Source organism: Cricetulus griseus, chromosome 3, assembly GCF_003668045.3.
Source record: "Cricetulus griseus strain 17A/GY chromosome 3, alternate assembly CriGri-PICRH-1.0, whole genome shotgun sequence".
Classification (NCBI taxonomy): domain Eukaryota; kingdom Metazoa; phylum Chordata; class Mammalia; order Rodentia; family Cricetidae; genus Cricetulus; species Cricetulus griseus.
The window spans coordinates 48,082,914-48,227,092 of record NC_048596.1 but is presented as its reverse complement, the minus strand read 5'-3'; the positions used below and the strand labels follow the sequence as shown (position 1 = coordinate 48,227,092).

At 42.3% G+C, this 144,179-nt stretch overlaps 6 protein-coding genes across 9 annotated transcripts; 4 read left to right on the top strand and 2 right to left on the bottom strand.

The window, feature by feature from the left end:
• The first annotated feature begins 5,895 nt into the window (after window positions 1-5,895).
• LOC100758221 (olfactory receptor 1440) lies at window positions 5,896-6,846 on the top strand. The gene has a single exon (XM_027406807.1). The coding sequence runs from the start codon at window positions 5,896-5,898 to the stop codon at window positions 6,844-6,846; it is 951 nt and encodes a 316-aa protein (XP_027262608.1).
• Window positions 6,847-30,310: 23,464 nt separating this feature from the next.
• LOC100761109 (olfactory receptor 5A1) lies at window positions 30,311-31,273 on the top strand. Its single transcript, XM_027406806.2, has one exon. The coding sequence runs from the start codon at window positions 30,311-30,313 to the stop codon at window positions 31,271-31,273; it is 963 nt and encodes a 320-aa protein (XP_027262607.1).
• A 6,997-nt stretch (window positions 31,274-38,270) lies between these two features.
• On the top strand, window positions 38,271-40,364 carry LOC100760820 (macrophage-expressed gene 1 protein). Its single transcript, XM_027406805.2, has one exon. The coding sequence runs from the start codon at window positions 38,271-38,273 to the stop codon at window positions 40,362-40,364; it is 2,094 nt and encodes a 697-aa protein (XP_027262606.1).
• Window positions 40,365-43,051: 2,687 nt separating this feature from the next.
• Dtx4 (deltex E3 ubiquitin ligase 4) lies at window positions 43,052-107,270 on the bottom strand. 3 transcript variants are annotated; one of them, XR_004769038.1, is made up of 10 exons: window positions 106,157-106,468; window positions 97,024-97,747; window positions 91,773-91,834; window positions 90,553-90,714; window positions 88,446-88,507; window positions 87,396-87,548; window positions 83,479-83,640; window positions 79,013-79,102; window positions 72,702-75,865; window positions 43,052-43,209 (listed from the first exon to the last, which is right to left on the bottom strand). XR_004769038.1 is itself a non-coding variant. In XM_027406633.2 (9 exons), exons 2-9 carry the CDS (start codon window positions 97,638-97,640, stop codon window positions 75,632-75,634), a joined length of 1,542 nt encoding a protein of 513 aa, XP_027262434.1. In that variant the 5' UTR covers window positions 97,641-97,747; window positions 107,222-107,270; the 3' UTR covers window positions 72,544-75,631. The 3 variants fall into 3 exon arrangements, 2 of the variants coding, with proteins under 2 accessions (XP_027262434.1, XP_027262433.1); XM_027406633.2 differs by lacking the exons at window positions 43,052-43,209; window positions 106,157-106,468 and adding an exon at window positions 107,222-107,270 and having other exon boundaries at window positions 72,544-75,865; XM_027406632.2 differs by lacking the exon at window positions 43,052-43,209 and having other exon boundaries at window positions 72,544-75,865.
• On the top strand, window positions 66,868-71,277 carry Mpeg1 (macrophage expressed 1). 2 transcript variants are annotated; one of them, XM_027406630.2, is made up of 2 exons: window positions 66,868-67,025; window positions 67,303-71,277. In XM_027406630.2, the coding sequence occupies exon 2, from the start codon at window positions 67,332-67,334 to the stop codon at window positions 69,495-69,497; it is 2,166 nt and encodes a 721-aa protein (XP_027262431.1). In that variant the 5' UTR covers window positions 66,868-67,025; window positions 67,303-67,331; the 3' UTR covers window positions 69,498-71,277. The 2 variants fall into 2 exon arrangements, with proteins under 2 accessions (XP_027262431.1, XP_027262432.1); XM_027406631.2 differs by having other exon boundaries at window positions 66,869-67,025; window positions 67,267-71,277.
• A 15,110-nt stretch (window positions 107,271-122,380) lies between the features above and the next one.
• LOC100756114 (protein FAM111A) lies at window positions 122,381-134,850 on the bottom strand. Its single transcript, XM_035441966.1, has 4 exons — window positions 134,718-134,850; window positions 132,755-132,847; window positions 132,225-132,334; window positions 122,381-127,363 (listed from the first exon to the last, which is right to left on the bottom strand). Exons 3-4 carry the CDS (start codon window positions 132,303-132,305, stop codon window positions 125,630-125,632), a joined length of 1,815 nt encoding a protein of 604 aa, XP_035297857.1. The 5' UTR covers window positions 132,306-132,334; window positions 132,755-132,847; window positions 134,718-134,850; the 3' UTR covers window positions 122,381-125,629.
• Window positions 134,851-144,179: the final 9,329 nt, after the last annotated feature.

Below are 144,179 nucleotides of genomic sequence, written 5' to 3'. Positions count from 1 at the left end.
TATACCATAATTAAATTATGTATTGAGTAGTTAAAAATGACAAGCCAAAAAAATATAGTTAACTGTCTGGTCTCTCAGCAGGGAAGAATGTTGCTTAAAGTATATGAATTAAATTAATCAAATTCATGCAAAAATTGAAAATTTTGTAAAATTTGGAAACTATAAAGTTAAGAAAAAGTAAAAATGTGGGAAGTCAGGTTTGTAATAATGAATCAAGTATTCCTGTATTGAAATATTTGCATATTGACTTCAGGATTAGTTTTTATAGCAAAAGCTTATGTTCCATTTTAAATTCCAGTAGAAAAAAATAATCTAACTGAAGTGAGTTGGGAGTAGAATATTATAAATCATGAATACTAATGTTTATGATTATATTTCTGAAAGATCTAAATGCACCTGATAATATTCTGAATGTAATATACACAAAGCAGCGTCCCACAGGTAATAGAAAAGATAAAAGTCATCTATAATTTAAAAAATTAGAGAAGATATATGAAGTATGTTCTTATTCCAGTGTCCTCTTGTTCTAAGAAAACATTTTCTGAATGAAGAATCCACAAGTAGAAGTAAAATCACTGGGGGAAAACTCACTTTTTCCATTACCAGCACACTGGAGAACAATTACTTGGACTGTTAATTAGTGATAGTTTTTACACTCTGCGTCTAAGAGGGTATTTAAGTGAACCTCGAGTGGAAGCAATTCTCTTATCATGGATGGCCAGGAACTTGCTGGACAAAGCAGAGTTTGGAGGAGAAAGAGCCTCCTGTAGGAACGCTCCTTTGGAGAATGGCATAAAGCAAGTGTGTTAATGACCTTCACTGGATCTAGAGCAGAATCCAGATTAAGAGGTAAGAAGTGGGTGCTGCTATGTTTTCCACACTGCAGTGGAGCAAACAGCCATCAACAACACACCATCAGAAACATCTGAGTGAGAGCTCTGGTCAACAGGAGCAGGGACAGCACAGGTCAGCCTGGGCATCCCAGTAACACTAGTGTCCATCACCTGAACCCTGTTTTAGCATCATCCTTGATTCCAGTAGTTTCTTATTCCCAGGCTGACACCCTGCTTCCCTGCCTCAGACACACTCAGAGATTGAATCTTTTCTACTGGGAAAAATATATTCCTTCACTAGAGAAAAAACAACAGTAGTTAATTAAATATGGAGTCAGGAATATTTTTGCAAACCTTGATATAATATTCTTTACTATCACCCTGTCCCCTTTGCTCATTATCGTTTCTAAAAACTGTGTTAACAAAGAGCTGAACTGATTAGGAATTAATTAGTTGAATGCAATCAGTGCAGTATTTTTGGATTTTCTATTTGCTAAGTCTAGGGCTAGCAGAAAGAATAGTGAAGTTTCTGGATCTAACCACTGTTGTTCAGCAGCTATGAGACCGTAGGAGGTGACTTAGACACCCAGTGTCTCAGGTTCCCAATGTCTCAGCTTCTTCATCTAAAACTCACAGGAAGCAATGTTCATAGAACTGCGTAGAAACAAATCCGATACTATATGTAAATTGTTGGGAATTTTACCCATCACAAAATGAGGACCCAACAGACAGTAATTAGCTAAATCAGTAAAAGATAAATTTGCCATCACACCGAATACAGTTGTACCTCAGAGAAAGGGTTTTGATTTGATAATACTGGCACCAGACCATAATCTCAGTTAGATACTCAGGAAGCTGAAACAGGAGGATCTCAAGTTCAAGATCAACCTGGGGAACTAGTGAGGCCCTGTTTCAATATAAAAAAAGTAAAAAAGAAAAATTTCTAGGTGTCCAGCTCACTCACATGCAGCTCTGTAGTAAGCATTCACCGTGCATGCGCAAGCCCTGGGCTTGACCCTCAGTACTGAAAAAAAAAAAAAAAATGCTTGACACTTTAGTTACGGATGTTATTGCTTTCCTGTATAAGATCATTTCTTATTATTTACTCCAGGACCTTTTTCTGTGTGCTTCCTTCATCACAGAGCCCAGAGTGTCAGCCATGTGAGGAAACAGGTGATGTAACAGATGTCTTCTATGTCAGGCTTGGTGGAATCGGAGGGAAGGAGATATCTGTGAGTTCAAGGCAGCCAGGGCTACATGGTGAGACCCCATCCCCCACCCCCAAAAGAAGTGTCTCCTTACATCTTTAAGTATTCTCTTAGTTCTTACTTCTTCAAAGCCATGTTCTTGTTCTTATGCTTGGGAAAATCTCTTTAAGCTTTAATTTGGTGCTGGCCGTTCCTTTTTAAGCAATGATCGTTCTTAGAAAACCAAACACTTGTCACCAGCCACTGCTGCAAGCTACTTGTTTTCCTGTGTTTCAGGCAATCCTCTCCATCACCTCCAATTTCTAGCTGTCTAGAAGGGGAAGAAGAATCAATGACACAGATTGTGAGTTCATGACATTTATCTCCACTTTAAAACACTCAATTGAGAAAATTTTATATATAATTTGTAAAAAAAAAAAGTCAAGGAATGATTATGTATAGGACATGACATAAATTTACAGAAACATGAATACAGTTGACACCCACAAGGATGGTCAGCAAAACAACTAACTGAATGTACAAGGGTGATTCCATAATATTATAATGGAATTTAAGAATTCCTATGGCTTAGAGCCACAAGCCATTGGAATGTTACAAGGCGACATACTATATTACTCTTGTCTGTGGTGATGCTGGGGTAAACAACCCACTGACCCAGCAATGTATTCGGTGCCAATGTGCAGAATATAAACTGCATAACGATAAACAGTTAAGCTGCTGTGTTATGTATCGACTATGCTATGTCGTGTCTTGTCATTTTAGCACGTCCTCTTCTACTTACAGAGAACAGTTTGCTGCAGGCAGTATGCATCAACCAAGCAGCAGCTTTGTACATCTTGAATTTACCAACACTGTATTGTCTTCTCTAGTGCTTGACTTAATCTTGTGCTGTTTTATTCACATGGCCCCACAGAGCATAGAGTCTAGCTATGTAGTAACCCATGCCACTGAGGTCCTTGTAAATACACAGCAATGTTCACAGGATGATGAAACTGCTGAGTTGCATACTTCACAGAAATTATGCATAGCTCAGCAATGCACAATGGCATTTGAAAAAACAGGCTGTTTCTGCACTAATTCCCACTGTTACTTTTACTTCATTTCCTGTTGTCCATTTTAATTTCCTGTTGTTTATCCAAGATGAAATTTACATTCTGGAATGCCATAATAAATTCTACTTCACTCTACTGTGAGTCAGTTAGATGGATCAGCTTAATCACATGTAGTATCAGAGATATGATGTCAAGTGAGGCATAAACAGAGCATACTGAGGTCATATTTGGGGACCCGGAGAGGGCTCGGCAGTTAAGAGGGCTTTGTAAATCAAAGTTTGCTTCCTAACCCACAGCAGGTGGCTACCGACTGCATAAAACTCCAGCTCTAGGTGACACAACATCTTCTGGCCTGTCTACATGAAGATTCACATATACTCACACACATACACACACACACACAAATAAAAATAAATCTTTTAAAAAGGATAAATTTTATTGTTCTAAGTTTTCTTTTACTGTGGAAATTCATTGCAGACACAATGCTTTCAGAGTACCATCAAAATAAAAAAATTATGTAATTTTTAGGAGTTTGCAAAAAAGGCACACAGCCAGTTACTCAATACAGAAATACCATTCCTACACTTCTGAAAAAGTAACCAGCAACAATAATAATTATTCATAGGATTACAGGCCAAGGAATTGAGGAACTTAAGTTGAAGGGACAAAGAGCTTGTCCTTTAGTTTGCTTGTGATCTTTTTCTCTTAATATAATAAAATATCATAATCTTCTAAATAAAATCCAATATTTTACTAGCTAAATGGTTTATTTTTGATTCTTTAATATTAAAACCCAAGTTAAATCTTGATGTAGAAGTCACAGAAAATGTTTTTCTGTTGTGCAAATACAATGGTGTTTGTTGAAATCTAACATCTGCAAGGCACCAATAAGATTATCATTTGGGAGACAGCAGAAGGAAGATTAAATAAGTTCTCCAAATCACTCGAGGAGCAATCCATTGTTACTTTCTAGTCTGTTCTCAGAAAGGAAGGCAAAGGAAGGGAATAGGCAATTAAATATGAAGACAGAAAGACATTCATTGGAGATTAAAAACTGTGTTTTTAATGTTTTCATTTAAAAGATCTACTCACTTAAACATATGGAAGAAAAAAGTCCACTGAATGCATTTCTTAATAATTTAAACATAATATTCAATTGTCAGGGTCTCTAGGGCATATGTGTCCTGAAAATAAACTTGAGAAACCATACCACAGAAACACCACAGTGATAGTATTTTCAATGAGTCACCTAATTTCCTGAAGTAAAAATTCTTTAATAATTCACTTGAACTATTTCTGTCTTTACTGGAGGGTTTTTTAAGATAGGCACATGGACCTTGATGTGTCCATGTTATGTACTCTGATGAATGGCACAGGTCAATGTAATTTCCTTTCTGTAGGGTGTTAATTTATCCTATTTTTGTTATGAAATCATGTTACTATTGCTGTAGACTATCAGACCACAGTTCTTGCTGTATGATTTCCCACTGCAATTATTGTTATTATACAGGAAACATCACTTTAATGCAAAGAGAAGAGCTATAATGATTTCATTTTGAAGCAGAGAAACCAAAATCCCAGAGGTGTCAGAGTAACACAGAGACAGACCTTGGAACCCAGAGCAGGTCTCACAGACCCAGGTCCTTCCATCAAGTGTAGCAGTAATGAATATTTATTAAGAATTAGTACCTTTCATACCTTTACTTATCAACTGAATTTTTATGTATTATCCCTCCCTAGACTATTGAAAAGTGAAAGTCGTGTGGATCCTAATTTTATTTTCTTTGAAGGATTCATTATACAGATCTTTTGAAGGCATGAACATAAGAACTATCAAAGTGATCTCTGAAAAATGAAGGGATGTTTGCCAGTTATTACAATGCTCAATGCCTTACTAATAAAAATGATCAGAAGTAATTATAAAACGACATGGAACTGAACAGGTGGCACATGAACTATCACTAAAAATTAAACAAAGTAAGGATTATGTAATTGATCCTACTATAGAGGCAATTTTGATAAATAGGCAAATCATTTAATTCATTGTAGTGGGAGAAGTGTCAATAAATTTAGAAAAAAATCCAAATAACCTCAGACTTATACTTCATACAATGTGTTATTTTTTTCCAAAAATTAATGCAAATATAAAACTAAAAGAAAATACAATAAGAAGAATCTTATAGAATTATATAAATAAATATTTTTTCAGTGTAACACCAAAGCAAGGACCATAATTATCACATGGAGTTGAATAGATAAAATCAATGGATATATTAAAAGACTGAACGCACTTAGTGTTGGCAATGAATGATAAACTTGGAAAATAATTGTTTGGGAGGCAGTGAAGCAGAAGTATTATTTGATTGGAAGCCTCACTCACAAATCTAGTAGAGAAAGGGAGGAGCAGTAAATACAAATTTAAAACAATGAAATAAATTTTACGTGTAAGATTATCAGAGATTGAATCTAAATAATTATATGCAATGTTGACAAGAAAATAACAAAAAAACACTGTCATGAAATCTTTATGCCAGTGTAAATAAGTATCAACATTTGGACAAGAATTTGGCAACATCTGTTTGTATATGTAGGAAGAATTGTGAGAATGTAGTTCAAACTGAAGTGGTAGGCAGAAGGTTTTCTAGTAATTTTCAGACTAATACTTATATCTTGATTTTGTTAAAGTTAGTTTGATTGTGGATAGTTTTCATCCAGTACTGGACTCAAAAGAAGGGAGATCCATAATGTTAAAACAATCATTTTTAATCCAAGTATCTATCTGCAGGTTTAAGGGGCTCCAAGATGATGACAGGAGGGAGGAACAGTACAGCCATCACCAAGTTCATTCTTGTGGGATTCTCAGATTTTCCCAAGATCAAGCTGGTTCTCTTTGTTGTCTTCCTGGGAATTTATCTCTCCACAGTGGTGTGGAACCTGGGCCTCATCATCTTGATTAGGATTGACCCTTACCTACACACACCTATGTACTTCTTCCTCAGCAACTTGTCATTTTTAGATTTCTGGTACATTTCCTCTACAACCCCTAAAATGCTGTCAGGATTCTTTAGGAAGCACAAGTCCATCTCCTTTGTGGGGTGCACCATGCAGTACTTCTTCTTTTCAAGCCTGGGTCTGGCAGAATGCTGTCTTCTGGCAGCCATGGCTTATGACCGTTATGCTGCCATTTGTAATCCTCTGCTTTACACAGCCATCATGTCCCCTTCCCTCTGTGTGCAGTTGGTGGTGGGAGCCTATATTACTGGTCTCTTTGGTTCATTGATACAACTGTGTGCTATACTTCAGCTCCGTTTCTGTGGGCCGAATGTTATCAACCACTTCTTTTGTGACCTGCCTCAGTTATTAGTTCTCTCCTGCTCTGAAACCTTTCCCCTGCAAGTTCTGAAGTTTGTAATAGCAGTGATTTTTGGGGTGGCATCTGTCTTGATCATCCTTATATCCTACAGTTATATCGTTGGCACCATCATGAAGATAAGCTCAGTAGACGGCAGGGCCAAGGCTTTCAATACTTGTGCCTCTCACCTGGCAGCAGTCACCCTCTTTTTTGGATCAGGACTCTTTGTCTACATGCGACCCAGCTCTGGCGGTTCTCAGGGTTATGACAAGATGGCATCAATCTTCTATACAGTTGTGATCCCCATGTTGAATCCTTTGATTTACAGTCTTAGGAACAAGGACATCAAAGATGCTCTTAGGCGATATAAGAAGAGGTACTTTTCCCATTGCCACTGTTAAAGGTTTGTCAGGTTAGTGACTGTTGACTGAAAGTCCTTATACTCTGCAGGGATATTTAATGTGATTCAAATATCTTCATGCTGTGGTGGAATTGCAAGTGAGTCACTCCATCAAATTCCAGGGTTGGCACATGCTATATGAATCTTGTGTCCTGTCTCCTCTTAGCCTTGAAGTTGGTTCCTCTTCTGTACCAGCATAGCCTCACAGGACAGTTGACACATCATTTCCCCAATTTTTTTTGCAGTAACAGTCTTTTGTTCTTAAGTTCTCAACTCTTATTTTTTCTTTTGGAACTTCAGATACTAAGCCAAAGAAAAAGGACCAAACACAAAGCCAATGATCCTTCTCAATTACCACATCTCAAGCAGTGTAATGACTGCTTTGTCTGAGACTTCAGACTCTTGAGATGTGTTCTGGTTGATTTTTTCAGTCACCTTGACACAAGCTAGAGTGATCCAGGGAAAGGAACTGTAACTGAGAAAAAGCATCCATCAGATTGCCTGGAGGCAAGTTTGTAGGCCATTGTCTTAATTAATGCTTGATGTGGGCTGGCCCAGCTCACTAGGGGCATTGCAACCTCTGGGATGGTGTCTCTAGGTGCTATTTAAAAAAGTAGATTGAGTGGTGGGGAGCAAGACAGAAAATAGAGTCTCCATCATCACCTCTGCTTCAGTTCCTGCTTACAGGTTCCTACCTTGAGTTCTTTTCCTGACTTCCCTTTATTCTGGACTGCAAGATGTAAGCTGAAATAAACCCTGTCCTTCCTTAGTCACTTTTGGTCATGGTAATTAATCACAATAGAAACCCTGACTAGGACAAGATGCTTAGGCAAGTTCCAATAGACAAAGATGAGAATGTGGGGATAGTGTCATTCTAAGCTTTAACCTAAATTGTCTGCCAAGGAAATAGGTAATAAAGTGTTTGTTCTAGAACTTGTTTTCTAGGCTTTTATTTTCAGAACCACACATTAAAAAGCCTGCAAGAGAATGAAGAAAATTGTTTTCATGATACTACACTACACTTGGATGGGATCATGTCTTTGTTTCTGTCATTGGTGTCCTATCTGGGATGATGTTGTGAGACACTATTACTAGGTAGATCCAAACAAATGTTTACTCACCTCTAATAGGGAACTGATGACAGACTAAAGTACCAATATCAAAGTTCAATGAGTTTTCTTGGGGTTACTTACAAGAATATGGATGAGGGGTTGCTTACTCAAAGAGAGGTGTATCACTAAAATCCACCCTAGCATGGATGACAGAACACAAACTCTGGGAACCTGGAGCACATTGCACAGATTGTAGGCCACTCAACAGGTTGGAGAGTGTCTTTTTCAGTTGGCTCAGTTATTCTAATCCTTTTCCTAGTGGCTCTCCTGGTCTTTGTGACTTCCAGGAGGCTGGGCTTGTCTGAGAGTGACTTTTAGCCACTTTTACTGCTTATATACTCTTAGTAAGGGAGGGCCTAGTGAGTCTAGTCAGTTTCAGGGACTTCCTAAACCTATTTGAGTTGTTTACTGCCTTTATTAAATGAACTTCCCTGAAGAATGAGATGTCTCGATTTCATAAGAAACTACTACACAATAAGTGAGTAGACATTTGTTCATGTCTCCCAGGACATGAACATGTTTATACAACCCTTGGTGCTCAATCATGGGACAGGACAGAACCAAAGCTGAGTTAAGAGGAGCACTTTCACTGTCTGCTGTGAGTGACAAGGCAAACAGTGGAAGCTAAGTTTCCTGGGAGTGGAGCAGCCATGGGGCAATCCTAATGTGGCCATCCTTCAGAATGTGGCATAGAATAGCATGCGTCCTTGCTGCGGTACTAGTTGCACCATCCCTGATATGAATGAGAAGACATGTAACTAACCAATTTATCTGAAAAGTTAAATTCCTCCCTTGGAGGAAATCCCAGAGTAACTGTCTTCTTGTATGTGGTATGGAGTGGCAAGACTCCCTGTGAGGATGAGGAGTGAATATGTGGATGCCTCTCAAATGACTGGTGGACTAGAGGAGATGTTACAGTTCCTGAGAGTAGCATATATGAGATGGGATTGTATGTAGACTGTGGCATCAATTAGGTGGTCATTGCTCTTGGAAATAATACATGCAACCAAGATTGAACTGTGCACTCACAAAGAATTTGCCTGTTTAAGGGAAGAGTTGCGATGAGAAAAAGACAGGCAGATGCTGCTCTCCACAGTAGCCTCTGAACTGACAGAAGAAAGAGAAGATGAGATGGAGATGTTGGCTTCATGGGTTCTTTCTGGGAGATATAAGAGAAAGAGAACATAACTTAAAACTGTGCTAAATATACCCTCCTGTGATCCAAAGACAAGCAGCCTATGGGAAGAATTGGATAGTGAAGAGGAGGAGACATGATAGAAGATAATGTAAAAAGGGAGAGTCCATGATACAGCATGCAGATGGTCTAGTACTGGAAACTATGATAATCAGAGACTATTTGTGTCTGAACTGCTTGAATTTGGATAGACTTTAAAAGGGAAATTTAGCTGGGCAGTGGTGGTGCACGCCTTTAATCCCAGCACTTGGGAGACAGAAGCAGGCGGATCTCTGTGAGTTGGAGACCAGCCTGGTCTACAAGAGCTAGTTCCAGGACAGCCTCTAAAGCCACTCGAAAAACATAAATAAATAAATAAATAAATAAATAAATAAATAAATATTTTAAAAGCTCTTATAGGATACTGTAGGTCAAAAGCACGAGGATGGATGGTATAAATCTGAGTACTGTGGGAATGACACAAAGTTCCAAGGACAAGGGATGCATACTGAGTCAACATGAGGGAAAGTCAGTGTCTGACTGCCTGGCTCATCTGAGCCATAAGGGACACTGGACTTTTCTAGGGCCCCGTGAATGTCAGGGAGAGCAATAAATGAAAAACAAGCATTATTGAGAGACCAATGTGTGAAAACCACATTTTCTTCAGTGTTGTAGCTGGCCATTGTAGTGGCATCTTGTTCTGCCAGTGGACTTGGAGTGGTGGCGGCATCTTAGGGCATGATTTCAGGTGTGCAGATATGACCCCTTTTAAGGAAGAGGACTGGTTTGATCTCTCTGGGATTGTAGTTGGAGCATCCTGAAGGGCAGAGACTACATCTTCAGGAGCAGGAAGACCGATGTGGTTATTTACCATCATTGTGTGAGTGTTTCCCTAATAAATACATGTTAATTCTTTATCCAGGTAATTGTGCCTTCAGTCCATAGTTGCTCATAGTCTTGTAAACAATCCTCACCCATGATCCTGCAAGCAACTCTTATTAAACATATTAATTCACCAAGTGAGACTTGAGTAGGACTGGTTCTTTGGTCTTTCACCATGCTCTAACTGGAGGGAAAAGATATTTGTTCATTTTCCCCAGGCAAAGTTCACACATCATGACTTCTATAAAGCAACAAATGGTACTGGGTAGAGCAATTTTCAGAAAATATCTTAAAATATGTTTCTGAGCAAAACTATGGAAATGTTCAGCATGTAAATTTGCATAATATAAAAAACAGCAATCCTAAGAACATACATAGCTCTGAAGATAACTTTCACACATGGTAGGAATCTATTTAACTCTAAAAATATTGTGGCATGACAGAACATATGGAATTCAAGAAAATGGGGCTACTTGGGAGCCTGATAAGAGACCCATTCACACATATAAAAGTTTAACGTAATTATACCTCAGTGTGATACAGAATTAAGAGAAGACATTGGACAAGAAAGAAAATTATGACTCTCTCAAGGCTTTGATTTGGGTACGAGGAAAAGTAAGTGCTCTCTAGTGGAAGCTTGTCCTCTACTGTCATATGACCTGTCAGTGCATGGAATTTGTAACTGAAAAACTATTTGACAGGGGTTCTGATGGCAAGCACTTTTAAATACAAGGCTATCAAAAACACAGTTAAGTCCTCCCTTAAGATTCATTTTAAAGAACATTTTAATTTTTATCTATGAGTTTGCATATGTGATAACACCTTACAAAGGTATCTGCAAAGAACAGAAGAGGGTGTTGGATCCTCTGAAGCTAGAGTTGCAGGCGGTTGTGAGCAGCCTTACAAAGGTGCTGAGAACTGAATTTGGTTCATTTGGAAGAGCAGCAAGTGCTTTTAAACACTGAAACATCTCTCTAGCCCCATCTCTTAAGATTCTTAGCAGACCTTGTAAGCCAAGAATAAAAACAGTTCTCCCAAAAGGCCAAGAAGACGGGAACATTAGACCTAAAAACCATTTATGAACTAAAGAGATAGCTCAGAGGTTAAGAACGTTTTGCCTTTTGCAGAGGACCTGAGTTAAATTCCCAGCACCTGTGTTGGGCAACTCACAATTGCCTACAATTCTAGCTTCAGAGGATGAATCACTTTCCTTGGACTGTGCATGTAGGCAAAGAATTAAGATTATTAAATACAGCTAAGAGAAGAGATGGGGTTTAGTAAGGATTTCTGCACCAGTAGTATGTGTGTATATTCAGGTATGTATGTATGGCCCTCACATCTAGAATAACTGAAGTATTGGAATTGAAATAAAGTCCTCTTATATATATTATATGTCCCCTCACTTCGTGTGACATAAGCTAGACACGGATAAAGCAAAACTGGGCAACCAGGAGAGTAAATGAGTGACAAACTAGGTTTTATAGAGTAGAGGTGAGAGAGTCCTGACAAAGCTGTAGATTACTTGGCTCAATACATTGTGTAGATGCTCTGGGTGGTGAAGGGTTCAACACCAAGTCAGAATATGACCCCATGAGTCTGAAAGATCACCTTCCTGGAAATCCTAGACATGCTACAGATTGTGTTCAAGAAACAAAATTTTTCATCGTAAAATGAAATACAACATGAAGAGCCAAATGCTCATAACCAGAAATTACAAGGTAGAAACATGGCCATACAAACAGAACTGAAAGACTTTAACTGCCAGAAGGGAAGGCCAACACAGTGGGAGGAAGAAGAAGGGATAAATAACACTAAGGGTGCTTGACACAACCATGTGGTAACATTATTTTATATTGACTTTAAATGTACATATGTTTTAAATGAAGTTAAATCACTTAAAATGATAATGCTAACCCCAAGAGTCATAGACCACCAGCTAACAAAACCTTCTGTTACAGGAATTGTTGGAGTTGTTGATCAGGGTAGTCCATGAGACTCCCAAAACAACATACTATGTTTCTGTTGTCCTTGTTTTCCTCCCAGAACTTGAAGGTAAGAGTCTATTGCTAAAGACAACACATACTTCAGGACTTGGAGGAATTGAGCTGGAATTTACCTATAAGCCTTCTTCCTGAGGACGAGCTCTGATAATATCTGAAGGTGTTACGCAAGTTGTCAGGGGAGAAAAACAAACACAGCCCTACCCATCTATAAAGTCTACAAACCACAACATTGACCAATATTGTAAGTTGTCCCTTAAAGGTTCAGTAGTGGCACTTAAATCTTGTTGATAACTGACAGCCATCTAATTGGACTTAAGGACCAGTCAATAGGAGGGAATTCATGCATGGCACTGTAAATCCAGCCAATTACCCATGGCTGGTGGGGTCATTGACTGTAGAGGAGGACCCATTACTTTCACTTCCTTAAACCATTATATTTTAGTTCTTAACTGTACTCTAAATACTTATGCTTATTTCTACAGATAATTTTAGTTCTTACCCCTTATCAAAGAAACTTCTTTGCTTAGCAAACAGAGTCCATTATAAGAATGTACAACTGATGAAAATGCAGAAAATAATAGACAGTGGGTTGCCCAAACCCCAAATAATATGTCTACAATTTATAGTCCCTACACTTAAAGCTCAGGAAACAGCATGGAAGAAGGGGTAGAAAGACTGTGAGAGTCAGAGAATCAGGACTTCTGCTGTGAGACAGTGTCATACACATACAGACACAGACTCACTTGTGCGTGGACAGACACACACACACACACACACACACACACACACACACACACACACTGAGTTTTTCCCATGAAATCTCAAAATATGGTTTCTTAAACAAGACAAAGACAATGACAATAAAATACCAGTTGACATGCCAACATGAATGGGTAAATCTCCCAAGGACCACTCCTAGATAAAAAGTTACATTCAATTAATGGCTGCCAAGAAAAGGAGAATAAGTCTTCTCTAAAGACAAGCCCCCTGATAGATTATTAAATCCAAGGGGTCATCCCTAAATGCATATACATAGGAGCAACACTAAACAGACTTAGCAATCTACATATACATATATGTTACATGTAGAATTGTAATTAAAGAAAGTGTCATGAATCTGAGAGGGAGCCGGGGAACATGGGAGCAAATGAAAAGTGAATTGAGTGGAAATTATATAAATATAATACTGTTTTATGAAATTCAAAGAATTTTAATAAAAACTCCAAATATTGGAATTACCATTAAAGAGAACAAGGCAGTTAAAAATTTACAGTAAAATGGAGCAAACATCCCCTAAAATTCTCACCTTTTCTAACAATGTCTTCCAGGCACAACAGGACTGGTGTACATACGAACTCACAGACGCTGGCAGCATGCCCAGGGCCTGCACAGTTTCAACCTAGATGGGGTCCCAACACAAGCAGGGGAAGTGAAAACAGCCTTCAATTCCTAACAAAGAAGCTATCTTCAGTTGATGCCCAATTGCAAAGGAAACATTTGCTTTCTCCAATGGAGTTTCACTGGAAAGTATATATCCACAAAAGGAAGAAAAGAAGAAATGGAAAAGGAAAGAAAGAAAGGAAAGGTGAGAGAGAAGAAGAGAGGGAGGAAGCAAAAGAGAGAAAGGAGGAAAGAATGGAGGAGAGGACGAAAGGGAACGTGAGGGGAGGGTAAGGGGAGGGGAAAGCTTGAACCTGTATCCGATCAGCTTGGGCAGCTGTCATCCTGAGATGAATATCCTTAGAGTTATGGTAATGAAGGGAAGAAAAAGAAGTAATTCATGCAAACAATATGTTTAAGGAAAGCTTTAAAATCAAATAAAATACTAACCATTCAACCATCAAATGCAAAAACTTCCCTTTGTCAGCAGAAGACACTTTCGAATCAACCATTCAGAGAAGTATACAGGCCACATGTTCTGTGTGACCTGCGGAGCTCTGAAGTCTCCTACCTCAAGCCTTGGAAGAGCTGTGACCACCTAAGACTGTAGGGTTTGTAGCATTCCCCATCCATTGTGCTATGGCACAGTCTGTATTATCAGTCAATGGAAAAGGATGTTTTGCCATAGAACTGAGCCAAGTGAGGACAGTAGGAGTAGATAGAAGTAGATATGATGAAGTTAGCATACATTCTCTGGAAATAGTCATTGTTTTCTTATGAGTTTAAAACATAGTTTGACTTGCACCAATGTGGGTTAGTTGTGGGCTATCTATAATATATGTACAGAACAAGAAACACTATGTAAAATAGAGCGAGGTTTTCCATACAACTTCTGAATTGACATAGTGAGTTATCAAAATATGAAATTCTCTCAGCCTGCATCAGAGAAGCATCTTTGTTCAGTGGAAGTGGATAATACACAATTTTACAGTCTATCAAAGTACAGGGAAGTGTCTGTGGAATGTCCAGTCATACATTGGACATCTATATTACACCATCTTCCCCGAGACTCAGAAACCATTGAGGAAGATTCTAAGATCCAAAGGTTGAAGAAGGAACAGTGTCTTCTGAACATCACAGGACTGCTGCACTCAGGAACTCAAGTGGCTGTGGTTACCTGCACATGATATGAACAATATCAAGCTGGTCAACATGTCAGCATGGAGCAGGGAGGGGCACATGAGCCCCCACCCCCAGCTGATGGCTGCCAGGGGAAAGAGATTCAGTTGTCTTCAAGGGTGTGGTCCCTGGTAATTTGACCAAGTTCTAGTGGATGGCCCAATATTCATGCCTCTATGGGCAGCACTAGTTGAACTCAGTGGGTTGTATGAAAAAAAGGACAAGAAGCTGGGAGAAAGACGTGGGAAGAGACCAGAAGTTGAATAGTGGAGAAGGGAAAGGAATATGATAAAAATAGATTGAATGCATATAAGATATTCTAAAAAAATTAACTAAAAAGTAATCTGAAACACTTTTAGGCTTTTCTTATCCAGTAGAGAGAGGGCCATCCTGAGACTCTGCACTCATAAACAGCACAGACAAAGGCCTGGGAGTCTGTGAGTAGATAGGGCTAGTTACAAGTCTAATGCTTGTTGGTTTCTTAAGACAGAGATTCTCTGAGTAGCTCTGGCCATCCTGGAACTTGCCCTATAGACCAGGTTGGCCTCAAACTCAGAGATTCATCTTCCTCTGCCTCCCAAATTCTGGGATTAAAGGTGTGTACCTCCACCACCTGGACTAGGTCCAATGTTTGAAATAACATGCTGAATTTTATGTGTGTGACCCTTCGGAGTTTATATCCACATTGCATCTTCATGACATCTACAGGTGAGGCAGTAAAAGCTCAGCTCACACTTGGTGAGGGTGACCTAGAAAATGAGCAGCAGATAGGGGGCCAGACATGGATGTACACCAATGTCACCCAAGGGGAGAGAATGTTAACATTCCTATCACATTCATGAAAACAAAATACTGATTTTTTTCTAACTAGTTGTCACTTCAAATGATATTATCACTCCAGTTGTCTTGGCATGCATCCTGAGACACTGTTCATATATTATCCTCTCTTCGTTTCATGTGGGTTTGTGATCTCTTATCCTCATAAGTTTTAAATAAGTATCAAAACTCTGGCTATAAAAAAAATCTTCCTTGAGTTAAGCCAAAATCATTGTTCAAATGGCTTCACCTTTTGACTTCCTCAATTCTACAAAGTGAGCTCCAAATGGCTCCCTTTCCTACCTCAGAAGATGCCAAAGGAGGTGGTTTTGTTCTTGCAGTTGGTGTTAAAGCACCTCTGTTAAGGGAGAATATCTGTGCTGGCCTGGACGGGTGACCCCTAGAAATGACTCGTGCGCCTCCGTTTTCAACTGCTAACATGTACTAATTCATTATGCGGTAATAGAAAATGAATATCCCTCATTGCACATTTTGTGATTATTCTTCACAAACCACTCCTTCCAAAGTTAGCAGCTGCTGTTTTAACTAAAGCTATTATATTTTTTAAAGTTTCTTTGCAGAATAAAAATCAACACAAAATGGGGTCAAAGACATGAAACCTTGAAACTGCTGTGGGAAGCATTTCAAGATGTAGGCAAAGGCAAGAACTTTCTGGAAATGAGTCCATTCACACAGGAAATAACCCCCAAATTCTACAAATAGGAATTGCACAGAATTAAAAACATCTGCACAGCAAAAGAAATCATCACCAGAGTAAAGATATAACCTACAGCATAGGGGGAATCTTTGTCAATTATAACTCAAATAGAGAATTAACATTTAGGATGTATAAAAACTCCCCAAATTAAATACCAGCATTCCCATCCCAAATCTTCTAGTCAACAAATGAACTAATTACTAGGGTAGAACTTAATTCGGTTGTTTACCTAAATTGACAGAGCATCAAACTGCCTTCTAAATATACATGCTTAAACTCATAGACAATTGCCACTGTCAGTCCTAACTACAGAAGCCTTTTTTTTTTTTTATTCCAGTGAACTGCAGGAAAGGCTGTGATGCATGGCTGCACAAGGCTCTGAGAATAAGTGACTGCTGAGCTCATTTATACTATCTCTTCTAAGACTTGGGGAACATTGCAGAGAAAGGAGAGAAAGAATTTACGAGCCAGAAGACAGGGAGAAGGGCTGTAAAACATCATTCTTAGGACAATGCACAATTGTTGCAATCATGACTTCCAATAACTGCAGTTGCCTGCACTGGATCTGCAGAAGAACAGGCCACCCAACAGCCAGGCATGGATAGGGGAACCATTTCCTACAGAGTCAGCGGAATGGAGTCATTACTCCAGTGTAGCCACTGATGATGCCATCAGGCTCCAATAGTCCCAATCTAATGGTCACACAGAAAGGGCTTAACTAAATGGCTCAGGCAGCAAAGTAGAAAGTCATGCATCTGCAGGAAAGGACTGGCAGGGACAAGGGGGTTCTGGGAGTGGGGAAGTAAGAAGAGCAGGCAGGGGAGAGAGTAACTAGAATGCACTGTATACATGCATGAAATTGTCAAAGGGCTGATTTAATAAAATAAACTGCCTAGATAATTCTCTAAAGAAGAAACACAAATAATATATATTTATAAAATTATTTAATATCTTTTCCCATACAGTTAAATTAAATAGGATTAAAATTTGCTTCAAGATTCCATCTCACCTCAGTCAAAATGGATATCATGAAGAAATGAAATCCCAAAAGATACTGGCAAGAGAAAGAAATCCTTGTCCACTGAAGGCACGTCTCATATGTCACAGCTATACCACTCCTGGACACATTCCCAAAAAACTCAACATACATCAGAGATACTTATGCAGCTATGTTTATTGTTATATTATTCACAATAGCCAGGGAATAGAATCAGCCTGGGTGCTTGTCAACAGCTGGTGGATAATAAAAATGCACATACACAAAAATGATATTTTATACACCTTTAGAGAAAAAAATAAGTGGTGACATTTGCAGGAGAGTGGGCAAAGCTGGAACAAGCCAGATTCAGACAAATACTGTGAATTATCTCTCCCTCGAATTCTAGCTTTTAGTGTGTGTAGTGTGTGTGTGTGTGTGTGTGTGTGTGTGTGTGTGTGTGTGTGTGTGTGTGTGTACTTACACGCTCCTGTAGGCCAAAAGAGAGTATTATATCCTGCAACTGGAGTAAATTGTGCTTGTGAGCTGTTCAGTGTGGGTTCTGGGAACTGAACTTGGTCTTCTGGAAGAGCAGCAAATGCTTTTTAACTACTGAGCTATTTCTCCAGCCTCACAACATAGTGTTATCCACCTACAAAGAATGAAATAGTGTCTTTGCAGAAAGGGAATAGATTTAGAAACTGTAGTATTCAGTGAAGTAATCCTGACCAATAAAAACAAATATTTCCTATTTTCTCTTATGTGTGGAACCTAGAACACATCACACACACACACACACACACACACACACACACACACACACACACACACACCCGGTATGAAAATATAAGAGAGACTATCTGGGGAGGGAAGGAATTGGATGGGGGAAGGAGGAGCAGGAGATGAGGAGGAGAAATGAATACATTCAAAGGAGATGACAGGCAGTGGTGGCACATGCCTTTAATCCCAGCACTTGAGAGCCAGTATGGTCTATAAAGAAAGTGCCAAGACAGGTTCCAAAGCTACATAGAGAAACCCTGTCTCCAAAAAACAAAACAAAAACACTCAAAGAAGGCAATATACTTTAAAAAGGTCATTATGATGCCCATCACTTCATACAATAAACATTAATCAATTTAAACAAATCGTTGTGCCTGGCATGGTGGCACACACCTTTAATCCCAGCGCTCAGGAGGTAGAAGTAGGTGGATCTCTGTGAGTTTGAGGTCAGCTGGTCTACAAAGTGAGTTCCAAGACAGCCAAGGGTACATTGAGAGACTGTCTCAAAAAAACAAACACGTAAACAAAAAAGGAATAGTTGTGCTAACATAGCTAGGGGACATTACAGGGAGTCAACCAGAAGTTCAAAAGATCTTGTGTGCAGTAATGAATGCCATTGTGAGATGAGAAGCTGTTTAAAGTGTAAAAACTGTTATGCCCACCAAAAACCACCCTGAAAAAGTTTAAGGAAGTGTCTGGGAAAATGAAGAAAGTGTGAAGACTCCTGGTAAGAACCTCTTGCAACAGATATGATGCATTATGACACTGAAAAAACGGGCTCGATGAGGTATATACAATAGAAAAGGGACATTCTGGCAGGCAGATATCTTGGAGTTTGAGATTTTAGCAAGTGGTTTTCCACTAGGGTGAAGTTTGGGGTGCACCTCACTGGCACATCCTGTAAGGGGGCGTTTTTAAGTTGGTGGAGACAGAGATCCAGGCAGTGAGTGCTCAGCCAGGGAATCCTGAGAGATGCCAGCCTGGAAACATTGCGTTTGTGTTTCTGGTTCCCATCTTACCTGAAGTGTACTACTCAGAGAGGACATTAAACCATAGAGGGCTAAAAGTGTGCAATAAAATGAAAGCGTTCCAGAGAGGAAAAGTCAGTTTACAAATATGCATGGCAGAGTTTGCAATTTGGTCTTGATGAGAGGACAAGAAGTCCCTCTTGGCCAAACCTAGTCATGTGATTGCTTCTGAAATAACCCCCAAACACAATGATGATTAGTTTGAGAGGAATGATGCCTTCAGATTACAATCAAAGTTGCAGGCGGTGCACAGAAAGAAACTCATCTTTGGTGAGTGCTGCTGTCTCTCTCTCTCTTTCTCTCTGTTCCATCTGGCAGAGAGAATTTCATGGTTAATTGTTTGGGGCTGGAGACTTGGTCTAGTGTGTGTAAGTGCTTTCAGCACAAGCATGAAGACCTGAGTTCTAATCCCAGCACCCACGTAAATAAAATCTGGATCTGGCTACATGACTGCACCTGTAACCCCAGGAGGAGCACTAACTAGGTCTTGCTATCTATCTCCCTAGCTCCATGTCGGTGAGAAACCCTGTTTTAAGGGAATTATGTAGAGAATGATACAGCGGGATACCTGAATATTTGGTCTTTGTTCACACATACCTGCATACACATCACACGCATGCACCATACACACATAATAAGATGGTGACTCACTTTGTATTTTCTTTCTTTCTTTCTTTTTCTTTTTTTTTTTTTTTGAGACAGGGTTTCTCTGTAGCTTTGCAGCCTATCCTGGCACTTGCTCTGGAGACCAGGCTGGCCTCGAACTCAGAGAGATCCCCCTGCCTCTGCCTCCCGAGTGCTGGGATTAAAGGCGTGTGCCACCAATGCCCGGCCACTTTGTATTTTCAGTGCTAATTAATGACTATAAAATAAGCAGATGCTTGAAATGTACAACTGCCATCTCTCCTTTTCCCTGCTAGCCTTCCCAAACCATCTATCACTGTGTCAACCCAAATGTGTTCCATTTGCTGGATTCTTTGTGGATTTCTATAGACAGGGCTTCATCTAGGCTTCAGCTGGGCAGGCCTCTCCAGGGACATCTGTTAACACCTGCCTCCAATCATAGCTGCCTCTTCTTACAATTGAACCCCACCAGCAAAATGTCACTGTTAAGATAAAGCAAGTTGACGGCGGTCGTACTTTTCCAGAGACACATCATGTTCAGCTCTATTTTAAGGGGACGGCTTAAAATCCACGCTGCAATGCCAATTGTGTAATGGATGCTTGATTCCCAATGGCCACATGTTTGTTGTGTTCCCAATCTCCAAATGACTCTTTAAGAAAAAGTTAAGCAGGCTAGGGGATGGCTAAGTTGACAAAGTACCTATTGCAGAGGCATGAAGACCTGGGTTCAGATTTCCCAGCACCCACATAAAAGGTAGGCATGGTCACAGAGGAGACAGGAAAATTACAAGAGCTCCCTGCCAAATCAATTCAGCCAAATCAGTGAGCTCTGAGTTCAGGAAATGACCCTGTCTCAAATGATAAGGTGTAGGGCCATAGTGGAAGACTTCACCCTCAGCCTCTGATCTCACACGCATGTGCCCATGCACCCCCCCACATACCCATTTAATATACAATTGCATGCATCATTCTACACAAAAGGAGAAGTGGAGGGTGGCTTGTCAGTGGAGGAGGCCACAGCACTGTGAGTTTCCAGAAAAGGCTCTTCACCTTCACTCTGAGCAGGATCAAAAAGGAACAGAATTTCTTTGGAGAGCAGATAATAGACACATTGTGTGTGGTGACACAGATACCTGGCAGATGTGGCTTGCAATTCTTTGCTTGGTTTTCCCATGACTGCCTACAAGACTGTTCTAGGACATAGACAATTCCATGAAACTTTTCTCCATTTCCCCTTTGACCCAGCAAAATAGACATGACTTTCTATATTATTTTCAGTGGTCTGAGATAGGCAAGACTCTGAGGAAAAGTGTAACAGCCTACAGAATCTCCTCTATATGACTGCTCTAGGTCCTTGTCTGATTCTATTTTTTTCTTGCTGGAGTCTGTTCTCAGACAGCCATCTTCTTGCATATGCAGAGTCACAAAATCACTGGCCCTGCCAGTGATGGGATATGACTTACAGAGCAGTGTGGAATGACCCATGCCTTAGAGTCCCTCTATGTGGCCCCAGCCCTTTTTTCCAAGCTTGCTCTGGCTTTGCCAATCTGAGCATAGTACTGAATGCACTTATTTCACCATTTCCTTTTTTTAAAAAGATTTATTTATTTATTTATTTTTTACCTCGGTGAATGTGTGTCTACCATGCCTGTAGAGGCCAGAAGAGGGCATCAACTCCCATGGAGCTGGCGTTACTGGTGGTTGTAAGCTTCCTAAAGTGGTTCTGGGAACCAAACTCTGGTCTTCTGGAAAAGCAGTAAGCACTCTTAGCTACTGAGGCATTATTCTAGGCCCTCCATTACCTTCTATTCTTGCTAAACTTACCTATCACTTTCTTTAGTATCCAGCCCTACTCAAGAAACCCCTGAGCCCATTACTGCACCCCGATTTGTGTAGCTCCACTCTTGAGTCTGTCTGTCAACATAGTATGGGAAGCCCTCACTTTCCTGTCTTCTTCCCATGTGAGTTCACACTGTTCCTCTTTGATTTCCTAAAATATCACTTAAGTACTGAGGCCTCTGAGGATGTTTCTGGGCCACTCACAAGTAACAGATTAATGAACATCCTTCAGTAAGGAACAAGAAGGCATGGAGACAGAAGAGTTAAAAGGACCTGTTATAAATTTGTGGCAGGTTGTGAATAATAAACTTAAGATTTTCTGGCCCCCACAAATAACTGCCTGGGGGTTAACTGCCATGAGAAGAGGGCTCCTTGGTTTAGAATGGTTCAAATAAGAAAGAGAAGAAAAGGAGAGAGAGAGAGAGAGAGAGAGAGAGAGAGAGAGAGAGAGAGAGAGGAGAGAGAGAGGGAGGGAGGGAGAGAGGAGAGGGAGAGAGAGAGAGCAGAGAGAAGGGAGAGAAGGAGAGGAGAGAGAGGAAGGGAGAGAGGAGAGAGAGAGAGAGAGAGAGAGAGAGAGAGAGAGAGAGAGAGAGAGAGAGAGAGAAGAATATTTTTCTGAGGCGGGAAGGGAGACAGGAATTGTAAACACTACAGTCTTCTACCACCCCACCCATACATATTTCACTCTGCAGTTAGAAAAAGAAACTAGAAATTTGTTTCGGTTTTGTTGTGGGTTTCTTTTTCCTAGAAAAGATTTAATTACATAGAAACTATGACTTTAGCCATGATGATCCATCCTTTAATGTCAAGCTGGAGAAAGTCCCCCAAAAATGTAGGCATAGGGCCAAGAGCTAGGAATTTGGGGAGAGGATATAATTTGTTTGGCTTTATAGTATGAGACACTGGCCTGAGCGAGGGGAAGCTGCTCAGGCTGTGGAAAGAGAAGCCAAGTTGCTACAGGATTTTCTCATCTTCATAGAAGTCAAAGTTCAGCCAACACAAATAGGATGAGGCACAAACACACGAAAGAAGCCACAGTGTTCTCTGTGGGCTTGCACAGTGCCCACTTCTGTCCTGGCTTGCTCCTCCCTGCATTATGCACACACTCAAATCTTTTCAAGCTAGATGTTTGAGAAGTCAAAAGCAAACTGCAAATAGGAGGGAAATCCTGCTCTGCTCAAAACCCAAAACTTTTCTTTAAAATTCCCACTTGTGAGATTTTTGAAAGCTATTTTTTTTGTTGCCATTTGTCTTTTTATGGGGGCAGTTCAGTGCAGAAGACCAAGCATGGACTTCTGATACTGGAAGGATTTTGTTCACGTCTCTGCTTTGCCAAGAGATGTTTGTGTGACCTTAGGCAAGCTACTTCTCCAAAATTCCATTTTCTCATGTGAAAATCTGCTGCAGATGGCTTTTCTTGGGGGTTCTCTGAGGATATTATGAAGTAAACTGTGCAAGATGTTCTGTTTGCTGTCCATGCGATGGGAAAAAAACAAAACAAAACAAAAAACATTAGTAACCGTCTGTGTCCTTTTCTCTTTATTTTGGTAAACTAGAATCCCATAATTTAAAAAAGAAATCACCAAGTCAATGAATTCAGACTCTTGACTGTTAAACCCCTTTGTTGTCACTCTCTCTGTGACTGACCCCTTTCGGGAATACCCACTCCACTTTAGGACCATGCTATTGTTTTCCTAAAAATCAATGTCTCTCCCTCTTCTCTTTCACTTCTTTTCCCCTCCTTTCTTCTCTCTCCCTCCATTTTTCCTGAGGTTTGCACTAATTTACTCCCAGTTCTAACCCCGAGTAATTCAAGTAGGCCACGGAAAACACCTACCATTCTACAAAGTGTTACTATAGGGGGCTCTTGTCCATTATAGAGCTAAACTAGAATTGTGTTCAGTGACTCCAGGGAGCTGTCACTGGAGCCAGATGAGGGACTGGGAATATAAAGAAAGTAGGGAGAGTTGCTGATTCAGAGAGTTGTTTGTTCAGACAAAGCTGGCATTCTTTTTACTCCTGAGCCCAGGTATCCATCCACACTGCCCACTAGGACTCTTGGGGAGATATTAACGCCCAGAGAGACTCAATGGCACCTGGAGACAGCCTGATTTTTTTTAAACACAAGCCGGTCTCTTGACAGTCCATTTAACATGGCTATATCCAACCCTAACTTGTATCCTTCAATATGACCTGCCTTCCAGGTTCTGGCAGGAAAGGGCTTTGTTCTCTCTCTGAATGTCTGGCCTCAGCCAGCTAACTGAAGCACTAAATTTAAGGTGCTCCAGGTGAGTCTGCCTTTCCCCCTTCCTTGGACTGGCTACCTGTGAATCCCTGGATGACAAAAGAAGGAAAGGTGAAGCAGGAAAAATGCTTGGAACTTTGGTCTCACTGCTCTGAGTTTAATGAGGGGAGCTGGACCTTACCTATTTTGGATTTTAGAATTTGGAGAATGTATTGATTCTTTGAAACATTTCTATTACAGTATGAAATGGGAAGAGAAATGAGCTAAGTTAATCATTTTTTTTGCACCTTCAGAAGAAGAGGAGGTTAGGATTCAGAGGAGGAATTAAGTTTTGCGAAAGTCATACAGTAAAATGTAGACAAAATAATAGTACCAGAATTTAAAGGCCAGTATTTTTTATGTTGCTATAGACTCTCAGGGTGTGCAAGCATGAGTGTGCCTGCAAAGTAAAAGGCCTTTGTGCCTTTCATTGAGACACCAGGCTTTAGAAGAAGGTGGTGGGTAAAGGGCTATTCCCAAAGTATGAGATACAAATTCTATTTCCAGTACTAACCAACTATATTGACATTCTGCCTATCTCTTTTAGCTTTAGTTTTATAATCATAGTGGGAAAAGTCTAAGCTAGCTGAATTTCAGCTGTGATATTTTATTAGTTTAAATAAAACTCAGTGTTTTCTGAGTATCCAGGAAGTACTTAAAATAGGGCAAGTCCCAGGGTCTTGGGAATAGAACAAATTTATAGGGTATGTGTGGTAACCCTTATTCAGCCAGTGAACAAAATATCCACTGGGCATCTGTAAAATCCAAGCACTCTGATAAATGATAGAGGGAAAGTGATCCAAGAAAATACTTTTTCCTCTTGCTGGTCTTTCTGTTTCATTCACCACATCCTACAGAACCACTGAACTATGGGTGCACACTGTGAGCCCCACAGAGACATCATTTATTTGGGAATGGCCACACCAGAGAGCTATTCCATTTTATTTAACTTGATTGTTAAAAGTTAATCATGCTGCCTAGATTGAGGACAAGAAAACTCTTTGTAATCATTTTCAGATTCTGGTCCTGTCCAGTCACACTGGCTGGGTGAAAGATCACATCTCATGCAGTGGTATCAATGATAGAGTATCATCAGTTGCCCAGCTCTGCATCCAGATGGGTTTAGGATTCAGGAAAGACTACAGACTTGGCAGTCAGAGAATTAGAAGCTTAAATGTTGACTCAACAAATTAATAATTGCTTGTTCTTACATAATTTCAATACATCTCTTGTCAGCATATATATATATATATATATATATATATATATATATATATGTAAATTATAGGTTAATACCATTCAGGTCTATGAGGTGTAAAGAACTTGGATTATAATGTCATCCCATAGCTTTTAGTTAAGGAGAAGGGATCCAACAAAAATACAAAGCATGCTAAGTGTTGTGAAATGAACCACTATGATGCTATAAATAATGGTGATAGCATGAGAGGAAGTGCCAGTGTAACCATTGCTGTGCTGCACAAGTGTGTGCTCGTACATACACACACACACACACACACACACACACACACACACACACACACACAGGTCACATTCAGTCTGTAGATGCAGATGAGAATCTTGGTCAGAAGCCGCATAAGGCTGATTGCTGGTGAAATAATGAAGTTATCTCTTTTTCTATGCTGCCAGTATCTTAAAGTTAAGGGAAAACACGGGAAGAGATGTATATGTGATATGTTGGGAGTTGAGGATATAGCTCACTAATAGAAAACCCACCTAGTATGCAATGGGCTCCAAAGCCAATTCTCAGCACCACTGGCTTGTCCAGTATGACAAAACTGATGAATTGAGATCAAAGATTAGACACTAGCTCTGCTCTGTTTGGTTTCCAAGCCCTACTTTGAGTAACCACAAACAGGAACATGGGTGTAGAGATGCTACATAAGCTGAAAACCATGGGGGAAAAGCAAAAAGACCACCACAAGCAGAAGCAGCAACAACAAATACAAACTAATAATAAATGGTAGTACAGCCAGGCGTTGGTGGCGCACACCTTTAATCCCAGCAATCGTGAGGCAGAGGCAGGAGGATCTCTGTGAGTTCGAGGCCAGCCTGGTCTACAGAGCAAGTTCCAGGACAACCTCCAAATCAATACAGAGAAACCCTGTCTTGAAATAAATGCCCCCACCCAGCAAAAAAAAAAAAGAAGAAAGAAAAGAAAAGTAGATGGTAGTACTCAGGCCATGATAAAGACAGAAATTAGTATTATAAGGGAATGTAGGGGGCCTCATATACTCTCCCCTATCATTACCTATAGATAACATAGGTCAAAATAACCAAGCTGCCTACCTAGGAATTGTATTATTTAATTAGTGGTTAGCTCTTACCACAGCAAGCCTAGAAATCATGGTCTCAGTGATGAAATAGGAAAGAATTCTATGTATCTGGATAAAATATACCTTTGATGAACACACAAATGTTCATAGTAAAGACGGGCAGGCATTGCCAAGGGCTTAGCCCCGTGTGGTTTCTCTTTCATTCTGGGAAAGGCTTAAAGGACCAACTATAGTTAACTTTAGTTATGGATTTAAAAACAACTTTCTGGTTGTCTTTCTCTGTTCCCTTTGATTCCCAGTCATCTTCCTTCCTACTTCTGTAAGTCAATTAACACTGAGTTACACTAAGGTCACAAGTGCTTAGTTGTGTATTTGCCAGCTATCTACCTGCTTGCAGGAGAACTAGAATGTTTAGGAATAAATAAATATTTGTGTTTTCTTTCTTGAATTCAGGAAAAAGATCAAACTCTTAAACATGAATTTATCCACTAGATACTTGGTATACCCTGCTCTGTGCTGGGTGTAGGCTTAAGTGCTTTGGGTATTCAGTCAACAAAAAAGAAAACACTTCTTAAAAAACAAACTGTCTTTGTTACGATTCTGTTCTAGTGAAGGACAGAAAAATCAAGAAACAAATCAAATCTATGCAACATTGTAAAGTGATTGCTTCTGTCTAAAAGTGGAGCCACATAAATGGATCAGAAGTCTGGAAGTGGAGAGAGATTGAAATTAAATATGAATGCACACACGTATACAATGGCTTACAGTTAATGCCATTACACATGTATGTATACTTGAATATTTGTGGTTTTTTTTGTGTTTAAAACAAATGTGTCTTTTTTTCCACCTACGCTTTCAATGATCATTCACAATTTGTCTCCCCACCTCTGGCTTCCAGAACTTACCTTCTGTGTTTTGTATTCCCCTTTCCCTGTGCTCTGATCTTTTTTTACACCTTAAATACTAAGCTTGCTCCCCTGTACTTCTGCAAGTGTTTTCCTCCTGAAATGAACATCTCAGATTTCAGGGCCACCTCCCCAAACCTCTCAGACAGTGTCTTCCCACTCCGGGACTCCTTTACTCATCTTTGCAATTCTCCTCACAGATTTTTTTCTCTAAAAACACTACCTACTATCTTCAAGCTCCAAGGCATGTATAAAGGTTTCTCCAATAGCACTTGCTATGGTGTGCTAATGATCACCTGTTTTCTGTCTGTACTATGCATTTTGTTGAGGGTTCAGCACTTAATAATGTGTTACTAATATTTACACCATCAGCATTTAGCTCTAACAAGCACACAGTTCAAGATGGTCAGTTTAATCTTTGTGCCAGAAAAACATTCAAATTTCATATGTAAATACTTTTTTGTTTCTCAAATAACTTTTATGTTAAATTTCATTTTCATTTTCAGAAGTACAAGAAATATTATCTCAAGAAATAATAACATCCAGAATTGAGGTAACTTCACTCTGTCTGTACTAAAAACAGGTATGCCATTAGGTTTTTAATAATAATAACTTACATCTTAAAATTTTTCCCAAGAGATTATTTTTATTAGTTCAAATTGGAAACAAGACTGCTTCACATGTCAATCCCTTCTCCCTCTCCCTCTCCCTCCCCTCCCCCAACCCTCCACCTGCTCCCCACCTCATCCCCCCTCTGTTCCCCAGGGAGGGTAAGGCTCTCCATGGGGGTTCCCCAAAGTTGGTCATATCATCTGGGTAGGGCCTAGGCTCTCCCCCATATGTCCAGACTGAGAGAGCATCCTTCCATGTGGGATGTGCTCCCAAAGTCCCTTGTTATGCCAGGGATAAATACTGATCCACTACCATGGGCCCCATAGAGTGCTGAGGCCTCCTCATTGACATCCACATTCAGAGGTCTAGATCAGTCCTGTTCTGGCCTCCCAGACATAAGTCTGGGGTCCATGCCCTCCCCCCTGTTCAGGTCAGCTGTTTCTATGGATTTCACCAGTTTGGTCCTGACCTCTTTGCTCTTCACTCCTCCCTCTCTGCAGCTGGGTTCCAGAGTTCAGTTCAGTGTTTAGCTATGGGTGTCTGCCTCTGCCTCCATCAGCCACTAGATGAAGGCTCTAGGATAGCATATAAGGCAGTCATCAGTCTCATTATAGGGGCAGGGCATTTAGGGTAGCCTCTCCACCATTGCCTAGATTGTCAGTTGGTGTCATCCTTGTAGATCTCTGGAAATCTCCCTAGTGCCAGACCTCTCCTCGAACCTATAATGGCTCCCTCTGTTATGGTATCCCTCATCCTGCTCTTCTCCATTATTCCCCTAAATCAACCTTCCTGCTCCTCCATTTCCTCCTCTCCCTTCCTCTTCTCCCCCTCTCATTCTCCCAGATCCCTCTCTCCTACCCTCATGCTCCCAGTTAGCTCAGGAGATCCTGCCCCTTCCCCTTCTCCTGGGTCCATGCATTCTTCTCTTAGAGTCCTTCTTGTTTCCTAATTCCTTTGGTGATGATGATTGTAGGCTGGTAATCCTTTTCTCCACGTCTAAAATTCATATATGAGTGAGTACATACCATGTTTGTCTTTTTGTGACTGGGTTACCTCACTCAGGATGGTTTCTTCTAGTTCCATCCATTTGTTTGCGAATTTCAAGATTCCATTGCTTTTTTCCCCCGCTGAGTAGTACTTCATTGTATAAATGTACCACATTTTCTCTATCCATTCTTCAGTTGAGGGGCATCTAGGTTGCTTCCAGGTTCTGGCTATTACAAACAATGCTGTTATGAACATGGTTGAACATATGACCTTGTTGTATGAATGTGCATTCTTTGGGTATATGTCCAAGAGAGGAATGGCTGGATCTTGAGGTAGACTGATTCCCAGTAAATACTTTTTTACTCTTTGATTTAGTCAGTATTTTTCGAAGTTTTATCTCTATATGCTTCATGCTATTGAGATAGCAGGGAGGGGACAAGAAAAAAGGAGGTACAGAGAAAGAAAGGGTGGAGGAAGAAAAAGGAGAGGAGAGGTCCAGTCTATGATATCTGGTTATAAATATAATGATAAAACTGCAACAGGAAAATTACTTTTCTCCAGTGGGGTCTCACTGGGTATATAAATCACACTTAGGGGTAGATCCCATTCTCAGCAATAGAGGGCCAATACAAAATGAACCCAATGGTGCTTTGCAGATCTTTTTGTCATATTTCTTTGTTTGGGCATTTTTAAAATTTTTACTGGGTTTTGTGGGGTTTGTGTGTGTGTGTGTGTGTGTGTGTGTGTGTGTGTGTGTGTGTGTGTGTGTGTGTTGTGCTTTTTTATTTTCTTTTTTCATTTTTCATTTCTTTTACTGATTTACCTTTTTGCCTATCTGTTTTCTAAAGAAAGAGCAAAAAGGTGTGGAGTACAGAAACAGCTGACCTGAACAAGGGGGAACTCTTGGTTCCCAAACTGATAGCTGGGAAACCAGCATGGGACTGATCCAGACCCCATGAATGTGGGTGTCAGTGAGGAAACCTCAGAAATCTATGGGGCCTTTTGTAGTAGATCAGTACTTATCCCTAGCATAGGAATGGACTGCGGGAGTCCATTCCACATAGAGGGATAATCCCTGAGCCTAGACACAAGGGACTGGGCCGAGGCCCTATCCCAAAGGATATGACAGACTCTGAAGACCCCCCCCCCATGGAAGGCCTCACTCTCCCTGGGGAGCAGAAAGGGTATGGGATAGGTAGTGTGTTATTTGGGAGGGGGACATGGGAGAATGGGAGGCAGAGTGAACTGGGATTGACATGTAAAATAATCTTGTTTCTAATTTAAATAAAAAATGGAGAGAAAGAAAAATGAAGGTGTGGAGTTGGGTGGGTGGAGAGGATTGGAGGATCTGGGAGAAATGTGGGAAGGTAAACTGTGATCAGAATATATTGCATGAATTTTCAATTTAAAAAACAGAAATAAAATTACCTTTTCAAAGATTTTGAGTTTTGATATATTTCTTCTCTTTAAAAAGAAAAGAATACATGTATAAATCTAAATGATTTAATAGTGTAGTACAACATTTGTAACAATTTAAAAGAAGAGAGAGATTGCTAGCCCAAGTACTACTAATAAGTATTTCTATCCATTAACATGGTGGTTGTGATGCTATTGATAATAAGGTGATGATCCAAATAATGCAAAGACTACTATCTTGATATACATTCACAGTAACAAGTTTATCAAATAAGTGGGAGAGTGGTATCCATATGCTGGGGAGGGAAATTCTTCATCAGATATATGATTTTTATTTAGGGGCATGTCTCTGGTTGTAGGAGTCCATGATTCTCTGATAAGAAGAGTTTCTTTGTTTGGATTTTGGTTGCCCCCAGGATTCTATCTCTGGGACTTTGAAGAATGTGGAGCTGATACATGGCTGTGGGAAGGAACATTAGCATGATGACCAATTTCATCCTTTTGGGATTTTTAGAGTGCCCCCAGGTACAGATTGTCCTTTTTGTGTTGTTTCTGGGGATCTATCTGGTGACCATGGCTGGAAACCTGGGCCTCATTGCCCTGATCCGGATGGACTCACACCTCCACTCCCCCATGTACTTCTTCATTAGTAATCTGTCCTTTGTTGATATCTCATACACTTCCTCCATAGCACCTAAGATGCTCTGTGATTTTTTTAGGGAGCAGAAGGCAATCTCCTTTGTAGGCTGTGCCACACAGCTTTTCTTCTTTATTGGAATGGGAGGCACTGAGTGCTGTCTCCTTGCAGCCATGGCATATGACAGATATGCTGCTATCTCCAATCCTCTACTCTATCAATCCCTCATGTCACCCACCATCTGTGTGGGGATGGCCATTACAGCATACACAGGAGGGTTCCTCACCGGCTTGGTCCAAACCAGCTCCATCTTCCAGCTTCATTTCTGCGGGTCTCTGGTCATTAACCATTTTTTCTGTGATTTGCCACCCCTGATGTCTTTGTCTTGCTCTAGTACTTTTTTCAGCCAAGTAGTGAACTTCCTGGTCGTGTGTGCAGTTGGTGGGACATCAGCCCTTGTTGTCTTGGTCTCCTATGGCTACATCATTGCTGCTGTCATGAAGATTCATTCAATCCGTGGGCGGATGAAGGCTTTCAACACCTGTGCCTCTCATCTAACTACAGTGATTCTTTTCTATGGTTCTGGTCTCTTCTCATACCTCCATTCTAACACTGGCCACTCACAGGAAAAAAATAAGGTGGTGTCCATGTTCTATGGTGCAGTAATCCCCATGTTGAACCCTATCATCTATAGCCTGAGAAACAAGGAGATCAAAGAAGCATTGAAGAAACTCATGGAGAGGAAAAAGCAGATGTCCTGTCTCTGTGCTATAGTGCCTTAGGTAAAAACAGAGCAAAAATGTCTTAAGTGTTTTGTTAAGTGTAAATAATAAAATAATAGTGTGTCTCGGAAAATTGTTAGTAAGTTAAAGAAACCATTTCAAGAAAGAACCTCCCACCCCAAATTGATGTGTCTACTGGACAATGGTACTCAATGGAAGTTAGTTTATTTATTTATATACTTATTTTCTTTTTATGGGCAGGTGTTAGATTTTATATTTGGTCATTTGGAAGGTAAAATAAATATGGTTATGGTGGTATTTCTCTACTATTGGGTACAAGGTGCTAAGTCCAAGACACCATGTCTTAAAGACACAAACCAAAGCCTAGTCATAAGGGACATGCCATTCATCAATGTCTTCATTACAATAAAGCATGGTTCTTGCCAATTCACTTACCTATTGGGATATATTTCCTGTTCCTCTTGTCTTAGATTCCTAGCTATCCAAAGGTTGGTGATACTCAGAAACACTAACTTTGAATTAGGAACTCAAGAGTCCCCACTGACATGAATTCAGCAATGATAACTCAGAGAAAATATAGTAGTAGGGTACCTGTAAACTGTTTAGTAAGAATCAAGGATAATGGGTGTATGGTCATAAAGTCCATGAAGACCAGATCCAAGGAGCCAAGACCACTGTAGTTTTTATCTATAAGGTCATGGTGAGGAAAGAGCAGGGAAAGGACGTATGAGAGGCCATACACTGAGGTATCCAGGGGTTACCTGGCAGCCAAAGAAAATCATTAACGTGAACCAATGCAAAATTGCAAATTTACTTAAATATTGTAGGGTATTTTTGGATAATTTTAAAAACTCAATTATATTCTCAATCATGGATTTCATAGATGGTGCCATGTTGTAATATCAAAAGTTTGGACACAGCTGTAAATAGACTGGCTTGAGGCTCATGCCTGACATCTTGTGACTAGGTATGATCAGCTTGAAAAGAAAAACTTCTCTGAGACACTGATTTCATAACTGCTCACAAGATCAGTGAAAACTTTTGACCTTATATGGTTGTTAGTGTCCTGTCTGCTGTCTCTCTGAACCTTGACGTCAGGCTTTCTTACTGTTCTGATAACCTTGCCTCAATCTCCACATTTTCTCTAATAGTGACTATTCCAGTAGTGTCATCATTCCAGAGCATGATGTGAGATAAGGTTATCTGTGTTAGAGAATTTGCTGCAGAATGTAGTAAGTCAATAAAAATCATCTTAAACCATAACTTTCAAGACAATTCTAGAGTAAATGGTAAATAAGCTCTTGTTTCTTTAATGACTGTGTAAATAAACCATGGTGAGTTATAAGGATCAACAGTGAATCACATCTGTCTTTTTGCACACCACAGTGTTCTCATTTAATCATTTCAATGACTAGCTGAATTATTAGCAATATCTATAGAGGGAGACGGTTTAGTCAGTATATTCTTCTGTCAAGCCTTCCTTGAGACTAGAGTCCTAAAGACCAAGCAATCACTATGGAGTATATTCTTATAAAATACTATAATAGCCCCCCAACTCCATCTGACACTGTATTTCTTCCTGATTGTCTTCTCCTAATTTTCTAATATCCATGCCTCAGCTCTCCTTTACTCTTTCCTCCAAAGCACTGGGCAGATCCTTCCACAAACTATGTGCTTAATAAATATCTGTTTAATAAACAAATAAATTCAAGTTTACCTGGTAGGTAATCTAGAGATTAAAACCAAAGGAAGCGAGCAGCTACTTATTGGAAGCACATGATGTGCCAGGCATTATAAACAACATGTTTAACAGTTTATTCAATATCATGCACAAATCCCTTTGTTAAAACTTTTTCAGGACTGCATAGATGACTCAGGTCTTAACAGTGCTTGACGTTCTTTCAGAGAATCCAAGTAGAGAATACTATGGGGGTTTTTATAGGTTAGGAAGGGGAGAGGGAAAGATAGATAAAGGAAGTTAGATAATAAGTCAAACAGTAGGAAGTTATAGTTCTCTATAGCATGTGTGAAGCTGGCAGTAATTTATATCTTACTCCCTTTAACTGAAATCCCAAACACAAAGCAATGATATGCTTTGAAAGAATGAAATGTTAATAGCTGGTTTTGATCATTACAAATTATTTGTATGTATCAAATTATCATGCAGTATCTCATAAAATGCATGCTATGTGCCAATTAAAACATAAAGACAACTAAATAATAAGAATTTAGGACAAACCGGTGGCTACTTAGATGTAATCATTAAGCAATATTCAAGTTATGGAAAACCCAGTGTTTTAGCTTTGATGTCCAATATTCTTTCCCAGAGTTTCAAACTCCTACCACTTCCCTGAGTAGACCTTTACAAAGTTAGGTCACAGATATTGTTCCCATCATTGAACAGTTTTCCATGAATATTTCACAGATGATGGCTATACCTTTGGACAGTCTGGTTGTGGACACTTCAGGAGTCTAGTTGTGAGTGTTGGCCCCAACTCTGGTCATCCCTTTTTGAGGCCACATCAGTTGGCAGATTTTCACAGGCCTAAGTCACACCTGCATGTGGGTCACATCTATGTTGTCCTTCAGGGGTGAGATTACCTCGGTCTTGTATTCACCATCAGTTTGACAATGCTGGCACTGCCTGATGTCTGACATACTGATGATTAGAAGCTGCATCTGTGTTACCCTGAAGACTCCAGCCAGGTTTCCACCTCGTGAATACTATGCAGTTCTGATGTAAAGTTTCTTCCTGTGGTCTCAAGTAATTCTACAGGCTACCTTTTAGCTTATAACTCTGGTGAAACTCATAGTCTGGACCTGCCATGCCATGACACAGCAGGGAGTTTTTTAAATGGTGTCTTGCTATTGATTTGGTAGATGGTTGAGTAGAAAAGGATACCGAGTCTTTTCTATTATTAAGTGCAACCTTTCCCTCCATTTCTTTCTCTTTAAATGTCTGTTTGGGGGTGTACAGTGTCAGTTTCTGACACCCTCTCTGTCTTAGGCCACAGCTCCAGTTATACTCTTAGTGGGAAAGGAGAGCCAGCTCCCTAGACTGTGTAGATCTACCCAGGACAGACTGGATTCTTCATGTTCTGCTTTGTAAGTTTCCTTCTTTGATGCTAAACAAGAGATTCCTTGTCATCTTATCTTCTGGAAATTGGCCCAGCATTTGATATAACTGCACAGAAACATTCCCCATCAGCTTTCTCTTTCTTCAGTAGAAGGGTTTGCAAACCCACTGGGTTCTTCTTTTAGTAGACAAATAGTCCTGGTGGGAGAACTCCCTCTGAGGGGAAGGAATGGACCAGACAGGGCCCAGAACATCAGGTTAGGAGTCAACTGTCATTGTCTTACTGGTACATCCTCCATAATCTAGACTGGAGTTTACTCCATAGACCGCAGAAGTCACAGCTCCCTGCTTTGTGTGCTGAGTTTCTGATGGACCTCTTAGATTCCTACCGAACACATAAAATGGAATGATCCTGACCCATGAAATAATCCCAAATAGATGATGAAATACAGGGTTCAGAAACATCTCATCCGGCTCCAAGCCTGCACAGGATGAACATCACACATGAATCATGGCTTCTCATGACAAGATGTCAGAAGCTTCTACGTGGTCAAACAGATGTGGCTTCCCACTTGCTAGAGGAAGTAAAAGTGCCTTTTAGCACCTTAGATGCATGCCTTGTGCGGAAGGATTGCTTCTCTCTGCTTGAGGCCGGAGTTTAGTGTGTAGCTCCAAGCATTTCCTCATCCAGGATGACCCAGCCTGAAAGAATATGTTCTTGCACAGATAACTCTATGCAAGAGAGGAGAGGAAATTGTTGGTGGAATGAAAAAAAAAAAGGAAAATGCCTGTTAAGAATCAATTTATTGCCCTGGTATGCACATTTAGGTTGTGCCCCAAAGTCTCACCATTTACCTGAATTGAAAACACACAACTACCTGAGCAAAAAATATCAGGGTCCATAGGCATTCAACAACCTCACGCATAGGAAAGCTCAAAAAGTGATTTGTTTCTTTTTTAAAAGTTATGCATTTCTAGCCAGGCGTTGGTGGCGCGTGCCTTTAATCCCAGCACTCAGGAGGCAGAGGCAGGCGGATCTCTGTGAGTTTGAGGCCAGCCTGGTCTTCAGACCGAGTGCCAGGATAGGCTCCAAAGCCACACAGAGAAACCCTGTCTCGAAAAACCAAAAAATAAAAATAAAAAAGTAATGCATTTCTTGATTATTTTCCCCAGTATTGTTTGCAGTTGCTACTGACTGTTTTTTTGATAAATGGATGAGAACTTATTATTACTTATTATTAAAAACTAAAAACAAAAATAATAAGAAAAAATCAAGGCAATTGAATAATCCTTATCAACCAGATGTCATTAGCATCAATGGGTTGATATAGACACCTCTGGTAGTGGCTTTGTGTAGGTATCTAGTGATATTGAATGCATTTCATCATTATTTAATATGTTATTAAAATTGTTTGAAAGAGTTATGTTGTAGGGTTAGATATATGGCTCAGCAATTAAGAGTGCTTGTTCTGGTCCCAGAATACTGAGTTTGGTTTCCAGCATTTGAGTCAGGCAGCTTATAACTACCTGTAACTCCAGCTTCAAGGGAGCTGACATCCACTTTGTCTTCATGGGTAGACACAAACACACACACACACACACACACACACACACACAAACACACACAAACACACACGCATTGAGAGAGAGAAAGAAAGAGAGGTACATACCCACAAACAAAATACACCATTTTAAAAGAATTGTGTTTTCTATAAAATGTTTTGATTTTTATTAAAAAATCTTAGTGTTTATTTTCTAAAATTTAACTATTTTACTAGTATATGTCAATTATACATAAAGGGCTTCATCATGGAATTTTCATACATAATATATTTTGATCATGTTCACCTCCTCTTGACCTCTCTTGCCCTCTTCCTTTTAAATTATTTTGTTATACAACTCTTGCTGGCTTTCATAACTATATTAATTTTCATTCCTATGCCAGAAAATGAGAAGGAAGAGTGTAGCAAAGAAAAAAGACAGACATTAAGTGTTTAGAAACATCTAGATTTAGAACTACCTACATTTACCTTGCCAGTATTCTCCTTGCAGAAGAGTGAGGTCAAGAAAAGAGGAATGAAGAATGAGAAATTGCTAGCCTGTCTCCAAATGAATGTTGTGGGGAGAGTGCTCCACTTCTGATGAGCCATCCCTGGACTGTTTGAAGAGAAGGATCAAATACAGAATCATTACAACTACTCAAAGGCATTCAATGCTCAGTTTTCTGAGTCCAGCTGCCCTCTCCTGAGGTATTAGTAGTATATAAGCATCTGATTATAAACTAAGGGCAGCATCCTCTGAGGTGCCTGAGATTTCCAGTTAAGTGTAGCCCAGACATTGTTCACAAACTTACCCTTTTTTGTCAATTGGCATAAATCAGTTTCCCTATGCAGGGTTCCTTGGCATGAATGGACCCACAGTGTGGTATTTCTGTATTTACAGAACACTATTATGGTTTGAGTAGTGACTGGAGAAACTCAATCTGTGAAGACCAGGAACAGGCCTCATCCCTTCTAACCTTGCTTCTCTACTACATCAGTGATGGCCCAGGATTATTCAATTCTCTGAAAACTTCAGGTCATACAGGCAACAACATTGATCAATGAATTGAAACGTAATTGGATGTTGGTTGTGGTATGGTTTGGGGAGCCATGGGAGTGAAATTCAAAGTGTTCTTAGCTTCTCTAGATCCCCTGACCACTAGTTAATGTACATTTACCTTGCCAGTATTCTCCTTGCAGAAGAGTGAGGTCAAGAAAAGAGGAATGAAGAATTGTAATTAATGAAGAAAAGAGGAATGAAGAAATGTAATTAACGCATTGTAATTATCCTAAGTAACTCATAGAGCTGAGCTTCCTTTAACCCTGATCCTTGATCACTCGGTCTATAGCCTCTCTCTGAATGATTAGTTTAACAGAATGGCATCAGCACAAAAAAGGAGATGGGGAAGGAAACTAAATTGTGTTCTTCAAAGGACATCAAAGCAAGTTCTGATTTCTTTAATTCTGAAAGGAAGAGCCACATTCATTTCTCTACACCTACTGAGAGTTAGAGAACTTAAAAGTACAAAAAGTATACTTGTAAACTGAATATACGGAAAAGCTACGTGTTTGTACACAGGTACACATACTTCTTGGTCACTGTATGTTTTTGATAAATTAAAACTGAGATAATGGTGTGGCTTTTGTCTTCCTTGTGGTATTTCTATCTGAAAAGAAACAACTATGTAAGGTCACTCACTCACGTGAGTGACAAATCAGGTCAAAGCGACTGGTGTTCCAGCATACTACAAACAGACTTGTCTTCATCCTTAATCTCAGCCACAGATAACATCATACACACACCAGGACGTGAGGGCTTATAGCCACGAGACATCATAAAATGCATGAGTGCTACTTCGCCCCCTTCTGCACGAACAGCCTCCAACCACAGGAAGCCAATGAGAAATCTAAGGCTTGTCCATGAGGCAGAAATATCCTTGTCTGGTGGGTATAAAAGCTGGTCAAGAGGCTTGTAGCAACAAGCCTCTTCATTTTCAGAGAAAGAATCTGGCGCTGGAGACTGACAAGAGAACAGAACAGTGAGCCAAGTCCAAGAGAGTGAACAAAAAGCCGAAGCAGGCTCTCCAGGTAAAGAACAGGTGAAATGTGGGATCTGCTTTTTCGGAGGACCTGTCAATGCTGGGTAAATGCTGGGATGGAGAAAACAGGGGCATGAAATGTGGAGAGTGTGTGTTCACATGTATGGTATACTATATTTTGTTGCATGTCCTAGGAGTCTTAAATACTCAGCTCTTCTTTGCCAATTTTGCAGTTAACATAGCCTGAAATGGTTTTAGGAGAACTGTTGATTTTTCAAGCAACTACCATTCAAGTAACTGCTTTCTTTCTCATCTTTCTGTTTGCTTCAGGCTCCCTGGTGGATGTTCAGGACTAGTGTGTGGCTGGGAATATCTGCACCATGAACACCTTCATTGTCACAATCCTCATCTGGACCACAGCAGCATGTGCTGACAAGCTTCTAGAACAGACCACTAGTTTTCGAAAGTGCCAGGATGCTTTGAATATACCAGTTTTAGAAGTGCTACCTGGAGGTGGCTGGGATAATCTGAGGAATGTAGACATGGGACGCGTGATGGACTTGACATACACCGACTGTAAGACCACAGAGGATGGACAGTACATCATCCCTGATGAAGTCTTTACCATTCCTCAGAAAGAGAGCAATCTGGACATGAACTCAGAAATCCTGGATTCCTGGATGAATTACCAGAGCACCACCTCATTTTCCATCAACTTGGAACTTGATTCTCCTTTCAAAGTCAACGGCAAGTTCTCTACTGAGTTCCAAAGGATGAAGACCCATCAAGTGAAGGATCATGCTGTAACCACCAGGGTTCAGGTAAGAAACCTGGTCTACACAGTCAAAAACAACCCAAATTCAGAATTCACCTTGGGATTTAGGAAGGAGCTCATGGAAATATATGACTGTCTAGAGAAAAACCAGACAAAGATGGCCACCTACCTGGCAGAACTGTTGGTCCTCAACTATGGCACACACGTAATCACTAGTGTGGATGCTGGGGCTGCATTGATTCAGGAGGACCATATAAAATCCTCCTTCCTTAAGAACAGTAAGGGAGACCGCGTTGCGGTGACTGCATCTGCTGGAGCTACCTTTGCAAAGATTATGAATTTCAAAGCTGGCACGGAAGTTTCCTACAAGAATGACATGACCACAGCCTACCTTGCTAACAGAACCAACTCCAGGGTGCAGAGCATCGGAGGGACTCCATTCTACCCAGGCATCACCTTAGAAGACTGGCAGAAGGGCATCACTAACCACCTGGTGGCAGTAGACCGTGCTGGCTTGCCTCTGAATTTCTTCATCAAGCCTGACAAGCTGCCTGGCTTGCCACACCACTTGGTGGAGAAACTGTCAAAGACGGTGGAAACTGCTGTGAAAAGCTACTACACCTTTAACACATACCTGGGCTGCACAAATGTCGATTCCCCGAACTTCAATTTTCAAGCCAATACAGATGATGGCTCCTGTGATAGTCAGGTAACCAACTCTCCCTTTGGAGGCGCTTATCAGGAGTGTTCTCAACTCTCATGGAATGTCTTACATCCTGTCTGCACAAAGCTGGAGCAGAAGAATCCACTCACTGGTGATTTCTCCTGTCCCTCTGGCTACACCCCTATCCGTTTGCTGTCTCAGACCTATGAGGAAGGTTTCAGGTTTACAGAATGTAAAGACAAGTGCGTCCTGTCAATCTTCTGTAAGAAAGTGTGTAACGAAGTATTCGCAGTGGCCAAGGCTGAATTTAGGGCTTATTGGTGTGTGGCCAGTAGCCAAGTATCCAAAACCTCAGGACTTCTCTTTGGGGGAGTCTTCACTGACAAGAGCATCAACCCCGTGACAAATGAACAGTCATGCCCAACTGGGTATATTTCACTGAACCTGTTGGAGAACCTCAAGGTATGTGTTTCTATGGATCATGAGTTGGGGCACAAGTTTTCAGTCCCCTTTGGTGGGTTCTTCAGCTGCGCAATGGGGAACCCCTTGGTTAATTCTTCAACATCCGGAGACTTAGGGCAATCATTTCTGCAAAAGTGTCCTGGGGGCTTCAGCCAACAGCTAGCTCTTATCAAAGATGGATGCCAAGTGTCCTACTGCGTCAAGGCTGGGGCCTTCACAAAAGAAACCCTGGCCCCCGTTAGGCTACCACCTTACACTAAGATACCTCTTCTGAGTCAGTCTGACACCGACTCTGCTGTAGAGGCAAGGAATGATAGTGCCCTATTCTACACTGAGGAGTTGAGGGTAGAGGAGCCATCAAAAGGGAAAAGTGGTAGACTGTCAGCGGGGTCGACTGCTGGAATCACAGTTGGGGTTATACTGGCATTAGGGATTTTAATTGCCATGGCCATCTATGGCACCCGGAGGTTTAAGAAGAATCAAGACAATGGAATTTCAAGAAGAATGAAGATTCCTTCTTTTCCAAGAGCTAGAGCCACCCCTGACGGGGTGCAGGATTCAAATCCAGCTTAATTCTTTCCCTAAAGAAACAGTTTCTCTCATCTCCAAGCATCTCTTTCACTCCTTTCTCCTCTGCCTTCCTAAGAAGGTAAAGTCACTGTTGCAATAAAAAGAAGGTTTTATAACTTAGTGATCGTGTTCGTGTCTCTGCATTGGGAATTAAAGGATCTATGTGAACAAGGTAGGGGAGGGAAGACTTTCAACTAATTCAGTGAAAACCAGCCCTGGTTTTCAACCATGATGGGAGTGTTCCTCCCCAGACAAGCCACAGGTTGCCTTCACCCAAATCTCTGTGTGTGTAAAGAGATGGGCCAGAGAGAAACAAGAGCTTTGGGATGAAACTGCATTTAGTCTGAAGTTGGCAGAAGTTTCCAATCTGTGGTCTAGAAGACTTTACCTTCCCTGTATCTTGTTTGGGGTTTTATGCTCCTAGAGGCAGTCAGGACTTTGAAAAGACACAGACATCCTGTTGAGCCACTGCTTTGGGGCCTCCTGATCTCTGAACTGATGATGACTGTGGCAATTCCCTGGGCACCTGAGAGGACTGCTGGCTCATAGCAAGCTCACTTCTGCCCCACGGGGTTTCCTTTGCCCAGACCACTTTTAGACTTCTTGCTCATGTCAACAAGTTTTCAGAAAATATTTTAACTTACGACTTCTCATATGAGGTCAAAAGCAAAAGGGTGGCGAGAAACTGGAAATAAATCAAGAAATGTAAAAACTGAAGAGGACTCCAATGTTCCATGAATTGGCTGATGTCTTTTAGCCAACTGATGTCTACCTCATCATAAATTAGACATTGAAAGGGACTGTTGTTTAGATAGGTCAATTATTTTGGTTTGATCTTCTATATTACCAAAAACATAACCCTTTCTTCTTCTGTGAATGACACTCACCCTTCATGTCATCCCATCCATCACAAGTGTTAGAACAAATACAAAGACACAAGCATAGATACACCCCCACATTACAACAGGAAATCTTTATTTTCCCCGGGGGTAAAAAAACACAAAAGTCAAAATAAGTTCCCATTTAAGCATTACCTCCTCCCTAAAACTAAAACTATACAGAAAGTATCATCTTCTGTCCCTTTAGGCTTTGCTAGTTTTCACTGCTAGAAGCAGGGCTGATGTGACAAAAGTTATGTCATTAAGTTAACTGGAAAAGGCATCCAGAACCTCCTGTGACATTTATTTCAACTACAGGATGGCTTCCATGGGACATCTGTCAGAAAAAATGATTGACACCTGGCAGTAGTTGGGGTTTTGCTCATTTTTAATATTGGATTTAATTCTCTACAACATAGAAATTCCCCCACAGCTGCTTTAGAAATTATGAGTCCATTCACCACAGCACACCATCAGTGGGCTATTGTCTGTGGAAGATAATGTATTCTCTCCTTAATGTTGACAAACAAGGGCCTGTGCACACAGTAGGCTCTTCTGAAGAGCTCCAAGTGTCTCAGCCTCTGGGAATGTGGAAGAATTACTCATCCATTTCCAGCTGAGATACAGAGAGGAGTGAACAGTTGAGTTTGAATTCTGCCCTCCCTACTGCCCAGTCAGTGGGGTTCATTCTATGACCTCTTCACCAAACCTGATCTTTTCTGTATTAGATGTTCAGTATGAAAACTTTTTCCTTCTTGCTTTGTGGGTTCTGAGTGAGTTTTATGTGTTTCAGCCAAGCTAACAATTTTTCTTCAAGTGCTGCCTCTTCAATGCAAATTCCTTGAAGGATTACCGAATCTGCAAATCACAGCAGGAGACTGCTAGACCTTTAAGGTACAAACTTCCTAGTGAGACAAAAGTATTTCACTAACATATTTCTACTAACAAAAATGCATGCAAATATTCATTAAAAATGTGTGCCTAGTAACATTCTGTCCCAGTGCTCATCTGTTTGACATCAGAATTTGGGGTTTCTGCTTCACAGTCAAGCCATTTCACAAAGTCACAACCTGCTCTCCAAGTGGAACTCTTGGCTCTGCCAAGCTCTGGGTTCCTTAGGTTGGAGTCTGTGGCAAGTAAGGCCTGGCTTCTGAGAAAGCCACATCCTATAGAATATGAGAGATGGCCAGAGAATTTGATATAATGGAAGCTCTTCATTTCTTATTGTGTTATAATCAGTGTTAGAATAATTAAAACTAAACATTTATTTGAAGAAAAAAAAATCCTCTTGCAAATGATTAAAACATGCACTCTATTGTAGTCAAGTGAAGCCACTTTCAAGAAGTTAGCATCCAGGTCCAGAGAGCTGATTCAGCAGCTGAGAGCACTTGGTGCTCTCTGGGGTTGTATTCCTAATACCCACACAGCCACTCACAGCCCTCTAACTACAGAGCCGGGGGAGTGGGGGCAAAACTACAGGCAAAACGCTCATACGCATAACATCAAAACAAATAAATCTTAAGAAAAAAGAAGTTAACATTCCTAGTTTTCAAGATAACCATTCTTCCACAAGTTCACACTCATTTCCTTTGCCATGTGCTCTGTTAATTGGGAGGAACCTAGAGTCAAGCCAGGTCAAATGTGTGGGTAGAAGAGATATGGAGATTTTTAGAAAATAAAGAAAGTGGGGGGGGTTCCCTTTCTCTGGCTAGTTGGATTGAGGTTTTTCACACATAGAGGAAGTAACCCACGTGCTTCTGAGACAGGTGCCAAAGCACTTCTACAAAAGCAGGCCCTTAGGAGTAACAACAATTTGTGCTTGTTCATTTGCAGTTTATTGTTCTGCACATACACCTCATGAGCACCAGGGGGCGATGTCCTCTCGTAGAACAACACCAAGAACTTGAAATCACAGCAGTTACAAACAGAACACCTGACATCTGGACATCCACCAGCCCTCTCCCAGAAACCTCCATTCGGATGGTGTTGATAACAGACAAGCAAAGGGGGCAGCAATTGTTTCTTATGCTGGGTGGCTATGTTCTCAATGCTTTCATGATGTTGCATGCTAATCTCCTGATATAAAAACTTTCCATCTCGGTAGGGAAGCTTCTTAAGACTCAGAATGTTCTAAGGGAAAAGTCAACATTCCATTCTGTAGGTCACACTCATCCCTGAAGGGGGAGGAAGGATCAGGGCAGGAACTCAAGGCAGGAACTGAAGCAGAGGCCATGAAAGAGCACTGCTTACTGATGTGCTCCCTGTGGCATCCTCAACCTGCTTTCTTTTTTCTTTCTTTTTTTTTTTTAATTAGTTCAAATTAGGAACAAGCTTACTTCACATGTCAATACCTTCTCCCCGCCCCCAAACATCCCACATGCCCCTAGCCATCCCTCCTCCACTCCCCAGGCACTCAACCTGCTTTCTTATACAACACAGGACTAAGAGACTGGGGGCAGCACGGCATCAGTGTGGGCCCTTTCACATTAGTCATTACTCAAGAAAAATGCTCCTCAGGCTCATCCAAGGTCCAATCAGTTGGAGGCATTTTCTTAAGGTTTGTCAAATTGACAAAATACTAACCAGGGCACTCCCTAAGCTTGGGAAAGAAACAACTCAAAGGCTTCAGGTTTAAATGAAAATTCCCCCAGTAGGCTTGTAGGGAGTGGCACTATTAGAAGTTGTGGTCTTTCTGGAGTAGGTGTGGCCTTGTTGGAGGAACTGTGTCACTGGGGGTGGGCTTTGAGGTTTCAAATGCTTAAGTGAGGTCCAGTGTCTCACTCCGTCTTCCTTCTGCCTGCAGATCCAGATGTAGAACTCTCTGCTACCTCTCCAGCCCCATGTCTGCCTGTGTGCTGCTGTGCTTCCTGCCAAGATACTAAACCTCAGAACTGTAAGCCAGGCCCAATTAAATGTTTTCCTTTACAAGAGTTTCAGTGGTCATGGTGTCTCTTCACAGCAATAGAACCCTAAGACAATTAGGCATATATAAATAGTAAGGACTTCTGAGAAACGCCCTCAGACAAGCTGAGCTAACTATAAGAGGCTCAGACCAGTCAGGCTGTCTGGAAGAGGCAGAATGATCCTTGAAGAATCACCTGGAAGAGGCTCATATCACCTGAGCTGGCTGGAAGAGAAGTCTCCAGGCTGTTGAGCCATTTTCAGGCTCTAGGTTTCCAACTTCTGTGAGCTGCCCCCCATGTTAGGGTAGGGTGTGGTAGTGTAGCTGTCTTTGTGTCATTTCTTACCCAATAAGTAACCTTTCGCCCATATTCCTGTAAGAAAAACAAAAACAAAATGCAAACAAACAAAAACCTTATTGGCTCACCAAGAGGGCCTTTGGTGCTATCCATACTTGGTTGGTCATCAATTCTATTCTTGGGATGAGTAGAAGTTCATTCTTACCTTTTGTGAAACAGTGCTGCACATTGTAAACGCAAAGCAGTGTAAGACTCCGGCAAGTAGTTTTGACCAAGGTTAAAACCTGAATCTTACAAAAGTCTGAATCTTTCAAAAAGAGGGAAACAGACAGCCACAGATACAGCACATAGCTTCAAGGGGTCAGCATCTCACAAGGTGTATCTCCAATCCCGTTTGTCATCCCTGGAGTCTCAGAGTGGGAGAACATAGCTGCTGGTGCTGAGACTGTGAAAGGAAAAGCATGGAGACCCTGTTTGGCTCAGCAGAGCACATTGGGGCTTCTTTTGGGGAAACAAAGTAGCTACTTTGACCCTCTTAGAATTGCAACTATTCTTTTAAGGGGAGGGCACAAGAGAAGGGGCAAGAAATTCCCCCTGACCCTAAGGGGCTTTCTGAGCTAGGCCAGAATACCAGGGCCTTAAAGGATGTGGTGGGGACACAGGCCACTGGTCTTGTATTCAGTGTTCCAGGGGTTAAGAACTGTCCCCAAAGTCACAAAGATCTGTATGAAGACCTGTATCAACACAGATGTGACTCTAGTTCCCAATTACCCAAACCAAGGAATTAGCATAAACACTGTGTGAGTGTCTTAGGCCTCTCAGCAAGAGGCAAAGCTAAAAACTCAGGGACAGATACCACCACAAGCTGGGCAACCCCCTCACCACAAATAGTTCTGGTGGAAATAAAAGTAAGATTCATAAATCACACATCACACAAAGGAACAATTCACCAAGAGGATGTGTTAGCAGGTGCACTAACACATGGTGCATGGCATAAATTAAGAATATCCTTAATTTGACTGAGTGAAATATTCAGCTATAGCTTTGGGTCAAGAAGATTGCTATAACTGGCTTGCAGATCCTGGGCCACATGACATAGAGACCTTGTATGGAAAGGACCTTGTATCATAGAGACACTGGAAAGGACTTAGCTGACTCTGCAGCTGGGAAAATAGAGACTCAAAGACAGACCTGACTTCCTTAAAGCCGACAGCAGCTTAGTGGCAGAATGGGGAATTGAATCCAGTCTCCAGGTTCCCAGCTAGCTGTGTGACTTTGTGCAGTATTAGGGGGAAGGGTGGTAATTAAGTGTATATGCATGTGCAAGCCTGTGTGGAGGCCAGCTGAGGATGCTGGGCATTCTGTCTTTCTCTACCTTATTTGTTTGTTTGCTTGTTTATTTCTTTGAGTCAAAATCTCTGACTGAATCTGATGCTAACCATTTTGGATAGGCTGTCTGGCCAGTGAGCTCCAGGCATCTACCTGTTTCCTACTCCTCACTCAGCCTTGAGATTAAAGACCTGTAACCCTCTGCTACCCAGTCTGGCTAACATAATAATGGGTGTTGGAGAGCCAAACTCAGGTCCATACACTTCCATGGCAGGCACTTTATGGGCAGTCACCTTCCCAACCTACTGTGATATTTTTATACGTGTATATATTGAGCACTCACCACCCCATGCCCTCTCCCATTTCTGAAACTTCCTTTTGTGGAGGTAAGGATATGAGAGCTGAAGAAGGGCCTTGAAACACTGTTTTGGGGCCACGATGTGATCAAGGCTCTCACGCGCTCATGACAGCTGCAGTTGCTAGCATAGGGACTACTCAAGACATAGACAGTGAGTATTCAGCCATAGAAGGGGAAGGATCTCATGAGGTCCCACTTGAACTCACCCAAGGGAGCAAAGGGAAGCTAAGGATTGCCAGAAGAGAGGAAGCTGTTGTCTTTTGAGAAGTAACCACTGGTGAGTTCCTGTGCTACAGTGAATATTTTCACATCCAAGCCCACATAAGTAGCCCTGATTAAACTTGATGGGTCACAAAACAAATGCAAAATCAAAATAAAAGGCTACGAAAATGGGACAGGGACTTGACAGGGGGAAGGAGGAGGACCGGTGGAAGAAAAGAGGGGGTAGAGGAATGCGCATGGGCAGAATGTGTTACATACAAGTATGAGATTGTCAAAGAATACAATTTTTTAAGTAAAACAGAAGTCCCTGCTAATCTCTTCTTGTCCCGCTTACCTCTGACCCTTCCCATCCTAGTGCCCACTGTTCACTTTGTCCATCTATAAGCTTGCTGCTTTTCATAAATGATTGAGAGCTTAGACTGTTCATCTTTCTGTGTCCATCTAGCCTCATTTACTATAATGTTCTCTAGTTCTTTTCATATTGCTGCAGAGGACATGATCTCATGCTTTCTGAGTAGCTGTTCGAGTTTCCTCATTCACTGGGTGAAAGGCACTGGGATTTTCCATGTTTTGGCTATTGTGGGAGTGCTGCAGCAAGCATGGGGTGCAAGCATCGTTTTGGCAGAAAGGTTTCATTTCCTTTGGGTATACACCTGGTGAGCTAGAGGATACAGAAGTTACTTCGAGTTTCTTGAGAAGCATCCATACCATTTTTCATATGGCTGTACTAACTTCCACTCTCACCAATAGTGCTTAAGAGTGTAGTGGCTTTGTTGTTGTTGTTGTTGTTGTTGTTGTTGTTGTTGTTGTTGTTGTTTTACTCTTTGGGGGCACTCCACCCAGCTCCCAAATAAATATAGAGGCTTATTCTTACTTATGAATCCCCAGCTTCTTAGCTTGGCTTGTTTCTAGACAGCTCTTCTAACTTAAATTATCCTGTTTCTCCTTAGCTACATTTTTCCTCTGGGCTTTTTACCTTTCTATTACTCTACATAGCTTTCTTTCCTTACTCAGTGACTGGATGTGGGGCTGGGTTTCTGGCCCCTGGTGTCCTCCTCTCTTCCTTTTCTCAATCCTTGCACCTCCTCTTTTTTTCAAGCTTAAATTTCTCCTCCTATTTATTCTTTCTGCCTGGCAGCCCCACCTAGTTCTCTCTTCTTCCTGGCTATTGCATGTTCAGGTCTTTATTAGTCTAATCAGGTGGACTAAGTAACACAGCTGCACAGAGTTAAACAAATGCAACATAAAAGAATGCAACACACCTTCGCATCATTAAACAAGTGTTCCACAGCATAAACAAATGTCACACATCTTAAACTAACAGTCCACAACATAAGAATTTCCATTTCTCTGAGTCATTGTCAGCATTTACTTCTTGTCTTTTAGGGATAACCTTCTAGATGGGGTGAAATGAAACCTGTTCTCATTTCATTTCTCTCATGATAGATGAGTGGTATTGAGCTTTTTTTTCATGCTCAAATCTTGACAGTTTATAATCTAGTTATTATTAATAAGGGATCAGTAAACACCAGAATCCAGGACAAGTCCATTGTGATGCATTTTTGTAAGTAATAAGTTACTAGAACACAGCCATGATTGCTTGTTTACACATCACACACCTTTGCACAAAAAGTCAAAACCCAAGAAACCATTTGCTGGCACAGCCTGAAATACTTACAAGCTGGTTTGTCATTTACAGGGCAAGTTTGTCTGCTGCAGTCTAAAGGAAGGCTAGAATGAATTATTTCAAAAAGCAAGCCATCAGTCATTCTACTTGGCCTATGTCATTAACCCAAATGTCACTACAACTTTACCATTTCCCTTTGTTTAGGACATTATTAAAATATTCAGGCATTGTTCTGAGTTAATATGGCTCCTCATATTGTCATAAACAACCAGGGAAAGGCAGGATCCTCAGGTCTTCTAACATGCCCCTTTCCAAATCCTGGAAGAAATGAGCTATAAAAACAATCTCCAGACTTTCTTGCAGGGTCAGAAAGCAAAAGCTGATATCCTTCAAGCTCCTGCCTATACCACCTGAATGGTCTAGTGGTGCCCGGAGCCAGTCCTCTGAGCAGCTTGATCTATCCCTTGCAAGTAGGTGCTATTATTTAGGTGCTGTGGAGGTGAAAGTTTAGGGAAAACCCAGACCTTCTCTGATGTCAACTACGGCACTAGGGTAGCAATGTTATTTCTGTACTAAAATCTCTTTTTCACATCCTTATTTGTCAAAATAGCAATTAAGAAACTTGAGTGACTATGCAAAACCAAACCAAAGGAAACCAGCACACATTAGCAAGATATGTGCATGCATGTATGATGGCACACGCGCGCGCGCGCGCGCGCGCGCGCGCGCGCACACACACACACACACACACACACACACACACACACACACCTCTATTTCAACAGAGGATCCAAAGCTCCCAAGTACATATATCCTGAGATGGAAGAACCACCTCAGAAAACCTAAATTAATGCTATTGTTTTTGTCTTGACCTAGTCATGAATATTTTGGGTGGAAGAAAAATGGCGGTAACTTTGACTTTGCTTCATCTGAAGGCCCATTAGAGGAGGATAATAAATAATAAAAATGCTACCATTGAAGAACATGATACCTCCTCCCACAGGTACCATTAATAATAGCTCCTGGTGGGATCTCATGGGCATTTTTAGCCATGATGGAATGTTGAAGGGCTCACTCTTATGCAGGTATCTATTGCTGTTGTGTGTTCATGATGGCATTTCTGGATGACAGCATTTCATGGCATTCTTCCTGGTCCTTTAGCTCTTACATTCTTCCTGCCCACTCTTTCACAGTGTTCCTTAGGCCTGGGTGGTGGTGGTACTGATAGAGATGTCCCATTTAGGGCTCAGTACTCAACAAATCAAAAAAATTAATAAAAGATTGCTTTTATTAATAAGGATAAAACAGAAAAGAAGCCATAATGAGTACAATGCAAAGCATCACAATCCTATAGCAACAAGGGAGGTAACAAAACAGATTTGCTATGGTTCAGAATATTTCTATATATTTAACAAAAAATGTTTTATACATTTCAAAATCTCCTGATTATAACAAATGATAAAGTTGTTCATTTAAAAGAAACACTAAATGTTATTCTGAATTTTCTTTTGTATAATTTGATAGTAAAACAAATGTGGGAATATGAAAGCTGACAACAGTAAACTCAGAGAAACCCAAAGCTACTCAATTACCTCTTTTGCCCAAATCTTCCTCAAATAAGAAGTCACGTGGCCAGAAAGATGTGAGTAGTAAGAAATGAAGACATAATAAAATTCTGTGCTGAGCGCTCCAGGCCAAGGTCCTGTTTCCAGCTGAAGGGAGATAAATAGACTTTTCACAGTAGGGTCTCAGAGAAGCCTGAAGAAAAGTGGAGAGGAAAAAGGAGTTACCTGTACTGGCTCAAGCTTTGAAGACTTGAGTTTGGAGAGGAGATGAAAGGGAATCGTGTTGGGGAGATAAAGTAGCATGTAAAGTGCTTGCAATTATGAGGGCTGGAATTCACATGTCCAGGACCTGCTTAAGTGCTGAGAGGACATGGTGGCTCATCTGTAACCCTAGCATGCACGAGGCAGAGATGGCAAGCTGGCTAACTGGAATAGCAAAACCAGTAAGCTCTGGGTTCCAAAAAATACTGTGCCTCAATAATGCTAATTAAGTAGAGAGCAGTCCAGGAAGGTGCCTGAAGTCAGCTCCGGGCCTCTACATGCATGGGTACACACGTACATCCACACAACACACAAACACACATATATCACACACACACACTTTTGAAACAATAAGGGGAAGGGAGACCTAAGTATTCACACTATCCTTTTGACTTTTACAAAAAACATTAAATCTGACATAGGCTACTGCACAATAGTACCTACAATGATTGCCTGATCAACAACAGATATTCAGTTCCTGTTTACCTCATAGAGCAACGAAACAAGTTTCCATTAGAATGTTCTGGAAATCTGTATTGAGACTGTGATGAGACTGCCTCAGAATTCAGAGGAAAACAAAGGAATAGCAAAGTGTGCTATTGCAATCATGGACTGACAACCAAGACTAAATCTTCAGTCTGTGAACCTAAGTTCCTAGAAAACAAAAACAAAAACAAAATCTTCAGTCTGTGAACCTAAGTACCTAGAAAACAAAAACAAACACCAAAAACAAACAAAAGCACCCATGTTAAAGATTCTACAATGTTGACTGACTGTGTAAGATTAAGGACAAGTAAAAATGCTACATGTCCAGATCCAAATTATCTTTAGCCTCCTTAGCAGCTATTTGCCATCTAGCTCTGTTTTTGTCCTAACATGCTTGTGGCTATCAGGTACAATACTTTTTGGACTGTATACACAGACCACCATTTTCCACCAACTCAGAGGGTAAGGCTGTCAGCATCTTCAGACATCATCTGGATCATATAGCAAAGACTTCTGTGCTCTGTTGGATCCCGCCTATCTACCTACCTGGTGTCCCTATCAATGTATCTGAAAAATAGCTTTAATTATGGTTTTCTTTGTTCTGTCATAAAAAGTTCATGAAACCATTATCACAACGGAATTTAAGGTAAGCTGAATCTGTTTCCCCTGCACATGGTAACTTAGTCTTGGCTACAGAATAAACTCTTGAATAATCTTTCAAGGAAGAGCTCTGTTTTTGCTTGGACAGTTTTAGCACCTGAGTATGAGAACTCAAGGATGATCCATTTTCATTGGAAGAGTCACCCAAACCGGGACCAAGTACTATCATGGGACCCTTGTACCCAACTCTCATTGTCTCTTCTGGTAGATTTTGGTAAGTTCTTTGTGGGGCCTGGGCCTCCCAGTCTTTTGGTCAGTAGCCAATCAGGTTTATTCTGAGCTGGTTGGAAGGATTCTGTTTGGATATTTGGGGAGGGGTTTGGAGGGTGTGTTTCCTTTGTTTTGTTTGTTTCAGAGTGTTCTGTCTTAGGGTATTGTTAGCTTGATGGCTTTTGTCCTTTTCTCCTTCCATCACCCCAATATCTAATTAGCATTTTTCTGCCATCTCTTTGCTTAATGCCCCCTCTGTCTTTAGCTCAGGCAGCACAGAAATCTGAATCAAATCGCAGATCCCCTAGCTAGCTTAGGGAAGCTGGTGGTTTTCAGAAGAAAATGGGAAGCTGAGACCCAAAGAGGAACTGCTAAAGAAAACTGGCTTTGGGGCCTCCATCTGCTTTTATGTTTGATAATTGTGATCATTCAGCTCAGAAGTATTTGGGAATGGAGGGTACACAAGTGAATATAATTTGGTTTTATGACTGCCTCATGGAAACTTTTTAAAATTTATTTTTATTTTATGTACACTGAATGTTTTGCCATGGGTGTTGGATCTCATGGAACTAGAGTTAGAGACAGTTGTGAGCTGCCATGTGGGTGCTAAGAATTGAACCCAGGTCCTCTGGAAGAGCAGTCAGTGCTCTTAACCACTGAGCCATCTCTCCAACCCCCTCATGGGAAAAATTTTTATCCTAAATTATTGTTGGTGGGATTGTTTTGCATTAATGAGAAGTCCTTGGTGGACAGTAGAATTAATGATGGACAGCTTAATTAGAATTTTAATACATATAAACAAATGATGAAATTTGTAATTTATATTTAAAAAGAGCTTTAGAAGCTATAAGTTCAAATGTGATGCTAAAACCAAGGAGGAAAGTAAGAAAATCTTAAGGTTCTGTCAGAGCCAAAAGTAAATTCTGAGATGTCTGCCTGTTAGCTCCATATTCTCGTGTGTTCTCTAATGTTGTCTCTTCCTTATCTCCAAGCAGAACAAATTCTGTATCAAGGGAAAAGACTATTATGGCCTCTAAGAGAAAACCTAGAGGGGGGAAATCCCATGCTATATTAACATTTCCATTTGGGGAGGTGTTTTTTTTTTTTTTGGCTTATTTGTTCATAAACAGAGAAATATAGGAATCCAATTTTATACAGCACCTTTCCCCTTTGATCCTTTTCCTTTGGGTAGGCTTTGCTTTTCTGGATGATTAGAGAAGGGAACTATTTTGTTTTGTCAAGGAGTCCTCTTCTGGCTGCGTTACACGTGTTCAAGATCATGTACTTGTTTAAGTGGGACAAAACTCTCTGCCCTAAAATTCCTAAACATAGCTGATTTATTTTTAAACTATGCCCACTTTGTCTTACATTTTAAAACTTATTTTGCACTAGACTTAACACTCTTGGAATGTCTGATTTAATAAGGGGTGTGTGTGTGTGTGTGTGTGTGTGTGTGTGTGTGTGTGTGTGTGTGAATGTGGACATTTTAGGGTGAGTTTTGACTGCTACTGGCTCTTTTAAAAACAGTTTTTTCAAGATCCTTATCTTAGGCAAACCTAAATAAGATAGAACTCTAAAGTTTGGGGACTAAAGAAAAAAACAGTCATTTAAAGCCCTACTTAATTTACATAAAGGCTTACAAATGTATCTTACAGTTTATAGTTAATCCAACATGTTTTAATATATCATTAATGTAATTTGTCCTTTACAATGTAAGACCTTAAGCCTAAAAAAAACAAAAACAAAACAAAAAAAACCAAACAAACAAAAAAATGAGTTGAATGGTTGTTAAATAGTTAATATACTCACTACAAAGGTAGAAGAAGGCTAGCTGACTTAAAGTGAAAGTACAGAAAACAGGGTGGAGACAGAAATGCCTGATTCAAAAGAGGAGGACTCCCCACCCCACCACCCCACCCCCACCTCTCCTACAAACCTCTTTTAAAACAAAAGCACTCACCCTGGCCTTGAACTCATAGAGATCCACCTGCCTGCCTCTGCTAGGATAAAGGCGTGCTCCCCTGCACAAAAGCAATTTCTAAATGCCTGTTATAATAAGAATTAAACGTTTAAGAAATAGTGTTTAAATTTGTTAAAAGAATACAGAAAAGGCTCAGTGTTTTTTCCTTTATTTGTAACTTCTAGATATTTAAGATACAAAGTATTTGCTTTCAGTTTCAGGCCATTAAGAATTTCTAAGGTCAAAATTCTATACTCTGTAGAACCGGTGCCTGATTCTCTATTTAAAACAATAATGTTTTCTTAAATATTGATTTTCTCTTAATAATATTTATAGAAAATGCAAGCTTAGGGAACAAGGGTTTTATTAGATAATTTCTTTAACAATTCTTAGACTTACTGATTTTGTTTTCTAAGTGTTTTGCCTGAATGCAAGTATGTTCACCACAGAGGCTACCAGAGGGTGTCGGATCTGCTGGAACTGGAGTTACAGACAGCAGTGAGCCTCCATATGGGTGCTGGGAACCAAATCCAGCTAGCTCTCCATATTTGAGACTTTTGTGTTTTATCCTTTTACCGAATGGGCCATTTAAAATTTGATTAGATTTTATCCAAATGCTATGTTTGCATGTTTTCCTATTGAGTAAAGCTGGATAGGCACTACCTTAACAAAAGGAAAATTTTTACTTAAAAATATTCCCTCTTGGGGTGTTCCTCTGCCTAATAATCCTAGGTGATTTTGTGAGCAAATGTTTAAATCTATTTGTAAAGTTTGGACTGCTGCACAAAATTTGCATTATGTTTATTATCTTAAAGCTTCTGTATTGATGAATAAATAAGCAAATGTCACTAAATGTCTAAATTAACTCAAGCTTTCTTCTTCATTAGCCGAAGATATTCCTCTTAACTCTGAGGAAGCTAAAATTTACTCCCCCTTTAAAAGATGTCCGTGTCTCCTTATAAAATAAGTATGGGGCAGCCTGTACATTTTTTAGAATAATCATGAGTTACCTCTATTAAAAGGAGACATCATATGATTTTTTTATTGTTTTTTTACTTTTAAAACAATCTTATTTTGCATACCAATCCTAGTTCCCTCTCCCTCTCACCCTCCCATCCCCCTTGCTCTTGCCGCCTTCTCCCCACACCACACCCCATCCATGCCTCAGAAAGGGTGAGGCCTCCCATGGGGAGTCAACAAATTGTGTCACATCTCTTGAGGCAGGACCCAAGGCCCTCCCCGCTCTATTTAGGCTGAGCAAGGTATTCCTCCATTGGGAATGGGCTCCAAAAAGCCAGTTCATGCGCTAGGGATAAATCCTGGTTCCACTGCCAGAGGCCCCACAAACTGCCCAAGCCCCACAACTGACACCCACATTCAAAGGCCCAGTTCGGTCCCATGCAGGTTCCTCAGCTGTCAGTCTGGAGTCAGTGAGCTCCCACTTGCTTGGGCCAACTATCTCTGTGGGTCCCCATCATGGTCTTGACCCCTTTGCTCAGACTTACTGCTACTCCCTCTCTATGACTTTCGACAGGGACTTCAAGGTGATCCCTAACAATTCAATCCACGGCGAACTCCCGAAAGACAGAGCTCGGAACATTAACTAAGACCAAGCAAGTTAATTAATCTGTTAAAAATAAATAAGCAACATCAAGATCACCTTTAACCTGGACGTGAGTATCGGTTACTTTTAACTAGCTTTTTGTGTTGTAAAACTTTAAAAGATAAATTCTTAGATTCGTTAAGTCTCACCACAAACTTGTGCCAACTTCTGAGAACAATGCCACAGAGACATCAAAAAAAGCAGAATGCCACCTGTTTTCGACTATACTGGCAACTGAGTGCTCCAGGTGACCAGACTTAAGCCCTCTCTGACAATATTTTTACTGATCCTCTTTTTTGTATTTCTTAAATCTTTTCACATTTATATTTTTCAATATTTAAGATGTTTGGAATTTGCTTGGTGTAATCCTAGGTGATGGAATTATCACTTACTAACATTGGCTTTAGTGATATAGATAAAGGTGCTGTTTTATATTAATTTCATTCTTTTTTTTTTTTTTTTTTGGTTTTTTGAGACAGGGTTTCTCTGTGGCTTTGGAGGCTGTCCTGGAACTAGCTCTTGTAGACCAGGCTGGTCTCAAACACACAGATATCTGCCTGCTTCTGCCTCCTGAGTGCTGGGATTAAAGGCGTGCCCCACCAACGCTCTTAATTACATTCTTGTTAGAAATGATTATTTATTCAGACCTCCTACCTTACTGGAACAGAGTCATCATGTTCGAAAAGACTCAAGTATTTTCACTATCTTTGTAAAATATTGTCTCCCATTATTCAGTGTAATTTAGATTTAAATTTTTAGTTAGTTTTTTTATTGATAATTTATTTTAAATCTTCCAAAAGGAACTGCATCAGGGGAAGTACCTCTATGTTGACTCAAAACTCTTAATTCAAGTTCTTCCTACTTAAAAAAGAAAAAAGAATATTAACTGGATCTAACTAATTGGATTATAAATTCTTAATATTTATAATTAAGAGATAAGACATTAAGATAATACAAATTGAATATAAAACTTTTTATTTCTGGGGTTTCTTTTTTTAGTATTTTATTTTTTTCCTCATTATTATTATTATTATTATTATTATTATTATTATTATTATTATTAATTCAAGTTAGGGAACAGGCTTGTTTCACATGTAAGTCCCCCCTCTCTCTCCCTCTCCCTCCCCTCGCCCCTATTCCTTCTCCCCCACCTCCAACCTACCCCCAACCCCATCCACCCACCACTCCCCAGGCAGGGTAGGGCCCCCAACAGGGTCTCCACCAAGTCCACCAAATCTTCCTGTGCTGGGCCTAGGCTCCTCCCCATGTGTCCAGAGACAGAGTGCCTCCCTTCAAGTGGGATGGGCTCTCAAAGTCCCCCACACACACCAGGGCAAAATGCCAGTCCACCTCCGGAGGCTCCCAGGAGAATAGGGGCCTCCCCATTGGCATCCATGATCAGGGGGCTGGATCAGTCCCGTACTGGCCTCACAAAGAGCTTCTGGGGTCAATATGCTTTCCCTTTTTCAGGCCAACTGTTTCTGTGGGTTTCTTCAACCTGGTACAGACCACTTCGTTCTTCATTCCTCCCTCTCTTCAACTAGGTTCCAGATTTCAGCTCAGTGTATTTCTGTGGATGTCTGTCTCTGCTTCCATCAGCCACTGGATGAGGACTCTAGGATAGCATAGAGAGTAGTCATCAATCTCATTCTAGGGGAAGGGCTTCTAGGCCATCCTCTCCTCCACTGCCCGGACTGTCAGATCGTGTCATCCTTGTAGGTCTCTGGAGATCTCCCTAGTTCCAGATCTCTTCTCGGACCTATAGTGGCTCCCTCTGATATGATATCTCTCATCCTGCTCTCTCTCTTCTATTCTTCCCCCAACTCAATATCTCTGCTCCTCCATTTCTTCTCCTCTACTCTTCCTCTTGTGCTCTTATTGTGGCAGCACCCACTCCTCTACCCTCATGCTCTCAATTAGCTCAGGAGTTCATGCCACTTCCCATTCCTGGGGTCCATTTATCCCTTAGAGTCATTGATGATTTCTAGTTTCTTTGGGGAAGAGGATTATAGGCTGGTAAACCTTTGCTCTATGTCTAAAATTCATATATGAGTGAGTACATACCATGTTTGTCTTTTTGTGACTGGGTTACCTCACTCAGGATGGTTTCTTCTAGTTCCATCCATTTGCCTGCGAATTTCAAGATTCCATTGCATTTTTCTGCTGAGTAGTACTCCATTGTATAAATGTACCACATTTTCTCAATCCATTCTTCAGTTGAGGGGCATCTAGGTTGCTTCCAGGTTCTGGCTATTACAAACAATGCTGCTATGAACATGGTTGAACATATGTCCTTGTTGTATGAACATGCAGTATTTGGGTATATACCCAAGAGAGGAATGGCTGGATCTTGAGGTAGATTGATTCCCATTTTTCTGAGCAACCGCCATACTGATTTCCAAAGTGGTCTTACAAGTTCACACTCCCACCAGCAATGGAGGAGTGTTCCTTCTTCTCCGCATCCTCTCCAGCATAGGTTGTCATTGGTATTTTTTATTTTAGCCATTCTGATAGGTATGAGGTGGTATCTCAGAGTTGTTTTGAGTTGCATTTCTCTGATGGCCAAGGATTTTGAGCACTTTCTTAAGTGTCTTTCAGCCATTTCAGATTCCTCTGTTGAAAAATCTCTGTTTAGTTCTGCACCCCACTTTTTAATTTCATTGTATGGTGTTTTGGTGGCTAGCTTCTTGAGCTCCTTGTATATTTTGGAAATCAGTCCTCTGTCAGATGTGGGGCTGGTGAAGATCTTTTCCCATTCTGTGGGTGGTCGTTTTGTCTTACTGACTGTGTCCTTTGCCTTACAGAAGCTTCTCAGTTTCAGGAGGTCCCATTTATTGATTGCAGACCTCAGTGTCTGTGCTTCTGGCATGATGTTCAGGAATCGTTCTCCTGTGCCAATTTGTTCAAGGGTTATTCCCACTTTCTCTTCTAGAAGATTCAGTGTGGCTGGATTTATGGAGAGATCTTTGATCCATTTGCACTTAAGTTTCGTGCATGGTGACAGGTATGGATCAATCTGCAATTTTCTGCATGTCCGAATCCAATTGTGCCAGCACCATTTGTTGAAGATGCTATCTTTTTTCCATTGTATAGATTTAGCACCTTTGTCAAAAATAAGGTGTTCATAGGTGCGTGTTAATATCTGGGTCTTCAATTCGATTCCATTGGTCTATCTGTCTATTCTTGTGCCAATACCAAGCTGTTTTCAGAACTATAGCTGTATAGTAGAGCTTGAAGTCAGGGATGGTGATGCCTCCAGAAGATCTTTTATTGTAAAGAGTTGTTTTGGCTATTCTGGGTTTTTTATTTTTCCATATAAAGTTGAGTATTGTTCTTTCAATGTCTATGAAAAACTGTGTTGGGATTTTGATGGGGATTGCGTTGAATCTGTAGATTGCTTTTGGCAGGATTGCCATTTTTACTATGTTAATTCTGCCTATCCAAGAGCATGGGAGATCTTTCCACTTTCTGGTATCTTCTTTAATTTCTTTCTTTAAAGTCTCAAAGTTCTTATTGTACAGGTCTTTCACTTTTTTGGTTAGTGTTACCCCCAGATATTTTATGTTGCTTGTGGATATTGTGAAAGGTGATGTTTCCATGATTTCTTTCTCATTGAGTTTATCATCTGTATACAGTAGGGCTACAGATTTTTTTGAGTTAATTTTGTATCCTGCTACCTTGCTGAAGGTGTTTATCAGCTTCAGTTGATTTCCAGGAGTTCCCTGGTAGAGTTTTTCGGGTCACTTATGTAGACTATCATGTCATCTGCAAATAGTGAAAGTTTGACTTTGTCCTTTCCAATTTGTATCCCTTTGAACCCCTGTTCTTGTCTTATTGCTCTAGCTAGAACTTCAAGTACAATATTGAAGAGGTATGGAGAGTGGACATCCTTGTCTTGTTCCTGATTTTAGAGGAAACACTTCGAGTTTCTCTCCATTTAGTTTGATGTTGGCTATTGGTTTGGTGTATATCGCGTTTATCATGTTTAGATATGTTCCTGTTATTCCTGTTCTCTCCAAGATCTTTATCATGAAGGGATGTTGGATTTTGTCAAAGGCTTTTTCAGCATCTAGTGAGATGATCATGTGGTTTTTCTTTTTCAGTTTGTTTATATGGTGGATTACATTGATGGTTTTTCGTATGTTGAACCATCCTTGCATCCCTGGGATGAAGCCTACTTGATCGTGGTGGATGATTTTTCTGATATGTTCTTGGATTCGATTAGCCAATATTTTATTGAGTATTTTAGCATCGATGTTCATGAGGGATATCGGTCTGTAGTTCTCTTTCTTAGTCTTATCTTTGTGTGGCTTGGGTATCAAAGTGATTGTAGCCTCGTAGAAAGAGTTTGGCAATATCCCATCTGCTTCTATTGTGCGGAACAGTTTGAGGAGTACTGGTATCAGCTCTTGTTTGAATTTCTGGTAGAATTCTGCAGTGAAGCCATCTGGTCCTGGGCTTTTTTTGGTTGGGAGGCTTTTGATGACTGCTTCTATTTCATTAGGGGTTATGGGTCGATTTAAACTGTTTATCTGATCTTGATTTAATTTTGGTAAGTGATATTTATCCAGGAAACTGTCCATTTCCATTAGATTTTCGAATTTTGTGGAGTACAGATTTTCAAAGTATGACCTAAAGATTCTCTGGATTTCCACAGTGTCCGTTGTTATATCCCCCTTTTCATTTCTGATTTTATTAATTAGCGTGCTCTCTCTCTGCCTTTTGGTTAGTTTGGCTAGAGGTTTGTCTATCTTGTTGATCTTCTCAAAGAACCAACTCTTTGTTTCATTGATTCTTTGTAATGTTTTTCTAGTTTCTACTTTATTGATTTCAGCTCTCAGGTTGATTATTTCCTGGCGTCTACCCCTCCTTGGTGAGTTTGCTTCTTTTTGCTCTAGTGCTTTCAGTTGTTCTGTCAGTTCTCTAATTATTTCTGGGGTTTCGAGACAGGGTTTCTCTGTATTGCTTTGGAGCCTGTCCTGGATCTTGCTCTGTAGAGCAGGCTGGCTTCGAACTCACAGAGATCCGCCTGCCTCTGCTTCCTGAGTGCTGGGATTAAAGGCATGAGCCGCCAATGCCCGACTGAATATAAAACATTAAGATAAGACAAATTGAAAGCAATAAAATCCCTATGGTAAATTCAGATTTTTGACAACCTTGAAATAGCTTCAACTTTTAAAATTGACTCCTGTTAGGCATATTTGGATTTGAGTTAACATTTTTTAATGAAATCGTACAAAAGGCAATCAGTGTCCAATGGCACAATATTCATGCTACTTCATACCTCAATAGAGCCTCTCCCTTTTCTTAGAGCCCCCTTTTTAATGTAATGCTTTTGAATGTAATTCTTTGTAATTTCACACAATGTATTTTGATCATACTCAACCTCTGCTCCTCCGCCTTCTCTGATACACAGGCTCCTCCCTATAGTCATCCACTTCCTGTTCTACTTTTGGAAAACACTGTCTTACAACAGATGTCCTGGCCCTTGGCTCTTACAGCAACACCCTGCTGTTCCCTCTTCTGCAAGGTCCTCTGAGCTTAGGTTTAAGGATTGTGTTCTGTGGTATGGGGGGGATGGAGAACAGTCAGTTATTTTTTGTGTTTTGTCCAGTTGTGGCTTTCTGTAATGCTCTCTGTCTACTGCAAAATGAAGTTTCTTTGCTGAGGGGCAAGAGCCACACTTATCTGTGGGTATAAGGATAAGTGTTTAGGACTCAGCTAGAAAACAGGAAAGGTGACTTTCCATTTCTTTTCCCAAAATAAAATGTGTCATAACACCAAGGTAATAAATCCTCCTGTAGGTTCCTTTGTTTCACAAGGCATGGGTTGTTAGCCAAGTTTACAGTATCTGATGTGAATTCTTTACTATTGAGTGAGCCTTAAGTTTTAAGTCTTTTTTTTTTTTTTTTTTTTTTTTTTTGGTTTTTTGTTTTTTGCGGTTTCTCTTTGTAGTAGCTTTGGACCCTGTCTTAGAACTAGCTCTTGTAGACCAGCCTGGTCTCGAACTCACAGATATCTGCCTGCCTCCTAAGTGCTGGGATTAGAGGCATGCGCCACCACCACTTGGCTGAGCCTTAAGTCTTATTATGTGGCTGTTGATTGCCTCCATGATATAAGTACCACTACTGGACCTTTTGGAATATCTTGCAATGATGAGCATTGTGGTTTGTAGTTGATACAGCTACATAAGATGATCAATTGCTTTCTTGACAGCTTTCATAGCTCCTTCTAATATTACAAGAACTTTATACTCCTCAGGGTGGAGGCTTTCAGGTTAGATTCGTATCTGTTCCTCTAAGCTCTGTGTCCACCATGTGTGGTATCTTTAGCAACAGAGTCTTACTTTCCTTTTCTGGAAAACAACCAAGAGCAATGGCAATAATCTATATCATTTGGGGTATCTCTTGGACTCCCTTAACAACAAGAATAGATGGATATTTAAGTTATCCTTTAGTATAATTAGCAAGGCATGTTTTCAAAATTAAGCAATGCTTAATTTTTAAAATTTTATGTGTATGAGGCTTTTGCTACGTACAGGCATGTACTACATGCATGCAATGTGCACTGAGGTCAGAGAGGGCCTCAGATCCCTTTGAAACTGGACTTCCAGCCAGTTATGAGTGGTCATGTAGATTCTGGGAATAGAACCTGGGTCCTCTGGAAGAGCAGCTAGTACTCTTTTTTAAATTGTTATTTTATTTAATTAACACTTTTGTCTTTTATTTGACATACTGACTACAGTTTCCCCTCCCTCCTCCTCTCCGGTTCCCTCCCCCAGGCTGCATCTACTTCCTCGCCACCCACTCCTCCTCTGTCTCCATTTAGAAAGGGGCAGGCCTCCCATAGGCTTGAACAAAGCATGGCACATCAAGCTGCTAGCACTCTTAACCACTGAGCCTTCTCTTCACTCCCCCCAAAAGCAAGATTTTGCCAATAAAAAGTAAGTGAGAAAAATTACAAAGTGACTTCAACATTTTCCTTCCTGGTTATAAAATAAGAAATGTTCTTTGGTTATACCTACAAAACTTGTGGATCTTCCTTTCTGCATGTCTGACCTCTTGTTTCTCTCTCCGTTATTAATAATGTTTAGTACGTGGAGTGGCAATTTTTAAAAGAATATTTAAAGCAGCAATACATATAGAAGGCTAATGTTTTCTATAATGTGACTTTTTATTGTCTTTCCCAAACTAAAATCTGGCACAATACCAAGGTAATAAGATAGATCTAGTTATTATCCATAAGGTACAACTATAATAACTCAGATATTAAAGATCAATATTTTCTGATATTAAAACAGGCCGCTGCTTATGAGATTAGAGCTGTAAAATCAAGTTTGCCAACAGAAAACTGAAATTGAAAGAAAACAAGTCAGGTCAAATATAGCAAACATCAAATAAAACATGTTACAAACTACAAATAGCTGTAGACACAAGAGGAATAGTTAATCTAGTGTACAAAGAAGGTTCTGTGGGGCTGGAGATCCCTCTCTGGTTATGAGCACTGGTCTTGCGTAGGACACAGGTTCAGTTCTCAGCCTGTATGTCAGTCAGGGGATCCAATACTCTCCTCTTGACTCTGTGGCGCCTATGCACTCAGGATGCACATAAAAATAAATGAATAAATATTTTTAAATGAAAGTTACTGATTGTTTAAAATGAATGTTCCCTTCCTCTTTACATCTTTAGGCTATCCTGTGATCTATATTATTTTATCTTTAGGTATAGTATGTCTAGTGGACGTCATATAATAATACAGTATCAAATGCACAAGGTGAATGACCAGGGATTTCTCCCTTAATGGCTTTACCATCTATCTCCCCCTCTCTCTCGAGGTTCTGCCTTCCTGCCAACTCAGTCTCATCTCTATCAGCTCTTATGAATCAGCCTTCCCAGCAACATGGACCATGACACTGTCTTTGGCCTTCCCATGTAAAAATACGATGTTTGGCCAAAACCAGAAACAGTGGACGGAAGTTCCCAGAACAAAGGCTGCGCCAGTGGTGTTGAGGGTTCTACAGAGTTGACTGACAACAACTGTTCTAATTGTAAGCAATGCAAAGTTACATGTCCAGAGTGTGATTATCTTGAGTTATCTCTAATCAATCTCCTTAACAGCCATTTATCGTCTACCGCCGTGTTCGACCTAATCCTTGTAACTATCAGCTGACATCCCTTTTGGAATGTAGAAACAAACCCCTGGCTTCTACCAACCCAAAGGCAGAGACTGCCATCAGATAGCACCTGAGTCTTATAGCCAAGACTGTGCAACGTTGCTGAAGTCTACTGCCTGGTGTTCCCACCAATGCATTTTAGAAATACCTTGGTTTATGAATGTCTTTATTCTTTCACCTTAAAAACTTCATGAAATTGTTACCATTTTGAGTGACCCGAATCTGTTTCCAGGTCACTTGTATTTGAACCCAGAATAAACTGTCTTTTTCTCTTTGAGGTGAAAGCTGTGTTTTTGCTCCAATAGACTGTATCCAAGTTCCCTCCCATTTTAATATGGTGGAAGCTCTGAGTTCAAGTGCAGCTTGGTCTACAAAGAGAATTCCAGGTCAGCCAGGGCTACACAGTGAGTCCCTGTCTCAGGAAAATAACAGATTAAAACGGTTTGGGCTGCCAAATTCTGGCTTCACATATGACTATGCAGAATTTCCCATGTGCCTTCGGTTTTTACCCTCCACAATAAAGGGTAGCATGAAACCGCTGAGTTCTTGTTTTGTTTTGTTTTTGTGGTTAGTAAACAAACTTGGTGCAAAGAATTTCTTCTGAGTTGACAAAGCAATGCTCAGAATATAAGGTTAGAAGTCAACTGCTAGGAAGTAAAAAAAAAAAAAAAATGCCATTTCGCTCTGTGCCACACAGGCCCTCCATTTTCATTACCGTTTACTCCAGGTTCTACAAAAGTCACAGTTCTCTGTTCTGTGTACCAATGCTTTGGGTTCCATTTAGCAATCAATGCCTTGTATGTCAGGTTTCAGACTGGTCTCCCAGATCCCTGACAAACAAAGTAGGCCAGTCCTGGCTAATGCAACCATCTTAGTTAGATCACTGGTGATTACCTATGTCCGAAACACCTGGACAGGCTCCAAGTCCTCACAGAAGTGAGCCTCAGACATGAATCATGACTTAATTCCTCATGACAGTGTCAGAAGAGCTGCACGTGTTCATACTGGGAAAGAAAGCAGACGTGTGACTTCCCTCTTGCTGCTTGTTGGAGGAAGTGAAATTGCTTTTCAGCCCCACAGATGCATACCTCCTGTAGAAGAATTGCTTCTCTCTGCTAGAGGTCAGAGTTCAGTGGTTAGTCTCAGCCCTTCACTCCCTCAGGGAAGCCATTTGGAGAGAACATGTTTACGTGCGTATTTCAGTACAAGAAAAAGCAAAGAAAATTGTTGGTAGGAGTGAAACAGGAAAAATAGAAGTGAGATACGGTAGTCAAATCTTTACCTGCCCATTCTGAGCCCCACTTTCCAGCCCTGGCATATAAATGAAGGTTGTGCCCTAAATTCTCATCATTTTCACTTCTCCTTTCATTGTTTCATTGTTCCAGCTGCAAAGAGAACCTCCTTGAGCAAAGGAATCATAAAATCCATGTGTTCAACCACCCGGCACATGAAAGCGCCAAAAGTAATTTGATATTTTAAAAAGAAGGGGGGGCACCAATTGCTTGTCCCAGTACCAAAAAGTCAGCCCTGAAAACATAAATACAAGGAACATTATACAGACTGAGAAGGTTATATTTATGTACATACTTATGTACATATTTACATGCTTATAATCATGTAATAACAACTAGTGAAAAAAGAGGCCACGAATTTGAAGAAGAATAGGAAGAGGTATATGGGATGGTTTGGAGGAAGGAAGGGGAAATGGAGAAATATAATTGTAATCTCAAAACCAAAAATTTAAAAATATATATCTGTTATATTGTGAATTGTTTTACTTAGTACAAAATGACACCCATTGTTACTTGGTACTTAGTAAATATTCAGTACAAAACAAAACAAACAAAAATCTCAAATAAGTAAGACATTCTCTTGTTGAAAAAGCAAGAAAACCAAAGAATCTCTAGAAAATTAGGAGTAAAAAAAATGCTTCAAAAACTCTATTGATCAGATATAATTGCTATAAATGGATTGGTGTTGAAGCCTTTAATTTTATATATTTAAACATATCTGGAGTCATGCTGAGGGCCTATTACCACTTTTCTACATCAAGATAACATATGGGTTTCTCATTAAATCAAAATTGTTTGAAAAAATTGTATTATCTGTAGAATATTTTGTCCATATGATTTCTTCAGTTTTTCTGTAACATTAAGAGTGGAAAACTGTTCTAAAAGCAAAAAGAATACAAAGTGATCGAATGTTTAGTAATTTAGAAAGACTTGAATGTAGAGCTGTCTGTGTTTACTTTGCCCTCTCACTTCAAGACATCAAGGTCTCAACAGTGTGTGTGTGTGTGTGTGTGTGTGTGTGTGTGTGTGTGTGTGATAGGAAGGTGTGTGTGTCGATGAGCTCACCCATGCAAGACTTGTGAAAGCTAGAGGTTGACATCAGGATCTTTCATGAATTCCTTCCCCACTTTAAGTTTTTGAGTCAGGGTCTCTTGCTGAACTTGAAGCTTAGCTAGATTCACTAGCTAGCAGGCTCCTGGGATTCTCCAGCAGGAGGATACAGGCACACACTGTTGTGCCCACATTTTAGGTGGGTCATGAGGATCCAAACTCAGGTCCTCATACCACACTGCACCCACAGAAACACATCCCCAGCTGTTAACAGGATCTAGAAAAGAGAGAACAAGTAGAAACTGCTTTCTTCAAATGAGTGTCTGTGAAACAGGTTTTTATTTTTTTTTCAGAAGAAGAAGAAGAAGAAGAAGAAGAAGAAGAAGAAGAAGAAGAAGAAGAAGAAGAAGAAGAAGAAGAAGAAGAAGAGGAGTACAAATACTGAGTTATTGCAAGTACTACTGCAGGGCATTCAACTCTCAGGTTTTTTTTTTTTTAACTCTGGGCTGTCTCCTGAGGTATGAATATATAACCCCTGATTATTTGTAAACTCCCACTTAGGATAGTTTGGACATGATTTGCAAATCCATACGTCTTTGGAGGCTGGTGTGAATTTGATTCCCCAAACACCTTGGCATGAACAGACCCATAGTGAGATCTTTCTGGATTTACAGTACACCATTGGAGGCTGAAAAGTGATTAGAGAGATGCAGTCTGTGAAGGACAGCCTTGCTCTGTCTAAAAATGCTCTGCTGTCTCATTGACAGCCTGAGATAATTCAGTTCCTTGGGATCTTCACAGCCAGTGCACAGGTGACAGCACCAACCTATGGCTAAATGGGATTCTTTTTAAAATTTTTAAGCTTTGCATCTTGCTCACATAATGATTCGGGGCCTCTTGAGGGAGTCTTGTGCAGCTTTTGAATCTGTGACTGAGTCCCTGGCTGCCAGCAAAATGTACTGAGACCACTTCAGTTGTTCCAACCAATCATGTAATTCATTTGAGCTTTCCTTAGTCCTGATACTTGATCAATGGGGGAAGAATACATCTCTCTAAATTATAAATCTAAAGGAGCTAGAAGAAAACTCGTAAGATTATGTTTTTTCTGGCAATACAAGAAATGAATGTTAGTGCTTTTAACCTGAGTAATAAAGAACAGCTTTTCTGATTATAAACACTCAATAATGGGCTGGAAAAGTTAAAGGCATGGTTAGTTACAGCTTAATTTAAAACTGCATACATGCAAAAGACCAGACAAACGTATACATATGCTCCTGAGCCATGATATTCTTTGAGTAAAACAAAATTTACAGTGTGGCTTTTGTCTTCTCTGCAATATTTCTATCTGAAAGGAGAGAGGCAGTCCTGTGTGGGAGCCCTCACCCTCACACTGAACGCTCAGGACAATTCAGGCTGGGATTTCCCAGCATATGGCAAATGGAATGCTTTTCTAGACCGCTGATAACTCCATATCCAAAGCAGGACTGTGAGAACTTGTAACAAGACCTCACAAAACAAAAGTATCTGAGGTTCTTTATTCTTCCCTCCTCAGAGGACAGCCTTCAACTTCAGTGTGCCAATGAGATACCTAAGATTTGTCCTTGACACAGCAGCCTGTCTAGTGAAGGCGGGGTTTGTAAATCAGGGCAAAGTTGCAACTAACGACTGCATTTCCTTTCCAGTAAAATGAAACTAGTAATGTGATTCTACAAGAGAATACTGAGGAAGTTTTAAAACCAGTCAAGCAGAGTGAACAAAAAGCCAGACCAGTGCCTTCTGATAGATAAGAGGTAAGATGTTGGATCCATGCTTTTACTGGGTATCCGCCACTTTGGCAAAAAAAGGCAGGGTGGAGGACATGGGGAATAAATGCTAAAGAGTGTGTGTTTGGATATCCAGTGTAGAAGAATTTTTACAAGGCCCTAACGGTCTCTAATATTCCAATCAGCTTTCATTTCTCTATTTTGTAATTAGAGCAGCATAAAGAGGAACTGATGGTTTTTAGGACAACTGTAGAAATTTCTATTTCAGCACCTGCTTTCTTTCCTGTCTTTCTGCTTGCCCCAGTCGTGTTGGTGAATGCTTGGGGCTGGAACATGGCAGGAACTGTCTGCACCATGAAAGGTTTCATGGCCCTGGCCATCATCTGGACCATGGCAGCACATGCTGAAACAGACAAGCCTCTCAGAGAGCCAGCTAAGACTGGATTCCAAACATGCAAGGATGCCTTAAAACTACCTGTCTTGGAGGTCCTACCTGGAGGTGGCTGGGATAATCTGAGGAATGTAGACATGGGACGCGTGATGGACTTGACATACACCAACTGTAAGACGACAGAGGATGGACAGTACATCATCCCTGATGAAGTCTTTACCATTCCTCAGAAAGAGAGCAATCTGGACATGAACTCAGAAATCCTGGATTCCTGGGTGAATTACCAGAGCACCACCTCATTTTCCATCAACACAGAACTCTCCCTTTTCTCCAAAGTCAATGGCAAGTTCTCTACTGAGTTCCAAAGGATGAAGACCCTTCAAGTAAAGGACCAAGCTGTAACCACCAGGGTTCAGGTAAGAAACCTGGTCTACACAGTCAAAAACAGCCCAACTTCAGAACTGAGCTTGGGGTTTACGAAGGCACTTATGGACATCTGTGACCAGCTAGAGAAAAATCAGACGAAGATGGCCACCTACCTGGCAGAACTGTTGGTCCTTAACTATGGCACACACGTAGTCACTAGTGTGGATGCTGGGGCTGCACTGGTTCAGGAGGACCACATAAGGTCCTCCTTCCTCCTGGACAATCAGAACAGCCAGAACACAGTAACTGCCTCTGCTGGGATTGCCTTCTTAAACATCGTGAACTTCAAACTTGAGGCGGACTACACTTCCCAGAATGCTTTGACCAAGAGCTATCTTTCTAACAGAACCAACTCAAGGGTGCAGAGCATGGGTGGGGTTCCATTCTACCCAGGCATCACCTTAGAAACCTGGCAGAAAGGCATCAGTAACCACCTGGTGGCAATAGACCGTGAAGGCTTGCCTCTGCATTTCTTCATCAAGCCTGACAAACTGCCTGGCTTGCCAGGTCCCTTGGTGAAGAAGTTGTCGAAGACAGTGGAAACTGCAGTGAGACACTATTACACTTTTAACACTCACCCTGGCTGCACAAATGTTGATTCCCCCAATTTCAATTTTCAAGCCAATATGGATGATGGCTCCTGTGATGAGAAAGTAACCAACTTCACCTTTGGTGGAGTTTACCAGGAATGCACTGAACTGTCGGGAGATGTTCTTTGCCAAAACCTGGAGCAGAAGAATCTGCTCACTGGTGATTTCTCCTGTCCCTCTGGCTACACCCCTGTCCATTTGCTGTCTCAGAACCATGAGGAGGGTTACAGTCGCCTGGAATGCAAAAAGAAATGCACCCTCAAAATCTTCTGCAAGACAGTGTGTGAAGATGTCTTCCGAGTGGCCAGGGCTGAATTTAGGGCTTACTGGTGTGCAGCCACTGGCCAAGTACCTGAAAACTCAGGACTTCTCTTTGGGGGAGTCTTCACTGACAAGAGCATCAACCCCATGACAAATGCACAGTCATGCCCAGCCGGCTACCTTCCACTGAGCCTGTTTGAGAACCTCAAGGTATGTGTTTCTCTGGATTATGAGTTGGGGTACAGGTTTTCAGTCCCCTTTGGTGGATTCTTTAGCTGTATAATGGGGAACCCCCTGGTTGATTCTAATACATCCAAAGATATAGGAGCACCATCTCTGAAAAAGTGTCCTGGGGGCTTCAGCCAACACCTAGCCGTTATCAGTGATGGATGCCAAGTGTCCTACTGTGTCAAGGCTGGAATCTTTACAGGAGGGTCTCTGCTTCCTGTAAGGCTCCCACCTTATACCAAACCACCCCTCGTGAGCCAAGCTGCCACCAACACCGTTATAGTGACCAGTAGTGAGACTGCCAGATCCTGGATTAAAGACCCCCAGACCAACCAGTGGAAGCTAGGAGAGCCACTGGAGCTGCGGAGAGCCATGACAGTCATCCATGGGGACAGCAGTGGTATGTCAGGGGGAGAAGCTGCTGGAATCACTTTGGCAGTCATCATGGCACTAGGGGTTGTCATTGCCTTGGCCATCTACAGTATCCGGAAGTACAAGAAGAAGGAATACCAGGCAATTGACGAGCGAGAGAGTTTGGTTGCAAGTTTAGCAACAGATGCATCATCAGTCTCTAAAGAAGAACACGATCCAAGTCCAGCTTAATTGTCTCCAAGGGAAACAGTCTCTGTCATATCCAGCTTCAAGCACACTTTTCACTCAGTTTTCTCTTCCGCATTCCAAAATACTGAAGTGACAGCTGCAACAGAAAGCAGGTATCACAGCTGTGGGACTTCTTGTCTGCACCAGGAAATTAAAGGAGGTTTAGGGGAGGGGGTGATCCATTCAGAAAAAGCTGGACTGGGACCAAGGCATGAAGGGGGTGCATATCCATTCTCAGAACTGTCTTTACCTGAATGCATGTGTACGAAAAGGAATGTGGAGACTGCATTTGGAGATTAGCAATTTAGTCTGAAGTCAAAAGGCTTTCCAGTTTGTGAACGGAAGGGTTTCATGCTCTAAGTACCTCATTACTTCTATTTTGTTCGTAAAGAAGCTCTCTGGGTTTCACAACCAAGAAGCAGACATGACCCTGAAATGCCACAGGAGGTCTACACAGCCACTACCCTTTAGCCTTAAGGACTCTGTGTTAATTTACAGATTTTCCTCTCCCAGAGTCATCTCACAGGCATGCTAGGGGCTTACACAAATTCCATTTTCTCCAACTGCCCCACAATTAGGATTTAGTCTATATCAGTCTTGGGCTTCTGAACAGTGTTAACAAGTCCTCAGAAAATATTTTAACTTACAGTTTTCTGTTAGGGGATGAGTGATGAAGAAACTGTAATGAAATGAGTAACAAACTAAGGATAAAGCCTGGGGTTCTGGAGACGATGCTACTATTCTAGAATTGAATTCTTAGATCTGTCAACTAATAGCCATTATAAACGAGGAACTAAGTGGAGCTGTACTTTGGATAGATCAAGCATTATGGTTCCATGTTCATATTTCAAATGTATAACCCCTTCCCCTCTCTCTCCTCTTCATCCTTCCTCTGTAGCCTTCATTTTTCTCTCTCCTTCACCCTTCCTTTCTCTTTCTCCTTCCCGTCTGCTCATCACAGGTATGGGTACAAACACATAAACATCCCCTAAATTCCAACAAGAAGCTTTTATTTTCCTAGTGGTGAAAAAAATGCAAATGCCAAGATAAGCCCCCATTTAAGTATTACTTATTCCCTGAAACTAAAACTATACAGAAAGCATCACCTTCTGTCCCTTTAGGCTTTGCTGGTTTTCACTGCTAGAAGCAGGGCTGATGTGACAAAAGTTATGTCATTAAGTTAACTGGAAAAGGCATCCAGAACCCCCTGTGACATTTATTTCAACTACAGGATGGCTTCCATGGGGCATCTCTGTCAGGATACATGATTGACACCTGGCAGTAGTTGGGGTTTTGCTCATTTTTAAGATCGAATTTAATTCTCTACAACATAGAAATTCCCCCACAGCTGCTTTAGAAATTATGAGTCCATTCACCACAGCACACCATCAGTGGGCTATTGTCTGTGGAAGATAATGTGTTCTCTCCTTAATGTTGACAAACAAGGGCCTGTGCACACAGTAGGCTCTTCTGAAGAGCTCCAAGCATCTCAGCCCCTGGGGATGTGGGAAGAATTACTCATCCATTTCCAGCTGAGATACAGGTAGGAGTGAACAGCTGAGTTTGAACTACTACTGCCCTACTGCCCAGACAAGGGGTTGGTCCCATAGCCTCCTTCACCAAACCTGCCCTTTTCAGTATTAAAGTGTGCCCTGTGGGTTCTGAGTGAATTCTGTAATGTTTCAGTCAAGCTAACAACTTTCTTTTTCTTTTATGTATCCAACAGCCACTTTTATTTTATGCATGAATAAATATACTATCACAGTATCTTTGTGGAAAGTTAGCCAGTTTTTCAAACTTTCTTTTTGTCTATTCTGTGTCTTTTACATCATGGTATCCTGATCCCATTGATTTCCCCATCCCTTTGCATCTGCCCTCAGCCACTGCACCCCCATCCAAAATAAAACAAGATTTTAGAGGAAAAAAAGGAAAAAATAAAAAAATCTTGTCATGAAAGCTGCAGTGTGACACGGTGAGTAAGGCAGTAAATGCCTTTGTCTGTGTATCTTTACTTGTAAGTGTTCATTGGAGAGAGTTATTGTCTGGTTCTTGGCCCACCCTATCTATGATCTGCTAGAGCATGTAAAGGGACCTTACCCACAGACCCAAAGTAGCAGGATCTCAACACACGGCCTCTGGTTTCTACTACTCAAAACAGCTTTTCCTGTGTAAATTCTCTATAAGATTTCCTGAGTCTGCAAGGCAAGGCACAGGAGGCTCCTAGATCTTAGTGCACAAACTTCCTATTGAAAATTTAAAAATGTGTTCCATAAACACGCAGTTCTACTAACAAAAAGGTGTGTAAATATACATTAAAATGTGTACTCAGCAACACTCTGTGTGGGTATTCATCTGCAGTTCAGTGAAGCACTTGCTATTTAATCATGAGAATCTGAGTATTTATCCCCAACATCCATGTAAAAGATGTATGGTAGCATGAACCTATGACACCAGCACTGACAGGTAGGGACACATGGAACTTGGGGCTCACTGGTCAGCCAGCCTATCCTAGCCAAAATGGTAATTTTCAGGTTCATTGAGCTAACCTTGCTTCAAAAGATAAGGCAGAAGGTAGTAGAGGAAGATACCTGATGTCAACCTTTGACCTCAGTATGTGTGTACAAAGATCAGCACACCTTCACACACACACACACACACACACACACACACACACACACACACACACACACATCTTCTCACACGCATGCATTCCCTTACACACAATGCATCCCTCACACACACTCATGCATTCCCTTACACACAAGAAGCCAATGTCCATGCTTTTCAGGATAGCTTTTCCCAGCCAAAGTTCACATCCTTATTTCCTTTGCCATGTGTGGCTGTCTCTTTGAGGGGAACCCAGAGTCAAGATAGGTCAAATGTGTGGGTAGGGCAGAAGAGATGTGGAAAGTTTTAGAAAATAAAGGGGTTTTCCCTGTCTCTAGCTAGTTGGATTGAGGTTGCCCACACATAGAGGAAGTAACCCACGTGCTTCTGAGACAGGTGCCAAAGCACTTCTACAAAAGCAGGCCCTTAGGAGTAACAACAATTTGTGCTTGTTCATTTGCAGTTTATTGTTCTGCACATACACCTCATGAGCACCAGGGGGCGATGTCCTCTCATAGAACAACACCAAGAACTTGAAATCACAGCAGTTACAAACAGAACACCTGACATCTGGACATTCACCAGCCCTCTCCCAGAAACCCTCAGTGATATAAGTGACCACCAACAAGCAAAGGGGGCAGTGGTTGTTTCTTGAGCCATGCCAGCCTTCTCCCAAACCTCTCATGCACGCAACAGTGCAGTGCCAGGGCAAGTACCTTTGACCAAGTTTAAAACCACAGAGAAGTCAGAATCTTACAAAAATGAGAGGGGAATGGAAACACAAAGGCACAGACAGCCACAGGTATAGCACAGAACTTCAAGGGATCAGCATCTCACAAGGTGTGTCTCCAATTCCATTGTCATCCCTGGAGTCTCAGGGGGGGAGAACATAGCTGCTGGTGCTGAGACTGTGAAAGGAAAAGCATGGGAACCCTGCTTGGCCCAGCACAGCACATTGGGGCTTCTCTTGGGGGAAACACCCTGGGTCAAAGTAGCTGGTAGCCTGGGCCCAATCTCATTGAAATCATTCTGTGTCTTTTTGTGTTGGCACAAGAGGAAGAGCAAGGCACTAGCCATTGCTTTGACTGACAGTAGTATATGCTGTTGAGAATTCCAAGATTTCTTCAGCCCAGAAAGTTGAAAGAGTGAAAGATGAGGGTGAGGTAGCCCCTCTGAGCATCTTCAGAGAAGAGGGAAACGAGGCATAGATATCTCAAAGTCCTCTGTGGAAATTCCTGAAGGCATGAAGACTAACTCTCACAGTATTGTTTTGTTTTCTTTTGCTTTTTCCAAGAGCAATCATCCCTTAGATGTCCTCTTGGGTCCCGTTTCTTCTGCCTCATGCTACCCCTTTCCTCTGCCTTGTGAGAATGCCCCCCCCCAAAACTGCCCATTTCCACATCTTGGAGCCCATTTTCATTTCTTTGCTTCCCACTGCCTCATTTTCCTACCCATGGACTCCCATGTATCTTCTCATCCCTGTTGCCAAGAGCAGGGCAAGTAGGTAACAAGGACACTGAAGGCAAAAAATGACCGTAAGCCCTCAATGAGGCTCTGATAGTTTCTGAAATGTGATAGCCTGATAAAAGGCATGGGCATGACTTTAAATTCCATGGCATATGCCTTCCATTTAGTTCTGACGCTTCTTTCTCTATTGTGGTAGAAGCCTTCCCCAAGGCTCAAGGTTCTCAGCAGTCTCCTGGTCCGATAGTGAGACAAAATGGCCTCCTACTGATAGAAGGGCTTGGACTAAGATGGCAGAACAGTCTCTTCTACCACAGCTCCCCCTAGTGGGAAGCAATTAAAGTTTCATTAGCCATTTGTAGAGTGAAAGAAAATTCAGCACCAGCATGTTCCAGGGAACTGAGTGGGGAGCACTGGAGTGATTCTGGAGGCTCAAAAAGAGCAGGGTGTTGTAAAAATGTGGACTCCAGTTCTAACTCAAGTACCTTGTGGAAGGTTTTTTATTCCCTCCCCTCTCTCTTTTTTCCTTCAAGCATCAAAACCTTTCAAATCTTACGAATGATATATATACATTCGTAATATATATATACATCATACCCTCAAAACATGAGTTACATTCTAATTAGTATCCAGAAAAACTTTCTCCAAACACAGTTCAAAGAACCCACTTCCACAGGAGAAATTGATTTCCCTTCTTCATTTTTCATTCTCTTACCAAATACCTAAATCCATTCTTTAATGGAGCCAAAGGTGAGAAGATATTGGGGATAGACTGGATCTTGGGACAACACCCAGATGCAGGTTAGAGAAAACTAGAATGCATTTCTAACCCTGAACTAAAGAGGTTTCCACCACCATGCTTTTGGTCATTCTGTACTAGATAGGATGTGGTGAAAGGGGGACCAGTAACATCTCCGGTCTTGAACTCTCAAATCTGAATTGAGCTCTCATATAAACAAGACTGGATGGAGGTTGGTTCTGATATAGTATCAATAAGAAAGAGAAGGGCCAATGTAGCTCTCACATCAACACATCTTCCCAAGTGCAGGTCTGTGCACACCAGGGTCAAAGTTTGTCATGAGATAGGCTGGATCCCCCAACAGAACTGGGATTTGGCATGTGAAAACAGAATTCAAAGACATGATGGGACTTTCCCAACAACCTAGCCCAGTGATGCACACACACTCACACAAACATATGCACATACACAGATGACACAGAGTCCAGTATGGGCTCCAACTCACAGTGACTTCATGAAACTGAGCTGGTCTGAGATGAGTTGGGAAGAAGGCTGTGGGCTCCTCTCCCTGAGGACAGTGCAGATGCTCAGTGGGATGCAGGCTCTGGTTTGATCAGAGAGGGATTGGAAACAGCATCATGGGATGCCGCCCCAGAGGGGAATCCCTGAGTCCTTCCATCCACTTGAAAGAACCAGATGCCTAAGGACAGGTCAATGACAGGAGGAAGGGAGGGCCCAGAGAAGCCAGGGACTATAATGAGAGCTGCACATGCTCTCAGAGGCTTTTGACTCTGACCCTCTGAGCACGAACTGCTTCCTTACTCTATACCAAGGCATCCCATTTCTGATGTCACAGCAGTCTACCCCTCTCTCCCCAGTCTCGCACAGTGAGAGCTCCCTGACTCCAGTAGAGGGGAAAAAAAGCAGAAACTCTGCTCCCAAAGCAGAGTGGAAGCAGCAAGCAGCAAGCAGCCAGCTAAGGCAAGGGATCTCAGATTCACAAGGCCAGGGTATGGAGTGTCTCAACATTGCCCATAACTTAAGTGTGCTGACCATATCCCCTACTTAAGGGAGGGCACAGGTGCAGGTTCTTACCTACCCAGCACTGAAAACTCCATGGGACAAATGGGGTGGGAGGATGGCCCTCATCCCACATCCTGTTTGTGTTGGAAAAAATTGATGAATGACATCACTTTAATCTAGTTCCCTCTGTGACTGAGAGGGTTGAGGGGTGGAGACAGAACCAGAAGGGAAATGAGGGAGTCAGGAGGCATGGCATCAACTTCCACCATGACTCTCTTGACTTCCTGCCCAGTACCCTCCCACCTCAGTCCTTTTCCTGGGCAGTGCTGTCTTCAGAGATACCCTGGGCAGCTAGTTCAGCCAGCACATTATCCAGGTAATTGGCATCCGGGTAACCATGGCCAGTGAGATTGGAGCCAAATTCTGTCTTGTGGTGCACCTCATTCCAGATGACAGTATCAGACTCGCCCGTGGTGCTGGAGGTTCCAATGGCAAAGATGAGACGACGATCCCAGGCCACCAGAAGCAGCTTCAGAACCTGGGGCAACGAAGTTGAGAGACCACAGGCAGTGGTTGAGTACTGGTCTTCAGATGGTGGATTCATCCCGAGGCCCCCAACCCTTTCCTCATCATGATGCTCTAAGCAACTCAGAAGAAGAGAAAGAGATCTAAAATTGGAGCCTGGGTACTATAGCGTGAACCTCAACTCTGTCATTGAATAACTGTGTAACTTCCGACTACTTTAAACATCTTTCTGAGCTTTAATTTGTTTACTTATCAAGCAGCAATGGAATCACCCACCCCAAAGGTTGTATGCATGCGTAGCATAGCATATGCGCGTGTCTGGGTACACACCACTATATGTGTGTGCATTTGGAGGCTATTGGACGAAGCTGCGTGCTTCACTGGAGTGCTCTCTGCCCATTTTCTTTTTTGAGACAGGGTTCTCATTGAACCATCATTAGTAAGTGGCAGAACTGAAAAGTATGAGACAGCTTCAAAGACCTTGTTGTTATTATACCCAACAAGGTTAGGGTCATGGACCTGCGGATATGAAGGCCACTTACTAATAATGGTATTGCTAAGGGAATTGGTGAGAAGAGATGGTTTACATCTATATCGTAAGGTGGAGACTTTTTATGTTAAGCCAAGACAGTGTGCTTTGTAAGGAGGAAAGGGGAAGGTCATTGAAACATCTAAGTATTACTCTAAATTTTAATTACTCTTAAACAAAGGTGCTTGATGCCAGAAATTGTTTTTCCTGACGTGGTGTCAGGACAAAAGATGAAGCAGTCTCCTGTAGGATTAGCAGAGGATTAAGTGGCTTGGAAGGCAATGCAGAGAGGAATAATGAGCTCAGTGTATTTAGTCACTGAAAGCAAGACTTCAAGATGGTGAATGTGCATAGCCTGGGTCCCAAGGATTTGGGGTCTGTTGCTGCATGAAGAGGAAGGTCTAGAAGGAGAGTAGCTCTGTAGTCTTGTGCTTGTTGGAGATAGTCTCTGGTATCCCAGCCTAGCCTCAAACTTAATGGATTCAGTGCTGAGAATACAGGCAAGTGTAAGGTGTTTGGTTAGAAGTGCAGAGGATGGAAGCCAGGATTTCCCACATTCTAGGCAAGTGTTGTACCAATTGAACCACATTCCCATCCCACAACTGTAGTCTTAACAACAGACTTTACAGTGGGGACCTTTACCAGAAGATCTTGGGCTGAGGCACAGAAATTTGTTTCTTGGTGGAGACAAATTCTCTTTCTCATTAATTCTCATTCTCAATTTGAGAGCAGGGCACTAGTGCATCTTTCTTATGTTGCCCTTGTTACAAACTATCCTTTCCTCCCTTGGAAGGACAGCACACACCCACACCACTTGACATTGAAGTCCTATGGAAAGATAGGGTATTATGAGATTACAGGGAGGAAATGGAAGCCCCTTCTCAATGGAGTCTGGTTGAAACTTCCGGCCAGCTGAAAATCAAGAATTCCAGCACAATTTACATTTGGTGTAAAGGTTACACAAATAGAGATGTTTCTTTTATAGAGATATATTTTCAAATAAGAATGTTAAAATAGCAATAAGCCAGACTTAAGGGTGGGATATACAAAACCTTGAGTAAGAATATTTTCCTGGCTACTTTCTGGGAATCTCAAACTGTTAATTTTGTTCATCATGAAGACACTCTGCTTTCCTGTATCCCTGTGGTATAGAGTTTTCCTTAGCAATTGGAATCCTGTCAGATGCCCTGTAGGACCACTCTATGGTTTCCGTTTATGTTTCTTGGAAACTCTCCAGTCTGGCTTCCAAAGCAGGAAGACACATGGGAAGTGTGCAGGTAAATGCTCATGCATCCCCTAAATCCATGTGACCTCCTATCACTGCCTCTAAAGTGGGTATTAGAATATGGAACTTTCTGGGGTTCATTAGGTCATGAAAATGAATGTCAGTAAATGAGATTCTTATAAAAAGGGACTGGGAAGACAATTCTTGTCCTTTCTCCCTGGAGAGGACACAGAGAGAAGAGGCTTTGTCTATGAGCAGGAAGAGAACCCTTGCCAGATTCAGAATCTGCCAGCACCTTGATCTTGGACCTCCTAGACCCCAATACTGTAGAAAGTAAATACCTGCTGTTCATAAGCCACTCTGTCTATGGTCTGTGGCAGTTTGCTGGAACTCAGATAGGCTCACAAATGACTGAACTTAGACACACCATGGCAACATAACCATTAACACTTAAAATGCAGAAAGACAGACATTTGTTGAGTAGGCTTCTCAGATCTAGAAAGGAAGCTGACTAAAAGCCTGCCTCTTGCATTTCCCTAACATGTCCCCTAGACTAATGTTCTTAGTCCTCTTGGCATCAGAATGAAAATCCTGTCATTCCAACTAGAATATTTAGAAGTCTTGATGATGAATTACTAAGAATCCAGAAAACAAATAAAATAATTAGCCACCAATTAAGATACCAGAACACCTAGCTCATGCTTTTGAGTGTGTTCAGAATAGAACAGCCAGGATACCGAGAAGATGATATGGGTTCCAGTTCGGAGTTTCTGTTAAGCTCTTAGGAGTTATCACTAGTGTTTCTCCAGGACCAGCTTTAAACAGCAGGGCTCTAGATAAAGATCCTATAAGAGGTGGATTATTGTCAATAATACCCTGAGGAGAGGGGTAAAGCCATTCCACTCCCAACCTCCTGTAAAAGTATTCTAATCAGGCTGGTAGGATGGCTTAGTGGGCGAAAGCACTAGCTATGCAAGTCTGATGACCTGAGTTCAGATCCCCAAAACCCACGCTGAAAGGTGGATGCAGTGGTGCACATCTGTAATCCTGACACTCCTGTGGGGAGATGGGTGGCAGAGACGGAAGCTTTCAGGCCAGCTAGTTTGGAGTAGGCCATACAGCAGCAAGAAACAAGAGAGGCCCTGCCTCAAAACAAAGGTGAGAAATGACACCTGGAAGTTGACCCAAACTTCCGTATGTACACTGTGGTACATGAGTGCCTGCAATCCCATAGATAACATGTAACACACACACACACACACACACACACACCAAAGCAACATCCTAATGATACTAATTCTTATCTATGGTTGATTCCGATGTGACCTTATTACTGCATATACACAATTTGTGCTTTGCAGAAACAAAATCAATCCCTACCCCTACTACAGAACACCTGCTCTTACCTTTCTCCCTTTCTCACTGTCTGGAAGGTAGCAATGTCGTGGGAAGCCACGGGCGCTGAAGCTTTTCCCGGGATTTGGGTGTTCTGGTCCCTGAAAGCAGAAAGAAAACAAAGGCATCTTGCAAAAACATTTCTGATGAGAAACTAATACAGGCTTAGTGGGACAATAACAAGAGCCACAGAGTTCACACAGAGGACAAGCCAAAAAAAAAAAAAAAAAAAAAAGTCTAAGTTGTTACACATCATGTGACCTGAGTTTGGCCTGCAGCTGCTAGCTCCCAGCTGGAATCTATGGAATTCCCCTCTTTGGTAAGAGTGATTTGGAATACTCACCTTATGGGGTGTTACCAATGCTCAGGGAGGGTACAGCAAATTTTATCATCATCAGTACCAACACTACTTATGCACTGTTTTGTGAATGATGAAAACCACAGCCCACAGAAGCTAACCGGCTTTGCCAGAAATAACCTAATCCCAGGTTTTCTGAGGCATGTGCATTGGACTTTCAAAACAATTACTTAGAATAATAAAGTTCTCCAAGCTACATGCAGTCAGAGTTTTCTGCATGATTCTTGTGGATTTTCTCCTTTGTCTTCATGGGTTTTGCTTCCTTACTCAACAACACAGACGGCAATGTTCAGGACAGAGAGTCTTGTGGCACTTAAGCTATCATCACCCAATATTTTATTACCCAAGCCGTCTCAGGACACTGGGTAGGAAAGACATCCAAGGAGAACTGAGTCAGAACCCAGACGCTATGGTACTGCATATGGTTTGTTCCTCCAAAACTCTTGCTGGAATTTGGCCTCCAATGCAGCCTTGTGGGCAGCTGGGGTGTGGAAGAGGCGATGAGATTGTCAGAAGGGATGAATGTCTCTCTTCAGAGAGTTCTCATCTTGCCCTCAAGGGACCGGGTTAGTTGCTGTGAAAGCATGTTGCTTACAAAGCAAGGCTGCTCTCCTCTTTTTGTCCTCCTCTTCTGAATGCATCTGCTTGTCTATTTGCTGCCATGACCTGAGGTACCAGGAGACCTTGCCCAATGCAATCAGCATTATATTCACAGTCAAGAGCATAGAGCAACGATTTAATACATGCATGTCAGACTCATTTTCTCCACTCTTACACATTACAGAGCCCCTTTCCTAGGGAATGATGGCACTCGCCTCAATTAATGTAATAAAGAAATTCCCCCACAGTCAGGCCTATAAACCAAACTAACACATACAACCCCTCATGGGATTCTCTCTTCCAGGGCGATTCTCAATTGTGTCACATTGACAGAGTTATCACAGGCCCCAACACATTCATTGGCCCCTTTGAGAAGTTTATGAAGTTTGACACAACAGGTTTCCACCCATGAGAATGCTTGTATATCATTTCTGAACATTCCTGACCCCTTGGAAGCAGAACCTTATTTAAAACTCTGTATAAATCCAAGTCATAGAATATTGACAATTCTATGCAGCTGTTTGACATGCTTTCCCAAAGATCAATAAATACATGCCAGCTATGTAATGAGTGAGCAAATGAATGAATGAATTGAATGAATGAATGAAATTAAATTCATTGGGTCAAAAGAAAGGAGTGGGATTGCTGGGCAAGAGGGAGGAGTATGAGGGCAACAGGGATTGAAAATGCTCTAACCCAGTGTACACATGTATAAAACTGCCAAAGAGTAAAAATATTAAAAATTTCTAAAGTATATTCTTATTTTTCTTTGATAATTCTATATATCTACAAAGTATATTTTGAGCATAGAAAAATGTTTAAAAAATATACAAATGTCACTCTGAGCTAAAAGAAGAGTGACATTCTTATGGAGTAAAAGAATCTGACAGTTATAACTTCACATTCAGACTAAATCTTCACATCCAGACAAACGCACAACATTCCCAGGACCACACTTCTCTAAGCCAGGCCTCATCACTGAGGAACCAAGCCTGACCATAGCTCCAACTGCTTCTCTGATGCCTGGGGCTGCTGGGTGTGTGCCCAACTCAGCCTGTCTGGCACTGACCCAGTAAGGCTGTGCATTCTGGGCCTGACGCCAGGTAGAGCAGTCACGACTCTGCCTCAGCCTGGCCCACGGCTTCTCCCAAAGGGACGCACTTTCTGCAGTGAAAGTGGAGCCTGAAGAACTCAGCTCACCGAAGCCCAAGCCTGCATCATCCCTGGAGCTTCAAGGGACACAGCACCGAACATCTTGCTACTGACTTACGGTAGCAAGTCTGCAGAGCATCTGACTGTTTATAGATGCATTTCCTTTCACAAGCCAGGGTGTTGCTGGAGGTGCTAGAGCCCTGTACTGGCCATTCTACAGAGACTCTCTCTCTGTTCCTTAAATCTGGAGGCTTAAAAATATGGCCTTCTCAATGGATGCCCCTTGACTGTTAGCTCTACTTTGACCCCTGGTGGACTCTTTTCATTTTCTTTTTAAGGTGTGTGTGTGTGTGTGTGTGTGTGTGTGCGCGCGCGCGCGCGCGCCTGTGTGCCTGTGTGCCTGTGTGCCACAGGACACCTTGCAGGAGTCAGTTCTTTCCTTTTCTCCCTGGGTTTCGGGGATTGAACTTGGCTTGTCAGGACTGGCTCTCAGCTGTCATGATGGCAGCAAGCACCCTTACCAGTGAGCCATCTGGCCAGCCCACTCGCACATTTTATTCTTCCTTACCACACCAACAGCTGCCTCAGGACCATTCTACGAGTCTCTCCTGAGCAGCAGCCAATTGTATCTTCCTTCCTTCCCTGGCCCTTCCCTTATTCAGGAGCCTGAACTGCTGCAGTGGTCCTATTCCCACTCACCTGTTCTTAAGTCACAACAGCTTCTTAAAGCTCAATTCAATTACATGATGTTTTATAAACCTAATCAGATAAGCAATCTCCAGGGGCTCCCCATAGTCTAAGTCTTCATGCCTGGTCCTGGCATTCAAGGCCTTCTGTGACCCCTACACCCTCAACAGTTCTTCCTTGCCGTTTTTTGCAAGTCTGAGCTCCCAACCTCCCAATTGAATAAATTCGACAAATGTCCATAAGCATGCAATTTTTCTCTAGAACTGTTACCTCCTCCAGCTAAATCTGTACTCTGCATTTCTTTATGTCTTTCACGGCTTCACTAGAGAGTGTCATGAACCAGAGAGTCTCCTCCCACCTTTCAGATAAACCACCCATAAACACTTCCTCCTCAACCTGATATCTCAGCCAATCAGACAGCAGTAAGCAAGGTCCTGAGCCCCCTGAGAGTGGGCCCTGAGATGTACAGACAGATAGGATCTCCCACCCTTGGCCCTCTGCCTAGCAGATTCCCAGCAGTACAGATGAAAAAAAAAAAAAAGTAAATCTAGGAGGAAGCAGGCACCTTTAAGACAGGAAGTGAGACCTGGGGTCATAAGACTTTGAAGCTCTGCACTTCCCTTTGTCCGTGTCACTTTCATCACTGGTGCATATCCGTTTCTGCTCTCCAGACTAGGAGTGAAAGGTATTTTTTTTTATCTTGCTCTGCCTGGTTACCAAGTGCCCCAGGGAAGACGCATGTTTTATGAACTATCACACTTTTTTATTTCCTCGTAACTTTCCATTATGTGGATGTACTTTGTCATTCATTTGTTTATCATCCTCCTGGCCCCAGTGGGGACTTCCGGGATCAAAGACTGCACCAATTCAAACTCTGTTTTACCAGTACTTAACACACACCTGGGCATAACCCACACGCAAAGATTTGCCAGACAAAGGACAAGCAGGAAGACACAGGAGGAGCGAGAGAGGCTGAGCTAACCGATGTTTGCTAAGGGATGAGTCCGAGCTGCTCCCCAGAACACCTAAGGCCCCACTGTGTGAGGGAAGGGCTGAACTGCACTGACTCATGGGATTACTAGTCACATTGGTCCTGAGGGCTGACTGTTTTTCAAATACCAGGGAGGAAAGAAATGCCACCAAAGACAAAAAGTATAAACATCAATTTTTTAAAAAACACTAATAAATAACTGTTTGGCCAAGACATTCTGCTTCCAGGAAATTGTCCTTCAGATATGGTCACAGGTGTGCTGGGTTATTTAGTGATAACATTATCTGCTGTAGCAAAAGATTGCAAACAATGGAAACAGACAGCTAATGGAGGTGCTAGATTAGATTATATATACACTGGATTATTACACAGAAACAGAAAGAAAGAGGACATGCTATACAAACACAAGGTGCATATTGTTAGCTGAAAGAGGCAGAGGGTGAAACAATGTGCTCAAATGTAGCTCTTTGTGCAAAATAGGAGGGGAGGAGGCAGTCTACACCGAGTATCCACACAAAGAACGCTGGAAGGATACAGAAAAACAAGGACAATGGTAGAGAAGGGGGAGAACCAGGGGAGTGAGACACAAGATGGGGACAGGAAGGGAAGGAGGCTTTTGCTAGTGTAATACTTTACTGCCAAACATTCAAAGTTGAAATAATAAGTGGACCATCCAAGGGTGGGCTCACCTGAATGCCAGGTGGGATACTGTAGATAATCCGGATGGTTTTGCAATCTGGATGGCCAGGCAAGGAGTGGGGGATGAGGTGGTATTCCATCTTTCCTGGAGGCTGGGTGCCTGTCTTGACACCATAAATGGTCTTACATGTTGGACACTGTAAACTCCCATCCTAAGGAAACAAATTCCAGGATAGCCAGATTAGGAAACTACTTTGTTCATGACCTTCCCCGAAACCCCTTAAAGCACCAGAGACCAGTCTCAAGAGACAAAACTCAGCCAGCGGATAACAGACCTGAAACCCTCTCTAGTTACTTAAGCCACATAGGCTTTCTCTAAAATAACTGGAAGAAAATGACACATGTAGCGGAGATGCTTAGATGAGACACCTCTGTCCTTGAAAGGAAGTGCTAACTAGGGCAGGAAGCCCTACACAGGGAATTGCAATTTAACATGGGTGGAACACACAGTAACTGCTCAAGAGCAACAACTGCTCAACTGCTGAGTCCCAGATGCACCCAGGAAACTTTCTAAAGTTAAAGACATCTGGACCCCACAACAGGCCTACTGAGTCACAACTGGGAGCCGGAGAAGTGCAGAAGTTCAGAGTGTGAGCTTTAAGGTAATGCTGCCTAGATTTGAGCCTCAGCTTTGCCTTGTAGCCTTGGACAAATGAATCTGTCTCAATTTCCTTTTAGAACAAGAAATATAATCATCCTCTTTCACTGGGCTAATGAAAGTTAAGTGAGATACATAAAGTGTTTCGAATATGTCATATTTAAATGCTACTAGTGTGCTTATGATATCTGTGGAGAGACAAATGCTTGGAAAGGAACAAAATTGGCTTTAAGGAAAATGGGCAGTGGTGGTGCACGCCTTTAATCCCAGCACTCGGGAGGCAGAGGCAGGTGGATCTCTATGAGTTCCAGGGTAACCAGGTCCACAGATCAAATTCTAGGACAGCCAGGACTGTTACACACAGAAACCCTTACTGGGAGGGGGGAGGCGGGGGCGGGGAGAGAAGGTTCTTAAAAACAGTTATAAATTGGCTTTAGCTGGGAAGGAACTGAGATTCCCTTTAAGAGAAAAAGTATCGGAGGGACTTCAATAGTGAAGTGCTTGTCACCAGTGAGGCTGGAATTCCAGTGAAGCCCCTAAATTGCCCTACCTTCTGCCCTACACCACATAGCAGGTCATCACAGGTCTGTCCCTCAAGGCTCACGGATTTGAGGGCTGGCTGCTCACTGATGAGCCTCTGTAGAGTGACTGGATAATGAGGACTCAAACCTCATCAGCAGATGAAGCTACTGGTAGAGTGATTTGATGGCAGCCAGGAGGTTTGAAGGGCAGGAAGAAAAAGAGGCAACGAAGGGAGGGGGACACACACAGAGGCCACAGACTATATCCCTGAAATGATGGGCCAAAACAAACTAAGTAACTAAAAACAAGAACAAAACCATTCCTTCCTTTTCTGTTGTTTGCCCATGTATTTTGTCATAGCTATAAACACTGACTTGAACATGTGTCACGGAGACAGTAATGTAAACGGTTGTGACTTCGCAGCAGGATCTAGTGAAGTGTCACCTGGTAGGGCTGATGATAACTGGCAAGAGGTCCCAGACAGCGAAGGGAATTCCGAGCTTCACAGAAAAGGGAGGGGAGTAGGGAAGGAAGCTCACATGGGCAGCAAGCAGAATGTGGTACTGCTCAGCTGGGACCAAGGCCCTGGCAGACAGACACCTGGAGTCTTTTGGAAGGAGACGAGACCTTCTCAGAGCCTCTTAGGCATGTTTCTATCCAAGCTTGGCTCGCTTTAAGTAACAGCTCATATTCATAGTCACCGCTGTCTGAAACCAGGGTCCTGCTTTCTCCACTAGCCTTAATTTGCTTCAAGGCCTGGGGCGAATGAGTCCATTCTCTCCCTTGCTTTTCTTCAATGGGCTTGAGAGAATAAAAATGATTCAAAGCAACACTGAAAGGGAGAACAAAGGATAGTGGCTTGAGAAACACGTTTGGAGCCCTGCAGACATATACATGGAGTTACTGGGAAGTCTTAAAGAGTCATCCAAAGGGGAATAAATGTGCTAAGACAGCCTAAAAATTCCAAATAACCTCTCAAAAGGTGAGGTTCTAATAAAAGATTTCAGCCCTGGGCTATGAAAGAGAACATGGAACCTTTCACCAATGATGAAGGGCATCCGGAAGCCTTAGCCTCTGGGACACCAATGAAGATGTCAAGGTTAGCAATTCAACCCCAATGCAAAGATGAAAGGAGGAAATGAGAGCAATAATAAAAAGGAGATGCCATTTTGAGTAATAACAGCCATAACATCTGTCAGCAGCCATTGGTCTGGAGGGATGGCACAGAAGGTAAGCAGCTTGTTTACAAGCACTGAGTCGGATCTCTAGAATGTCAGGAGTGGTGGCATGCACTTATAACCCTGGTGCTGGAGAGGTGGAGACAGGAGGATCCGTGGCACTTGTTGGCCAGCCACCCTAGCCTAAATCATGAGCAGTGAGACATCCTTGTCTCGAAAGACGTAAGTAGTGTTCTAGAGCTAACACCAGAAGTTGTCCTCCAGCCTCCTCATGAACATACACAATAAGAACACACACACACACACACACACACACACACACAGGGAGGAGGAGCAGCAGCTACTGTTTTAGCTCTACTTTTGAAATGGAAAGTGAAATCTTGAAGAAGTTTAGAGTCATTCAGCTCATAAGCCATGATTTCCACACAGGTGTGCTTCCTGTCATACCTCCCCTGCTCTTCCCCACTACATAGGACAGAAGGAGAAGTCCCTAAAATCCAGACATGTTCTTGGGTGAGTAAGAAGTTGAGAGACATCATGGAAATCTCAGATTTGAGTTGTACGAAAACTCACGGGGAACAGGGGTGACGGGTAGTTCCAGACACAGACAAGAATGCAAGTCAATGACTTCAAAAAGCTCAGATCCTGAAAAGGGAAAATCGTCACTTAGGGAAAACACCCAGATTTCTGAAACCAACTATAACCCTAAGTCAGTTAATGGAGAGAAGCCCTGTCTCATCTTCTGACAGTTGATACTGTGGTGGGGATTACCAAGAACTCTGACAATGCCTTTGCAGGGACAATCAAAGGTGTTTTGACATTGTCCAGAGAAGATGAATTTTAACTTAAACCACTGGCATGAAGAATAGAAACTATTGAGAGCCCACTTGCAGTGTCATGAATGAAGAAATTCTCACTATGGGAGCAGCACTGTGATGAAGGCCTCCTTTACCCAGTGGGGGACCATTTCCCTGAGAACCTTCATGAACAAAGCTCACCTCTGTCAGACCATCATACATACCCAAATTAGAGATGAAGGGAAGCTTAACCCAAAGGGAAAATGAAGACAGACTTTGCAATATGGGGCTAATTAATCCTGAAAACAGCAAAAATGCAAACAGTGAAAATGTTCATTCCTGCTGCCCTGAGGTATAGGTTAATCCCGATGGTCAACCTGATGGGATTCAGATTTACCGGGGAAACATACCTCTAGCCATGGCTGTGAGGAGTTTCTAGACTGGGTTGTAGCAACCTAAATGTGAACAGCTCCATTCTATGGCCTGAAGTCCTGAACTAAATAAGAAGGAGAAAGTGCGCTGAGCACCTGCATCCATCACTCTCTGCCTCCTAACTACAAAGGGACATGGACCAGCTACTTCCAGCTCCTACCACCACCATGACTTCCTCACCACGACAGGCTGTCTTAAACTGTGAGCCAAAACAAACCCTTACTTCCTTAAATTGCTTCTGCCAGTAGTTTGTCACAGCAGTAAGTAAAGTAGCAAATATACCCGAAGAACCGGTTACATGTTCCAGACCATTTTGTGGGAGAACAAGGACACTTAGGAACTAATCATGGCTGACTGCCCCCAAACCCACAGACACTAACCTTGTTCCCATTGTTGTACATGGCCACCAGGCAGTAGACGTGGTAGATGTGGCCACACCTGGACAGCTTTCCCACCACGTCAGGCTTGACTGTAGGCTGTGGGCCCTTGTAGCCAGAGGGCGCTGTGAGACGCTCCATACAGATGGTACAGTCCTGGTAGATGAAGAATAAGAGAGGCATCAACTTTCACCCAGCCAGGGAAGCCAGAGCATCATGGTTCTTGTATGATGGCAGGCATCAGACGAGTGGTTCACCCCTCTTCTATAAAGGCCACAAATCAGGGGTGCTGTGTTGGGGGAGGGATTCTAAATATAGTCTAAATGTGTCTTGCTTCACACAGCAGAGAAATTTCTTCAAATAATTCCCGTACATGTTAAACTTGGACTCATTGACTAATTATAATCTTGATGCAACACTGCCCTTGCTTGGTGTCTCCAGTTGCTTGTCAAGAGATACGGTGACAAGCTCTGCTTATGCGCCATGCCTGTAAAGGTATTGTATTGCAAATGTATTAGAGGGGGCTTGCACCTAAACAAATCTAAGGCCTATTTCCCAATGCTAACATTTGACATTGTGGTAGAGCGATGCTTTGCTGTGGATACTGTTTCAGGCCTTACAGGGTTTTCAGAAGTTCCTCTGGTTTCTACCCACTAAATGCTAGCAGCACACTCGCTCGTCAATCACCACAACGCAGAGAATGCCCACACAAGGCCACATGTTCCCTCAGGGGTAATCCTTCCGGCTGAGAATCACTGGTCCATATCAAATCCATTCTAGAGGGAATTCACATGGCTTGGCACACTGTTTTGCTTAAGCTCAGACCGGCATGGAGAGCAGCTTAGAATCATTTAGAATTCTGTAAATAGGGCAAGTTAAACGGTGACTGCAGCTTGAAACCTTGAACCTTGAAGTGAAGGCATCAGCTAAATCTGCTCTGTGCCAGCCCGGACTTAGAAAGCAGCACCTGCCACACCCTGTGCAACATGGGGACAGAGGACATGAACTTGGTGATGGAAAAAGTGAACCCTGACCTAGGTCCCCTGAACTCACCTCTTCTGGGGGGTGCCGGACCTTCTGCAGATATTTCTTTAGCACTTCCTCTGGGGTTTTACCTATGGGGACAGGAGAGTCACTATGTCACAAGGCAAAGGAGACAGGATCAACTAGCCTTGCCATCCTATGTGCTTCAGAGAGAAGAGTGAGAGGCCAGTTCAAAGAGAAAAAGGGTTGTGAGGCAGCTGAGTCAGTAAAGTGCTTGCCTCACAAGAATGAGAACCTAAGTTTGATCTCCAGAAACCAGGTGAAAAAGCCAAGATCTCTGCGAGTTTGCTGACAGCACTCTAGCATAACTGGTAAGCCCCCATGCAAATAAGAAACCCTGCCTCAAAAAGCAAGGTAAATGGCATCTAAAGAATGATACTGAGGCTGACCTTTGGTCTCCATGTATAGACTTACATACACGCTTGCAAACACACACACACACACACACACACACACACACACACACACGGGGGTAGGGGGCAAAGGGAGGGAGGGAGGAGAGGAGAAGGGAGGAGAAAAGGGGGTCAAATTATTTTTGCAATGGTTTAAGGAGCATGGATGAGAATAGATGATGCCCCAGATCAGAGTGGCTTGAAGAAGGATGATGTTCCTATCTGCCTTGACCTCTTCCAGCCCACTCTCTGACATGTCTGCCTATTTCAGCAAATCAGCATTTTCACTGATATAAACAGAGTTTCTCTTCCTGATAACCAAAGAGCCTAGCCTTGCCCACATGATCCCTTGAGAAGAGAGAAATGAAAACACTTTGCACTGCTCCACAAACACGAGTCAGTCGGGTTACATTCCTTCAACGACTTGTTAAGCCCTATCTCAGTTTTGTAACATGGTGTCACCGTCAAATTATTTTTATGGGAAAGCAGGAAGTTGTGACCCCCAGTTTCAGGACAATCCTTCCTGGCTTCCACTAGTACTGTTCCTGCCAGGAGATGCAGTCCAGCCGTGGGGAGAGGGTTAGGCTCCGGGAAGCATACTAAGAGCCACAGGAGTTAAGGATCTTCAGGCGCTGGATCCTTGGGAAATAAGCTAACCTGAAGGCAGAGGATAGGTTCCCACTGGTTTACAAGAAGCCGTGGAACCTTGGGCTATTCCCCTGATTCCTCCAAGTTGTTTTCTCACCCATAAAATAAGGACAATTGATAGCACCTACTGCAGTGGGTGCTGTGACGACTAATTAGCTGATGGCTGCACAGCCCAAGTGCGCTTTGCCAGATAAGGAGACAGTATGTGCTATTCATAGTGCCAGGAAGAGGGCAGGAGTGTAAACCCCTGCCCCGACCCATTGGCTGAAGAACAAGGCATGTGAGTTCACTAAAGCAGGGAAATTGAAATAGACAGGGAAAGTAGGACAAGGGTTTAAGGAAGTTTAGCAGACAACAGCCAAAAGCTGAGATGCTGGCCCTTCCTCCTGCTTCTCTTGAAAGAATTCTCCTTCTATTAATTAAGAGCCTATTCCCTATTGCCAGGCCCGGGCTAAGTGCTGCTTCCACACGTCCATTCTGAATAAAAGTTCTTGTGAAGTTTGTAAGATGAAGGCTTGGAAGAAGAAGAAGCAGGTAATTTCACATCCAAGAGCAGCCCACAGGACCATCAGCCACAGAGCCAACCCAGAGCTGCTGGAGTCAGGGAAGGTGCCCTTTCCCTCAGTAGCTGGATTACGGACTGGTACACAGTGATTTATGAAGCAGGGTTCATGGGGCCAAAGGTCCAGAGGCTCCAGAGAGACCTAAGACAGTGGTTGTTTCCCAGCTGTCATGGGCACATTCCAGGATATACCTGCTGGTCGTGGGCATTACAAAGAGAAGAGAACAGAAGTTGCACCTAACTAGCTAGTGGCCAAGTTAGGACTTCTTGATTCAGTGTCTCATCTACCTTGCTGTCTTCGCACAACACTTACAGTCTTTATGTTTCTGCTACTGTTGCTTTGCATGTTTATGTGTGTCCAGGTAGCACTTCCTGAGCCACACCCAACCCACTGCTTAGCAGACAAGGAAGTGACAACACAGGGGCTAAGGCATGGCTTGACCTTGGTGCAGGCAGAGCGGGGGCTGCAAGCTCAGTCTTCCACTCCAGGTACCTATTCAGAAGAGCCCTGTACCTTTCTTGGCCTGTTTTTTGGTGGTCTTGCGGCTTGTGTTAGAGACCCCTGGGATGGACTTTATTTCACTCTTGCTGACAGGGGGTGGGTGGAGGACCAACTTTGGTGGCCGAGTGAGGCACACAGGCAATCCCGCTGCACTCATGAGGATCCCGGTGATTCCTGGAAGGGGCAGGGCAGGGGTGAGGAAGGGCTGAAGAATGTGCTCCCAAGATTCCCACACCCTCCCTCCCGTTTACCCACTCCCCTCCTCTCCAGCAGACAGTTTTTATAATTCATGCATTCTCTACATATGCAGTTGCATGCTTGGGTGTGTGGCTGGATAAAGGCCAGAAAACTGCTTTGTAAGTTGTTCCTCAGAAGCCAAGCACCTCGTTTAAAAAAAAAAAAAAATTAAATGGGCTTTTGTTCTAACCCTCACCCTCTTAAACCCCTGTCCCTTTATCAAAATGTCTGTGTCCCACGTTCATGTCTATTTTGCGAACCACTAATTTTGACCAGGGACTTGTGTGTGACTATTAGAGCTTGGTGGGGTATATAACTGAAGGCAACAATCCTCCCTCTCCCTGAATCTATCAGAAAAGCACTAGTTCAACAGGGACATGCAGGGCCCTCTGAGCTCTCCCCAGTGCATTGCTGGTCAATGACACGCCCATTCTTATGTAGGCCCAGTGTAGGCAGCCACAGCTAATGTGAGATCCTGACTGACTGTCTGCATTAGACTTAGAAGGTAGAATTTTACAGCCCTTCTCCCTGTCTTCTGCATCTTACATTCCATGATGTTCCTTGATCCTTAGACAGGATGGTCACCTTGTTTTCTGAGTCAAGGTATCATTGGCCTGGACCTCGCCAGGAAACTGGTGGCCAGCAAACTCCAGGAATCTGCCCATCTCTGCCTCTCAAGCAGGGGGATTATATGCACACATGACTATTCCCAAATTGTTTTCTTCTTGTTTGTTTGTTTGTTTAAGAGGGACTCTGGGATGGAACTATTGCCCTCATACTTCCTGTCACACACTTCATTGTAAGAGCTACCTCCCAAGACCCTGGACAGGCTGAGCTTTTAGCAGCACCCCAAGTCTTCTTGTTCAAGTAAGTCCTCAGATCTCATTTTCTTCAGTTAGCATCCAAATTCTCTCTTTATAAATAAGTATTCATTAGCTATTCCATGACTGATTTTTCAGCCGAAGCCAGTCCAGCCCAGTTTAGTTAGTTCTTACCTGCCAAGGCAGGGTTGACAGGGCTGGACCCATTCAAGTTTTTTACAGGCACAGTGGGGACCCTGTGGAAGGAAAGAGCAGATGTAATATGGCTTTGACAAACAACAAAATAAACCAGTGATTAAACCTACCAAAGTGAGTAGGTTCTTAACACAACAGTGGGAGGTAAGAGGTTCAAAACTGAGCTCCGATCACAACATCCTCCACTCAGAACCTGAGAGTGCAGAATGGGTCTAGTCAAAGCCAGGGTTCCCGGCCCTGCATTGCCTGCCAATACCTCCATTCTCATTCATTAGCCTTCGGACAACCTCTTCTCAACACTTTTCCACTCTCTGTTCTAGCTCCTGCCTCAACTCCTTTATAAATGTTTCTTCTACCTAATATATTCTTCCAAGTCACTGGCCATTTCCACCTACACTCCCCTTAGTGTTGGCTAAAACACAGATCTATAGTCAAAATCGGAGTTATAATAACCCCACCATCACCACCAAATTCACGCACCACAGGAATCTGCATCGCCCCCCCCACCCCCGCGCCCCAAGCTCTTCAAAGAGTGGAGATGTTGCAATCTCTGGTTCAGGATTTGGAAACCACTGCTTGAACAGCTGTCACTTCTTCTTGTCCCACAAACTTATAAACACAAGCAGAATCTCCTCCCCTCCCTGTCTTCCCCAGCTCTGGAGAGGAGCCCACACAGCTGCCTGGGAAAGGCTAGGCCGCCCACAGCGAAAGCACCAACAGAGAAAATACAGGACACATAGAGATGGGACTTGTGCCATTCCAGGCTTCTGCCACCCAGGCTTCCACAGCTGGCTTGGAGAAGCCAGTGGGGCTGGTGATCCATGCCTCTGGGAGCCAGGCAGCCTGAGAATCCAGCTGGGGTAAGGCTGTGCCGGGAAGTCAATTGGAAGAAATCAATATTTATTTATTTGTCTATTTGAAAAGAACTTCTTGAACCCACTTTGGGACAGTTATGCCTAACGTTGGGGGTACAGCTCTTCCTCTATGAGCTATGAGTCACGGGACTCAGATCTGGCTGGGGGCAATTGTAAGTGCCCACCACAGATAAGCCCACTCAGTCCTCCCAATAATCTGTGTACGAGGTGTTACTGTCAATCCCACTACATAGGTAACAGGGTTGGGTACACAGAGGTTAGGACAGCTAGACCAAGATTGCAACTAAGAGTCCAACACACAGTATCTGGCTTCCACTGTGCCGCTCATGATGCCAAGCTCTCCACCGGCCCATGCTGTAACGAGCAAAGCCACCATTAGGAGAGAAGAGAGGCCCAACAGCCAGGTCTCTCTGTCCCACACAGGCCCAGGATGAAGCCGCTCCTCTGGTGCCTCTTCATGAAGACAGAAGCGGTGGAGCTCATAAAAGGACATTATGTTTATATATCTGGCCAAACCAAGATGCTACTTTTTTTTTTTTCTGAACTGCTCCCTGAATAAAGCAAGACCAGATGTGGAGAGGGAAAAGATGTCTTTAAATAAGAGTCACTAGACCAAGAAAAAAAGGAACAGACTTGATTCCAGGTTCAGTAAATGGCCAAACACTGTAAATAACATGCAAATAGTAGGCCAACTGCTTGAGCCTCAGTAGTCTGGGGTTAGAATGTGTCCCCTTAGCAATTTCCCATCAAACTATTTGAGAGGAAGGTGACTCAGAGAAGCCCTGGACCCCCCTCCAGGGCAGATTCACCTTCCAGCCTCCACCTGAAAAGACTTGAAGGGCCGGCCTACTGTGGTATGTTTCCTGGCTGCCCACCGGGGAACAGCATAGGCAGGGCAGCCCCCTTTCACCGTTTCCACGGCGCTCACCTTAGCTGATAAAATACTGTGATCTGAGTGACAAAGGCCACCTTTGTTCCCACAAACTGGACTGGCAGGTTTCCACGCACTACCTGGTCAACGAGGAAATACTTCAATCCTCAGAGCAGCCCAAGAATTGTGGAGTGTGGGGGTCTAAAGAGAGACAGGGGACATCTTCTTGTGGAACCTCTGAACACCCAGGAAAACTGGAATCAACTGGTAGGACCAACCTGCCCCTGTGTGTCAGGAAGGGGACAATCTGGTCCCTAGTCTGTGGCAGCAGTGGAGCTCAGTGCTGTGTTTTACCAAACACCTAACGTGGAGGGAGAAACAGAAAGTGGCGGCTGCATCTGTACTCATCATGCTTTGCCTGTGGCAGTGCTGGCCAGCTCCTTGGTATTCTGCGATCACATCTGCCTGCCTTTACTCCAGCTGTAAACAAGACCTGATAAATGTCTGCTCCCTTGGGGACCCTGTGAGGCCCTAGGATCTAGGTCAAGTAGTTGGTAAACAGGGGAGCCTTGTGCAAATTTGGGCAACTGTTTACACTTTTACTTTCCAATTGTTGAAGGATTTGATTTCTGCCACTTGCTGCTTTAATAATCCAGTTTTCTCGCATTCTTGAGCACACGGTATCAGGTGTAAAGGGCAGAGCTAAAAGTCTAGCAGGATGGAGGATTGTGAGCAGGCAACACCCGCCTACCCTTCCCCCACAGTTCCAGGTTAAAATAAAAACCCCAGAAAACCTGTCCTTTGCCCGTAGGGCCTCAGCTATTTGAGTCTGAGCCCCTCCTTCTAGGAAACAGCAGTCCAATAACAGGCCTGCTTCTACATCCTCCAGGCAACTCAGCCAAAGCCCTTGGACTTAGCCGTGTGCTGGCCAATCAGAAGACAGCCCTTCCCCCATCCTCTTGGGCTGTTACCGGTTATAGGAGGGTCCACGTTTTTATTTCCATTGATAAAATAAAACTGAGGAAAGAGAGGAGCTAACACAGCAATGGCAGGGCAGCCTGAATGGGGATGGGGGTGGGCGTATCCCTGCAGACCCCATGGTGAGAAAGCTAGTGTTTTCTAAATTATTCACCAACCCAGGAAGCCTCATGAAGGACAATGGCTTTGTCTCTAAGGCAACCAACAACCATGCCTAGCTGGAGGTACAGAAACCTGGACTCTGGGGGGAGAGGGGTGATTGCTGCCCTGCACAGGCCTCCACACCCCTTTTAAGAACCTCCTGCTTGTGTCTGAATAATTCACGGCATCTTTTGTTCCCTGCCAAGACTTTCATCCCACATTGCCTGCCTCCCTGATCTTCCTCCCCGTACCCCCACCCCCCTGTGGGAAAGTGTTGCTTGAAGAGGTCATGGGCAGAGAGGATGGGGACTGGCTGTGTAATGACAGAAGGCTGATGGCAATGCCAGACAAAGGGGATAACACACGCTCATTAGTGGCCAAGAAAAGCTGGAAAAGGAGATGGCAGAGGGGCGTGGGAGGTGGAGAAAGGTGAGAAGAGAGGGCTGGAAGACAGACAGAGGTGGGAGGGCACTCCCTGTCAGGAAGACAGAGCAAAAGCAGCTCATTTCTGTAGCCCTTTGAAAGTGCAGTGCGTTGCCAGACCCACTCCTCTGTCCAGCTTGGTAGAGGAATAAAGGAAAGAAATGAAGCCTGCTGACTTCCTCAGACTCACAGCAGTTCAAGGGGCATCTGTCTCCATGATGGCATGGGGTTACTGGGGCATTTATCAAGCGGGACAGAAATGAGGTGTAAATTGGATCAGTTCAGCTTTGACTTCAGTTCAGTAACAACACAAGTGTATAACCTTTAGATACATCATCATCATCTGCAGCTAACGACCACTGGCCTCTGGGCAGTCTCTAAACTGAAGGCTTCATTTAACCCTTGTGACACCCTAGAACTGAAGTACCATTATAAAGTCACTCGACAGCTAAGAACACTGAAGACAGAGGAGGCAAAACTTACTCCAAGTGGCACAGTAAGGAACTTGGGTTCAAGTGCAGCAATCAGGGGGCTCACATGTGCACACAGAGCCTCCTCCTGTGTGCCAACAATCACCCGGAACTCTGCTAGAGCATCTGGCACTCTGCTGCAATCCAAGATAGAGGAGCAGCAGGATCCATGCACCTCTTTCCTTCTGTCCCCTACGTCACCATGGAGGAAGTCATGAGCACCCCATGCCTCTAACTAGCACTGTAAGCTGTCTTCATGTAACTGAGGCTATAGCAGAAACATTGACCAGTCAGTGGACAAAATCTTGTCTTCCAACTTCTCTGCACCATAGGAGCTGGGTGACCCTCCAAGGAGAGACAGATCTTAGCAAAGTGCCCATCCCTAACGTAAATCAGTGAAAAAAGTGGGACAGTATGGACAAGCACGTCTGGGACTTGTCAAGGAATCAACTCTATCCATGGAGGTCTGCACAATAATCCCATGAGCAGGGTATACAAACTTGGGATCGTCTGACACACAAGGACACCGACCCTTGCAAAGACCCAAGGGCTTAAGTGAGAGGCAGGAATAGAGGCTGTTCCAGCCTAGTGCTCCCCGCTTCAGCTGCATGTCTCCTTTCATTCCCTGCCCTGTGCTAAGTCTTCCCTATGCTAAGATGTTTGGAGACCCAGCTGAGCATCTATGGCACTGCCTTGGGGCAGCCTGGGTTTTCAGTCTAGGGACCCATTCCAGCTCTAAAGCCATCTAAACTACCTGAGGCACAGGGCAATTGAGTGTGATGGGCTGACAAGAAGCCAGCATGTCAGACAAAGGCTGTTGCAGGCACTGCGGGGCCTGGGCACTCCCATTTGGTGGATGAGGGGTATCAAGAACATAAGAAACACTAACGGTACCTCCAACAGCACCAGCATGTCTGAGAATGCTGAGATAGGGCATGGATGAAGCAATCCTTGCTTGGCACCTACTGTATGCCTGTACTGACAGAAATGTCTGGTAGGGAAGGGCTACTGCAAGGCCAGACTCCTATAACATATCTGATTTCCTTCATCTGTGAAATGGGATAATGTTTGCAGAGTCATTACAAAGATTATAAAAACCATTAAACCAGAGCACAGTGGAAGTTCAACTAATGCTAAGACTTCCTAGCATAGTCATCTGTACCCCTCACTGGGACTGTAACATGGGTATGTCTGCAGTGTTTACTAACGATGAAGTTACAGCTTCATGTGTGGGTCCTGCCTCAGACCACATGGCAACCAAGAGACAAAGCCTCAGTTGTGTCCAGACCTCTAATGTGGCACCCCTCCTTGTCCACACTCTGCTAGCTTCCATCTATCTGCCAGGGCGGCTCAGCCTGAGAAGACTAGGTTTGCCTGTTTTAGCCAGCCTCCCTTGCTGTCTGACCCAGAGATGAGTCCCACGCCATCTCTGAGGTGGGTAATTGCTCTGTGGCAGCCATGGGAACACCTACCCCGAGGCAATCAGCACCCGGGACTGGGCAATGGCCAGTCGCTGCAGGCTGGACCGATTCAAAGTGGCCAGTGCCACCCTTCCAGTCTTCCTGTTGCTTCCTTGTGGGCTGGTGGGGGAGCCCACAGTTGCCCCAGATGGTGTATTAGAGACTTGTCTGCGGATCACCTGCGATGGGGCAGTCTTCCCTGGGCCCCGGATGGTGCCTGCAGAGTCTGGTGGTTTTGCCCCAGGGCCAGGTGGTGGAGGCAGCTTGCCCACTCCAGAGGGAGCCATGTTCTTGCGTGTTCCTGGAGGCTGAAGGGGCCCAGTGCGCCCATGGACCACAGCTGCCTTGACGCTCATCACCAAAACACACTGTGGACAGGAACAGGGTGGTGCAGGGGGGGAGGTGGTTGTTCCAGGACTGACTGGCCAGGACTGAGCCTTAGGCATAGCGCCGGTGACCATGGGGTAGATGAGGTCTAGCCGGCGGCGGACACGGCGTTGGCGCTGGGTCTGCCTGTTGATCTGACCCATGGTGTTGAAGTCAATGATGTAGCTGAAGCCGATGGAAGTGAGGTCAATCCAGGGGTGCTGCTTCTCATAGGCGTGCTGGATGGTGATACCCACTTCCATATCATAGGGCGTCCAGGAACCATTGTCATTCTCCCACTCCCACACCACACCCTTCCCAGGGGCTGAGGATGGGTCGTAGTAGTTTCGGCGGACTGGCCGTAGCGTGCCTGTCAAAGTAAGACAGCGGAGGGGTCAGAGTTAGGAGAATACCACTGATTTGTACTAGATTCACAGGTAAACATTAACAGCAGTCCTACTGTATGGCGGGCCCTGTGCTAGCTAGGAAGGCTCTGAATAAGACTCAGTTTTGAATGCGACACATTCGGGATTCTACAAGCAGTCCAGAGTAGAAGCAGATGAAGCCACATGGAGGGCACAGGAAGCGTTGCCAAGCAGCAGAACGCACCTCCAAACTCAGGATTCAGGTGCATTAGTTTGTAGATAAATCTCTTCATTTTCCAGCTAATACAGACTACCTCAGTCAATTCTTGTTCAGAGAAAGGATAACTCTTTCCTGGGAGTTTTTATAGAAAACAAACTAACAAACACTAGAGGCGATTATGTAGTTACTGCATATGAATTCACATATGCCAGGATTTCTCCGGTAACTCTCACTTGGGAGAGAAGTGCCCTCATGCAGGAAAGTGCTCATATGCCATCTTTGTTCTTCTGAATAGCCCTGCCCTTGGGGCTATGGAGGAAAAGAACAAAGAACCATGGAAGTCCAGAAGATAGGAGGACAACTTTGCTCCCATCTAAAAGGCCAGGGGTTATGGCAATGAAGCTGACCGAGGTTCTTTCACAGGCTTTAGAAAGAGGGGATAACCGGATGCTGAGATGGCTCAGTGGGTAAGGGGACTTGATTCTAAACCCTGGATCCAGTGCCAGGAACTCACATGGTAGAAGGGAAAACCAACTCCCACAAGTTGTCCACTGATCTCCACACACATGCCATGGCTCAACCTATCTCCTACCCTTCCAAAACAAATAAATGTAAAGACATTAAGATGAAAATGTATTATTGGGAGATGGGTCATCATCTTGAGAGAACTCTGACCTAATTCCCAGAATTAAGTCTTTTATCAGTAATAATAACATTCATTTCACAATTATGTAAGGGTTTCTTCCAAGAAACTCAACCCTTCTAAAGATAGCATCCTCTTCATTTTAGTAGTCTCCCTGTGGGGTTGGAAGGGCCAGGGTGATAACAAGGTAACAGGACAGCACGGATGACCCAGAGGGCCCACAAGAGAACTGGACTACAGAATTTCTGCCTCTTTTTCCTCTACCCACCCCAATCCCAAATTCTGTCTCCAACCAGGACTCATTTCATGGCATCAACATCAAGGCTCAAGGCTGAAGAGGGCTCTGAGATACTGGGGGTCCCTGCATCTGCCAGCTTAAGTTCTATCTGTGGAAGTGGTGGGAAAAGGCTCCCCTTTCCTGGCCTCTGACCCACCCCTTCCCCCAACTCAAAGGGAGACACCATGACTCGGACAGAATCCCATTCAAGAGGGAAAGAAAGGAACAATGGTTATTCAGGCCTTTGCCAGGGTCATAACCTACTCCCCATCCCATCTCCAAGCCCCTTAATAACCCAAAACATCAACATTCAGAGGCACAAGGGAGAAGCAGAACAATTCTCCATTCAGTGCCAGGACCTCTGTTGGGGGCCCTAGGGTATCAGGATGGAGGGGGGGTGGAGTTCCCGGGCTAGCCTTCATTTCCTTCCTCAGCAAGCAGGTCAGCTTTCTGGGGAACAAAGCACAGGGTCCATGGAGGAGGTTCTATTCCTTCCTGCTGTGGGAGGAAGTCTTCTCTCCTCATCCCTTAGGTCTGTGCATAGCTGAAACAGGTGGATTTGAAGATTAAATGAAATACAGCACTACAAATAGGAACCTGTCACACAGCAAGTGCTCAATGAAATGGTGATCATTAGTGTAGTTCACCCTTGAGATGTTATAGGAAAGTGCGGTTTAGAGGACACTGTATGTGTGTGTGTGTGTGTGTGTGTGTGTGTGTGTGTGTGTGTGTGTGTATGTGTAGAGGGGAGAAATGGGGGGAAGAGAAAATAAAAAAGCAACCCTGACCTACATGCACAGTCTTTACTCTTGGTCACTCACAGGAACCCATTCTATATAACTTCCATGGCAATCCTATAAAACAGCTTTTACAGATAAGAAAATTAAGTTCAGAGAGTTTAATGACACCTTTGGAACTTCCCTCTAGGGAATAGGGGCAATGCACTTGATTGGTGCTTACAAATGCACTTGAAAAGCATTTTTGTTTGATCGATTGATTCTTAGACAATGAAGTTATCAATCCTGGAAAAGTTTGAATATGGTATCTGAACTCTCTAGACCACGTAGTGACTTGATTCACCCTACTTTATCTCTTTCTATCCTTTGCATTTCCCACTATTTCTGTCAAGTACAGAATCCCTTAATTCTCATGTATTCCATCGTGACTCCCCAACTGTACCACAACCTTTCCACTTAGAGCCTCTTGTCATTTTCACCTACTGAAATTCTCTTTCAGTTCTTATGCCGGTGTTCACCCACTTCTTGAAATGTTCTAGTCCCAGCCCCACCCCTCAGGAAGTTTTAGGTGCAGAACTGGACTGATTGTTTTCAGATGTCTAAGCTTACCCTCCTTATAGGTGCTGAGTGGGGGTATGGATATAGCTGTGTGGCTCTTTGTATTCTACTTCCTACTGCAACGTCTGGCAGTTATAAAAGCACCATAAACTGTGCCATGATTGACTGAACACTCTGGCTACTATCATATTTACTCATTGATGGCATATTGCTCAGCATCCCATTAGTTGCTATGGAGAATGCAAAACTCAAGCATCCCTTAAGCAGAGTGCAGACTCAAAAGGAGTTAAAAGGCAAATGTGTGAGTCGTTGTTTATGATGCAAAATGAGCCAAAAAGACACCAAGGAAACACAAGTCACTAGGGAAAAATGACTGGACCTCTTCTCGGCTTAAATCTTCCCAGATTTTTGTCTTCAGCCAAGACCAAAATTTCCTGCCTCGCCAACATCTATAGCTCCTTCCCCCACACACTCTGCATGCATTTCTTTCACACTGGCTTCCAGTCTTCCCCATTGCTGTTCTCTGACTCTGGGACTCTTCACCATGCTAGGTCCTCTCTCCTGATCACTCAGCAAGTTCTTTGCTGGCTCTTTCAGGTTAAACTGAACTCATTTCACCATATGGAAATTTTTGTGACCAAGTCAAATCCTGTTCCCAATTTTTAACAGCACTAATCTCTACATGCAGTTTGCACATTTATCTGTGTGGCTAGTTGGATCCAGACCTGCCTCCCTTCCTAGATTGTCAATCTGATAACAGTAAGCATAAAACTGTTTGCCCTGGTTTTGTTGCACAGGCTTGACATTTATGGAGCCTAAGGGGCTCGATAAAATGTGATTAGTAACTGAAGTGATGATGGTTTGCAGAACATTAGAAGAAATAGATAACGAATGACATAAGGTTTGAAAGATAAAGAGAATTTCAATAGTCAAATGGAAAGAAAGGGCATCACTTCAAGGGACAACCATGTGAACAGGTGGGGTGGAGAAAAACTCAGAACTACTGGGAAAATCTAAGGCACAGAGGACCAAACTAGAGTCAGGGCATGGAAAGTCTAGAACATCAAGCTGTAATGTGCTTTGTTTGGGGGTAAGGAAGAACTAATGGGGAGTTTTAGTATAAGTGACAAGCCCAAAACTGCTCTCCCAGTCAGTTCAGAGTGGGTGGGCAGGTGTTAGAGAAAGCAAAAGGAGAGGTGGGGATACCCCATGAAGAGGACTGGGAAGGACCTGAGCATGGACAGCCACATGCTCTGGAAATGATGTTTCAAGGCTGCTTGTTCACAACCCGGACGGGCCCAGCAATGACCCAAGGCCCAAGAGCCTTGGTCTAGGAATACACTTCTCTTTGTATTCATTAAAATTTCAACCAATGGGCTTACACATTTTGTATTCCTGGACACATTAGCCACTTGGGCTCTGAGTAAGAGAAGGAGTCAAAGAATCCTGAGGCTGACCTCAAGGATACTGCAAAATGGTAACAAACAGAAGAATGTAAAGACCAGCTAGTTTTTTTTTTCCAGAGAAAGTTGCTGGATTTAGTTCAGCCTGACAGGTAGTCATCAAAAATATACAACCTCAGAGCCAAAAATTTGGGAAAAGAGAGAGGGTGGGATTTTATTCCTGGAGTCTGCTTTATTTGGGATATCCTAGCCCTGGGCTTTTCTAGAATCAGGACCATGGATTAGACAGTATGAAGCAGTCCCATTTTATCCTATGGTGTGATGTCCCAGAGAGAAGGTTCCCAATTCAGTAGGCATAGAGGATGTTCATAAACCAGAGGAAGGAGAAGGAAAAAATGCTTTCTCCCAGCAACCCACACCAGCATCTAATGGCATTGAAGATGTTTTGTCTCTTGGGAACTAGGAGACTGCTCCAGGCATGGACTGATGTCCCTGACATGTGACCCACACCTGTGCTTTTTACCATCTACGCTGTCAAACACTCAGCTTCTCTTATCAGTGTAGACTTCACCTCACCCTCAGTGTAGAATGTTCCATTCGGGCAAATTCTTGGATGTTCTATTACCAAGATGCCCCCCACACCTGCCACTGCACATATAGCTAGGCCACAGTGCTCACACATGCAGGAGGCATACATGGGACACTTCACTGGACTCAGCTCTGTCATTGACAAATAACTTGAACTCTTGAGCAATTTAAGCTCCTTCAAGTTGGTCCTTTTTCTATAAAATGGGAATAATTAGTCTTCATATAATCCTTGTAAAGATTAAACAAGACACCTGTGCAACTTGCTTGGCATATCACAGACATATCTCCTCTATACTGTAGTGTCCACGTGGTAATTGTAAAGTCTACCTCCTCCAGTCCTGGGCCCATACTAGGTATTAAGCAATAGGGGAGATTTTGTCAAATCTTGTTATCCCACTCACTCCAATGGGGCCTTCTCACTACACTAAAGATAAAAAGAGACAGGCTAGTTCTAAAAACTTTGAGCTGGAAATAATTCTGCCTTGCATGAATCTACTTCCATTAGCATGGCTGCTGGTGCAGGGGGGTCAGGCAATGCATCCGCAGATGCCTATGCTGGAAGAAAGGGACTCTGAAAGCTTCTCTTCAGCCCACAAAGGAAAAGGCCTGAATAGTTACGGGAAGGCCTCACTACAAAAGAAAAGGGAAATGACACTAGAGGACTTTGGATGGAGAGGACTCCACCAAGGCTTACTGACTGGTCCGGAACCCCCCTCCTTCTTACCTTCTTCAATATTCTCCAGCCCAAATGGCTAGAGAAAAGTAGCCTAGAATGCAAATCAGCTCCTATCTGCCAAAGTCTGGGGAAGGGAAACCCAGGGCAAACAGAAGCAGGCAGATGGGAGTCTGCAACCTCCCAGCCATCTCCCCGGAGACAGTCTGGATGCAGTCAAGAGCTCTGAGAGATCAAGCTCACGAGGTATCCAGGCATACAACTCTGAAAAGAGAAAGCTCTCATGTCAAATGCCTATAAAACAAGACAACCAAAGAGAGAGGAATTGCCTCTAGGCAGGGAACTTCCAGCTAGTCTGTCTTTATAGGGATTTTTTGTTGTTGTTGTTGTTCCCAGCTTTACAGTGTAGCTTGGGGACAGTGAGTAATTTAATTAAACATTGCCAGGGCTTGGCTGAGGTTGCCTGGGAGCTGGTGGCCTAAAGTTCCTACTATGTCATAGTCTCATCAATGATCTATACTGAGAGGACAGAGTTCTTGTGTGGACGAAGAAGGGAGCAGAAGGGGGTCAGAGTTGACATGAAGGAATTCTAATCTGCACTGACAAGCTCCGTGACAGGGCCAGCCTTTCTAGGAAATCAGCCTTATTTATGCCTTCAGCATCCCAGGCTAGCACTTGGCATGGAGGAGAGAGGTACCTAGGAAGTGATCTTGATACAGGGGAGAGGGGATGAAGCCAAAGCCGTGTGGATGTGAGACACACAGGGCATCTTTAAAAGGATGTAGGCAGGAGGAGGCGGTGCACATATGTAGTCAATCCCATCACTTGGGAGGCTAAGGCATGTGACTGGCCACTTTGAGGCCAGCCTGAAGTAAATACCTAGATCATATTTTAAAAAGAGGTGCAGAGGCAGAAGGAACAGCTCAGTGACAGAGTCTTGCCGAGGATCATGGCTAGTTCTCAGACACAGACATAAAACAGGATTAGTTGAAGTGCTGAGTGACCTGCTATAACCACTAGGCTATAGGTTACCCCCCTGAGAGGAGCCACCAGCAGCCAGACCCTGGGAAGGAGATAGTCATTCAGTCCAGGTTCTCTAGAACTTCACTTTTGGCAAGAATATCATCTAGGTTACGGCTGCTTCTAGTTTTATGTCCATCTTAAATAGTCCCAAATACAGATGAAACCTCTGACTTCCTAACAGTGGGGCAGAGGATAGGGCTTGCCCATTACTAGAATGTCTCTCCATATGCTGCACAGACTTGGTCTGAAATAGAAGAGCTAAACTTGCTGTTTTATTTTGAGCAGGCCTGGAACTCCCTGTCAGGTGGTCTGCTGATCCCACTTCCATGGCTCAACTGCTTCCTACACACACACACACACACACACACACACACACACACGCACGCACGCACGCACGCACACGCACGCACACACCGCACACACACCGCACACACACACACACACACACGCACACACACGCATACACACCACACACACACCACACGCACACACACGAGCCACACACACACACGCGCACCACAGACACAGACACAGACACAGACACACACACACACAGACACACACAGACCACACACACACACACACACACACACACAGACACACGACAGACACACACACACACACTACGCACACGCACACACACACACACGCACACACACACACACACGCACACACACACACACACACACACACACACACACACACACACGCGCGCGCACACACACACGCACGCACACACACGCACACACACACACACCCACGCTTGCCCTCCATCTGAGGCCCCACTCCACGCCTTACTTCCACATCCTCTACCCAAAGCCATATCAGCTTCTAGCACCTTCTTCCTTCATTCAATCCTCTTTCCCCATCTTCCTGCATTCCTCTTTACTCTCTCTTGCTCTCAGCTCCTCCTCCCCGCTTTCTCCATCAAGGCTCAAGCCCGCCAGATGCTAAAACTTCTGGAATTTTTTTCTTCCCCAGAAAGTTTTCCTTCATTGGCCAGGGTCACAGAGTTCTTGGCAAAGAGGCTGTTCGGAGTTATGGCTACAGATTACAAGAGGGAGGAACTATACTTCTTTCCCATGACAATTCCAATTAGCACACAGGATGCGAGGGTTTTCCTAGGAAGTTCAGAGGACCTGTCCAGCAGCTGTCCCTGAGCTACAGGGCCCTCCTCCTCATATCCTCTTGTCCCACCCCACCACACCTGCTTCTCCAGGCTCTGCAGTTACACCCTTGGGAAAGGCCAGCCAGAATTCCAGAAATGACCCCCAATTAAAAAGATTACTCTCTGGGGACAGAAACTTATCCCAGGTCATCAGTTAAGCTTGACCACATCGGATCCAGAGAAGACAGCAACTGTGATTTCCTTCTCCCTCCAATGGCCCCCAACTCTAACCTCTGTAGTTCCATTCCTGGCTAAAGGCTGCACAGCTGGGAGAGCTGTGGTGGTCTTGCTGGCACTTGGTTTTTATGTAAAGACAAGAGTTCAGTGCTTTGGGAGGCCAGAGTGGCCCTTGTGTGCTGTTTTAAGAAAAAACCTGGGGACAGCTTCTTTTTAGCCTTCCACCTACTCCCTCCCTCCTCCATGGACAAAGGGAGCAGCTTCCCTGCCAGGCATTCCAGAGCCCAGTCCTCCCCCCTCCTCTCTCCATCTGCTCTGGCCTGTTGCTTCAGTGATTGGAGTCTACAAGCAGAGGCATCTGTGGATGCCACCACAGCCAGGATGATGTGGAAGCCCTGGCTCCATTCTCTCTCTACCCAGTAACGTTACAGCACTTTCACACACTAGACTGCAATTAGAGCCAGGGGATCCCTCTGCCTCCCCAAGTCTCACACCCAGGAGGAGACATTGGGAAAGCTGGATCCATTGAAGAGAGCCAGAGACAGAAAGATTAAAAGGGGGACATGTGGTAGCCCCAAGTGTGCTTGGGACAAAGCAGGATCAGCCAAGGTGTGAGCAGACAAGGGGCACCAGCAATGTCTTGCTTGCTAAGCATCGCTTGGGGGCTGCAAAACCCTAGAGTTCCTGCACAAAGAGTCACTAGGGACTGAAAGGGGGTTTTAAGGGGTCTCCTGCTGCTAGACTGTAGCTGGGTTTGCATAATCAAGACACTTTCAAATACTAGGAAGGACATTTATTTGGAGGTGATCATGGGACCCTGAGGGGACCTAAGGAAGGAGGCACCTGCCCTCAACACCGATCGCTGACCCCAGTAAGACAAACTGCCCACAACCCACAACCACGAGGGCGGTAGCACCCGGGAGACACAAGGGATGTGGGCTGCTCACCCGTGTCTTGACGGAACTGGTTCATGGACTGCAGGTCGATGATGTAGGGCGCGAGCCGGCTGTCCACCTGGCCCAGTACCACGCTGCCCCCGGCGCGGGGACCCGCGCGCACCACCGCTTCGATGTGGTGGCTCACGGCCGGGCTGTAGGGACGCCAGCGGCCGTGCTCGTTCAGCCATTCCCACACCACCACGGCCGAGGCCAGGAGCATGGCGAGCCCGGGGCTGTGGCGCAGCACTGCCCGCCTCCCGGGCCGGGCCTCCTGCGCTTCCTCCGGCGCCGCCGCCTCCGGGCCTGGACCGCGCCCCCTGCCCCGCGCCCCGCCGCCGCCGCCGCCGCGGGCAGCCTCAGCTGCTGCCCATGGGGGAGTCCGCAGCCGCGCAGGCACCGGGACGCGGACCCCGGGGCCGCCCGCCTCCGATCGCGCGCCGCCGGGCTCCGCCGCTGCTGCCGCTGCTGCTCCGAAGGGTCCAGCCGCTTCATGCAAAGGCCCGGCCCCGCGCACTCGCCGTCCCGCCTTGCAAAGCCACCCGGGGGCGCGCAGCCCGCCCGAGCGACGCTGCAGCCGCCTCGCACCAGTTGCGCCTCGGGCTCCGCGGGCGTCCGCGTGGATCGCACCGCACGGTCACGCCCTCCGCCCTCTCTCTCCGTACTGAGCGCGGCGACCGCGGCGACACAGCTCCCCCTCCCTGCGGCTCTGCTCAGTGGCTTCCAGAAGGAGTCGCCCCTCCCCGGCAGTGCGCCAGGGCGAGCTCGCGCCCGAGGACGCTTCTCTAGTCCCCTGGTGCCGAGAGCACGCGCGCCATCCCGACCCCAGCGGCCACGGCCGGGCCTTAACTTCGCACTCTCTTAAAAAATGGAACTTTCTGTCTGTCTGTCTGTCTGTCTGTCTGCTTTCAGCGCAGCGCCGGCCGGGTCCGCGGCCCGAGCTCCGAGGCTCGCATTTTCCTCCGGCTTGCGCACGCACGGACACACTCACACTCGCACACACCCAAGCACACACACACACACACACACACGCGCGCACGAACAACCCCACGCCCTCTTCGTTCTGCCTGCTATTACCTCATCCTCGCCTGCATCCTTCCTTAGCTGTCTGTCAAGGATGCAGAAGCCACGCCCCCTGGCCGCTCGCACCAAGAGCTCTAGAGCTTCCCCGCCCCCTGGTGGTCGCAAATCTCTTGTGCAGGTCAAAGGGCACACACTAGTGACCACCAGTACCAAAGAATGCGTGTGTTTACGCTATGTAGAGAGTAGAGAAGTTCTTGTCGGGCCGTTTCTCTATTATTAGAGTTAGAAGGCTCTCCTGCGGTATCTCTGTGAATAAAACCATGAGACAGCAGAGTAAACATAAGCTAGACTTGTTTATTTTGATCATGAATCTTCAGTGCATTCTGACTAAAGGGGATTGAAGCCTGGAGGGTACCTTATTGCTGGGCATGGTACCTCACACTCGTAACTTCGGCAACAATTGAGAGGCTGAGGCAAGAAAATGAGACTTTCAGGCCACGTAGCCAGTCCAGCTCTCAAAAAGAAAAATAAGTTAGGATTTTTAAGAGAATTACATATTAACCTTGTCAGGGAACACATTTCTTTTCTCTGTCAGTGAAACCACACATACAAAGAATTCATCTGGACAAAGTGAAGATAGAATTTGGAGTGATTTTATATGGGTAATAAGATTATGAATCTTTTTTTAGAATAGCTTTTTCAGAGTTTCGTATGCTCTTTTTATGTTTGAGGAGACAGAAAACTGCTCCTGAGCAGATAAACTAGGAATTCCCAGATAAGGCAAGCATAATCAAGGCGGGGGTGGGGGGGGTGGGAGGGTATTAAGAAATACTGCTTGAAAGATAAACAGGAAACAAAAAATGGACCCATCCTAATTTTGCATTAAGTCTTCTTTTGCCTGCCATGCTAACATGGCAGGGTATTATAGCAGAATTTAAATGACAACACAGGAGAGCGCTTGCAGCCTGGGTAATTGGCTAGAGGGAGTAGAGATACAGATGAGTTTCCATCAGGAATTAGTTGTGATAGTAAACACTGATTGTTACTTTGACAGGATCTCGAGTCACTCAGGAGAAAAGCTTCCCAGCATGCCACTAAGGATTTATCTAGAATCACTTAAATTAAGGTGGGAAGGCCTGGGTAGCTGTAGGCAGCTCCATTCCGTGAGCTGTGATGCAGGATAAAAGGAAGAATGAGAACTAAGTGCCGGGCCCTCACTCTTTTTCCCTACTTGTCACATGACCTCAGTTATTTCCATGACACTATGAACTGTGCCCTTGTACTATCAACCAAGCAGTAGTACTTCCTCCTGTCTTCCAGATATTTTATCATAGGAACAAGGCAAGCAACTGACACATCTATACTTGCAAAAAGCATCTATTTTAATAAGCCACATTAACTTATAGTCCATAAAAACCAAATTTCAAATAACAATTTCTCTGCTGTTGTTGTCGTCTTCTGGATTAGTGTTTTGCCATGGGTTTTGGGTCCCCTGGCACTGGAATTACAGACAGTTGTGAGCTGCCATGTGGGTAGTGGGAGTTGAACCTCGGTCCTCTGGAAGAGCAGTCAGTGCTCTTAATCACTGAGTCATCTCTCCAGCACTCAAATAATCATTTCTAATTATAAGTTAATAATAATTATGTATGTGTCAATATCTTAAAATAATTCAAAGATATCCCAACTTCAGCTAATCTGGGCCACAAACCCCTCAAAATTCAAGCAACATCCCACTTGGACATATATATATATATATATATATATATATATATATATATATATTCACTGAAATTGTGTCTTACGGCCTTAAGTGATATAAAACTCCTTAAGCAAATGACATACACAATATGTAATTTGTAGTTATGGTGGTTATAATGAAACCTCCCAGAGATTTAATGAAATGAAACCAGGTTTGAATTGTTCAATTTGGTGATGCTTTTAAAAATGCTGTCATTGCTCCCACAAGTCTCATTGAAGATATACTTTTCTTTTTCCATGGAGTATTCATAGCAAACGTCACATTCTCCCCATCATACATCACTGTGTAATAAACCACTCTGAAATTAGTGGCTAAAAACAGCAGCAAGTGTTTCCTTTGCACCAAATCTGCAGATCGACAGAGGCTTCTGAGGACGCTTAGTCTGGCTCACACAGACTTAGCTAGCTCCAGGCAGCTGGTGATCAGGTGGCTGGGGCTGGAGTCTGCTAGGCTTGCTGCCATCTGATTGCTCATGCAGAGCTTTCTGCCCAAGGACCTAACCAATGCTGATGGCATCCTCACCGCAAAGAAGCTAGGTTCCAGCTAAGTGAGACCCCAAGTAAAAGGCCGGACAGAAGCTGAAGAACCCACTTGTTATTTAAATTTTGTCTTAAAATCATTGTAACTCACCCTTATTTGAAAAGAAAGATTCCATGTATTTCCTTTCTCCTTACTATCAAATTATAGATATCAGATGGCTACAAACGGTAATATGCATTATTACTGAAATCGACACAATTAAAATACAGAAGTTGCTCCATGATTTTTAATGGTCCATCCTTGTGTTATACATTGTACAATTTATGTTTTGCACACATTAAGGCACAGATCCCTCATGCTGTACTTCTTCCATTTTGCACTGTTCCAATCACGCCCACCTCTTTTCCCACTGTCACCCTGTCGGTGACTGTCACCAGCACACTCTCCATGTGTATGATTTTGTGATTTGAAAAATATTTTATTTTGTTTATCTTACTTATGTGTAGTGTGTGTGTGTGTGTGTGTGTGTGTGTGTGTGTGTGTGTGTGTGTGTGTGAATGCAGGTGCTCAAAAGTCTAGGGAGACAACTGATCCCCGGAAGCTGGAGTTATGGACAGTTGTGAGCCACACAGGTGATGGAAACTGAACTCAGGTCCTCTGAAAGGGCAGCAACTACTGTTAGCCTCTGAGTCATCTCTCTAACCTCTGGTTTTGTGTTTTGTTTTGTTTTGAAAGAACGCTATGTAAATAGAAACTTGAGTGCCTAATCTTTGAGGGGTTTGGTTTTCACACTAAGCTCAGTTCTCTAAAGATTTGAGTTATGCTTATCAGTCATGTGCCTTTTTATTGCTGAATACTGCTCAATGGTGCCACTATGTCAGGTTATTTTTCTGTTTACTCATGCAAGAAATTGTGAATTATTTCTAGTTTGGGCTATTCTGAATAAAACTTCTATGAACATTCTCATACAGGATTTTGAGTGCACATTAAGATCCATTTCTGTGTGGTAAATATTCAGGATTATAATTCACAAGATAAAAAGGTAGTTATACTGTTCACCTATATTATAACACTGTCAGTTTTCCATTTTGTATTTCCTCTTGACAACATATTTACCATGTCTCTACATGCTCACAAGTATCATTTAGCACCAGTGTGTTTTGTTTTAGCCTTTGTGATAGGTGTGTAACTTCTGCAACCCCACCCCATGTGTGTTTAAAAGTTGGGATGTTTAAAAGCTCCCTGTGTGACTATTTGCTATCTGTATGTTTTCTCTGATGAAATGTCTGTTCATGATTTAGGCTCTTTTTTTGTTTGCCTTTTACTGTTAAAGTCCTAGAGCTTTAGAAAATATTCCAAATTAAAAAAAAAACTCAGATAGGTGGCTTGAAAATACTTATCAAACTGTAACTTGCCTTCCACATTCTTTATGGAGTCTTTCCCAAAGTGGAAAGTATTACTTAGATTTTCAGCACTGTGCTGAATACAGAGCTGATAATGGGCATTTTTGCCTTGTTCTTAATTTTACAGAGGCAGCAACTGGTGTTTCATCATTAAGAATTATAGTAGCTATGGGTGTTTCTTTTAGATTCTTTATATCAAACTGGAGGTTGTTTCCTCTAGTCTGAGGGTTTAAAGACCATGAACAGGTACTGAGTTTATGACATGTGTTTTTCTTTGATATGATGTCTTTCCAAATAATGAAGTGTAGATTTGCTTCTCTAGAATAAAATCTATTTAGTCTCAGTGTGTGATTTAAAAATATTACTGAGTTCTGTTTAATATTTTACTAAGGAGTTGGGGGGGCATGTATTTATGAAAGACACTTGTCTGGATTTTTTATTTCATTTCTTTTTTCTTCTTTGTATTGTCTTTGTATGTGTTTTGGGATCCAGGTAATATGAGCTTCAAAACATAAGTTGGGAAGTCTATGATCTTCTAATTTGTGGGAGAGCAATATGAATTCTTCTCTAAAATATCCAGATGTGGATATTTCTTTCTTTTCCTTCTCTCTTTCTTTTTTGGTTTTTTGAGACAGGGTTTCTCTGTATTGCTTTGGAGGCTGTCCTGGAACTCGCTTTGTAGATGGGGCTGACTTCGAACTCACAGAGATCTATCTGCCTGCTTCTGTCTCCCAAGTGCTGGGATTAAAGGCGTGCGCCACCAATGCCAGGCTTAGAAGTGGATATTTCTTTTCAGAAACATTTTAGTTACAAATTAAATTTTCTTAGTTGTTATAAGGTAATCCAAGGAGTTGTCTTGGCTTGTAGGTTTGAAGGACTTAGTTCATTTCTTCAAAGTTGAGGAATGGTTGTGGAATGGTTGTGGAATGGTTGTGAAATGTATATAAGTGGAGTTGTTCACAGCCCTTCATATATATATATATATATATATATATATATATATATATAGTCTTCTATGGAATTGGAATTGGAAATTCATGTCTCTTAATATATTTCCAATTTATTATTATTATTATTAATCAGCAGCAGCAGCAGCAGTAGCAGCAGTTCATTCTTCGTATGTCCATTTTGTTATTCCCCTTTTCTAAGCTCTGTGTGTGTGTGCATGTTTTTGTTCCTGTGTGTGGATATAAGTGTGTGTGTGTGTGTGTGTGTGTGTGTGTGTGTGTGTGTGTGAATGTGGAGGCCACAGGCTGATTTCAAACATCTTCCTTAATCATTTTTCCCCTTATATCTGGACACACATTTCCTCACTGGCCCTATAGCCCAGCTATTTGGCTAGGGTGCTGTCAATGATCTTCAAAGATCCACCTGTCTCAGCACCACCACTGCTGCCGCTGCCACTGCTCCACATCCACCTCAGTGTGGGGTTATGACATGTGTCACCATGCCTGACTTTGATGTGGATGCTGGGGACCCAAACTCAGGTCCTCATGCTTGCATAGTAACGTCATTGTGTCTTCTCCCCAGTTACTGTTCCCACATCCTTGAGGTAGAAGCTCTGACTTGAGGTTGAGACTTTAGTATCCAAATAAAAGCATTTATGTATTCAGTTTGCCCCCCAACACTGCTTTAGGTATCCTCACAAATTTTGATGTGTTCATACTTGCTTTCACTCAGTGCAGTGCATTTCCCTCGAGACTTACTCTTTGACACACGCATTATCTACATGTGTTTCACGGGTATCCCAGCACTGAGGAGATTGACCTGCTGTCTCCCTGTTTCTCATTTCTAACTTGATTTCATTGTAGTCATCGAGCAAAGTAATACAATTCAACTTTTTTTTTTGTATTATATACAAGCTTTATTTGTTTCAAGGACCACTACGGTTTTGGTTGATGATTAGTACCCATTGAACTTTAACTTAATACAATGCTAGGTAAGTGTTTCCATAGGCTGTTGAGATGTACCTCAGTTGTAGGGCACATACTTAGCTTCAGACAATTCCCAGCCATGCCACAACAAAATAATAAAAAAAAGCATTGTTTTTCCGGATCGAATAATGTCTTCTTTTTCTTTGTTAACTTTGTTTTTATTTATTCTTCATCATGCCTCTTGATGCCATTCATCTCCCTGTCCCTCTGCCCTTGCAAACCACAACCCCAAAATAAAATAAAATTTAAAAGAGAAAAGAAAAATTTAGTCATAAACTCATCATGGGCACTGTAGTGTGGCCCACTGGGTCACTTAGCAATCCCGTGTATCCATCTGTCTTTACTTGCAAGTGTTCATTGCAACAGGTCATTGTTCTGGTTCCAGGCCCATGGTTTCTGCAACACCTTCAATATTGGGCCCTCACTGGGACTCCTCTTGGGTATCCAGTTGTCCTGTGTCATGGAGACCTTGCAGCTTTGGATCTGCAGGAAGTTCCCCTTCTCATGCTCCAGCCGATCATAGATGGGGTGGATGTTGGGTGGGCCAACTCAACCTTGGTTCTGATCCTGGGTATTTGAAGGGTTGGTCAGCCTGCCAGCTCTCCCCGGTCCTCACCACAAGAGTGAGTTCTCCAGCGTTGCCCAGACTAGTTCACCCTTTGCAGCAATGAGCAAGGGACTAAGCTGGTTCCCCTGCTCACACACCCTCAGGGTCAACTCACTTACACCTATACCATCAGGGTCAGCTCTACTGTGCTGGTCCAGGTGAGGTCCATAGCCTGCTTTCCTGAGTGCTGCAGCTGGTAAAGGGGAGGGTCAGCTCCCTCACCAACAATTCAACTTTTTTCAAATTTATTGAGGTGTGTTTTGTGATTCAAAATGTGTTCTTTGTCCATGTACAATTGTTGCTCTCTCTCTCTCTCTCTCTCTCTCTCTCTCTCTCTCTCTCTCTCACACACACACACACACACAAAAAAAAAAAAAACCCAAAGTGCTATTGTTGGTCCTAGAAATGTTTGTTGTATTGTGTTGGCTTATGGCATGTGCTTAGTTCTTCTGTCCCTATTCCAGGCTGGTCTTCTGCGTAATTGCCCTACACATTTCTGAGAAAGAGATGATATTTTCAGTCATAAATAGACTTTTATTTTTCTCCTCTTAGTTCTAACAGGTTTTGCTTCACATTTCCTGTCACCTTGCTGTTTTGTGTGTCCATGTTTAAGATTACTGTCTTCTAGGTGAGATTTGTTTTTAACCAGATAATGGTCTTTTGCCCCTCATAATTTTCTTTGAGTGGAAGGCTCTTTTATCTAGTATCTGTGGGGTAAGTTTGGGCCACACAATATCAGATCTGACTCTGTAGTGTCTGGAGAATAAAGTCAGCCATGTCTACATGGCCAGTCAGTCTCCAGCAAAAACTCTGATACTACAGCTTGAGTGAGCTCCCCGGGTATATAATCCGTGTGTGGTGTCATCCGTTGTTACTGAGGGAAATAGCACTAGCCATACACCTCACTGGCAGAAGGCAACTGATACATAAACCTAAAAATACCTCATGAGGTTTGTGTGAGGAAAGCCATCAAATCACATCAGTGAATAACCAAGTGAATTGGCAAATATGCATCATGGGAAAACTCAATATTGTTAACTTACTAGTTTTTTTTTTTTAAAACTGGATCAATAGATTTGGCAAAATCCCTATGGAAATTCTACCAAGGCAATTTTGAAGAGATTTACTGAAGAAATATGCTGGTTTAAATATGAAATTCCAGTTGTTCACTGTCAATATATAAGGAAACAACTTTTGCTTACTATCTGTTCATCCTTCAGCTGCTCTAATCATGGCTAGGAGTTGAATGTAAGGGTCACCTAGAACTCATATGTTCAAATGTAAGACCCACAGTAATACCATTAAGAGGTAGAGCTGCCATGAGTGAGAAGAGGATCCTCTAAAAGGCTTTCAAGAACTAGTTCCCTTTTCTTCATACGTTCTATTATTTAGGGATGCATCCAAAGGAACCATCTTGGAGCTGAGAGTAAGGTTTCACTAGAGACCAAATCTGTAAAATCTTATATGTCCCAGCCTCCACAGCTGTAAGTGACAAATATCTGTTATTTATAAATAATCTGCTTATAATATTTTCTTATTACAACAGAAAGGAACTAAGACAGCATTTCTTTTCTTACCAGAGGGTTTTAAACATTTTTTGTTCAAGCCTTGATGTTCATAAATATCACTTAGACAGCAGGGCATTGGTGGCGCACACCTTTAATCCCAGCACTTGGGAGGCAGAGGCAGGCGGATCGTTGTGAGTTCGAAGCCAGCCTGGTCTACAGAGTGAGATCCAGGACAGAATCCAAAGCTACACAGAGGAAACCCTGTCTTAAAAACCAAACCAAACCAAAACAACAACAACAACAAAAAATCACCTAGACAATAATGGATGTGTAATGATAGCTTTATTTCTTCCTTCTTAGTGTGCACACTATTAATTGATTTTTTTCTTGTTTTATTTGATTGGCTAGGATGTGTAGTGTGATACTGAATAGGAGTGGTGAGAATAGATACCACTGCCTGTGTCTGATCTTGGCAGGAATATATTCAGATTTTCCACCATTAATTACAATGGCTACAGGGACTTTTTGTTAGTATTTTTTTTTCAGTTGGAGAGCTCGTATCTATTTCTCGTTTGCTGAGAGTTCCTGTGAACTTATGTTGAATTTTGTCAAATGCTTCTCTATACCCACTGATATGATGACTTTATTTTTTATCTCAGTTGCATTACTGTTGTTATCCATTCCAGTCCCCTCACCTTTATCTAAAAGTTCTCCTAGGATTGGTCTCCTCCATAGTGTTCTGATCAAAATCTTCCTTTCTTGGCTATCTGCAACCCTGCTTGTTTTGCTTTTCTCCAGTTGGGGTCAACTCAGTCAATTCACTGTCACATCTAGGAAAGGAAGAACCTGAATGGCAGCCACATCCCTTCCTTCCCTCCCAGTGTCACAGTAGAGCTCTACATTCTCCTCATGAGCTGAGTTGACAATCTGCTGGTCCATGGATACTAAGCTTGTGAAGTGACAGGCGGAGGCTATAGCTTGTAGAGTTCAATGACATCTCTCCATGTCTCCTGGTAGAAGTGTTTCCTTCCACAGGGAGGGCAGGACCTGGTAGCCTGCAGATCCCTGCACTGGGGAATGGCCAGGAGTGTGTCACCACAAGCAAAGGTAAATGGGTCTCTCCTGTCTTTATCTCTTGCTACCCAGTGATATGTCAGAAATGTGATGTGGGTCTTGCTAGCTAAAACATAAGATATTTGATGGTTGCATTCCCTTCTGGAAGCTCTGCTGTGCTTATATGGTACACACCAGCTACCCAAAACTATTGACTGATTTGCATTGTTAATTTGACTTGCAACCTTAATTCCTCTCTTTTGTGACGCCTAACCCACTTGCAGGTTCTCACGAGTAGATGTGTGTCTTTGTGCATCTCCTCCCATGTTCCTTACACAACTCCATGGAGTCTCTTGTGCTGCTTTTGTTCAGGGCTGAGATTGCATTGTCCATCTTCTAAGAGATTGTGTTTGGCCACTCCTGACATTATGACTTGATAAATCTTGCACAAATGGGTATCTCTGCATATGCAGTTGCCTGATTCAAACCAAGGCTAAATACTCATGGGTGCAGTGTAAAGAAGATTTGCTTCTCCCATGTAGAAAAAAAAGAGTTTTGCTTCAAAATCCCAGGAATCTGTGCTGTGATTTTTTTTTTCATTTCATAGTACTCTTATCATCAAATAGTTTTAGTACCTACAGAGCAGCCAGGCTGCAGTGCAGTCTCAACCAATGGCTCTTCTGACAAACTCCTTTATAATGTAGGTTTAACTCAGTGCTGACAGTCTGTGTGAACCTGCAAATGGGTACAGCAGCGCACCCCTCCCCCATGCTGCCTCAAGACACAAAGAAGCCAATCAAAGGGCACACCTCCTTCTCCCCAGTGGGGAATATACTTCCCTCTTCTTTGTGGGATATGCAAGCTTTGACAGTTTATATTTCACTATGGTTAGGAGATCCTAGCCTGTCTCTGACTTATAGAATTTATGATTATTCTTGGGTTCACCTCTCACCTCTTGAGGTGTATGCAAGTTTGGGGCTCTCTGGTGCATTAATTAGCAACATCTGAGTAAAGAAAAAAAAATTCCCTCCAGAAAGTCAGCTGTCTTCAAAAAACAAAACAAAATCAATGTCAGCACTACCCTGACTGAGCTCTTGAGTACATCATTTGCAGTTAACTGCCAAGGGCCTTTTGGTTGCTCCTTTTGCTAGTTGGTGAGTCTCGGTAATTCATACCAAGAAAGAACACATGGAAAAGAAGGCTTCCTAGGAGTCAGTTTCAAAAGGTTCTACAGGAGGGTGGCTTTTTAAGGATGTATTTGCAGGTTATCTCCCGCAGGGGGAGCTACTGTGCTATAAATAACCCGTGAATGTACTTGCAGCCTTTAGGTCTAAGCACAGCTGGATTCTTCTGTTATCCTTTGTAGTTGGGTGGCTTTTCTGAGTTTTCACAGAAAGGTAGTGATCTACACATCCACAGGAAGCCAATGGTAAACAGGGGAATGTCTTCTGAGATGGAGAAGGGAAGCGCATAGCACAACATCCCACAACAGCAACTTGAATCCATCCTTGTGGTCCCATTCATAAGGTTCCCATTGCTTTCCTTCCCTACTGCAAATTTCAGGTAAACCAGCTGACTTCTAATTCTTTCCCCGAACTGGGTCACTGGGAAATCAGAAGCTTACAACAATCCCCTTGCACAGGAGTCCCTCAGGGAATACAGCGATGCCAGCCAAGTGCAGGTAGGGTGCAGCGGGACCGACAGTAGAGAGAGACGGTTTGAGGACCAGCCTCTTTTCTTCCTTAAGCTCCTTGCTCCAGAGTGCCATCTGATGCTTTATTGTGGTTGTAACATTGCTTCCTGATCACACATCCTTCCATTCTCCTTAAGGAAGCCCTAATCCTGAGAAATACACACCTGAGGACTTCAAGCCAAAACATGTATTTTAAAAAAGTGCCTACCTTATAAACATGCTTCATTGGTTAGCTTTTGTGATTTTTTTGTTAATTTCTTTTGTAAATTGTAGATACTGGGGTATACAGGTTGGGATTGTTTTCAGTTTTTGAAATTCAACTTTTTTTCTGGTTATCTTAAAAATTGTATAAGGATAGAGAAATTTAGCAAAACAAAATTAAGCTTAGGACTCAGTATGAAATGTGTAAAGGGGTAGGGCAGTGAAAGTAAATATTTAGGAAATAATAATGGCAGAAATGACAAGTGAGAGAAATGCTGAAGGCATAGGATGACAGGGAGGGGCAGGGAGAGGGAAGGAGCGGGTTCGGGGATAAGAATCAACCAAAAAGTAATATGTATGAAGTGTTATTAGAAAATTTGTTATTTTGTGAAAAGAAGGAAGATAAGGGAAGGGGAGGGGAAGGTAGGGGAGGGGAGGGGAGGGAAGCAGGCCTTTGGAAACAGTTGGGCATATATAGCTCAGTTTGTAGAATGCTTGCATAGCATGCACAAAGCCCTGGATTTGATCCCAGCACCTCCTAAACTGCATATGATGGCACAATCCTCTAGTCCCAGCACCTGGGAAGTAGCAGCAGAAAGATCAGAAGTTCAATCATTGCTGAGGAGGAAGCATAAAGATGGGAAGTTTCAGGGCTGTGGAGAAGCTCACCTTGTAGACTCTTGTTGTGTAAGCATGAGGACCTAATTCCCACTCAGCAGAAATCCCATCTAAAATAACAAATGAACAAACATACAAAAGCTAGGCATCCCCTAGCTTGTATATAATACAACTTCTGGGAAGGCTGACAGAAAATCCCTGTGTCCTTCCGGCCAGCCAGTCTAGCAAAACGAGCAGTCTCCAGGTTCAGAGAGGAATCCTGGCTCAAGCAAATAAAGAGTGGTTAAGGAAGACACTGGCATCAGACTTCTGGCCTTCACTAGTGTAGCACATAAACGCCCGCCATGTGCACAAACGTAGTATACCCAGAGAAGTTTAAGGTTGCCCTCAGCTATACAATGAGCTTGAAGTCAGCCTGAGACTTAGCCTCTATCTGAATAAATAATACACAAATTAAAAAATGATAGAAAATAAAATTAAAAAGCCCTTAAATTTTACTTAAAATATCTATGTAGAAAGCAAAGATGTAAAATATGTAGGCCATGTATTCAGTAGGAGAAATGGATGTATATAAATGTATATGTATGTATACATATATGTATGTATGTATCCAGTATATATGCAGGTGTGTATATTCCAGTGATAGCTTGATGTTTTTCCTAGGTGTTTCTAAACATCCCTGGTGTGATTTTTCCTTCCCCCTATCTTTGCTACCTCCCCATTCCCCTTCCCACTTAAACCTATCCCTTCATTAATATTATATACTTTTCTCATTGGAATATATATGCAGATATATTGGCATATATGCATATATATAGAGACATACATCACACACGAGAGGAGAGAGAGAGAGAGAGAGAGAGAGAGAGAGAGAGAGAGAGAGAGAGAGGGAGGGAGGGAGGTTTAGGTGGAGTCACCCTACATGGGGACCAATGCTTTTCCCAGAAGCCATAGTTTGTCAAAATGCTGAGTGCCAGGTGTGGAATGCCTACTTCCAAGTTGGTCAAGGGATTCCCAGAGACCCCAAAATAATACAGACGTTTGCTAGTGCTCTTGGTTATGTGAAAACCTTGATAAGACTCTACTGCTAAAGACACAAGGTACTTTGTTCATAGGACATGAAGAAAACAAACTAGTGTCAGCCTGGAAGCTTATCCTTGGGGGTTAGCTTTCATAGTACTGGGAAGTGTCAGGCAGGCTTGGGGGGGAGGGGTGAGTCAGCAACAATCTCATTGGGGGTGAACCATGTGAGCTGCAATAATGATTGGTCTGATAAGATATGCCCATGTGTGCAATGGTGGTATATATGTTTTGAGAGTTACCAACTAATTCCTGGTTCACAGGAGGAAACTCATGCTTGGTATTGTAGTAAATTTGACCAAGAACCTGTGGTTGAAGAACTCATATGTCTTAGAGGAGAACCTATTATGGTGTATCTTGCTAAACTGATGGAATATCAAACTGTCGTCCAAATATTCCTCTATACCCGTAGATAAAACCAGTTTCATTCCCCAAGAGAAGCTTCTTTGGGCTGTGCGCAGCAGTTCATGCAGAGACTTACAAGTCGCCTATCCAGAGAACAAATGCCTGTGGAGTGCTCAGCCACAAATCTGACGTTTATTTAATATGCCCTTCCCCCAAAGCTTAGAGGAAGAGGAGGAGATGGGATTAAATGCCAGAGGTCAGAGCAGACTGCTGTGAAACAACGTCTTCTGGACATGACATGGCTGTTGCATTGATGAACTCACAGCAGCTATGGTTGTTTGCACAAGTTCAAGCCAGAAAACATGCAAGCATCAGTGGGGGGGGGGGCATGAGTCCCTGCTACAGCTGAGAAACTGTTAGCAGTTGATGGCTACTGGGAGACGGGGTACACACCATATACCTCCAGTGGTCTGACATTCTGAAAAAGGTAAAACTACAAAGATAATAAAATAAAAGGATGATCATCAGGGCTCAGGAAAAGGGGAAGAGAGAGACACAAGAGGTATGGCTTTCTTCAGTGGTGTAGCCCTAGGTAGGTCAGCCATGCTCTAGCACAGTGGTTCTCAAGCTGTGGGTCAAGACCTTTTTGGGGTTCAAATAACTATTTCACATACCTGATATCCTGCACAGCAGATATTTGCTTGCAATTCATGACAGTAGCAAAACTACAGTTATGAAATAATATTATGGTTGCAGCTCACCACAACATGAAGAACTGCATTAAAGGGTTGCAGCATTAGGAACATTGAGAAGCACTGGGACAGGAGATAGTTTCAAATCCATGTACATTTTGGTAGTGCTAATTTTGGACTCAAAGGGCTGTGAAAACAAAGAGAAGGGGGTGAGGAAGAATGGAAGGGAAAGAAAGAAAAGGAGACATGAAGTTGGGAGAGATCCAGAAGGAGTTAAACGGATATGATCGAAATACATTGTATTTGTGTGAAACCCTCAAAGAATAAATTAAATATTAAAGTTTACAAAAGAAGAAATGTGGAAGGTAGAAACCATTTTGTTTCTTGGAAGACTATGGAAGGAAACCAGATAGGCATTTGTAATATCTGACTTGTAAGTTGGATCTAATGTGGTGGCTTTCAATTTCTCCATAAATTTCTAATAGTGTCATAGTGACAAGAAATGGCACCTCCTCAGACATCTACACCTGTCAACAACTTTTCTCCCTGCTCCAGGGAGTTGGGCTGACATGCCCCCATTGCAGTTTTGCAGAAATTGCCCTCTCCTGTTGCTCTCACACTCAAAGAGCCTCTGATTCCTGCAATGTCCACTATAGCCTAGCTTCCATAAACTAGCCTCAACTTTTTGTTGTTGTTGTTGTTGAATGGTCAACCATCTTTTAAAGACTTTTATTGTCAGTTTCTCTCCTCATCATTGTTTGTACTTTACCCTCATTTTGTGGAGATTTAGGATCAGAAAATTTAAGCACCAATTCTAAGTTTCTGATGCTACTAATCTTATATTTCTTCTGGATCAGCAGGGCTGAGGTAAAGATGAACTTAGATAAGCCAGTCATACCTTACTGCTATTAATGACATGCTGGTGGGGCTAAATAGAAGGCTCAGTTCTTAGAACACTGGCTGCTCATCCACAGGGCCTGGCTTTGATCCCCACACCCACAAGACAGCTCGTAACTGTCTGTACCTCCCATCACAGGGAGTTAAGACACCATCTTCTGGTCATCACTGATACCTGGCATACACTTGATGTACTCACTGACAAAACTTATACACTTAAATTTCATTCTCTTTTAAGATAACAGGCACATGAAGAAAATTTTTTCCAGTACAGAATCATATTATTTCTGTCTTTTCACCATTTGTATATCTGGTTCTCCAAGAGGCCAGCAGAATGCACCAGATCTGAGGGCCTGGAAATACAGGTGGTTCTGACCAATCTCATGTGGGTGCTAGGAATCAAACTTGGGTACCCAAGAGCATCAGTGCTACTGAGCCAACTCTCTAGGTCCCAAATATGTCGTTATCATGCTGAAGATGAAGGTGTCCTGTTGCTGGAGTTACTTTCCCGCCAGGTCCTGCTGCCACCTCAGCCCCAAATAAACACACAAGGATGTTATATTAATTATTAATCTGTTGGCCAACGACTAGGGCTTCTTACTGGCTGGCTGTCTTAGTTATTAACCCATTTCTATCAACTTCTTTAACAAATCTTGTAATCCCCAGAAGACCTCCCGCCTTCCCTGTGGTGTGCCTCAAATCCAAATCAAATAAACCACAGCACAGAACCAGATGATACCATATGTTGGGGTTGGGGGATAGTCCCTCTCTCATTTGTTATTGCTGAAATATGCAAAATAGTAATTACTTTGGGAGAATTTGGCAGATTTTTACAAAGCTAAACATTGTCCTAGTATAGACTCCAATTATACTCTTTGCTTGCTTGGTATTTGGCCCAGAGTGTTGAAAATGTGTGTTGTACAAAAACCAAAACACAGAGGTTTGTAGCACTTTTATTCATAGTCACTGAACACTGGAAGCAACAAAAATCTCTTGAAAAAGAAAGTAAATAAACAAATTACAGCAAATCTATGTATCATATATTACTATACAGTAATGACTTGAGATGAGCTATGTGTGCAAGCAACTTCAGTGGGGTATTGGCAGTCTTGAAATGTGACATTCTAGAGAAGGTAGAACTATGAGGACCATAGAAGAAAGATGATTGCCAGCATTCAGGAAGAGGAAAGGAAAGAGCAGGAACTTGACAGGACAGCCCAAGTACTCCATAGATACTCCAGTAGATGTAAGACATTGAACATCTGCTAAATCCAATAAATGTCACACTGTGAACCTTAAACAGATTTATGAAATCATTCAGGAACTCAAAGGACAGCATGAATGTGGAATACCTTTATTTTTTGTGTAACCAGGCCAAATGTTTAAAGAATCTTACCCAATGTGTGTATGGTATCTATAGGGTGGGTGGAAGCCCTGTCTCAACTTTAGAAGATAATGGCATATGTCAGATTGAAGCAAAAGGAATTGCACAGGAGCACATTATTTAACTGATGAAATGTTATCTCTCATTCAAGTACAGAAAAACAATCAGTTTTGCCATGTATTGCTCTGTATATATCATCTATATCTTTAGGCATATATCCATGTAGCTACAAATATCTATCTCCATGTTTTTATAATATTTATCTATGAATTTATGTATCTGGATTTATATCTATGCATTTGTTTATCTATATCAGCTATTTATCTATAGGCCTATATGTATGTCTTTTTCTATACACATATTATTTATGTGTTTATGTATATCATCATGTATATTTCTACCTATGTTTCTATCACCTATGCATCTATGTAATTATCTATGTAGCTATTATCTATGTATCTATACTTGTATGTATGTATAATGTCTATATTTGTCTATCTATACTCTTATTAATCAATTAACTAAATGACTGAGCTATGGTAAGATCCATATTTCCCACAGTTGTAATGAGAATTAATAGAGATGCACTGAGAAGAGTCAGAAATGGCCTATGTGGTTATGAATCACGTTTGGTGGAATCCATGATAATTCTGTAGATAATTATTGTTGATACAAATGGTTATGTATGCAAATATTCATAGATCTATCCATCTACCTACCTATCTATTTGGGTTATTACACATTTCTTTGCTTTATTCTAATGTAGTATTTTTAAAATGGAGAGTACTCCTCCCATGAGTCAGGTAGATACAAATACAAAAGAAAAGAATATACTATTCAGAATTTTTGGGGGCCAGTAGGGGGATTCAGTACTACAGACATGCTTAGCACTGGATTCAAATTCCAGCAAAGAGGTGTGCATTTTGTTAGGTCTGGTGCATTCCTCAAGGTAGGCATGTATGCACACAAGTGAGGAGAAGCTGGGGCGGGGGGGGGGGACACGTGTGCATAGGGCAGTGGAGCACAGTTTCTATGACTTTTCTGAGATTCCTGAATAACTGAATGAGTAAGTGAATAGGAAGAAAGAAATTCCCATTGCAGAGTCATCTTGAGGGATTATGTAGATACTCCAGGATTACCTACTCCAGGAAGGAGAAACATAGTCCACACTCCTTAAACAGGGACTGTGCATAGTGACTTCCTTCCCATGGGTGCCATACAGGAAGTGGAAAGAGGAGAAGTGGTATACCTTCACAATGGAGAAACCTTGCAAATACCACTTCAGCCAGGTAACTGAGTCAATAATAGTAGGCATGAATCATGTGGACAAATGAACCTTGGATGTGATAGTGAGACAATGATACCTGACTGTGATTGGCCTCCTTGGAACTCACACCTCAGTCTAGTCATCAGAAAACCATCAGGTAGCCAGGAGGTGGAGGCACACACCTTTATCCCAGAATTCAGGAGAGAGGGGCAGACAGATCTCTGTGAGTTTGAGGCCAGCCTGGTCTACAGAGCAAGTTCCAGGACAGAATCCAAAGCTACACAGAGGAAATCCTGTCTTAAAAACCAACAATAACGACAAAAAAAAAATCATCAGGTAAACTTCAATAGAGGGGCATCCTAAAAACTGCCTGCCCAGTGCTCTTCCTGTCAGGGCTATCAAAACCAGCAGCTCCAGAAGGCTGTCACAGCCTTCAGGAACCTAAAAGCAACATGATAATTAAATATAAATGTGGGTGGAATCTGGGAACAAAATAATGGGACATTTGGAATAAGCTAATGAACTCCAAATAAAAGCACAAGGTCTTTAAGTAGGTTTAATTATAGGAGTAGGAATTACCATCTGATTTTCAGTTGAAACAGGTAGTGAAGGGACTTAGGACCTCCCACCCTTTCTGCAGTTGTTGGTTCTGGGCTCTGATAGTTCAACCATGCCTTGGTATATGCCCCAACACATGTCAGTATATGGGAAGCACAAATTGGACTCATGTTACTTTAAAAACAAAAATAAGAATATTAAGTTGGGTGGGGTAGATCTGGGAGGAGTTATGGGGAGAAGTTAGGAAGAGGAACAGAAAGGCCGATATGATCAAAATACATTAAATGCATGCCTAACATTTTTTAAAGAATTAATGGACATCTTATATTTTGAAAAAGCAGAAAATTGGCTACAGCCATGGGGCGATTTGTGCCATACTCAACATTGATTAGAGAAGATTTATAAAAACATTCAAGTGTTGAGTATAAATAACTGTGAGTGTTCAGTTGTGGCTGGGTCATCTGTATCAACCCTGATAACCTCAGGGACCTTCATGGACAAGGGGGAACAAAAGAACCAGAAGAAGGAAAGGAGAGCCTTGGAATGCTGACTTATAGACGTGACCGGATGTTGCAGGCATCTACTCACCGAAGCTATGGCTACCTGAACAAATCAATCAAAATTCCTTCAAGGATGAAGTGGGGCCTTCAGGACACTATCCATTGCTGAGGAGCTACTGACAGATGATGGCCGCTGATGCAAGGAATGTCACGTTTCTTTGGGAAAAAGGCTGCTTATAAGGTGTTCATGTCCCAGTAGGTGGCCACATAATTACATGCATATGTGCAGTGCTAATTGGGCTCAATTATTAATACTAAAAAAAACATGAAAGTGAGATAGAGATGGGGTGCTACAAGAGTTGAAAGAAGATGGGAGTAGATGATATGATCAATATATGTTGTATAAATGTGTGAGACTTTCAATGAATAGAAATCTTCTTCTTTAAAAAGGAAAAAGAAAACAGACTAAATTCTCCCCAGTCCTCAAAAATCTAGGCTATTCATTTCTACATCCTGCTGATTTACACATTCCTCATCATACCACTTTGTATGCTTTGTCTTAATATGAGTAAGTATGGATTCTATAGCACAGCCAAACTCTACGATACTGGAAACCCCACTTTCATACTCACAAATGAAGCCAGCAGTGTGCATGGCTATCAGTGACCCTTTAGAATCGAATACAGGAGATCCTGAAGACCCACAATAAAAAATGTTGTCACAGGTAGCCACATCAAGTTCACGGACTGTTTCTTGGAAACTTCTCTGGGTGTACATATAGATATACTGTGTGGGATTACTGCCACCCACTTCCTCTCCTTCCTGAATGTGCTGATCTTGAGAAATCACGATACAGCCATCACTAAACTTCTGTTTTCTATCAGGATAACCAATAATATAAATCAATCCACTAGATGGCACAGGAGCTATTCCATTATATAGCCCTGCAGGTTCATGTTGTCCATTTTCTTCCAGTTTTAAGACAGCGTAGTCAAGAGTTTCATCGTATATCTCAAACCAAGATTCAATGGAAAAGCAGTTATCTTCACTTGCCAGGAACTCTTCATAATCAAAAGTGACTTTTGCACATTGACTAACTTTTTCTGCCCACTTACTTTGCTCTACGCCTTTCCCCACCATGTCATTTATCACATGCATACAAGTAAAAACATACAATCCTGTAAAAACGAAGCAGGTGGCATAGCCTTCATTTCCATTGTTGTTCCAAACTATGAGCCCAACTGAGTCACTGAACTGTGAAAGAAGTTTGAGTACTTTAGTTGGGGTGGAGTTTTTTGTCAATTTCCTGAAGTTTGCTTTATGCATTTCAAATGAGGAAGTTTTCTTACTTTGTTTTTCACTTTCTTCCTTGATGTATGCTCTGAGTTTTTCACATTCTCTCTTCAAGGTTGGATACTCATTCACAATGTGTGCTTTTAACTCCCAGTAAGACGGCTTCTCTAAATCAGTGGAGTCTGCTGCCTGAGGACATGTTCTCCTCTCCACCTCGACCTGAAAGAGCTTGCCCTCTAACTCATCCACTGGCTGGGTGTTTTCTATGATGGTGTCCAGGTCACTAATGAGCTTCCAGTGATCACTCTCTGCAAAAAGAAACCTGCCATCCTTCCTCAGAGTGTCCTTAATGATCTCTCCATTGAAACCATAGACACAGAGTTTGTTCCCATCTTGGTGAAGTTCTCTACACTTGAGAATCCTTTCATTCTTCTTCCCAAGGGCATGGATGTAAAATTTGATGCAGTCTGCACACAGCTGCTCCTGAGAACCAAACACTTGCTTATCTTCTCTCTGCTCACTTTCAGTTTGAGAGAATGTAATGAGCACATGGCAGCCTTCTGGAAAACAGTAAAGGGGCATGGCAGGGTTTATGTACCCTTCAATTCCTTTTATGCCACACACCAGCATCTCTTTGCCCTGATGATATTCTATCTCTTTCTTCACAGCCTTGAGAGTGTTGAGTGCTACATATAAGCTATCTGTCTTCCTATGTGTGAGTTTGTATTTCATTTTTTCATTTTTCTTATGATTTCCATCTAAGGTGATGCTAATTGTCTGATTTGGGAAAGTGGTCTGATCTTGCCGACATTTCTTAGGTGAAAATGCCCATTCATCATTTGTGTTGGTTTTGTCACTTGCTCTTTTTCTAAATTCTTCCTTAATTTTATCAACGTTGCAATCACTCTGCTCTTCTTTGGGGACCTAAAAAATAAATGGTAGATAGTGTACAATTCACAGGATTCCTATGGGAAACTCAGTACCAACCTCAAGAGACCGGTGAGTAGAGATAACCAGAGTTTAACTTGGGCTCCAAAATACAAGCTCAGATTCTTATAAAAATCAGTCAGAAAATCTCCTCACTGTCACGAGCACACCTCCCACCAGCCTGGTCCTAGAGCCACATCAGCCCCAAATGAACACTGAGATGCTATATTAATTTTGAAACTGTTGGCCACTGGATATGGCTTCTTATTGGCTAGTTCTGTCTAAATTATTAGCCCATCCCTAATAATCTAAGTATTTCCACGTGGTCTTCTCTTACTGGAGAAAGGGTCTGGACCTTTTACTCCTCTCTTATCCTACATGGTGACTGACTGTGCCTACATTTCCCAGAGTCCTCTTCCTTTCCTAGTCCCACCTATTTTGCTTCTCTATTGGCCAACAGTGCTTTATTCATCAACCAATAAGACAAACATATACACAGAAGAACATTCCCCATCACCTTACATTGCATATGGTACATTTCCCAACCAATATGGGGGAAGATACAAGTGTTATCCAGATGTTTTAAATCCATTAACTTCCTGATGGAGTATTTTAGGTCTTGCTTATTGTTTTAAACAATATAAATATCATCTTTGACAAGCACAGTGGTATATTGCCCTGGCAATTGTATTCATTTGTTTATTTGTTATTGTTTTTATGTCATAGGGTTTCATTATGTAACCAAGGCCTCCCCAGAACTCTTCAGTTAGTTCCTGTTGGCCTCAAGCATATGGTTGTCTTGCTTATGTCTTCTAGTGCTGGGATTTTAGAGACACCTTGCCATCCTAGGCTTTATAATTTTTAGTTTACAAATCTCAAATTCAGAAACAGTACATTGTAGTGATCTAGTACCAGGTATTCAATGCTAGCAGTAAAAAAAAATTAATTAATTATTTGCTCATAAAAATAGTTAATTTTGGTAATAGATACCTTGATTCATCCAGCATCTAACATGCAAGAATTTACCATTTCTGACATTACATCAATACCTAAGTCCTATGTGGGATATTCCTTTGCACTGTCTGAATCTATGTCATTGTGATTGGTTTAATTAAGAAGCTGACTGGCCAGTCGATAGACAGGAAGAGTTTAGGTGGGGCTGGCAGACAAAAGAGAGTGTGAAAGAGAAGAGGAGACATGGAGACTAACAAAATAAGCCTGCTGTGTTAAAAAAAAAAAAAGGTACTACCACGTGGCCGACCATAGACAAGAGATGTGGGTTAATTTAAGTTATGAGAACTAGTTAGTGACAAACTAAGCTATCAGCTGAATATTTAAAGTAAGTCTTTGTGTGGTTATTTGCGAACTGACTGGTGGGAAATAAAAGTCCACCTACAAATGATTTTCCAATATGGGGCTGGAATTCCCACATAAGACCTAACAAAGCTTAATTAAAAAATTCTAAACACACAAAATTACATCCTGATAAAATAACCATTTTTTTTTTCTCAGTGAGACATAATGCTAGCAGAAAAAAGAGGCTCAGCTCTTTTAAGAGGCAGCTTCCTGGCTCATTGCTACTGGCAAACATGGTGCAGCCCTTATAAGAGGCCCTGCTACCAAATGCTTAAATGGGGATCTATGAGTATCAGGTGCAGTGCTCCTCTGTGGCACTGTGGACTCAAAAACTTCCCAGAGCTGGAGCAATAAATGTGGCTCCCGCTGGTACCTCTGCTATGAGGCTAAGTTCTCAGGGAACCAAGGGAAGAGGAGCCAGTCGTCAATGCCATGTGTCAAAGCATGAGCTAAACTGAGCCATGCTAGCGACTAACATAGCAGTTTAAGATTCGGTGGGGCTGTGGTGGTGCACACATTCAGGAGGCAGAGGCAGGTGGATATCTGTGAGTTCAAGACCAGCCTGATCTACAAGAGCTAGTTCCAGTTTAGCCTCCAAAGACACAGAGAAACCCTGTCTCGACTCTCCTGTCCTCCCACCCCCGAAAAAAAGGATTCGTCTCATGCAATCAAAGAACAATACAGGTGCTCAGTAAATACAGATCCTGACAGAAAAAAAGAAAAAAAAACTTTAAATGTGTTATGGTATGTTTAAAAATATACATAGGCTTGAGAGAGAAAAGAGGATTTATATACAGTCATAGCATAAAAAAATTGTGTAAGAATAGTAAAGTCCTTTAAAGGGAGTAAAATAAAATTACTGCCATGTAAAGACAGGAAATACACAGAGAGTCTGGGTTATCTTTAGATTTTCTGATGGTTAATGAAGGAATGACAGTTGCTAAAACACACTGGATTATTAAAACTGCTAGATTAAATCAACCTAGATATTCTAAAAATACCTTGACTTAAGAATGGAAGTCAAAAGGTGTGTTGTTTTGCGGGAGGGGTTGTGTTTTTATTTCCACGGGAAATGAGAGGCTATGGATTCATTTTAGGCTGTTATGGATCAGGTTTAATCGGAGAAGACCCCCTAAAAATCCTGGCTACATACATCAAGAAATAGACCTAGAAAAACTATAAAACATGTAATATGTATTTTACGGAAGAACTTTGGGTGACTGTCCAGGCAGCCATCTGTCTCTGTCATCTCTATAGTTTTGGAAGTTGCTTGCTCTGCACTTCCTGTTTGCTCAGGTCATGTTATACCCTTCTCAGGTCTTTGATGGAGTTGAAGACTAGACAGTTACAGTTACATTACAGTTCTCCCTAATCATGGCAGAAAGTAAATTAGGTACCAAACTCTAGACTCTTCAGGAGAGGACAGCTGATGGAGTATTTTCTCTAATTTGATAAATACAAATGGACTGGATATTGTAACTGTAATTCTTACTTGATAACTGCTTTTCTTGCATATAATTTTACTATGTTAGAGTTAAAAACTTCCTTTTTAGTTAGAAAGGGAGAAATGTGGAATATTCCTTAACACTGTGTGCATATGTCACTATAACTAGGTTAATAAAGAAAGCTGACTGACTAATAGCTGGACATGTAGAGATTAGGTGAGACTTGCAGAAAAAAAGAGAATGGGAAGAAGAGGAGGAGTCTAGAGGTCTCCAGAAGATGTGAAGAGAAACAAAATGAACTTGCTGTGCTAAATTAAAAAAAAAAAAGTTCTGCCACATAACATAGTGTAGATAAGAAATATGGGTTAACTTCAAATATAAGATTAGCTAGTGATAAGCCTGATCTATTACCGAGCAATTATAGTTAATCTTAAGTGTGTGGTTATTGGGGAGCAGTTGGCAGGACAGATCTGATCAACTGTCTAGATGGAAAACTGCACCTACAATAGGTGGGAAAGAAAAGGCCTCCCTGACCTTTTAATAAACATGTTAACAGACTGAACATTTTCTGGCGAGTTTCTTTCCTATTGTCACATAATAACCAGCAAAGGGACTGAGTGTATGCATGCTAATACTCAGTTTTCAATCATCTCCCACTGGCCCATGCATTCTCTTTTGTAAACTCTGTGTCCACAATTTCCATTCTTATAGGATGATATCCCAAAAACCAGGGAATGTGATGGCGGGGATTAAGGAGGATTGATCTAAACAGTGCAAAGCGAAAGCATCTGCTTCCTGTGTCTGAAAGGTTCTTTAACCTAAGTTGTTATCATGAGAATGAAGCCAACAGTCAGGGATCATCTTCTAGCAATGCTCCACACTGGCAGCAAGGGTAACAATGATGGAGCATAGCAAAGATTAAACCTGTTACCATTTCAAATAACATTAATATTCTCTGATTTAGAGACTAAAAAGAATTTAAGATAGCATAAATGTATTCTGGCCATCCCAAGAAATTCCCCTAAAGCATGTCTACAGTTTAAATGCTGTCACCAGCAGTATCCTTGTCACACTGTGTGGAGTGCTGTAAATGATTTTCAACTATTCAAAGACATTTGGGTAAATTTAGTTACTTCTCCCTGTGAGTGTGTGATGTTGTAGTTATTGCTGCTGTTGTTGTTTTTGGAACATTATACAGTTCTGATTAGGCAGGAATGTGAAATTTTCCTTCCTGCTTACAGAGTGCTGGGGATACAGGTCTTGCTTGGCTTGAAACTTTTAAGGGAAGGGGAAGTAGTATGTGTGGTTATTATATTTTTGCTCTCTAATAGAGCAAGACAGAGACAGATCCAGGTTTGACATGGATTTTCTAGCTATTTGGGTCTTCTAGCTTTATGGAACTTGGATAAGAAGAAACAAGTCAGAGGCTTTGAAGAGGCATCCTCGATTGCCTGTCAATACCCAACCTTCTTGATATATTCAAGGAGCTTTACAGATACAGAAAAGGACCATTTTTATAAACAAGTCGGGAGAGTAGAAAGAGTTCTGATTTCACATCAGAAAACTGACCCAAGCCTTTAGTTCTCCCTCCAGCAACTCCCTTCTCTCATTCCTCTCCATAACCACAGTCTTCCTCATCTGCCTGACAAGGTCACAGTAAGAATCAACATACAAAAAAAAATCACTTTATAAACTCAAGTAGTATAAGAACATAGGTTGTTCTGATTCAATAACTCATCCATTCTCATAATACTTCCATGCTGTGAGAATAGTACTGATTTCATTTTCCCTAAGTTTACCTTAGCAGGCTGCATTTGATATTTTTACAACCATCATTATTGGTGTTTTAGGCAAAATTACAATGTTTTTTCCCTACTTTAATATGATTTAAACTCGGATTACAAAACCCTTTCCCAATTCCATGAACTGAAATAGAAAATCAGGTAAATAGGGGTGATTTCACAATACACAAAGAAGCAGATTCATGGCAGGAAGAACTATGCAATCTAGGACCAAATATGGCCAAGTCTATTTCATAGCAGGGTATAGAGACATACCTGAGAAGACTGGGACATGGTTTTCACGTCTTTCCTTGTATCACAGAGGTCCCTTTGTGACCTATTGTCCTCACAGCTCATGGTAGCTTAAAGATGGTTTACCTGAAACACTGATTTCAAAATGATTCAGTAAGTGACAGAATCTGTAGAGAGGAAATGACTCATTTTGGTTCCATATCTCACTTCAGCTCCTGCCTTGTTTGCCCCAGTATACCAAGTTCGGAAGCAGCTAGCTGACTGACCAAGCATAATCACCCCAACAACAGACAAAGAGCATTATGTGCCAAGCAATATCCTAAGATTCTAACAGAAATTACCTCTAATTTGTTAGCCCCACAATTGCCATAAAAAGCAGGCTTTTCTTAGATTTTGTTTGGAGGAAAGTATACCACTGACAAGAGACATGACATGCCCAAGCCTAGAAGCTGAAGCAGAGACAGCATTCAAATACAAAAACAAACAAACAAAACAAAACAAAACAAAATAAAAAACAGCAGCTTGCAGTTAGGGAATTCAAGTTTTCTACTTACCTTGATGTTAAGCCTTGGTCTTCTTTTAGGAAGGAGATAGTAAAGCTAAGTAAATCCGTAGAGGAAGAAGTAGGCAAAGAACTGGTTAGTACCCTGAAGACAAAAGAAAGAAGAAAAAAATATCAAAATGAGAACTGGTAAAAAAAAAAAAAATCCGAAATGATAGCTTAAATTACTGCTTTAGTTTGGTGGACTTTTTTTTTTTTTTCTATCCAAAGAGGGTTTTTTTTTTCTGTATCTTTCTTTTACTCTCTCTCTCTCTCTAAAAGAAAGCACTTAGAATTAAACATTGAAATCTTTATTAGTGCTAAATACCATCAGAAGGATCTATGTTTCTATATTACCTCGCCATCTGGACAATACCCAGCATAAGGCAGACCCTTTTGGACATTCACGTAGATACATTCATGGAATGCAAGGAGGAGACCTGTGATGGGCTAGGCCATATTCCAAGGACTTTCCCGAAAATACATCACACAGCTCTTGCAATTTTGTGAGATAAAAATTAATAATTTTGTTATTAATAAGGGTAGTAATAGTCCCACATTAGCCATAGAACAGAACATTTTCTGATAGAAAAGACAGAGAAAGTTGGGAGGTGGTGGTGACACACACCTTTAATCCCAGCACTTGGGAGGCAGAGGCAGGCAGATCTCTGTAAGTTTGAGGCCAGCGTGGTTTGCAAAGCGAGTCCCAGGGCAGCCAAAGCTGTTACACAGAGAAATCCTGTCTTCAAAGCAAAACAAAACAAAACAACCCCCACCCCCAAATAACTAATTACTAAATAAAATGTAGGTGAGGCTTCAGACAATGGCTATGTGCTATAGTTTGCTCAGGGAACATTATTGCTAGTGCTGTGATCAATACCCTTAACCAAGGACTCTTAGAACCCCGGGAATTCTAAGAAAATAAGAGTTAGAAAGTGTTATAAGATTCCCGAGGCCACAAATGTATTACTCCACCAGTCAGACAACTTGAGAATTACTGTTATCTGCTGATGACTCATTTGATGGACTCACTCAGAAAAAAAGAAAGTGAGTGGATGTGACAGGATGTGCAAGACAGAGCAGAGGTTCCTCCATCCTGTATTCCTGCTTGTATTTTAGGTTTAACTCCAATTTGATGTCTTTGATGATGAATCCCATAGGACCCAAGGCCAAGATACCCCAGTTAACTTAACTTCTGTTAATTGCCTGATCATGCAAAGTTCCTCTTCCAGCTGCTGAACAAGGTATCAGGCTGTGGTTCCTGTCTTTAAAAGCCCCTTAGTCTAAGTGCTCGAGGCTACTACACTTGGGTCCCAAATAATTGAATGTAGTCTTAGCCAGCTGGAATAAATAATTAACAATTGGCTCTGGTGGGCTTCCCTTAACACAGAAAGCAACATGAATTTTGCAGTTCCCTAGAGTTTTTGAGCAAGAGTTAAGAGGTTAAGAAAATACTCCATATCTATTTCCTCACTTTCTATCTTTTCCAGTATTCAGACAGAACCATGCTATAACAAAACAGTCAATGCTTGCAGCTATCCTAAACCAATCTATGTGGTAATAAGAGAAGCTAAGATTCCACTGACCTTAATAAAGGGCTTGCTCTCTCTTCTTCTTTAAAGTAACTGAGTAACAGAGCCTGTTAAAAGTCCCTTCTCCAGCTCCCCCCTCCAACTCTTTCCTCTCCACCCCCAACCCAACCCTCTCCAGCCCCCACCACCTACATCTCCCCTGCCAGTTTGCCCCTCCCCCTCCTTTGCTCACCCTTCTTCATTTACATCCTTCTCTGCACCGCCCTGCTTACTTCTAGTTTGTTTTCTCTTACCCTCCCTCCTCCACCATTTCCTGACCAAGCTTAAAGATAACTTAAAGCTTCTTAGCTGCCCGATTTCTCTCTCTCTGTTTCGATTTCCTAGGGCAGATCTGACTTTTCAGAAGCAAGATGGACAGTCAGTCGATGCCTTCTCCTAACTCACCATATTGTTCCCTCCAGGACACAGTGGGTCAAGAAGCAGTCACTGGAAACTACTTTCGTGGTCCTCCCAGTGAATCACACTTCTGACTCAGTGCTTAAGGGCACCCAGTCCCATCCTTTCCAGCCTTAGGGGCCCCAGTGCTGCCAAGCTCCTGCCCACCCTGGGAAGGACCTGGGAACCCTGTGCACTTACCTGTCTGCTTGATGTCTTGCTCAGGGCCAGCACCTGTTAGACTCCAATCCAGCCCTGACTCAGGTCAGCAATATCCCAGACACATAGACTGAGAAAGCATGAGACACATAGAATGAGAAAGCATCCAAGGAAGTCCTGAAAGGGGGGTGGGAGGGTGGGTGAAAGGAAACTGTACCCTTAGAAAATTACTGACTCTGGCAAATCTGTTTGTTTCATGTCATTACTGCTTTCTTCAATTTTCTTTTTCTCCATTTTATTTCTGTCTTTTAGAAAGTAAGGGGACTAGGCCACTAAGTACTGACTTTCTTTATGACATCCAACTGGCAATTTTCTTTCTCTTTCAAACCTGCCAGACTTTTTCTCTGCTCACCCTCCCACTAGTCCTTTACTTCTTGATATAACTGTAGAATAGGGAAACCTGGCTGTTTCCTGTGTTGCTAACAAAGGGCTGATTTTGTCTGTCAAACTTAAAAGCAATTAAAAAATGTAATCATATAATAAAAAGACTTCTATAGCAGGGCATGTTGGTGTACTCCTTTAATCCCAGCACTCAGGAGATAGAGGCAGGTAGATCTGTGTAAGTTCAGGACCAACCAGGTCTATATAGCAAGTTCCAGGACAGCCAGAGCTACCTACATATCAGAGAGACCCTGTTTCAAAAACCAAAACCAAAAATCCTTAAAGGGTACATTTACCTAATTTTCTCAGCTTTTGCCAAGCATAACTAAAGAAAACTGACGCTACTGTACCTTCCTTTTTCTTGCCTCTGGGGGTAGAGACACCCACAGAGAGGATCTTAGAGCCCTGCACTGGTTCTATCTGGGGTGGGTGACATCAAATGGGGCTCCCAGAAATCTGTTGTTAAATACAACTCAGCTTAGTGGTCTTTGGATAGTGAGAACAATCACTTCATAGACTCTTGAGGGAGAAAGGTAAGGCTGAGCTGAGACAATGAATAGCACTCTGGGATGCTGAAGTCTTCTTTAGTGTGGGAGATTGGCTAGGACTTGGTAGCAAAGTGAGATTTGTGGATGCAGGAAACCTGAGATTTTGAGACAAAGGATGAAGCAGTCTTGGTTTATAAGCTTTTTTTAATGTTTTCTATTGATGGATAGTTGGATGTTTGAGGAACCTACAGGGTCAAATGTTTACAGCTTTCTAGTCCCTGGTAGAACATTCCTGGGATAGTACATTCATGTTGATGGAAACACTGGGAAAACAGTTATATTAATAAAGTAGCCACCTATGTGAGTGTAGATGTTTCCCCCCACTCCTCAGCACACTGCACACACCTGAGGAAGAAATCAACATTTGCCTGCCCTGCTCGGGGATAGCTGAGGCTGGGGGACTACTCACAGTGGTGGATCCCATTCATCCAGAGACTGACAAAGCCCAATACCAGTCCTGCCTCCATCCAAAGGACCAGGAAGAGGAGAGACATCTGAGTATTGGATCTGTTTGCACCTACTGGAAGGAAACATTGGTCCCGAAACTACCAGGAAGGGAAGAGATTCCTTCTACACCCACCAGAAGAAGCAATGAGAAGAAGACAATATAAAAACACATTCAACAAGAGAAAAACCAATATGACACCACTGGAGTCTAGGGACCAGCAAGACCTGAACATCACAACACAGATGAAGCAGTAGAGAATGACCTCAAAAACATCTTCATGAAAATGATAGAGGACCTCAAAGAGGATATGAGAAAATCCCTTAAAGAAATGAAAAAAAATCCAAAAAATACTAGAACTCAACAAATCTCTTAAGGAAAGCCAGGGGAAAAAATCAAACAAATGAAGGAAACAATTCAGACAGTTCAAGACCTGAAAAATGAAATAGAGACAAAAAAAAAAAAACAAAACAAAAAACAAAACACAATCTGAGGGAATGCTAGAAATAGAAAACCTGACCAGGAACTATAGATGCCAAGCATAACCAAAGAATGCAAGAAATGGAAGAGAGAATCTCAGGAGTTGAAGATACACTTGGAGAAATAGACTCATCGACCAAAGAAAATCTTAAATCCATCAAATCCCTAACACAAAATATCCAGGAAATATGGGACACTGTGAAAAGACCAAACCTAAGAATAATACTTACAGAAGAAGGTGAAGAAACCCAACTGAAAGGTGCAGAAAACATATTCAACAAAATCTTAGAAGAAAACTTTACCAACCTAAAAAAAGACATGCCAATGAAAGTACAAGAAGCCTACAGAACGCCAAATAGAGTGGACCACAAAAGAAAGTCCCCTTGTCATATAATAATCAAAACCCCAAGCATACAGAACAAGGAAAACATATTAAGAGCAGCAAAGGAAAAAGGTCAAGTAACATATAAAGGAAAACCTATTAGAATTGTACCTGACTTTTCCATGGAAACTCTGAAAGCCAGAAAGTCCTGGATATATATTCTACCTATACTAAGAGACCGTTGATGGCTACTATAACCAGCAAGGCTTTCAATCAATATAGAAAACAAGATATTCCATGTCAAAACCAGATTTAAACAATGCATATCCACCAATCCAGCCCTACAGAAAGTTCTGGAAGGAAAACTCCAACCCAATGAAGATAATTACACTCACAAAAATATAGGGACTAGATAATCCCACTTTTCCAATAGCCAAAAGAAAAATAGGATGGAAATTCACAAATAATTCCACCACCACCACCAAATCCAAAATGAATAAGAATAAACAATCAATGGTCATTAATATCCCTCAATAGAAATTCAAGAAAGAGCTAATACCAATTCTCCTCAAAGTATTCCACAGGATAGAAGCAGAAAGGTCATTGCTGAACTCTTTTTATGACGCTTCAATAACCTTGATGCCCAAGCCACACAGAGACAAAACTAAAAAAGAGAACTACAGACCAATATCCCTCATGAACATTGATGCAAAAATTCTCAATAAAATATTGGCAAATCAAATCCAAGAACACAACAGAGAAATTATCCATCCGATCAAGTAGGCTTCATCCAAGGGATGCAAGGATGGTTCAACATACGAAAATCCATCAATGTAACCCACCACATAAACAGACTGAGGAAAAAATCACATGATCGTCTCATTAGATGCTGAAAAAGCCTTTGACAAACGCCAACACCTCTTCATGATATAGGCCCTGGAGAAAATAGGGATAACAGGAACATACCTCAACATAATAAAAGCAATATACAGCAAGCCAACAGCCAACATAAAATTAAATGGAGAGAAACTCAATGCAATTCCTCTAAAATCAGGAACACGACAAGTCTGTCCACTCTCTCCATACCTCTTCAATATTGTCCTTGAAGTTCTAGCTAGAGCAATAAGACAACAAAAGGAATACAAATCAGAAAGGAAGAAGTCAAACTCTCACTATTTGCAGATGATATGATAGTCTACATAAGTGACCCAAAAAATTCTACCAGGGAACTCCTACAGCTGATAAACACCTTCAGCAAAGTAGCAGGATACAAGATTAACTCAAAAAAATCTGTAGCCCTGACAATTTGGTGGAGAAAGAACATAAAATACCTTGGAGTAACACTAACCAAAAAAGTGAAAGACCTTGAGTCTCTAAAGAAAGAAATTAAAGAAGATACCAGAAAATGGAAAATGGAGATCTCCCATGCTCTTGGATAGGCAGGATCAACATAGTAAAAATGGCAATCTTGCCAAAAGCAATCTACAGATTCAATGCAATCCCCATCAAAATCCCAACACAATTCTTCACTGACCTTGAAAGAACAATTCTTAACGTTATATGGAGAAACAAAAGACCCAGGATAGCCAAAACAACCCTGTACAATAAAGGTACTTCTGGAGGCATCACCATCCCTGACTTCAAGCTCTATTACAAAGCTATAGTCCTGAAAACAGCTTGGTATTGGCACAAAAATAGACAGGTAGACCAATGGAATAGAGTTGAAAACCCAGATATTAACCCACACACCTATGAACACCTAGTTTTTTAACAAAGAAGCTAAAGTTATACAATGGGAAAAAGAAGGCTTCTTCAACAAATGGTGCTGGCACAACTGGATGCTGGCTTGTAGAAGACTGCAGATAGATCCAAGCCTTTCACCCTGCACAGAACTTAAGTCAAAATGGATCAAAGACCTCAACATAAGCCCAGCCACACTGAACCTATTAGAAGATAAAGTGGGAAATACCCTTGAATGAATTGGTACAGGAGACTACTTCCTGAACATAACACCAGTAGCACAGACACTGGGATCAACAATTAATAAATGGGACCTCCTGAAACTGAGAAGCTTCTGTAATGCAAAGGACACAGTCAGCAAGACAAAACGACAGCCCACAGTCTGGGAAAAGATATTCACCAACCCCACATCTGACAGAGGACTGATCTCCTAAATATACAAAGAACATAAGAAGCTATTCTCCAAAACACCTAATAATCCAATTAAAAAATGGGGTACAGAACTAAATAGACAATTCTTAATAGAGGAATCTAAAATGGCTGAAAGACACATAAGAAAGTGTTCAACATCCTTAGCCATCAGGGAAATGCAAATCAAAACAACTCTGAGATACCATCTTACTCCTGTCAGAATGGCTAAAATCAAAAACACCAATGACAGTTTATGCTGGAGAGGATGTGGAGAAAGAGGAACACTCCTCCACTGCTGGTGGGAGTGCCAACTTGTACAGCCACTTTGGAAATCAGTATGGCGACTCCTCAAGAAATTGGGAATGAGTCTACCACAAGATCCAGCAATTCCACTCCCAGGCATATAGCCAAATGAAGCACATTCATACAACAAAGACATCTGATCAACAATGTTCATAGCAGCACTATTCGTAATAGCCAGAAACTGGAAGCAGCCTAGATGCCCCTCAACCGAAGAATGGATGGAGAAAATGTGGTACATTTACACAATGGAGTACTACTCAGGGGGAAAAAAACAATGGAATCACGAAATTTGCAGGAAAATAGATGGAACTGGAAGAAACCATTCTGAGTGAGGTAACCCAATCACAAAAAGACAAACATGATATGTATTCACTCATATGTGGATTTTAGACTTAGAGTAAGGGATTACCATCCTACAATCCAAACTGCCAGAGAAACTAGTAAACAAGGAAGACCCTAAAAGAGACAAACTTTGTCCCCTGGAGAAGGGGAAAGGGTCACCATCCCCTGAGCAAATTGAGAACATGGGAAGACAGGGGAGGAAGCTACGAGTGTGAGAAGGGAAGAAAAGGAAGGATGCAGAGGTCATGAGGAAGCAGAAAGGTTGAGTCAGGTGTAGATTAGAAGAAAGGAAATATGATAGGATTTTAGTTGGGGGGTGATAGAGGAGGAAGGGAGGGAGAAGGGAACTGGATTGTCATGAAATTCAATCTTGTTTGTAATTCAAATATATAATAAAATAAAAAAATTGAATTCAAGAATACATCAGAGAAATCATCCACCATGATCAAGTAGGCTTCATCCCAGGGATGCAAGGATGGTTCAACATATGAAAATCCATCAATGTAGTCCAGCATATAAACAGACTGAGGAAGAAAATCACATGGTCATCTCACTAGATGCCGAAAAAGCCTTTGACAAAATCCAACACCCATTCATGATAAAGGTCTTGGAGAGATCAGGCATAACAGGGACATATCTAAACATAATAAAAACAATATACTTATTGTTTTTGTTATGTAAACAACATCAAACTAAATGAAGAGAAACTCAAAGTGATTCCCTTAAAATTGGGAACAAGACAAGGCTGTCCACTCTCTCCATACCTCTTCACTATTGTCCTTGAAGTTCTAGCTACAGCAAGAGGAAAACAAAAGGAGATCAAGGGGATACAAATTGTCAAGGAAGAAGTTAAACTTTCACTATTTGCAGACCACATGATAGTCTACATAAGTGACCTGAAAAACTCTACTAGGGAATAACTACATCTGATAAATACCTTCAGCAAAGTGGAAGGATACAAGATTAACTCAAAAAAAAAAAAATCAGTAGCCCTACTATATACAGATGATAAATGCAATGAGAAAGAAATCAGAGAAACATCACCCTTTACAATTTCCACAAACAACATAAAATACTTTGTGATAATGCCAACCAAAAAGTGAAAGACCTGTACAGTAAGAACTTTGAGTCTTTAAAAAAAGAAATTAAAGAAGATACCAGAAAATGGAAAGATCTCCCATAATCTTGGATAGGTAGGATCAACATAGTAAAAATGGCAATCTTGCCAAAAACAATCTACAGATTCAATGTAATCCCCATAAAAAATCCCAGCACAAGTCTTCACAGACACTGAAAGAATAATTCTCAACTTTATACGGAAAAACGAAAGACCCAGGATAGCCAAAACAACCCTGTACAATAATGGAACTTTTGGGGGCATCACCATCCCTGACTTCAAGCTCTATTATAGAGCTATAGTCCTGAAAACAGCTTGGTATTGGCACAAAAATAGACAGGTAGACCAATGGAATCGAGTTTAAAACCACACACCTATGAACACCTGATTTTTGACAAAGAAGCTAGAGTTATACAATGGAATAAAGAAAGTATCTTCACTTGGTTCCCTGGCTACCCTGACCTCTGCTGAGGTGAGTGTCCCCTCTGCTCTGGCCTGACTTCAGCCATCACCCCTTCCTTGGATCTTTCTGGGCATACTCCTGGGGTAGAGTGGACCCGTCTAGACAGGGAGGACCTCCCTGAGTAAGGAAACACCTCACTCTCAGTTCCCCTGCTGCCCTGACCTCTGCTGAGAGGAGTGTCCCCTCTCCTCTGGCCTAACTCCCACCATCACCCCTTTCTTGGATCTTTGTGGGCATGTTCCTGGCATAGAGTGGACCCGCCCAGACAAGTAGCACCTACCTGAGTCCAGAAACACCTCATTCTTGGTTCTGAGGCTGCCCTGACCTCTGCTGAGGATACCAGGAGAGGCCAGACCACCTAGAAATGTAGACACTGAAGTCTTGGCCCACGTATGCCACTTGGTGACAAGAAGAGATAGAGTGACTCCACCTTCACCCACTGGAAGAAGAGATGGGAAGATGACAATGAGAAATACTCAACAACAGAAAGACCAATATGACACAACCAGAATCTAAGGACTCCACACCAGCAAGAACTGAAAAGAAAAACATAGAGGAAGAAGAAGAGATGAATCTTAAAATCTACTTTATGAAGATGATAGAGACCCTTAAAGAGGAAAGGAGGAATTCTTTTAAAGAAATAGAAGAAAAAAACCAAAAACTTCAAGAAATAAATAAATCTCTTAAAGAATCTAAAGAAAGCCAAGAAAAAACAATGAAACAAGTGAAGGAAGCAATTGAAACAGTTCAAGGCATTGAAAGCTGAAATAGAAACAATAAAGAAAACACAGAATGAGGCGATGCTGGAAATAGAAAGGCTGGATAAACAATCAGGAACTAAGGACATGAGTATAACCAATAGACTAAAAGAGATGGAAGAGACAATCTCAGTTGTTAAAGACTCGCTAGAGGATATACAGTCCTCGACCAAAGAAAATCTCAAGTCTAACAAATCCCTAACACAAAATATCCAGGAAATATGGGACACCGTGAAAAAGCCAAACCTAAGAATAATCGATATAGAAGAAGGTAAAGAAATATAGCTCAAAGGTACAGAAAATATATTCAACAAAATTATAGATGAAAACTTCCCCAACCTAAAGAAAGATATGCCTATGGAAGTACAAGAGGCTTACAGAACACCAAATAGGCTGTACCACAAAAAGAAGTCCCCTCGCCACATAATAACCAAAACACCAAACTTACAGAATAAAGAAAAAATAGTAAGAGCTGCAAAGGAAAAATGCCAAGTAACATATAAAGGTGGACCTATCAGAATTACTCCTGACTTCTCAATGGAAACTGAAAGCCAGAAGGTCCTGGATAGATGTCCTACAAACACTAAGGGAACATGGATGCCCTTACTGTACCCAGCAAAGCTTTTAAACACTATAAATGGAGAAAACATGATATTCCATGACAAAATCAGATTTAAGCAATACATATCAGCAAATTTAGCCCTACAAAAAGTGCTGGAAGGAAAACTCCAACCCAATGAAGATAACTACACTCACAAAAACATGGGCAATAGATAATCCCACTTTACCAAACACTAAAAGAAGGAGGAATCCACACAATAAAACCACCAATAATAAATTCAAAACAATCAAGAACCAACAATCAATGGACATTAATAGTGCTCAATATCAATGGTCTTTACTTGCCTATAAAAAGACACAGGCTAACAGATTGGATATGAAGACAGAATCCATCCTTCTGCTGTATACAAGAAACACACCTCAACTTCAAAACACACATTATCTCACAGTAAAGGGTTGGGAAAAGATTTTCCAATCAAATGGGCCCAAGAAACAAGCTGGTGTGCAACCCTAATATCTAACAAATTGGACTTCAAACTAAAATCAATCAAAAGAGATTAAGAAGGGCATTTCATACTCTTCAAAAGAAAAGTCCATCAAGATGAAGTCTTAAACCTCAACATCTATGCCCCAAATACGAAGGCACCCACATTTGTAAAAGAAACATTACTAAAGCTCAAACCACACATAAAAATTCACACACTTATAGTAGGAGAGTTCAACACGATACTCTCACCACTAGACAGGACCACCAGACAGAAACTTAACAAAGAAACAAGGGATATACCAGAAGTTATGACACAATTGGGTTTAAAAGACATCTATAGAACATTCCATTCAAAAACAAAAGAATATACTTTCTTCTCAACGCTACAGGGAACCTTCTCTAAAATTGACAACATACTTGGCAACCTAGCAAACCTCAAAAGGTAGGAAAAAATTGAAATAACCCCCTGTATCTTATAAGACATTCATGCTTAAAAGTTAGAATTCAACAACAACACAAAATGTGGAAAACCTACAAATTGAATAACACCCAATTACAACATTCCTGGGTTGAGGAAGAAATAAAAAAAAAGAAATTAAAGACTTCCTAGACTTTAATAAAAATGAAGACACAACATACTCAAACTTATGAGACACTAAGCAGTGCTTAGAGGAAAGTTCATAGCGCTAAGTGCCCACATGAAGAAACTGGAGAATAGTCACACCAGAGAATTGACAGAACAACTGATAGCTCTAGAACACAAAGAAGCCAATGCCTCTGGGAGGAGTAGATGCCAGAAAATAATCAAACTGAGGGCTGAAATCAATAAAGTAGAAACTAGAAAAACCATTACAAAGAACCAATGAAACAGTTGGTTCTTTGAGAAAATCAACA

Bases quoted from the DNA above. Each gene is read 5' to 3' on its own strand.
- Mpeg1 (XM_027406630.2), top strand. From the start codon at position 67,332: ATGGCAGGAACTGTCTGCACCATGAAAGGTTTCATGGCCCTGGCCATC.
- LOC100756114 (XM_035441966.1), bottom strand. From the start codon at position 132,305: ATGAGCTGTGAGGACAATAGGTCACAAAGGGACCTCTGTGATACAAGG. The intron at 127,364-132,224 runs GTATGTCTCTAT...TTTATTTTTTAG, and splicing joins CCATGTCCCAGTCTTCTCAG to GTCCCCAAAGAAGAGCAGAG.
- LOC100758221 (XM_027406807.1), top strand. From the start codon at position 5,896: ATGATGACAGGAGGGAGGAACAGTACAGCCATCACCAAGTTCATTCTT.
- Dtx4 (XM_027406632.2), bottom strand. From the start codon at position 106,367: ATGCTCCTGGCCTCGGCCGTGGTGGTGTGGGAATGGCTGAACGAGCAC. The intron at 90,715-91,772 runs GTAAGAACTAAC...TGCCCCTTCCAG, and splicing joins TGTCAACCCTGCCTTGGCAG to GAATCACCGGGATCCTCATG. The intron at 83,641-87,395 runs GTTAGTGTCTGT...TTGTTTCCTTAG, and splicing joins TGTACAACAATGGGAACAAG to GATGGGAGTTTACAGTGTCC.
- LOC100761109 (XM_027406806.2), top strand. From the start codon at position 30,311: ATGGCTGTGGGAAGGAACATTAGCATGATGACCAATTTCATCCTTTTG.
- LOC100760820 (XM_027406805.2), top strand. From the start codon at position 38,271: ATGAACACCTTCATTGTCACAATCCTCATCTGGACCACAGCAGCATGT.